General features: G+C 39.2%; 5 protein-coding genes and 1 non-coding gene across 19 annotated transcripts in view; 2 read left to right on the top strand and 4 right to left on the bottom strand.

Annotated features, from left to right (window-relative positions):
- Positions 1-30144: 30144 nt before the first annotated feature.
- LOC131222296 (tetraketide alpha-pyrone reductase 1) lies at positions 30145-44337 on the bottom strand. 10 transcript variants are annotated; one of them, XM_058217314.1, is made up of 8 exons: positions 35734-35833; positions 35561-35625; positions 35146-35368; positions 34432-34601; positions 33864-34052; positions 31445-31607; positions 30920-31112; positions 30145-30397 (listed from the first exon to the last, which is right to left on the bottom strand). In XM_058217314.1, the coding sequence occupies exons 3-8, from the start codon at positions 35291-35293 to the stop codon at positions 30232-30234; spliced, it is 1029 nt and encodes a 342-aa protein (XP_058073297.1). In that variant the 5' UTR covers positions 35294-35368; positions 35561-35625; positions 35734-35833; the 3' UTR covers positions 30145-30231. The 10 variants fall into 10 exon arrangements, with proteins under 10 accessions (XP_058073297.1, XP_058073298.1, XP_058073305.1 ...); XM_058217315.1 differs by having other exon boundaries at positions 35744-35768; XM_058217322.1 differs by lacking the exons at positions 34432-34601; positions 35146-35368; positions 35561-35625 and adding exons at positions 35979-36124; positions 43242-44337 and having other exon boundaries at positions 35744-35853.
- A 1766-nt stretch (positions 44338-46103) lies between these two features.
- On the top strand, positions 46104-86908 carry LOC131222295 (tetratricopeptide repeat protein SKI3). The gene is made up of 22 exons (XM_058217312.1): positions 46104-46258; positions 46354-46431; positions 46521-46733; positions 46957-47079; positions 51005-51088; positions 51178-51228; positions 51505-51597; positions 53347-53487; positions 53597-53677; positions 54935-55182; positions 55270-55441; positions 55610-55725; positions 55844-55901; positions 65528-65593; positions 66083-66295; positions 66497-66548; positions 75164-75537; positions 75659-75753; positions 81296-81538; positions 81956-82599; positions 86136-86339; positions 86473-86908. The coding sequence occupies exons 1-22, from the start codon at positions 46247-46249 to the stop codon at positions 86658-86660; spliced, it is 3549 nt and encodes a 1182-aa protein (XP_058073295.1). The 5' UTR covers positions 46104-46246; the 3' UTR covers positions 86661-86908.
- Positions 86909-92880: 5972 nt separating this feature from the next.
- On the bottom strand, positions 92881-95180 carry LOC131222292 (protein LYK5). Its single transcript, XM_058217306.1, has one exon. The coding sequence runs from the start codon at positions 95122-95124 to the stop codon at positions 93163-93165; it is 1962 nt and encodes a 653-aa protein (XP_058073289.1). The 5' UTR covers positions 95125-95180; the 3' UTR covers positions 92881-93162.
- A 5161-nt stretch (positions 95181-100341) lies between these two features.
- LOC131222293 (uncharacterized) lies at positions 100342-121213 on the bottom strand. Of its 5 annotated transcripts, XM_058217309.1 has the most exons (10): positions 120806-121213; positions 119028-119255; positions 112471-112592; positions 111168-111228; positions 110595-110735; positions 108241-108363; positions 107030-107258; positions 101706-101954; positions 100937-101002; positions 100342-100692 (listed from the first exon to the last, which is right to left on the bottom strand). In XM_058217309.1, the coding sequence occupies exons 1-9, from the start codon at positions 120944-120946 to the stop codon at positions 100971-100973; spliced, it is 1326 nt and encodes a 441-aa protein (XP_058073292.1). In that variant the 5' UTR covers positions 120947-121213; the 3' UTR covers positions 100342-100692; positions 100937-100970. The 5 variants fall into 5 exon arrangements, with proteins under 5 accessions (XP_058073292.1, XP_058073290.1, XP_058073291.1 ...); XM_058217307.1 differs by lacking the exon at positions 100937-101002 and having other exon boundaries at positions 120806-121208; XM_058217308.1 differs by lacking the exon at positions 100937-101002 and having other exon boundaries at positions 108241-108348; positions 120806-121203.
- A 7944-nt stretch (positions 121214-129157) lies between these two features.
- LOC131224586 (small nucleolar RNA R71) lies at positions 129158-129264 on the bottom strand. The gene has a single exon (XR_009161059.1). It is a non-coding gene; the product is annotated as a small nucleolar RNA R71 (small nucleolar RNA).
- Positions 129265-140117: 10853 nt separating this feature from the next.
- The window catches only part of LOC131222291 (uncharacterized), a 13181-nt gene continuing 11116 nt past the window's right edge, over positions 140118-142182 (top strand). The window contains exon 1 of the mRNA XM_058217305.1: positions 140118-140472. Within this exon, the coding sequence (XP_058073288.1) occupies positions 140158-140472 (315 nt within the window). The 5' untranslated portion in view covers positions 140118-140157. The remainder of the gene's footprint in view (positions 140473-142182) is intronic.

Raw genomic sequence — 142182 nt, 5'->3', positions numbered from 1 at the left:
CTAAAGCTCAAGTTGCGCTGCACCATAAAAAGATGACATGATGCAAAAATTGGATCAATCCACTCTCGTTTGTTCACCTACACAGATTCATTGATTCTGTCGGTGAGCCATCCATGTTTTCTCCCCATTTTAATCATTGCGGTGTTGCATGATTGGGATGCTCTCACAGTCTACCTCTACTGTTTATTACTCGAACATTTCTCCATTTGCAATTAGTCTTCATGGGAGGTAAGATTCTCTACGAATATTTAGTTGCTTGGGAGGAATGGTTGAGATTTCGAGGCATAAGCCTGTTTGGGAGCACGGATTTAGAACCCCTTGATTTGAAATCCACCTATTGTGTTTGCAGCCTGGATTCAAAATCCCCTGTAATCCAAAGTAGTCAATGCTTAATATATTTCCAAGAGTTTGAATTTAATTACTAAATCAATTTTAATATCTCTAATTAGTGTATGTAGTTAATGTTTGACAAAATAGTTATACTAAGCCCATTGAATTACATTGACAGAATAGTTATAAAGAAATTCCAAGTCTCGGATGAGCCACCGGCACAAGATTACATCCGAGTGACTAACCAATCATTTTTAACCGTTGAATTACATGGACAATATTTGGATGGCACAAATCATCGTATTAAGGTATTTATAATGATGCAATTGATAGCATGTTTGCTTTGGGATATCATCAGTGGGCCACGTGCCCAATAGATTAATAACCTAGTGACACACATGTTATACATGCATTCTTGGAAGGATTTTAGAGATAATTCAAGCTTTCACCTTGGATTTCAAACCCCCTCTTTGAGGGGATTTGAAACCCCATTTACTTTACCGTGTCAAATATACGGGAGGGAATTGAAATCCCCTCAAATCCTTCCAAATCCATGGTGCAAAACGACCCTAAGATTGCATCCACTTTCTTTCACTATGTATATTAATGCATGTAGCTCATAGTTATCTCGTCTTTACTTCCATGTACTACATAAACCTTTTAATTAGAAAAATAATGTGACAAAGGCTACATGAGGCCCACCTTCATGATTGTGAGGCATCTACTCTTTGCATCTATTACATCACCTACTAATGTTAGAATGTCAGTCTAAAATTGATACCAAAGGAAACAATACACCATTCCCGTCTCTCTCATATTAACAATCTAATTTTTCCTTCCAATTTGGGTGGCTCATTTATTTTCTTTTTATTATCCATTTGATAGCCATTGATGGGATGGCTAGAATTGTTTGCTCAATGTGATTTTAGTTAGATATATACTCCATCCATAATAGGACATACAAATTGAATGGTCAAAATAGCTGTATATTAGTGTCACACATGAGTAACCACCACTTTTAAATGGTAATAAGAATCTATCCTATTGTTGAACTAACGAGGACTTCATTTGGAGGATCCTCATGTGCAGAATTAGTACCACTGGGCATTTTTCATTTCTAAGAATTGAATGCTTAGTACTGAGATTAGTGTAACTTTTTTATTTATAAGCTATATATATTTAGGGCATGTTTGGATACCACCGAATAAGATACTTTTTAACTTAAGTTATTTAAGGGACTTTTGGATCGTAAGTAGCTTAAGATAAGCTATTTATTCCACAAATAGCTTATCTTAGTTTCTACTTATTTAAAAAATATGTTTGGCAAACAACATATCTTCTCCTCTCTTTGGTCTTTCCTGATGCCTCTCTGCAGTAACTTATAAAAAGTAAAAAAGCTTTAAAAAATAACCAAAGTGATTATGTACTTTTAAGTAAAAAAGTTATTTATAATTAATCATAAACCAAACTTGCTTATATGAAATAAGTCACTTAACTATTACCCTTAGTAGAAAAAATAACTTATTTAGTGGTATCCAAATGCGCCCTTAGTTATTTTTTTTCACTCAAGCTAGTTTGGTAGCAGATGTTTTAAAAGCTACTTGCCTCCATAACTATTTTTTTTAGCTCTTTGACTTACTTTTCTACTCCTCTCTCTCTCTCTCTCTCTCTCTCTCTCCCACCGAAGATGTGAAAGGAAGGTGTCTTTCATAGTCCATGTCAAAGGAGGCCCTATATGATTGACTATCCGCATCAAAGGTGGGGCACACATGATGGACAATCCACATCAAAGGTGGGGCACACGTGATGGATGACTCCATATTAATGTGACCAACACAATAGATGGTCCACATCAAAGGTCGGCCTAGTTGGCTACTATGATGGATGACCCACTTCAAAGGTGGGGCCTACATGATGGACAGTCCACGTCAAAGGTGGGCTCCACATTATACGCAATGGACATTGAAGTTGGGCCTCACATGAGGGATGGCCCATATTGAGGTGGTCCCACATGATGGACGATCCACATCAAAGGTCGATCTTTAATGATGAATGGCCCACATCCAAGGGGCTAGGTTGGCCTTTAATGATTAATGACCCGCATCCAAGGTGAGCCCCACATGGTGGACAACCCACATTGAGGGTGGGGCCCACATGATGGACAATCCACATTAAAGGTGGGCCCCACATGATGGGCAATTAATAATAGTGGGCCCCACACGATGGATGATCCACATCAAGGTGAGCTCCACTGTGAACGTCTTCCCACACACGCGCGCATGAGCGTGATGGTGCCTTCACTTTATTGGCTTTCGTATTAATTTTATTATTATGGACAATGTGTGTTATTGACTCAGGTATAAATATGTATTTGATTTGGAGTCGCCACTAGCCAAATGAAACATAAAATCTATAGCCGGTTAGGAACCGTAAAATCACTTACGTGTCGGGGAATCTCATGATTTCCTAACTCGAATGACTCCTGCGGTTGGTCTGCGGTCATAAATTCGGAGTAAGGGCCTTGGTGACGGAAAAGAAAGGGTTTAAGCACCATTTTTCGCCCACACAATGTACGGTCTCTAATTCACAAGATTTGTAATTTTTAGAGATTTAATGGAATTTCAACATTTTATATTTGGTCATGCTTCACATAATTCATGTAGGCTGGGCAGGCAGAAATAGAGAAAAAAAGTTATTCAGCTTACATCACAGAGCCAAATGGCCCTTGGTCAGCGAATAAAGTAAAATGCAATAAATAAGATAAAATGCTAACTAGCCTTACTTCACAGGATTTAAGATCCTAAGTAGACAAATAAATTGAAAAATGGAAGATAAAAAATAATGCAGAATAAAATATGCATGCAATTAATGTAATTGAAATGTGTATAGTGGAATGTAAATTAAATATAAATAGACAAATTCTTAGCTTTTTTTACTCATTTGATGGCCATTTTTATCTCCTATGTTGAGCAGCATGTCGGCACGTTAGAAATCTTTAAAGCACTTTGGGAAGCACCTCCACGCAAACTTCAACCCTCAGATCTCTCTATATTTTTCTATCTCTTTCTACTTTATATTTTCTCTCTCTCACTCTCTATTTCTTTCTCTCTATCTCTCCGTCTCTCTGTCTCTTTATCTTAACCCCCCATGTGTGCGAGCGTCCCAAAGGCTTTATATAAATGTTGGCTTGCGATGCCAACAACTCAATGCATTGGGCAATGTTGTGAGTGCCCGCCCTTAGTCATGGACACCCTTCTATACGTTTAAAGATATATAATATAATATTATATATATATAATGTAATTATTACTTTTTGTTTTTTTGTCAAATGTTCGAATGTTTGAATCTTTTTCGTTATTTGTCCGTTTTAAGTAATCTTTATCTTGTTAGAAAGATCATCAGATAAGCTTTTTACAAAACTAAAATTACTTCAATCAGACATCGTTTGACGTGTCGAAAATATGTCCGTTCGGTGTATGAAATCGGTTATTTGCAATTTGACAAATGGTCTTCTTTTGATGATCTTAGGATCATTGGAAACGTCGCCTGATAAGCTTTTCATTGCAACTAGAATCACTTCAATCGGATATCCTTTGACTAGTTTAAAGCGCGGTCAAAGTTTTTTCGATTTTAGTCACTCAGCAATGTGTGGTTTTGATAAACAATCGAATCTTCCTCATTATAACTTAAATTGGAGGAAACTCGGGTTTGTTATGAAGATCATTTGACCATCTTTATAATAAATCATAAATCATTCTAATCAGTCAGAATTTGCCCCTAATAATACCTTGGTCATTTTACATAAAGGACGATTGTACTTTCCTCGATTTTGAACATATGACCTCTCATACCTCCACACAACGTTATTCGGAAAGACTAAGTGGTACAGAGAGTGATACATGGGTAGAGATGATTCATTTTATCCTTTTTTACATACTGGTTGCAACATACAGAGAGTTTTAGGGGTTTTGAAGTTCAGATGCTCGACCGTGACCGAATCATTACTGGATTTGTTGTTAGCTGATCTGGTCCGTTGGTCGTCTCCGATACGTACCGAGTATGCTCCTAGTTTAATCCGTTTGGACTTTCAATGATTTCCAAGTTAGCATAAGATAATTTATTGAAGTCAAGTTGAAGCTCAAAGAGTGACGTCTCCTTGTTTTAGGTGAGGTGTTTACACCTACATGATGGACGATCCACATCAAAGGTTTGCCCTAATGATGATTGACCCATATCCAAGGCGGGCCCATAAAATGGACAACCCGCATCAGAGGTGGAGCCCACATGATGGATGGTCCACATCATAGGTAGGCTCCACATGATGGGCAGTGCTGTAAACACCCTCCTATCCACAAAGTTGCATGGCGAAATGATGCCCATGCTTTTCTTAGCTTTTTCCATCTATCGGCTTTGGCTTTGATTTGATTAAAATGTGGGGTTGACTCGGAGGTAAACGTGCACTTGATTTGAAGTTGCCACTAACCAAATGAAGCTCAGAATCTACAGTCGGCTAAAAATCGTAGAATTGATTAACAGTGGGGGTATTACAAGATTTCTCAACTCAGAGTGACTCATGTAGTTAGTTTATAGCTATAGATTCAGGGTAAGGGCCTCGGTTACGAAAAAGGAAGGAGTTAAGTACTATTTTTCGCTCGTGCATTGTACGGTCTCTACTCTGCGAAACTGTACAATTTTTAAGGAGATTCAGAGTAACTCCCAATATAATAAAGTTAAGCCATATTACGCTAGGCCAAAGGGCCAAGGTAGGCAAAACATGGTTTTAAAAAAAGTAGTAGCATAGTAAAAAAGAAAGAAGCACACAAGGTCAAGCCATATTGCGTAGACTTTTTAGGGTCCGGGTTAACGAAATATTAAAGAAATGAAAGCAAAATAAAATGTGAGTGCGTGTAGATGTTGCAAGTATGTAAGGAATATGCGAACTGGAATATGTCTTGATTATGTGATGTGAGATGAAAAAAAAAATCAGACATCATTTTTTCAAAAAAAGAAAAAGAAAAAGAGATACGCGGACGTCCTGAATTCTGATCCTACTCGTTGACTTCAGTGTTTGTTGACTTTGTCGTTGTAAGTTTCTTTTGAATTCTCAATTAAAGGAAAGAAAGCCAGAAGGCACCTTTCTTGAGTCGCCAGGGGTTGGTGTGCGCATTTGGTTGTTAGTAGTTTCGAAACAAAAGGGATGCTCTGCCACTAGCCAACATGGAATTGATGTGGGCAGAGCTTCGATTTTTCTATCCTTCTGAAAACTTTTTAACTCCTTAGAACATCTTTCACTTTCTATTTTTTATTTATTTTATTTGATAACCTTTCCCTTTGATCTCTCATTTGCCTTTCCTGTAGCTGTTACTGGAGGTGCTAAAATAGAAGCCTTGTAGTCATGCATCACAACCAAACAAAGTCGATGGTACATTGTGGGGGCATAGTGGCGAAGCAGATTGGACGAGTAAACAACTGTCAACTGGACGTGGCAAGTAGAGAGTGGCGGGACCCATATGCGATGGACTGTAATCTGCATCTATGGATGTGGTACCTACACCACCACATCTAACTATGCTAAATCCCCCTACTCTGTGAATGAGTCTATGTTTGTAATCACTTGCCTTTTTTATATTTTTCATGGTTGGTGAATCTAGGACAGTGTTTGTAATGTCCTGTCTAATCAGAACAGTGTCCTGGGGCGTCCGCGTAGGATTTGTCGCAGGATCGTTCACTTAAACCGCTCATGTTTGGGGTACCACCAAATTAATTAACCCAGGTTAGCCCATTTGGGTGGACCAGCCTAGTTATGATCAAACTTAGTGCGGGTTATCAATCTAGATGGCCCGTTTGCACTTAGCAATAGCCCGTGCGGGCCATGCAACGGTCAAGGAAGGTCAGAAAAATCTAAAAATTTGAGAAACAACATATCTCACTGGGCTTGTGCTCCATCACAGACCACGGACTTAGTAGACACCCAGAAATAAATTATCCACGCTGTCACAGCGGCACTTGCCAAACGCAACTTACCCAAAGGGCAGAATTAAAATCTGGCACCTTTTAATTAAAACCGAGATACCAGGCTTTGCAGCTGTCAGATCTCTTCTACATTTACGGTGAGAGCCTAGAGTATTTTTCTACGCCCATCCACAAAATTGGTAACTCGATCGTAGAACGATGACCGTTGATCGCAAATCGGACCCGTACGATAAAACCCTATGTTCGCTTACCTTCAAATTTTGCACAACCCTTCATCGGGCCATGAAACACCTATCTTATAAATTTCATAGCCAGGGGGCCATCAGAATCACCCCAACGGCCAGAATCGCCCCTGTAGGGCCATTTATATATCGAAGCCGTACGATCAAACCCCACATCCGATCGCTCCCAAATTTTGTACAGCCTCTCATCGAGCCACGAGGTATCTACACACCAAATTTGGTGGCCAAGGGGGTGATAGGGTTGCCCTAAAGCAAAAAGGGGCTCCCACAGGGCCATTAAGGACAATTAATGAAACTTGAGGCCAATGGGCCCAAGTCTAGGGAATAAAGCCCAAAGGCTCCTTCTCTCATAACTCCCACCATTACTCACACAACCAAGAGAGTAAAGAGAGAACAAAGAGAGTAAAGAGAGAAGAAAGAGAGTGAAGGTGAGAGAGAAGGTGGACCATAGATCGAAGTGGGGCCCAAGGGAGTTCCATCTTACAAACTCCTACCTCTCCCTCAAGAAAATCCTTCATCCACAACCGGAAGAACCCCTCTTTGCTGATTGGGTAGGTAAATCTCTCATCTTTTTGAAAACCCCTCATGTTGAGGGAGGATTTACATGAGATTCTAACATTCAAATGTTTATTTAGGTCTTTCAATAACTTTCTCTAAAAACCTAACCCTAGGAGCTCAAAATCAGAGATTCCTTCTTAAAGGTGCGAACTATTATGCTTAGGTGGCCTAGCACCAACTTTAGTATGAATTTCATGATTTTGAATGTTTGGGTGAAGTATTTGAATAACCTAAAGAGAACCTAGTTAAAACCTTACATGATAGATCCTCTAAATGATATGAATGATTTTGTATTGCTTGCCGTTCCTCAACATGATTTTGGGCATGAATTTGGTGAGTGCATGTTCATCTCATATGTGTATTCATGTTCCATGCTTCTTTGTAGTATGTATGATACATTTACCCTTGTTATATTTCTGTGCTATGAGTTATATAATTCTTGATCACTCCGCTAACCCCTCACAAAACACATGCACATTCATTTCGTAATATTGCTAGTACTTGCATTTATAGAAAATCTTGAATTCCTATGTTGATATATGAGTGCATGACATTATTCGAGTGTAGATGATAAACCATAAATTGTTGAAGTGCTATTGAATACCATTAAGTCCCTAGGTTGGTCAGGAAACCAAGAGGGGTGAAGGTGGTCCCGTTGGTAGGACTATCCTGAGGCTAAACCTGTAGATTTGGGCGGGTGCGAATGGGCAACAGTAGTTGGACTACGTGGGTCACTTATACTCGATGTCGTCCATCACATACTCGCTTGGACTCGCACGGTTTAGTCCACTTACTGACCAACCATGTTTGTTAACGATGTCTGCTCATGCCTGAATGAAAACTGGAACACCCTTCACCTACTGAAGCCCATTGATAACCGTTTGAAACTGATCCGCCATCTCGAGAGTCAGGCATGGTGGAATGGGATACTGTGTCTGAGCTGTCGGCCTACGCTGGGGTGACGAGCCTCCCCGTAGTGACCGTGAGCGATCCCTCTGCTCAGCACTCCCCATGTGCTTGAAGTCGGGGATGGAGAATCCGACGGGATTAAGGATCGCGGGGTCTTAGCCTCACATGTTCGGGGGCCTTGGCCTCGCAACCAGTTTAAGGCATTTGACATCGCGAGGTGTATTAGTTTCCCCAATCTTCTGTTTGAATGAACCTAATTAAAAACTCAACTAACATGATCATGACCGCATCGCACTAGTTAAGTTGATAACTCAGTAGTTGAGGACACAATGAGGGTGGTTGATCATACACGATCGTTAGATGAAGTCACTTGAGGGAGTGTTGTTGTGAGGGCATGTATCATGTCATTTATCATGTACCTGCATTAACAAGATTAGTTAGGTGTTTATGAATATTTGTCTTTCATTAAATTCATAATATAATTGATGTTTGTTACAACTTAAGACTAATAGCACCCACTAAGTTGATCACTTACTCCCACTCTAGGACGGTGTTTTAAAACACCAACCAGACTCTCCCATAGTTACAGGTGACGTAGAGTACGATGAGCCTGTCGGTGCGAGTCTTGACGAGGAGGACGAGGTGTCTTACTTCCAATTGATGGGCAGTTCTCCATCGGCCTAGTAGATGGATCTTGGATTATTGGGTGTTGGACTCAGCTTATCATTTTTTTTGGACATGTTTTTGTGATTTTGTTGGGCAACTCCTTGTGCGACCCATTCATATTATTTTGGACTTGTATATATTTAGTCTCTTTCATTTCAGTAGACTAGTTGTGGTTGTACTTCATGTTTCAAGTAATTCCATACTACGCGTCTAAACCTGATTAAATGAAAATTAGTAAAATCGGTTATAAGTGATACTCGGGATTTTAGGAGTCGAGTGTATGCACGACCCCTAATTTTCAGGGCATTACAGTGCTCCCCCCTGGCTCACTACTCTTATACATCATTCTTGCCCACTCTGATTCGTCGGATGTCTTTAATTAGGACATCCTTTCTGTCGTACAATAGTCTTAAATGATGATTAATTGAAATCAACAACCGAGATTTTATGGATTTTTAGGGGGGGTGTCTATAGGTGGATATTGAAGGTAGGCCCCACATGATGGCCAATAACATCAATGGTGGGACCTACATAATGAATGGTGCACATTAAAGGTCAACCTCTAACAATGAATGATTCACATCCAATGTGAGCCCTGCACGATGGACTTCCTACATCAAAGGTTGGCCCAACATGATGGATGGTGGATGTGAGTGGGACCAAATATACTCGAGGGATAGTGAATGATGCACATTAAAGGTCAGCCCTAATGATGAAGCTTCGATTTTTCTATCCTTCTGAAAACTTTTTAACTCCTTAGAACATCTTTCACTTTCTATTTTTTATTTATTTTATTTGATAACCTTTCCCTTTGATCTCTCATTTGCCTTTCCTGTAGCTGTTACTGGAGGTGCTAAAATAGAAGCCTTGTAGTCATGCATCACAACCAAACAAAGTCGATGGTACATTGTGGGGGCATAGTGGCGAAGCAGATTGGACGAGCAAACAACTGTCAACTGGACGTGGCAAGTAGAGAGTGGCGGGACCCATATGCGATGGACTGTAATCTGCATCTATGGATGTGGTACCTACACCACCACATCTAACTATGCTAAATCCCCCTACTCTGTGAATGAGTCTATGTTTGTAATCACTTGCCTTTTTTATATTTTTCATGGTTGGTGACCTGGCTCACTACTCTTATACATCATTCTTGCCCACTCTGATTCGTCGGATGTCTTTAATTAGGACATCCTTTCTGTCGTACAATAGTCTTAGATGATGATTAATTGAAATCAACAACCGAGATTTTATGGATTTTTAGGGGGGGTGTCTATAGGTGGATATTGAAGGTAGGCCCCACATGATGGCCAATAACATCAATGGTGGGACCTACATAATGAATGGTGCACATTAAAGGTCAACCTCTAACAATGAATGATTCACATCCAATGTGAGCCCTGCACGATGGACTTCCTACATCAAAGGTTGGCCCAACATGATGGATGGTGGATGTGAGTGGGACCAAATATACTCGAGGGATAGTGAATGATGCACATTAAAGGTCAGCCCTAATGAACCCCCCCCCCCCCCCCCAAATGGATTACTCAAATCAAATGTGTGGCCCAAATAACAAACAACCCACATCAAAGGTTGGCCCCACATGATGGATAGTGGATGTGAAGGGACCAAACGGACTTGAAGGATAATGAATGGTGCATATTAAAGGTTGTCCCTTAACAATGACTAGTCCACACCAAAGTGAGCCCCGCATAATGGACGATCCACATCAAAGGTCCCCATATGATAGATGGTGGAACCAAATAGACTTGAAAGATGGTTACTTATAATATTAGAAACCAAATATGCTTTTCTACTTTTTTTTTACTTATAAGCATGTTATTTATTAAATATATTTATCTACTAAATAAATAAAAACAAAGATAAGCTACTTATATGGCATAAGTAGCTTATTTAAACTTACAATCCAAATACTCATTAGAATCACAATTTTGGATGGGCCAATTTAAGTTACTTTGACAACATATCATGATGCATTTAGTTTTTGCAAGTGCATCTCAACCATTGCGTTTGACCAGACTGTCTAAGATTCCCCCCAAAAAAGACAACCCAACTAAAATGGGTTGACATACACTCCAGTTATTAGGACACTGATTGTTATACAATTCCAAGCTATTGATCACATAGGCAGATGCATGCCGAGAGATGGTCAAAAGGACAATTCCAATGTTACGAGCCTACAAATAGAAGATGCTACATCATCATCATATAAGCCTTGTTCTAGCTAATTCACGTCAGCTACATAAATCCATTACCACCATTCTTGTAAAGATGGAAGAGGGAGAGAAAAGAAGAAAAAAGAAAAAAAAGGTAAAGCCAATTTGGTAGACTATCGATATGGGGCAAAGGTGCATGTACTCATTAGATCAATGCTCTAGGTCATTGAACCATAACATTAGGCCCACATGCACAAATTGAAAACATACTCCGTAAACCCTACGGCTAGGATCATAGTCACTTTATTACTTCTTTTATTTATTTTCTAAGAAACAACTATGATAAACTTTTACTGCAAGTGTGAAAGGACCCAGAAAATCCTCGAGACTTGTGACCTTCCCAGTTTTAAAGTGGATAAAAAACAAACCAATAATAAATGATACCTACTGTGTATAAATATCCATTTTTAAAGTAATTAAAAAAAAAAAAAAAAAAAAAAACAATAGAAAATGGATACCGACCGTGGATAAATATCCATTTTTAAAGTAGATATAAAATAAATTTTAAAAAAAAGTTACTGAGATTCTATTGCGTTTCCTCGAGAAGGATATATGATGAAATACACGGTCATGATGATAGACGGTCGACAGGTTAGATGAGAAATGGGTGAATATGTGTTAGAGCGTAGAAGGCCCTTTTGAAAAGACAGGGTTGAAATCAATACAAAAATGAAGGGTGTTTCGGCCAGTGCACCAAATAATATAAACAAGTGTGGAAGGACCCAGGAAATCAAAACCGAGATTACCAAAAAGTTGCAGCCATGCATGTGGGAGTTTGGATTGCATATGTATGCATGCATGCGATTTTTCACTCATGCATATGGGTGAGAGCCGGCCATGCCGGCATTAAACATTTAAACCATCAAGGATACTTTTCAAACTTGATTCCCAAGAATGCCCTCTCTTTTGTTCATCCTCGAGAAGGTGGGAAGAGGACATTTTGGGGATATTGATATATGGCCGGTAGCGGGAACCATCCCAACTAACGCTTGGTAGGAAAAAACCAAGAGTCGGGCCATTTAAGACGAACACGAGAAAGTTACAGAATGATTTATGTATTCTACGGAGCCATCACTCTTTCTTTAATTCGTTTTTTTTCTTCTTGGTTGTAACCTTTCTTTCAAATATGCAAAAGGAAAACAGAGAAACCCCTTCCACGTAAAATGGACAACGCCACGTTGGATTTAGAGGAGATGGCCAGAACACCCCTCCCTCCAAAGGAAGGAAAGAAGGCGACATGAGTGTTCACGGTGGTGAATGTGATTTTCTAACCTCTCTTGTTAGAGTGCGTTGGTCGCATCAGCTAAGACTGATTAATCTAATTACGAAATATTATGAAATTCCATGTTATTTGTCGCAACCAAATGCAGATCTACCAAGAATGCAATCACCTAAAACTACACACTCAAACAAATACAAAGAGGTGTGCTCTGGTGGTACCCGACAGATGTGGGGCCCAGTGATGTATGCAGCACATCTAACCCATCCATCAGATGAATGACATTATAGATCCGCATGATATTTGGGTTCAAGGGGTGAGATGCAGTGAGCATCTGATGGAGGGGTTGGATTTTCGGTTGCATCATGTGGGCCCCACATATGCCCAGACTACTTGCCTGTGGCTTTCTACGTGGGGGCAATCGAGTCACGTGGATGGGGGGAAATGAAATATGGTAGTGCCATCTTTCTTCGATCCAATCCATGATGGCTTATGTTTCAAAAATCGCATGGCCAAGAATGGTTACTGGAACTTTTGAACAGTGGCCCATCCATGAGGTAGCTTATATCAACTTACTAAGACCAATGGTCTATGCACAACGCTGCGTGTGAACTTTCAAATACAATGCGGTTTATTTATTTATTTATTTATTATTATTATTATTATTATTTTTGTGTGAAAATGAATCACTTATCTAAAACACTAGAGCCATGCAAAATATGGGCGACGTCATAAAAATGATGTGAAAAGAGAATAAGGATTGTCCACTCATCATGCAGGTTATATTGTCAAAATCAATGGAGCACCGGTTGTTAGACTTGATTTAATGTGTGAGACCAACCTGATATGCGGATTGCTCCGATATTTGTCAGAGATGATGTTTGACGTGGTCCTCACCTCGGTACGGCCTGGATTTTCAACACCAGAGAAACGTTAGCAGTAAATAAAGCATTCTATGTGAAGATTCACATACAACACATTGTATCTGACAGAAAAACTTTGGCACCTTGGCAGATCGTGATGGATGTTAAGCACAAACGTAGAAATTGCATACGTGGCCTATAATTGAGTCAAATAAACCGTCCAAATTATACGGGGCTGTCAATGGGCTAGGATTGGGCTGGAGCCGGTCCGCCCAAGCACAGCCCATAAATAAAACGTAGGCCCAAGTCCGGGCCGGGCTTAATGGGCATAAACAAACGGCACTTAGCCTGGCTCCTGATGATTATGCATGGCCTGGATTGGAGTCAGACCTGAGACCAAATCAGGCCACCCTCTTTTGGCCAAGATCTAGGCTATTCATTGGGAAATTACAACCGTTGATTCGTAGACACTTGTTCATTGAAATAGGACCATTTGATTTATTTATTTATTATTTTTTTTTCTTCATTTTTAAAGTCATATGAATGTCCACCAATCCAATGGTCAGAAACTCAAATAAGTTTTAGAAGATGATAATACATCGAAACCAGGACTCACAATTTGAACAGTTAAATATATTAATTCCACGCCCCACTTATGCAATTGTAATAGCATGTATATCATACATCACACTCTGGTAGATTATCAATTCTTTTCTTAAAAATTTTATATATATATATATATATATAAAAGGAGATAAAGCTGCTGGCTCTCTTGGGACTAGCGATTGAGGATCCAACGTCTCTCTGCCCACCGGAGCCGACAGGCTGCAATGGTTTGGTGATCAAACCGTCCACGTTGTTGACTCTATGCTAGAAGGGCTGGATTGGGAAACTTGCGTGGAACAGATGACTGTGACCATTACTAATCTATGGATGAATTTAATATATATATATATATATATATATATATATATATATATAGAAAGAGAAGTTTCAATGGTTCTAATTCAACTCTAAAATTCAAAAGGCTGGGATCATTGCCGGAGTGTGATAATAGGACAATAGCTTACCTAAGATAATGTATAAAATGTAGTGGGTGGCTACACATTTTAGATGGTGGGCTGTGATAAGGGCAAAACAAAATCGCTCGCAAAAAAGACGGTTGCTTTTAAGGCCGGATTTTTCTTCCAGATGGGCTGTGCTTGAGGCCCATCATAGTGTGTGTGGCATCCAACCTGTCTAAAGGTCCAGGGCCATCTAACCACCGTGTGGTCCACCACATGAATTCAGAGGCTTTTGGGTGGTTGTAAATTGTTGGCTATTAGGCCTGGCCTACCTAATTATTAGGCATGTGCAACGCATTGCACACGCCTAACTCATCCATCACCTGTGTGCCCATTTTTAAGGTCAGTGGACAAAACTCAACCCGATCCATGACTAATTAGCGTGCCATAGCACAGGAAAAGAGAGGACAACCAACACCTTGTGTTGTTTATTGTGTGAGGCCTACCATTTTATTTATGTGTCATCCTACTTTTGTTTTGGATGCTGCTGATTTTTTGTGTGGCTCCTGTTCTTAGCAGCCCCCATTAGATTCACATTATAGATAGTATGCACACATCATGGTGGCCCCACACTGCTCAAATGTACAGTAAGATTGATTAGATTATTTACATGCACGCATGCAATTGAAACTAATTTGTTGTCCAATTCAAACTAAACGCCATTGATCCGTGATGTTGAGACAGTGGTGCTTGATCGAATGGTCGGAAAACCAAAGGATCCATTCAACCATCTATCAAGAGCGCTAATAGGGCGACTTGTGGAGGTTGGGGTGCTTCCTATAATAAACCTTTTTTCTCTTAAAAACCAATGACTTTTGATGGTGCAGCAATCGTATGGTTAAATGGAAATAAGTTGAAGATTGAAGTGGAAAAACAAAGCTTACTGTTAAAATAGGATTATCGACTTGGAATAACAGAGTGTTTCGTCGAGCAACACACTTATGAGCAAGGAAAAGACAATGCCAAGATTTACAAGCTATAGCTAAACCAGTGTATGATCGTAAGTAGATAATTTCTAAAACTACGGCATTCCTTTAAATCCAGGACAACACACATGGAAAAGAATTACAATTACTAGTTTTAGCTACTAGTTATTATGAAGTCAGTTTGACTTAAGACAAAAATAGATTGAGCTAATCCTAAAAACTACGAGTTCCATTATTGTACACTAATTTTGACTATTGAGGAGCTGAAGACCTTTCACATGTGATTGGACATATAGAAGACCCCATTCAGGGAAGACACATGTGAAGGAAGATTGGAGAAAGAAGACCGAGCGCCCAAACTTTCCCGTACTTATGTTATTTGCGCGTTTTTGACTTAGTTAGGGGTCTTTTAGTAATTTTATGTCTTTATTTGCTTATTCTAGGAGTATTTTAGTAATTTTATGTCTTTATTTGCTTATTTAAGTGGGCTAAAGCCCTAAACTCGAATTTTAACTATTGATTAATGAAAAGCAAACCCTTTGGTTGCCTCCTTCCTCTCTTCTCTCTAGTGGTGCTTCTTCTCTTCTCTTGATCTTCTTCTTCTAATTTCTTCTTGTGCCCCTTCAACTTCTTCAAGGTAATAATTTTCTTCCTTCTATTTTCCAGTTTTGGCTAATCCTTCTTCGATCAAAATCTTGAGAACCGATCTAAACCCTAAACCCCCAAATTCTCAAATCCCTAATACGAGAAACTTCTTAGTTCTTCTGACTAGTGATCTTCATTAATCGATTGGGTATGACCATGCAAGATCGGGAGGTTTCATCCCTCGACGGATCCAACCTAAGTAGTAATTAAATTCCACAATCCATGGTTGTGGTGATGGCCCGCTCCATTGCATGTTTCCTTTATGATTTTCTCAGTTATGATGATTACTGTTAGAATTTTAGATCATTTATTCCTTTTATTTTCGTTGTTTAATTATGTCCATGAGTATGCATCATAATTAGGGTTGTCCCGCGTCAAATTTGCTATCAAAGCCTAGGCTTGCATGGTTTTTGTCTAGATCGAGTTATCAAATTAGGGTTTTGATTTTTAGGTTTAACTTAAGAAAGTTCCAGGTTTAGAAAGTTTTCAATTTTAGAAACTTTCCAATTTTAGAAAGTTCCTAATCTGAAAATTTTTCAGATTTGAGTTGTTTCCTGTTTCAACTTAATTGTGTCAGTTCATAATAGTTTTGCATTCATTGCATTCATCTTGAAAGTCATAACACCTAGTAGTCTAATTAGGTGGAGTTTGGTTCAAGTCTTCATTGTATGCCCACGAGAAGAGGTAGAGGTTTCGGACCTCAACCTACCATGAATAACGAGCAGTTATCTGAGCAACTTGCTCAATTGATACAAAAGATAACCGCCCTAGAAGCGGATCAAAGGCATGAGTTTGCCCGCCTTAAGAACCAAATTATCACTACCATGACTAAGGTGGAGCAACTAGAGGCGTCTCAAAAGGAAAATCCCGTTGTAGGGGAAGATGCGCACTCCCAAGTGGAACGAATCATTGAAGAACGCGCTGCCACACGTGGTGGTAGTGATGATAGAGATCGTGGTAATGGTCGTGGTGTGGTGCGAGAGGCACGAGCCACATGTGGTCATCAAGACCGCTATGATCCAGATGAGCGTGCCATGAAGAGTGTGAGAGTTGAGGCCCCGAGTTTTGATGGGCGCTTGGATCCCAAGGCGTTCCTTGACTGGGTTGCTGACATGGACCACTACTTTGAGTGGTATGGCATGTCGGAAAACCGTCAAATGCGGTTTGCTAAGATGAAACTTGTGGGTCAAGCCAAGCTCTTCTGGACCAACACCAAGCGTAGGATAGAGAGAGTTGGTAGAGCCCCTATCACACATTGGTACGAGATGAAAGAGAAGTTGAAGGAGATGTACCTTCCTCTCTCATACCGTCAGAAGCTCCTTAACCAAAGGCAATCCTTACGCCAAGGGTCAATGCCTGCCGCTGACTACATCGCTAAATTTGAAGAATATGTGATGCAATGTGATATCCGAGAAGACCCTCTAGTAACGCTCTCGCGTTTCAAGACGGGCCTTTGTGCGGATCTTCAGCGCGAGCTTATTACTCGGCCCTTAACGGACTTAGATGAAGCATATCAAGTCGTGCAGGAGTTAGAACAATATCTGAAGGCTCCTGTCGTTCGTCGTTTTGAGTCCTGAGACTCCAGTGCTAAATCTAGTTCCCAAGGATCTAGACCTAATATTGGTAGCCAACTTAGGGCACAGGCGACCATTCCGCCTAGGCCTAGGGATGACAAGGGCAAAGGGGTTCTTGGTGCCAGTCCTAGAAACATGAGCCAAGTGAGGTGCTATGAGTGTGACAACCTTGGCCACATGTCTAATCAGTGTCCTACGAAGAGCCGTGGGAGAGCCTTAGTTATAAGCGAGTCCCACGAGGGTGGAGATGACCAGGGTGATTATGAAGTTGAAGAGTATCACCCTGAAGGAGGACTTACTGATGAAGAAGAAGTGGATGGAGAAGCAACGCTTGCAGTAGTCAGGCGTGTGTTAACTCAGTCTAGAAGTAGTGCTGACTGGCATCGAAGCACTATCTTCTAAACTATTGCCAAGTGTGGTGAAAAGAATTGTAAGGTGATAGTGGATAGTGGAAGTTGTCAGAATGTGATTTCCACTAGCACCTTAGATTGCTTAAAACTGAAATCCACACCTCATTCAGACCCATATAAAGTTTCTTGGGTTGACAAGACATCCCTACCTGTCACCCAGCAATGTCTAGTCCCCATCGAGTTTAGGTCATACAAAGAATCCCTGTGATGTGATGTTTTACCTATGGATGTGGGACATGTTATCCTAGGTAGACCGTGGCTATTCGATAATGATGTCACGATCTTTGGCCGTTCGAATGCGTGTACTTTTATGTATATTGGTAAAAAGATCAAACTTAATCCCATGCCACCTGAGAATACACTAGGGAAGAAGAAGGATGAGAAGGCAAGTGAGCCTAGAAAAATGGAGAAATCCAAACCTAAGTCTTTACATATAATCAGCGCAAGAGAGTTTGAAAAAGAGGCTAAGGAGGATTCTATGGTGTATGCCCTTGTGGCTAGAGAAATTACACCTGAGGTTCCATCAGAGTTGCCCCGTGAGGTGACCTCAGTCCTGAAGGAATATGGTGATGTATTTCCTGAAGACTTACCGAATGAGTTGCCACCTATGAGGGACATACAGCATACCATTGACCTTATCCCAGGGTCTACTCTACCGAACCTTCCTCACTATAGGATGAACCCTGCAGCGCATGCAGAGTTGAAGAAGCAAGTTGATGAGCTTCTGCAAAAGGGTTTCATCCAAGAGAGTATGAGCCCGTGTGCCGTGCCTGCATTGTTGACGCCAAAGAGAGATGGCACGTGGCGCATGTGTGTGGACAGCCGTGCCATAAACAAAATTACTGTCAAGTATAGGTTCCCTATACCTAGACTTGATGATATGCTTGACATGTTGGCCAGGTCTACTATATTCTCTAAGATAGACCTCAAGAGTGGATATCACCAAATCCGTATACGCCCAGGAGATGAGTGGAAGACGACGTTTAAGACGAAAGATGAGTTGTATGAGTGGTTGGTCATGCCCTTCGGCTTGACTAACGCACCCAGTACTTTCATGCGGGTGATGACACAAGCTTTGAGGCCGTTCATGGAAAAATTCCTAGTGGTGTACTTTGACGATATTCTTATTTATAGTACCACTAAGGAATCACACCTTGAACATTTAAAGAAGGTCTGTAGTGTCCTTAGGAAGGAAAAGTTGTACGCTAATCTTAAGAAATGTGCATTCATGTCTAGCCAAGTTGTGTTCTTAGGATTTATAGTGTCATCTGAAGGGATGCGCGCAGACCCTGAAAAAGTTAGGGCCATAGTTGAGTGGCCAGAACCAAGGAACATTCATGAGGTGCGAAGTTTTCACGGCCTAGCAACTTTTTATCGTCGGTTCATTAGGGGTTTTAGCACGATCATGACTCCCATTACCGAGTGCATGAAAAAGGGAGAGTTCGTGTGGTCTAAAGCCGCCGTCAAGGATTTTAAAGAAATTAAGGGCAAGATGGTGGAAGCTCCCGTCATGTGTCTACCTGACTTTTCTAAAGTCTTTGTAGTAGCGTGCGATGCGTCTGGTGTCGGTATAGGTAGAGTGTTGAGTCAAGAAGGACACCCAGTGGCCTATTTCAGTGAGAAACTGAATGAGGCAAAACAAAAATACTCCACTTACGACAAAGAATTTTATGCAGTAGTGCAATCCTTGAGACATTGGCGACACTACCTCCTACCGCAAGAATTCGTTTTGTTTTCTGACCATGAGGCTTTGAGATATTTACATTCTCGGAAGAAACTCAACCCAAGGCATGCCAAGTAGGTAGCGTTTCTTCAGGAATATTCGCTTGTTTTGAAACACAAGGTCGGGGTTGAAAACAAACCAGCGGATGCCCTTAGTAGGAGAGTGGCGTTGCTCAACTCCTTGAGTGTAGAGGTAGTCGGATTTGAGCAACTGAAAGATGAATACCTCATATGTCCTGATTTTGGGGGTACTTACGCGTCGCTCTCTAGTAACCAGCATATTATGGGTGAATATGTTCTTAAAGATGACTTTCTTTTCAAGGGAGATAGACTTTGTATTCCCGTATGTCCCTTCGTGAATTCCTCATATGGGAGCTTCATTCGGGAGGGATAGCGGCCATTTTGGTTGTGATAAGACCATTGCCCTTGTGGAAGATCGTTTATTGGTCAAGCCTCAAGTGAGACGTAGCCAAAGTTTTAGGGCGGTGTCGGACTTATCAACCGGCAAAGCAAAGAAAGCAAAATACCGGCCTGTACACGCCATTGCCCCACATGCTCCGTGGCAGGACATTAGTATAGACTTCGTGCGGCTTCCCAAGACTATAAAAAGCACGATTCCGTTTTTGTCGTTGTGGACCGTTTTTCTAAAATGGCGCATTTCCTCCCATGTTCGAAGACGTCAGATGCGTCTCATGTTGCGTCTCTTTTTTGATGGTGTGGTGCGTCTCCATGGGTTACCTAAAACCATAGTGTCTGATCGTGATGTTCGATTTACTAGCTATTTTTGGAAGACACTGTGGCACATTATGGGAACTCGTTTGCAATTTTCTACTGCTTACCACCCACAAACAGATGGTCAAACTGAAGTGGTAAACCGTAGCCTTGGAAATCTTCTACGTTGTCTAGTGGGTGAACATGTTAAGACTTGGGACCTAATTTTACCAACTGTTGAACTTGCTTATAATGGGTCAGTTAATAGATCTACAGGGTTGAGTCCTTTTGAAATTGTAAGTGGTTATAAACCTAAAATGCCCATAGATCTCTTACCTATGTCTGTTACCCAAAGGTCTTCTGAGTCAGCCGATGCATTCGCACGCCATATTCATGATTTGCATACACATATTAGACAGCGGTTAAATAAGAGCAATGATGATTATAAAGTTTCAGCTGATTCTCATCGTAGAGTGCAAGAATTTCAAGAAGGAGACTATGTAATGGTGCGAATAAGGCCAGAGCGATTCTCTCAAGGATCTGCAAAGAAATTACAAGCGCGTAGTGCTGGACCATTCAAGATATTACAAAAGGTTGGGTCCAACGCGTATCGGGTTGACCTTCCACCTGAAATGAGCATTAATCCAACTTTTAATGTGGAAGATCTAGTCCGTGCCCATACTCCCATTGTTAATACATCGTCCCTTTCATGGCCTTTTTTTGAGTTTGCTACCCAACCCCTTCCACCCCCTCCTCCACCCATTACCCATAAAGAAGCAATTGAGGAAATCTTGGATGACGAGATAGTATCCACAAAAGATGGGGGTTTCCAAAGGTATCTTGTCAAGTGGAAGAACAAACCATCGTCTGAATCTACGTGGCTGTCGGGCGACGCATTGCAGGGTATTGATCCAGATCTACTCGAGGCTACAAAAGTTTCAACTCGTAGTATGTCTATGGTTTCTGGACAATATGATGCGGACACAAGCACATTCAAGGTATACCAACGAAGAAAGCGCTAACCACAAGTGCCGTCCTTGTGGATAGGCGACTATTGAGGATTTGATGACCTTTCACATGTGATTGGACATATAGAAGACCCCACTTAGGGAAGACACATGTGAAGGAAGATTGGAGAAAGAAGACCGAGGGCCCAAACTTTCCCGTACTTATGTTATTTGCACGTTTTTGACTTAGTTAGGGGTCTTTTAGTAAATTTATGTCTTTATTTGCTTATTCTAGAGGTATTTTAGTAATTTTATGTCTTTATTTACTTATTTAAGTGAGCCCTAAACTCGAATTTTAACTATTGATTAATGAAAAGAAAACCCTTTGGTTGCCTCCTTCCTCTCTTCTCTCTAATGGTGCTTCTTATCTTCCCTTGATCTTCTTCTTCTAATTTCTTCTTGTGCCCTCCAACTTCTTCAAGGTAATAATTTTCTTCCTTCTATTTTTGTTTTGGCCAATTCTTCTTCGATCAAAATCTTGAGAATCGATATAAACCCTAAACCCCAAATTCTCAAATCCCTAATCCTGGAATAACAGAGTGTTTCGTCGAGCAACACACTTATGAGCAAGGAAAAGACAATGCCAAGATTTACAAGCTATAGCTAAACCAGTGTATGATCGTAAGTAGATAATTTCTAAAACTACGGCATTCCTTTAAATCCAGGACAACACACATGGAAAAGAATTACAATTACTAGTTTTAGCTACTAGTTATTATGAAGTCAGTTTGACTTAAGACAAAAATAGATTGAGCTAATCCTAAAAACTACGAGTTCCATTATTGTACACTAATTTTGACAATTCTAAGAAAGCCAATAAAGAAGTAACATGTGGTATTGTATGAGAAATAAGAAGTGGATAAAAATTCTTCAAAGATTTGGAGTGCTTTTTTCGAGTTTACAACTAGTGTAAGTCTACTTTTACAAGTCAAAGGATGGTTGACAAAATGCTTTGGTCGACATACAAAAAGCGCAGTTGAACTATTTAAGATATAAAAGGTAACTAAGGATAATAAAAATGAAACATTAGATTGACGAAAGTGAAGCAAGTAGATGAGAGGCACTCGAAAGAAAAATAGTCACAAAAGAGAAACGTAACAAGAGGAGAATCTAGAAAGTGGTTTTTTTTTTTACTGTTGTAACTATTACAATAAATGGAAGAAGGATACTGAGGAATAAGCTACACCATGAATATATAAATAGCAGAGAAAATTAACATAGTAAAAAATCTCAAAAAATGAACACAACAATCAATCAAACAAAATTTATCATTTTCCTTTATCTCAATTTATCCTATGAGTAGTGATAATCAAGTACCGACAATTCTTAGTTATAATCTTTAGTTGTAATCCAAGTCTATAATCATGGATTAGATTTGTCCTTTATCTAATATTAAATAGATATTTCAAGAGATGCATTTTTGCAATGGCTTATAATAATTGATTGTGAGTTTTTTCTATTGTTTGATTTGCAATGGTATTTTGAAAGTCATCTATTATAAAAGGCATAAAATAACTTATCTTGGAAAGAAGAACCCCACCTCCAATTATCGCATGATCGTTAAAAACTTTTACAAGTGACTGAGTAAGTGACCGATTTTCTCAAAATCTGGTTATATAAATTCATATTGGACATATGTGCTTATTTTAGCGTTTAGGGTCAAAGTTGATCCGTTTATATCGAGTTGTTGTATCAATTCTAGTATACCAACATAATTGAAAACAAATTGAGCAGCCAACAACCATTTGTAAATAATGATTACACGCGGTTTGACTTTGTGAAAGGCAGTCGCATGATGACTACCATTTTTGTAATGTGCTTTAGTGTTGGCATAGCATGAAGTGTCAACTGACAGTAGGGTGTACTAACAAACTAACCAAAAAAAAAAAAAAAGAGAACAAATGCACAATTTTTAGAAAATTTTTCTGTTAATGCGTTATTCCTCGCATATCCAGTACATGTGGTGAATATATCATGCTTGCCATGTGGCTAAGTTTACACCGTTGATATAGTGATGCCATCCATATCTTGTCGAATCAGAATGTTTAATTCCAATCTTCTTAAAATAAATCACACTGTACCTGAACATCTATTTCTATCTTTTAACGTTTCAGTATCTTATGGCCAAATTTTCATTCCTAATTTTTCAATGTCTGCGCCGAATGATACTTACTTTTGCCGTACCGATATTCTGGCGGATGCCGACTGACTGGAAAGGGGACAGCGAGGAGCGTGCGTCAAAACATTAGGGCGTAGAATATCATTTACCTTCCTAATAAATGAAGTCGAATAAAAATAAAGGGATAGCATCCAATCCTCGTGAGGGTACCCAGTCAAGCCGTGTAATAATGCCATCCTTGAGACTCTGTCGATGTAGCCATGATTAAAGGCTTCGCATAATAATCAGAGCCACACGTGTCGCCCTAACAAATGGCCTCACGGGATTAGACGAGGCGTAAGGCGTCTGATGGTGGTCCCCAATGCCAGTCACTCAGGTAGGAAGGCGTTATTTCAGGCGTTGAGGGGCCATCCCTTTATATATACATATCATATACGATGAAACTATTCCATTGGCCCCGCACGATAGAGAGGAGGGCCTTGTTCACATGGGCTATTTTTCCTGAATGAATGGAAGCTTCTTTCTAGGGGTTTTTGCAAGAAGAACACTCTAAAATTTAACTAAGCTTTGCAGCGAGCTTGCAAATCATTGTTTTTCTGTGAGAGACTGTAGATGGATCGTTCCCTGAAATTTTCCTGATTTGAAGATTCTAGCGGCCAATCTTTTAACCTTTTCAGTTTAACGTGCACAGTATAACAAGGGGCCAGCAAATTTTTGAATGGTTAGCAAACACTCAGGTATTTGGCCCCACCTAGCTAAGTTTTCAATCTTATTTAGTAATGTCTCTTTGGATACAATGAAATCCATATCTCTACATCTCCACTAAATAGTATTGGTTGATCCACCCCAAGCATCTTTAACAATGAATGCATGCATTAGAAATTACTTAAAACTAATATGTTTCCATAGTTGAAATATAAGAGCAACACAAGAATTTTAAAAATGGTACCTGAATATAGAGGAATTAGTTATTGGAAGGATTAAAGCTCCTGTCCAGCACCCTGCATGTTTGAAGTTTGGCTCAGTCATCCTATGTTTTAAACAGACACATGATTGTTCTGGACACCCTTCAGTTGTGGCAATTCCTTTAAGCATTTAACTAAAGGTCAAGCCTCTCGCCATGTCACTCTGATCTAATGATCCACATAATTACAACCCAAGAATTTCCATATTGCTTGATAACCTTAGTAACTGCCACAACCCAGGTGCACCACATGATGCAACAGTCAACTGTCTGTCAAGGCCCCACATCATTTGGTCGGATCAATTACCTAAATCCATTTGATCAGGAGGTCAAACCCATGGGTCTCAAAGGGTCACAACGTTAACTCAGTCAAACTACTTACCCAAGCCACTCCCAAGCATGAGTCGAACCCATAGTTCAGAGACTCAAGAACATGTCTCCCTGGGTTGGGTTTATTAGAAGATTCGATATGTTTTTAACTGGCTTGACTCCATATTTTAATAATTAAAGTTTTATTATGTAAAGCACTTGAAATAATTAGAGATGAATAAAGTAATTAAAATACCCAAAACCAAGCACAAGTATGCATCATAGTGCAGTGTCCTTGATTCCCTGATAATCATTTTCTTTTTAATTTAAATCCAAATCCCACTGATTGGGGCAGTGATTCAGTAAAGTCTTATCAAGACCTGACCAAGTCACCCCAGGCACCGCAAGGTCTCATGAGACTCAGCTCGAGATCTTATTGCGTCGCGTTCCCCCTTTATACAAGTGACCGAGTGAAGCTGAAAGTGCGGCAAAGGTTGTGAGTGCAAGGAGTTGAAGAAATCCAAATATTAGTTGCTATGAATTAATATTTGAGGCATGGTTCATCACATTAGAAGCAAAAGAAAAATGTCACAGTTACCAAGGGGCATCACTTGTGAGGATTGAATGCATATATAGTTATGAGCATGAGCATCCCTTCTATTATCCTATAATTTCCGTTAGTGATAAGATATGAATAGAGTAATAAACAAGGAAATAGGATCCAATGCTAAACGCTGATATGTATGTCAGTTATTAAACACCCCATCTAATCAGTGTCTATAGTTGGAGAGACTTTTTCCTATATATATAGCCTTCCATTTACAATCATCAGGTGGCCTTCCCTTGGAGGCTAGGATCACCCGCCCATATGCAATAGAGTCCAACAGGTGAAATTGATGAGAAAAGGACAGGCTATATATGGTGTTTGTCACCATCTTTCACAATGGCTAAAGTGTAGGACATACCTCAAAAAACACACATCTGAAAATGGACCAAGTTTTGTCAAGGAAATTAGATGGTTACCGTAATAGGAAAATGTAAAGGCCAACCAAAGTTCCTTTCACTGTCCTTTTTTCCCCCTACAATCCCCTTTCTAATCCAAAGACTAGGAATGCCCGAGTGGTAATAAGAATTTTGGGACATGACCCATATGGTAGGCTACCTAATGATAGGTATGGATCTCATGTTTGAAAATCCTGGCATTGATAAGTTATACTAAATAAAGTGACAACAAATCACGTGTCGACCAACCATGCGACTCTGGTTTTGGTGATCGAGACATCTGAGCTGTTGTACTTGCCATTGATGGACCGTGCTGCATGACTCCCCTAACCTCTACAGAGGCGGTGTAGACACTACTGATCCAAATGCAACAGAGCAAAACCTCATGATTGGACACTGCCAACTTCGTGGAACAGTCCATTCACAGTGGTAGGCAATATAGCAATGGTCTAGCTTTAGGGATATCAATGGGCCGTACTCGAGCCAAGAAGAATTAAATTTTGAATAGATGGTTCTAATCGGTTCAAAATCTAGGCCGAAGACAACCCCGGCCTGACCCGTTGACAACCTGATGGTACTATCTAGTTTTCAGAAATATGGGACCCACAGGTTAGAACTGAAAACCCAAGTATACAGTGTGAATGAAGCCTCTGGTCGAGCATATTTTAATTCATCCTCATCTCACTTGATTATGATGAGAAAGGATTGTTGTATTTTGTTTTAAAATAGCATTAAAATTTGAATTTTCAAATTTTCGGTAATTTCCCTCCAATTTTGAAAAGTTGAAGTACTTTTGTGTTGTGGGTTTTGTCCCACATCGAATTTGAAAAGGTAAACTATCTTGTTTATAAGATAGTCTCTTTGATTAGGATACTGCTATCCTTCAGTGAATGTGAAATTTGGTCTGTGGTTGTCAGCATTACCTAATCTATGCATTAACACACCGAACGCGCATGAAGGAGCAGTCAGGAAATTGGGTCCGTATGGACGAATAGGCCACCAAGTCCTCACTGCCTTTCCCGAAATGTGTGTGTGTGTACTCGCGTGGGTGTGTGTATGGGTACTCACAGCTGGATATGCGGGAGTGTACTCGCACTTGCGCCTTTTGTTTTAAACCAGTAGAGATGCGTGCCCTTGATAGGTTGGTCGCCTATTGGGTTTAAACCCAACGGACCTAACCTTTTGAAAAGGGTGCTTATGCACCACTTCGGAGTCTATATAAAGACAACCAATTCCAGTTTCAAAGATACGAAAAATTCTTCTCTTATAAAACGCTCTCTGATATTCGGTTTTAAGCATTTTTTACTGAGTTCATCGCTGAGTCAACTCAGCACTTTCGGATTAAACTGCAAGTGGTTCGAGCCCGTGTACAGTGAGTGCACCGCTGGGACCGGGTCATAGTCGTTGTATCCTGGAGGTCGATTGCTTCTAAACTGTTGCACTTGGCGAGCAACCGCAGGCTGACGTGAACATGGTACTTTGTTTAGACTAGCGACTCAATTCAATAAGTTCTTCTTTCTCAAAATTTATTTTCTTTTTTTGGATCTCGATTTTTAATAGTCTATTTAATTCAACCAAATATTCCAACAAGGATTGGTATCATCTGTCCTAGTCAAACATACCATCATCGATGTATGATAATATTCTTTTGAGGAATTATATGATAATCTGGCTGACCATCGCGCTTGATACAACTGCCACTTTAAATGTTACACATGGCATGTATTAACTCCCATTAAACAGAGTAATTTGTGGAACCCACTGTCGCCAAGTTATAATCTGAAAATCAGATTGTTTAGACAATCCTAACCTCTGATTTGCAGACGTGTTTCTTAAATAAAAATATTGGATATTTTTCATTTTTGACCATCCAATAAATGATCAGCAATCTAATATATATATATATAAGTAACATTCAGTATTTCAGTTTCATGTGTGTAATTTCTAATAGCATCACATTCTGCTTTAGTATTAAAGTCTCCCTGCTTTTCTTTTTTTTCTTTTTTTCTTTAGCTAGCTATAGAGGAGATAGAAACTAAGCATTGATCTATGGTTCCAACGTTTTGGCAAGCGTAGGTGCACATATACATACCAGCAGTAGGTACCAAAAAGCATCATAGATATGTAGAAGTATCTTCAATTATTTGAACATGTCCAAAATTCATTAACCGTTTAATTAGATATACTATACGTGTTCAAGGAGAGTTTATTTTGCCATTAGGTGACATAAGGTTTCTGGCAAGCTCAACCAACACAGAATAAAGGAGAAGGTGAACCTACACAACCACCTTAACTAAATCAAGGCTGCTTGGGCCATCCATCATACACATGGTTTTCTTTTAGTGTGTGTGTGTGTGTATATATAGCTGTAAAGTAGTGGATCTTAAAAAGCATTATGTTATTGGATTTTAAAATTTTTTTACGCCCATATATAAATTAACGGTTTGGTTAGGGATCATGTACAACCCAGGATCAAATTCACCCCACTTAATTTCCTGTTTTTAATTATAGTTGTTCAATTTCAATATCTTTTTAAAAGGCTAAAATTTGTAATTGAGCTAATGAAAAGGAGCTTTGGTAAAAATGAATTTAATACGAAAGACATGGAACTTCCCAAGTCGAGATTAAGTCATAATTTCAAATTTTGGAAACCTCTATCCTAACAAATTGATTTTATATATATATATATATATATAGGGGAGGGTTGCCTACAACTTACATGCTATTTTGCACCAACCGAATTAGATAGAATAGCCCTATCCTATTCATTTGCGACCAATGTGCATTAGTGAAAAGCATAGGAAATAAAACAATGATTCTCTTTATTTCCAAAAAATGGTTAGAAAGGAAACATTATTTTCTCTATTTATTTTTCAATAAGATTTTGTTAAAAATTCATGCTTTATTTTCAAATTCATTATTCAGCAAAATAAAAAAAAATTACTTAAATTTTTTTAAGTATTCATTGGAATGCGCTGAATTACCAAACATGACACATAGAATACTTAAGATGGACATTGAACATATGGCATATGCACACGTGGGTGCTTAAAGCTGAATTATAGCACGGTGACACATGAGAGGTGCTTGAAGCTGTATGGTCACACATACGGCACAAGACACATTAGCACATTTGCATGTGCGAGCACTTGCCGCTAGATGATAGAATTTGTGCATGTTTGGCACATGTGACATATTTGGAGCAATCAAAGATGAATAATGGCATATGCATGTGAGGTGATGTGCACATTTGTGGCATCAAAGAAGATTACAAGTGATACATGTGACACATTATCACATGAAGGGTACAAGAGAAGATGGATGGTGGCATGTGTAACACATTAGTGCATGCGTAGTACAAGAAAAGATGAATAATGACTAGTGGCACACACGGTATAGTTGAATGTGTGGGGCACAATGAAATATGGACAAGTACTCATTTGGCACTTGTGAAGTGATCAAAGATGGCTGATCACACATTTGGATTTAACTGTTAATAAATTAATTTTACTAAAAAAATCACATTCTTAAGGGTCAAGGTGGGAAAATAAATTTACTTATTTTCTAACAAAAAAAATAAAATAAAATAAAATAAAAAAGGAAAAACATTTCCCACAAATTTCACAACGAAGGCAACTTAATTTTATGGGAAAAAAATGTTTCATTTCCTTTCCATGAATCCTATGAGAGCCTTTGAGTGGAAGATGACAGACAAAAATCACAACTGTCTTGAATAAATAAAAAATAGTTCCATAGTAGGAGAAACAAGTAACGATCAAAATTCAGGGAGCCCAATAAAGGCCCGATGAGAGGGTTGTTAGTTTTGGAACTGCACGGACTCCCTTCTGTATTGTTTCTTATCCATCTGTTTTTATATTTTGCTTTCAATAAAACCCTGACCCAAGTAAAGTTAATCATTGAAGGGAGAGGGAAAGGCATGCAAAATATATTCGGCACTGAAATCTAAAATGAGAAAAAGCCTTCGTTTTTTTTGGAAGCTGCATTTCCATTGCCTGTCATTCTTAAATTTCATTGAAACAGTGTTTCCATTCCCTAAAAAGGCCCATCTGTCTGACCATATCTACCCATCTCCCTTCACCAAACATGCCACATGTGCCGCCTTTCTTTTCCTAGTACCCCATATGTGCCAAACCAATATATTTACAACATGTGACACCACTAACTTTAAATTTCCACACACATGGCAACATTGCCACCATCCTAAAAGTACCCTAATGTGTGGCACTGCCATCTTTAAGTACCCCACACGTGCCATCATTCAGCTTCAGCCACTCCACATGTGTCACTAATCATCTACAAGGACCTGCGCTGTCCATCCTCACACATGCCACATATGCCAATGTCTCACACGCACCACATTCAAGCACCTTTTTTTTTTCGAGTATCCAAACAGGCCACAAGTGCAAGGGTATTTTGGTAGTTTAAGCTAAGAAAAGGGGGCAACAGTTAAATTAGCAGTGTGCCTCTGTCCCGCCGGCCCAGGCCAGCTTCGTCTTATTCATCTAAAAGTAACTGCCGCGTTGGAGATGATCTACCACGTGGCGACCTGCAAGTGTAAAAGGCCATCTGCCTTAGCTTGCAAGCAAATTCCTCACCAAACGTACATCACGTCTTCATTTTACTCATTAGCCAACACACAATTTTAGAGGGGGAGAGAGAGAGAGATACAGTAATGAAATAAACTAATCACTGTAGAATATAATAAAATAAAATTCAATGAGTTTGAACAGTCTCATTTTCTACTTAATTATTAATTTTTTTTAAGGAAGAGATGCCTCTGATTTGAGAGAGTGACCCTGCTCTTTTAGAGATGCAATACAGTCATCAAACATCTCTTCCACGCTTTTGAATTTGAAGCCTAAGCTCCTCAGCTTAATAGTATTGAACTCGTAATAGGATCTGCGACTGCTCCACCCGCTCTCAAACCTGAAAATCCACATCAAATAAAAATTTAATAATAATAATAATAAGAGTGGGATGACTATAGTTTAATCCTAACCATACCACGTGTTCCGCTACTTCCTAGCAGTTTATATGCTTCCTCTTTAAACAAAAAACAAAAACAAAAACAATAGGTAGACCGGGTTTTAACCCATGAAAGGCCTTATTGGTGGCTTCTGAAAGTGGCAATGTGTCCCAGATCTGGTATCAAACTCATGCCTCGGCCCATTCAGGCCCAAAATGACCCATATTTTTCATAAATGGGCTTGTTCCCTGGCATCAAAAGACACCATCACCCCATTTATCTGTCCGGTCTGAAAATCACTCCAATGGCCCAAACCCACGTGCCTTAATTTCAGTCCCGTGTCAGAAAAGGAGCAGGTCATGCAGCCCATGCACCTTTGAAACTCGACGAACCAAGGCAGTCATTGACCAGCACCAAGACCGAAGGTTTACTACAAATTCCATTCAGTTAACATATTTGTAACATTGTGATTGATAACTAACCTCTTTGGGATGGGCAGCAATGGATATCTCTCTCCCAACAAAGATGCTAACTCGTGGTTCTCTAACACCGTTGAGCTGCACAGATACCTTCCTCTGGCAGTAGCATCTTCATAGACGAGGATGTGGCATCGGGCCACGTCATCGATATGAACATAACCCATTCTTCCGTGGCAAGAGAAATTCTCAGAATCACCTGCTTCCCAATACACAATCACTCTATGATCCTTCCATTTATTAACATCAACTAACTACAAAGAAGCTGGCTGACCACAGCTTGTATTCCTGCTGGGCTGGCCCAAACATAAGGCTCTTACGTTTACCAGTTGGGCCACACACATATGTAAACATGAATGGTCAAAATATTTTACTTTTGCAGATGGCCCACATTCAATCTACTCTGTGGCTCACATGGTGACCAGTTCAATCTGATTTTCAGGACATGGAACATACACATGGTGAGGCCTATCTGATGAACAGACCACATCTCATGCTGGAACGAATTATAATAAGCTTGGGAATAAATACCCTTAAGCAAAGCAAGGACATCAGAAGCAGTGGAACATAAGTCGCGTGGAAGGCTAGGACCAATGACAAAGGAGGGAAGAACCGTCACCAAGTCCATGTCGTTTTCCTTGGCAAATTCCCATGCAGACCTCTCAGCCAGGGTTTTAGCTAAAGCATACCATATCTTTTAGCGATCACCCGATCACCCATCACATCCAGAACAAACATACACACACAATAAATAAAATGAAAAATAAGTAAGCGTCTGTTAATCTATAACCTTAACAAAGAGAAGCTAAAACATGAGCATAATGCAAGGGACCAAAACATTTGTGGAAGATTCATGCTGTCCATCAGCTGGCCCCACCGCAGATGCCTTGGCCCAAAAATAAGCCTGATAAGAGGTCCAAATATCTAAGGATAATGTAGTAAGCTTGGATAAGTTTGTTGTGGTTGAGCATTCGCTTGCTTCCGAAATTTTGGCAACCCAATGAGCTAACCAGCCCAATTCTTAGGGTAGGGAACATGGGCCATGGGGCATACCTGATGGATGGCTTGGATCTTGCACATGTGCCACATTGGGAGATGAGGATAGATGAGTGAGAGCTCGAGCGTACACCCTTGGTATTAGTTCACCTCTTTAGGGAATGCCAAGTTCATGAACATGAAGGAGAGCAGGGTTTGACAGAGCATTGCATAGAGATCATTTACTAAAGATTTTATTTATTTATTTATTTATTTATTTTTTCAAGTTTTTTAGGTTAATTTGATACGGTCGGTCCAACAGTTGGTAACCCAATGTGAAGTTAACTTCAAGGCTTAAGGGCAATTTGGATGCACTTGCTAAAAAAAAGGGGGTTCCACAATAAAAAAGGTTTTAAGCCTGCTTCTTCATTTTCAGCAATTTGACCAAACCTATCAGATCAAACCCCAGTTTCACCCTTCTGCTCAATAAAATTGGGGCCAAAATGCCTGCTTAATACTTTTTAGCGCCTATTTTGTCGGGTTTCCAAATTTCATCCAAAACGCACAATAAAGATCTCGGCTTGGCTCGAGAGGGGTTTTATGCCTTGGAAAGTCCCTTCTAGAATCTAGAGGGTGCATCAAAAGGGGCCTTGAAACAATATTCTCTGACTGGGTTTTTTTAAGCCCATAAAAAATATTTACAACGGCTCACCATGATGATTTGATGAAATCCACCGTAGCCATTAGATGCCATAAAGAATAGTAATGAGGCTCAAAAATCAATCCCATCCATGATTCAAGTGGTTGACACACAAAGGGCAACGGTTTAAAGGGTGAGTGTTGCCATGTGCACCAATTGTTTGGTCCATTTGAAGCCATGATGAGGCTGATTTTTTGGCCATGAGCCTAATCATGGGTTAAACATCTGGTGTTCGGGGTGGATTTCACATAAGCATCTCGGTGGGGCCTACCTGAGCTGCCAACCCATCTGGGCAGTGGGATGATTATTACATAGATTAATGAGGCAGCTTATTGAAAACCTTTTTGAAAAAGGTATCAGAATGTAAATTCTATATTTATTAAGTACGCTGTTTTTTTTTTTTTCTTATTCTTCTTGTAAAATTTCCTTCTTCTATTTTTTTTTTATTTCATATGATTTTATTTTTCTATTATTGATTTCATGACCAACGTTGAATACCAGGCTGAACAGACACCTACAAGACCCAAGCCAAGTCCTTGTATGCAAACTATGCTTGCCAGCCTTTATATCCTTAATCCGAGAAGGGCACGTGCATTGAGCTTAAAGGGGGTAGCTTCCGCTAGGGCCTACATTAGTTCACGGCTTTGAGTCTAGGCAGACAAGTGTGCAGCTCCAGTTCAGTTAGCTCTGGTCGGGGTCAACCTGAACCCAATCAGAACAACTGTGCTCTCAAACCCGAAACTGAGCAACCAAACTTAACCAGTACAGCCATGTTATTAACCTAAACTGACCCAACCAAACTAAAACGAAAACAGTTTTGTTAACCAGAAACTGATTCAACCAAATTCAACCAGAACATGACCAATCGATTTCAACATAAAACAACCCGACCTAACCTGAATTTCTGGATTTGGTTATTGGAACTTTATCAAAACCATTAAAACAACCCGACCTAACCTAAATTTCTGAATTTGGGTAATTGAACTTTATCCAAACCATTAATAGGAAGATTCCAACTGCAGTAGGCTAAAAACTCTTCTAGATTAGAATCGATCGAGTCAGGTCCGTTTCAGTATGCATATCCTTGTTGGGGAATCCAATTGAATCAAAATCCAGTTACCAACGCCCAACCCAAACCTAAACCAACGCACCCTCCAGTTAAAACCAGATTGGGCCAGTTGGGTTCAAGTTGACCCCTGCCAATTTGCAGCCCCCCATCCAATCCAGACCCATAAATAAAAGTAATTACGTGAAATTTTATCATCTTTATTTCACCTTAAGCCTTTCACAAAGATCCACGCAACTCCATGAGGACTCATCCAAGGGAATTTTTGGGTCAAAATTGTCTCTTGCTCTTACAGCTGCAGAAGACGAAGTGAGGACCACCCGCTTGAGGTAAGGGTTCTTCTTGCATGATCTCAACACGTTCAGCGTACCCTTAATTGCTGGATCCAATATTTCAGCCTATGTAGAAGCCATAAGCAACAGTCACTATGCAATCACCAGGGCAAATCGATGAGTTCTACAAGACTGAGAGGAAAATATGGAAAACATAGTTTGGAAGAAAATATACACAGAAAATAAGTGCATAGGCACATCTACCATCAATTTGTGCACATGCACATGAATCAAGACTGCCTAATTGATGGGTCACAGCTGAGAAGCTGCAAAAATCAAAAGACCCTAATTGTGAATGAGGGTGAGGGAAGATGGGCTTATTTCACTCTTATATCGTTTATTTGTTTAATAATAATAGGGACTGTAGCATATGACATGTAGAATAACACATCTGGTGCAGATGATGAGCATGCGCCAAAAGATTATTGGATGGGGAAGAACATGCCTTCGGATCAGTGTTAGCTCCGAGGACAGGAGAAGCTGTGTGGAAAACACCCTCACATCCCATGACAGCTTCATCAAAGCTACCCTCTTCCATGAGATCAGCTTTCACCAGTTGAAGCCTCTCCTCTGCTCCTTCCAACTGCCAGAGGTGCTCTAATTTCTTGTAATTCCCTATCAAATAACCATACAGTTTCAGGAACACACACACACACACACACATGAAAGCAATCATCAATACAATGCAGATCATGTGTCAGTAATTTCCAGGTCATGTTTCAAAGTCTTGAATCGGAAATCGAACTAGAGATTGTGTTAAACAGATCTGGTTCAACACTTATTTATTATTTTGGATGAGCTGAAAACAGGATAACTAATTTATAGGAGCAAATAGTGCTAAAATTGCAACCCAAAAAAAAAAAGAAAAAAGAAAAAAGAAAAAAGAAAAAAGAAAAAGTCTAAATTCTCATTATCAAGATTTTTTATTTTTATTTTTTTAAAAAAAGAAAAAAGAAAAAGTGGTGGTACTTTTTCGTTATGGGTAGCATTCCTCCATTGTCTTAACAGAGTCCCAATATATTGGTTAAATGAGGATATACAAAGTAAATCTCACAAAATAACAACGTGTTTGTATAAGAAGTATTAAAACATGTCACCAATCCAAAGATCACAGGCTCAAAGTTATCATCAAAATTCAGTTGAGAATAAAATTGAAAACCTGGGTCTCTGACCGTTCCCTTCACACAATATCCAGATGAGAGGAGTCGCTTAACTAGCCATGAAGCCACATACCCAGATGCCCCAGTCACACATACGTGACCTTTTATGGCAACCTTCTGAGCTATTCCCTTGTTGAGGTGTTCCATATTATCACTTGTTGCCGATGGGTAGAGGCCTCTAAGTTGTCAGCTTAAATAAAAGTAGCCACCATAACATTGAGTCTGGGAAGGTTGGAAATGAAGGTGGGAGGAAAGGTAAGTCATCCTATGTTTATGTTGATTCTTTTAGGTTGATACAAAGGTTAGGTTAGGAGTAGATATCTAAATTAACAATGAAGGAAATATGTTGGATAAAAAAACAAGGTTAGACATAAGCTCAAAAGATCATGTCGAAAGCCCTTTCTCATGCTTAACCTGCCGCATCAAGAAGAAAATGTCTTGATTTCATGTTCTATAGAGACTAGCTGAAAAAACATCTACTGGGAAAGAGAGAAAAAATCAGTCAATCAACTTCAATTTTCCATGACAAAAAAGAAGAAGAAGAAGAAGAAGAAGAAATGAAAGGAACAAACTTAGGATCCTTTTACCAACACATACCATCTGACTAGAACTCCGAAGGTGACCCAGAGAGTCACGATACAGAAGATACCCATATAGAACCTTTGGATATTTGAAAACTTCTTTCCAGGCTGCTGGGAAACCTGCTCCTGCCCATACATATATCTAGCCTCAGAGAAATTCCAGGATATTGATGCATCAAAACTAGAACAGGAAGTGTTTTTCAGGAAGTGTTCGGATCGAGTTCAGGAAGTGTTTTTGAAAGCAGAATCACTTGTAATAGAATGGGCAGTGGCCGCTACGGCTGTAGATCTTTTTCCGGTCATCTAGGCTTGAGCTATAAAGGCTCTCGGGGAGTTGTATAGTTTTTCCCTGTTTGTATATTCTGGCTTTGGCCTTTTCTTGCAATAAATTCCGGTTCTAATCATTCACACACACACACACACACACAAAAAAACCCAGAACGGCATCCCAGTTTGTGTTAGTTTTTAACAATGGAAATATATTGACATTTGATGGTATACAATGGAAAAACTGCCATTGGGTTGACTATTGATGCAGCAATCAACCTCTCAATTCATGAACAGATTTGATTATGAGTAAGGTGCAATGTTGATCACTTTTTTAAGGTGTGAGCCCATGGGAAGAATCCCCTGATGTTTTGGGTCCATGCAAAATGCCCATCAAAGCAAAGATAACGATTGTCACCATGCAATGCAGAAAGATCAGATCAGAACTTGTGGCATAGGCAAAAGGCCCAGGCAGTTGGCTATCTCGGGACCTTGGCACAATTCCCTTGAATGACACTAGGTAGGAGCCCATAAGCCATTCTGGCCTAGAATGCCTCCAGTTCACACCTTAGCGCTCAGTAATGCATGGACCATAAGGGTTCTTCAACCTGCGAGGCAAAGTAAAGCAACTTCAAGTTTGTTTTTCCCACATTAGAAAACTAGAACTTCAGGTGTAATTAGTGTGTCCATATATGCTTCAATGTAAATTTTATCAAATTCTGCTGATTCATCCAACAAACCATCTGTTGATTAACCTGTCAATCCATAGTCACCATCATTTTGTTTATATCCTAGTTAGGAAGTCATCAGACTCATCACCAAATTCTTCTTATAATGCATCTTGAATTTGTCCTTCGAAATTCTTCAATCATTCGTAAAACTCATGGATCTCAATTTTCACACCATAGGTGTAATGATGATCCTCCATCCAGCAGTCTCCTACTATGATCATAGGGCTTGCTTTCTAGAACACTCGTGAAATCAATGCAAGCACAAGGCTGCAACGTCAAGACATTGAGCTCTAATGTCGTGGAATTGTATGCGTGATGAGCACATGATGCACATAAAATGGTTCTCAGTTCAAGATGTATGTTCACTAAGGAACTTGTAAACCAGTTATGTATCACCAAGAGAAGGTTCAAGTTGTAAGAAACCTCCGTGTATGCATATTTCTTTCTTCGAACCCATGAATCACTTTTGAATTCATTTTTTGAATCACATAAAATGGTACTTAGTTCAAGATGTCTGTTCACTAAGGAACTTGTAAACCAGTTATGTATCATCAAGTGAAGGTTCAAGTTGTAAGAAACCTTCGTGTATGCATATTTGTTTACACCCCAAGTGCAGGGTTGTGATGTAGTAATAAACTCGGTAAGACCGAGGTCGAATCCACAGGGACTAAAACCTATACGTTATCTGAAAATAACCAAATCTAGAACTAGGCTAAGATGAAATCTAAACCAATTTTGATTTGAGGAATAATGGTGAAATATTAATCTAAACTTAAAGAATTCAGAGAAAGGGAACTAGTGATTCAGAGGATCCACTTGTAGAGATCAGGGAGATCTTATGCCTGCTTCATGGATATTATACTGAACTTACTTGATATAGTTTTCAAGAGATGAAAGGTATAAGAATTAGGTATGATTCCATCACAAATCCATGCCTAAGAGACAAGGTAAACAACAGAACTTAGACCAATCCATAACCAACTAAAAGATGTATGAGTGTTAGGAAGGATTCCATCATCCAACCATGTCTATGAGACGATGGCGAACAACAGAGTTTCCGAACATCAAAATAAAAGGAAAGGAATTATTCAAGCCATCACAGATCTACTGTAATTTAAATCACAACAAACCATTAATGACTAAAAGAATTTCTTAAATCAAAACAGAGTCAATCAGTTCAGTTTAAATCAAACCTGTAGAAGCTCCCATCACGCCACAAGCTTCACCTCTTAGCCCTAGCTAAGAGGTTTAGCCTAACATAATCAGACTAAATCTCAACATAATTCATAGGAAAAAGAAGAAAAATAAAGAAAAAATATATAAAAATTCCAAAAACTTCTCTCTCTGCCTCTCTTTCTCTATCTGACGTCCCCTGTTCAAGCACCCCCTCTTCTCTACGTTTGGAACTCTTTTTATAACTGCTGGAGTGGTGGAAATCGGATTTGGGAAGCTATCGCACGCGCAACGAAAGCCTTTTCACAGCCAAGTTCGGGGCTTCATAACTCTCGCGTTCCTTGCATTATTCCTGTAAAATCAACGTCTCTTGGAAGTATTTTGGCTGGCCTACACGATGGACGGTTCAGATCTGCCATATGATCAAAGATGGTAGGCCACAACTGCCTGGAAAATCAGATTTTGTGGACATGCATAGCCTTTCGCACGTCCGGCGCTAACGTGATTAGTGGGCTCCATAGAGGTGTTTTCAAGGAAATCCACCCCGTCTATTAGATTGCCCTTGAAATTTCGGTAAGAAACGGATGGTTTTTCATGTCCATTGACTCAGAATCAGAGAAGAAATCATTCAAACATCAATTTGAACATTGCAGGGTAGTCCACTTATGGCCTCTGTATCGCGCACGTGTGCTTGCATGGGTCCAAAAATTCAGCATAGGTTTGAAGTATTCATGGCCCTCTACAAGATGGACGGTTTAGATTATACGTATGTACGCTCTGTGGGGCCCACATGCGTCCGCAAAACGGACGCCGTCCATCCGTTATACAGTGCTAAAACGGAAATATCCGTTTTGGGAAGAAGAAGCGGGTCAGCTGTGGCTGAACGGCTTTAGTCGGTTCGGTGCGGCTCGCGTACACGTACATGTGCAATGTACACACCGCACATACGAGCCCCACTGTGATGTGTTTTAAAAATCTGATCCATCCATTCATTTTCTCATCTTATTTAAACCGTCGAGACCAAAGTTGAGACAGTTCCAGATATCAGGTGGGCCCAGAATCAACGGTTTATGGGCTGATCTGTCAGTTGGGGTACTTCCATAGTGATCCGAGGGCTGAAATTTGATATATACGGTTAATTTATGGCCCTCAAGCCATGTATGAAGTTTTGAGCCAATCAGATGGCGAGAACTATGTGATCTTGCATTCTTCACCAATTTCGGGCCTCTTTAACGTGAATGGCTTAATTTTCTCGGATCTCTGGCATGTAAATTCTTCAGTCTTGGTTCTCTAGAGTGTCTCCCTTGCTCTGGTGACTTCGGAGTGTTAAATCCACACTTCTAGCACCCTTTCTTAGTCCATGCTCGTAAATACACTCTGCATCACAAACACGATTAATTCGGGCCATTAAACGGTATCATGCTTGTAAATCCATGCAATAACTGGGTCTGATATGCAATATTTGACCCTCAACAATATTTCTTTCCTCGAACCCATAAATCACTTTCGAATTCATTTTTTTGTACATTATTCAGCAGTAGGTGAGGAGCTGGTTTGGGTATTTCAAAATAAACCAAAAGTGATGGGGCTATTTTGTGTGGGGCTTAAATAGTTTTGATTGGAAACCAATTTTTCAATGGGAAAGTCAGGTGAAAGGTGCTTCACTTTTGTTCCATTAGGTTCCTTTCCCGCTCAACCAAATAAGAACCCTATGCCAAGGCCCGTAGGGAAGCAAGATTATTGCTGAGGATGCAACCCGCAGCTAACCGGGCGCATCGATACATGTTCATCCTATGTGATAATTGTATGAAGCTATGTGCAAATCCATGGTCTAATGGGCCCTGAGTGGTTCTTCAGCAAACATGACAAGATCCAACCGTCCAATCAAAGCGTCCACAAGATCCAACCGTCCGATCGACGTGTCCTCGCAATCCAACGGTCCAAACTCCTTAATAAGCAACCCACATGCATCTTCCTAGTATAGGGCCTTCAAAGATGCACGATCATACATGTGAGTCTTCAATGTGGCCCACTTGGGTCCATGTGGTGGTCACCAAGCCAAAGTGAAATTGGAGTTGATCTCCTCCACGTCTGATATACTTTGTAAGGTGCTCGGATGTCTTCATCAGATGCTTTCCAAAGGTGTTGAGGGTGGGTTGTTCAATAGGTTCAAAGTGTCAAGCATGGGAAGTCAGATTTGTCATCTTCTGTGTGATGATGATACAATCCTTTTCTATGAGGCTAGTGAAGATGCAGTTGATAACCTTCAGAAGTTAACTGTGTGCTTCGAAGAGGTGTCCGGGTTGAAGATTAATTTTGCTAAGTCAAAGATGCTTATAATTAATGTGGGAAAAGAGGAGGTTCGTCTTTTGGCTAGAATCTTTGGTTGCAAGCCAGGTTCTTTCCCATCCACGTATTTGGGTCTCCCGCTCTGTTACAGAAAGCTGGCTAGGTATCTTTAGGACAAGGTTATTGAAAGGATTGAGAGGAAGTTAGCCTCTTGGCAGTCCCGCTATCTTTCTTTGGGGGGTTGGCTGACACTTATAAAGGTGGCTTTTTCCAATGAGGTTTGGGCCGACGACCATCACCATGAGTTTGCTCCCTACAGGTGTGGGTTCGACTCCCCTCCTTGGCATTACCCGATACACGTGGTTGTGGGTGATTGCATGTATCCACAAGGAAGGGTCCCGCCTCAAAAGGGGCGGGGACATCCTGTGTCTTCCAAAAAAAAGAAGTCCCAAGGCGGTGGTGGAAAGGCTAGAGAAATTGAGGCGAGGTTTTCTTTGGAAAAGGGACCAGTGAGGGGAGGAAGTTTCATCTTCGCAGATGGGAAGAGGTTTGCAAGCCTATTAAGGAGGAGGGCGTCGGGATTAAACCCTTGGGAGTCATCATTGAATAATGCTCTGCTTGGCAAATGGATTTGACGCTTCGAGGTCGAGAGGGGAAGGTTGTGGAGGGAATTGATCTGCTTTAAGTATCCTCCCTATAGAGCTTCTGCCATTTGGAAAGATGTTACGGCAATTCAATCCATTGTGTATCAAGGAATAGCATTCTCGATGGTTGGCAGGCATCATATTCGTTTTTGGGTGAACGCTTGGTGTGGAAAGCAGACGCTTGAAGACCAATTTCTGAGCATAGCTCGCCTTGCTCTTGATTGCTCTGTTTCATTGGTGGAATGTTTTTCCATCTCAAGGGACTTGGTGGTGTGGGCACCTTCTTACAGAAGAAACCTGTCGAATAATGAAGTGGGAGAATTCATAGAGCTTCTGGCAACTCTCTCCAAGGTCAAATTTTTGGATCAAGGGGAGGACATGATGGTTTGGGCGTAAACCCAAATGGGTATTTTTCAATTAAGTCGCTAGCCAATCTCTATGAGAAGTCACTTTTCGGTTCTTCCTCTCACCCGTTTCACCATTGGTCCTATAGGGCCCCTCATTGGGTGTCGGCTTTTGTTTGGCTTTTGAGTCGGAAAAGAATCCTCACCATTGATAATCTTCAACGTCGGGCCATGATTCTTCCTAATATATGCCTCATGTGTGTGGATGATGGAGAGTCGATCGACCACTTATTTATCCATTACTCCATCGTCGACAAGGTTTGGAGTCACTTCTTTTCCTTGTTTCGTACACAGCTTGGGTGATGACAAGATCTACCGAGGAGCTACTTTGGGCATGGCATGGTGGAGGGGTTAGCAAGGTGGGAAAGCTAGATGGAGGCTCCTAATTATGGCAGTGTTGTGGTCCATCTGGGGCGCTAGGAATGATCGTTGCTTTAGAAATCGATGTGCAGATCATGAGGAGGTCATTAGAAGAATTAATGCTTTTATAGAAGATTAAGCTTTTGTTTTCAAATCGGCTTAGGCTGGTTTGTTTGGTTGTTGTTGGCTTGTATTCTTTTCACGCTTTTTGCAAACTTTTAATAAAATGGTTGTTATCTCTCCAAAATAATAATAATAATAATAATTTGTCTCATGGATTTTATATTTAAAATGTAAGCCATCCCTCCTCGTATTAGTATATGCGTGGACTAGATGCATACATCACCATGCCACGTGTCCTATGGAGGGATGGCTCTACCATATTTCGGATTCTTTGGGTTGTACTGTATTATCTCCCTTATACCCAACGAAGAGGTTTGCTCGAGTACTTCCTGATGTGTTGCAATACTTGGGACTTTAGTCTTTGAATCTGGGTCATCTTCCAATGATCCAAGCTGTTTATATGAAATGTCTCACCATGTATGGTGGAAAGAAAACAAATAAAAGCTCTCGGTTGGATTTCAACCCTTTGATAATTTGGATCTTTTGCTTTCGAGAGTTATAGGAGGAGTATTTGGTCCTTATCCAATAATAATAATTTGAAAATAAAAACAAAGACAAGAAGTATGGTTTTGAACAATTGAAGATCCCAAATTGCCCATGCCTAATTGACATGTTACAATAAGAGCGGAGGCATTTTGGGCCATAACGGCTCAAGGTGCCACTTAACTAGAGCCATTTAAGGCTGTTACATCAACATCCTGACCTCATTTATTCTCAGCTATAACGGTCATGTGGGCTCCTTTGTTTATATAAACCCAATGTTCTTAAGCCTAGTAAACATGAAATGCAGCTTCTCGGCTCCTCTCTCAGTTTCCACCACCTTTATCTTCCATTTTGTGATTGACATAACAAGTTTGGATCAGATCTTGTTAAATTGCACGGTGCTGCTTGCTACACTACTGCAATGGACTGTTGTATGCCAGGCTTAGCCTCGTGCATTAGGAAAATATTCTTCTTGCGGGGTGCAACTACCATAAAGAATGATAAACAGTGCGCCTCATCGTTCATCAAGAGGAGGATCATGCCGCGTCAACAATCAAGGTGATAGTGGTCGCTCATCATTCATTAACAACAATTGAGTATATGCACAATGAGAAAGCCAAACGATATGTTCAAATGGCACCCACAGTACTAGGATCCCAATCTTTAACCAAAATAACCCACGACAAAAAAAAAAAAAAAAAAAAAAATGATGCCTACATAATCTCCCATGTTAGAGGATTCCCTTGGTTCAGTAGCCTACAAATAAATGGTGAGAGAAGAAACACGGTAATGGTCGCAAATAACAGTCTTGGATCATATATTTGCGGAGAAGATCAGATGAAGAAATGAAATAAAATCATGATATTGATCATTCAAATTTAAAAGATAAAACAGAAACCATCCAAAATATTTTCTTAAAAAGATATATAGAGAGAGAGGGATGAAAATATACACACACAAAACAACATTTATGTAACAATGGTCCTACTTGATGATCCAAACCAAATGATAAATAAAAAATAAAAAATAAAAAAACCCACCAGATTCAATCACATTTTTATTTCTGCACATCCGAAAATTCCCCCCATCTTGCAGCAAGAGCATCAACCACTCCATCAAAGCTCCCAAACCTTGAACTCACGACATCCACACCAACACCCAAACTCTCTGCTCCAGAGGCTGTAACCGGCCCGTGCGTGGCCACCACTAGCCCAGGCCACCTCTTCCTCATCATTCCCCAATCAAACCCCAATTCCCTCAAGCTCTTCAGCAGCCCCTCCACTTCTCCAGTACTGGTGAACACGATCGCATCAAGGACTTCTTCCTCCATCAACGCCGTCCCACACGTGGGCCCCGCCCATCGCGTCTCATACACCGGAACCTTAACCGGGACCCAACCCTTGGAGGTCAGAACACGGAGGAAATCTGGAATCACTGGCGGCTCATCGAGATCGATGACGAGGGGGGACGGGCACAAGATCCGACGGCCCGATCCGGTCCCGAGAGATGCGGCCATCCCCTCTGGGGTTGATATCGGAGGGATTAAAACCCTAATTCTGTCAGGGTTTTTGCAGAGCTTGGAGATGAAGCCCTGGTCGATGAGCTCTGCATCTTTTCCCAGGGCGGAGATGGTAAAGGTATCGCCAGTTTCGGATAATGGAGACGTTTCGGTTTCGGAGAGGGATTCGGAAAAGGCAGATATACCGGTACGAGAGGTGAAAGCGATAGCAGAGAAAGAGTTAAGAAGGGGGTTTTGTAGGTAGGGTTTAATGGAGGTCTTTGTACGGGGCGTGGGCTCGACGACTATAGTTGGACACCAAAGAGGATTCGAGCCGTGGAGTTGGAGGAGGTGACCTAGCCTCCGGGCGTACGTTAGCGGGGTCGTGAAGGCGATACGCTTGTTGTAGAGAGGGGTTGGGTGGTGGTGAGCAGGCGGTACAGTCATCACCATCGTCATCATTACCACTCCCAAATCCTACCAAGGGCGTGCGTATTACGCACCATGGAAGATGCACATGACGAGGCATCATGCGACATTGTCCCCCGTTTTACCAAATTGCAAGTTGAGCCCGAAGTCAGCCATCTATACCATCGATTCAATGATCCCCTCCTGTTTGTGTTGGATATTATCAGAAATGCAGTTGAATTTAACGGTTTTTTTTTTCAAGAAAAAAAAAAAATCTAATTTAACTATTTTAACCCTGATATCTCCTGGCCGGCTTTGTTCAGGCCCGGTCTAGGTCAGTTCAAGCCCGGCTCACATGGTTGGATTTTAGGCCAAGCCTTGCCATGGCTCATAATGGGCCAAAATAGAAAAGCTGGAGCATGACCCTATAAGGCAATAACAGGCTCAGCCAGAGGCAGGCCTCCTACTTATTTACTATATTTGGACTTTGGAATAATTACTTAGAAGAATATTAATTGTTATTAAGAATTATTTAGGAAATTGTTAATTATTATTAAAATTAGAATAATTATCTATACAAAATAATAATTAATATTAATATATTGTCTAATTTATATTAGTTATTAAATAATTTTAAAAAGTATACTAAAAAGCTAAAACATAGATGAAACTTTTTTATATCCCCTTGCTTCCCATAGTGAGCTCGGTTGCACTTGGGTTAGGCTTATGGACCTGTATCCATAGCCGATCTCATACTAATTAATAAATGAGCTTTACTTTTAAGCCTGGACTCTAAATTCAGCCCTTGGGCTGCATATGTCAACTAAAAGCGGCCCTAGCTAGGGTGTCAGTGGGCTGGGCACGGGCTTAAAAAATTTAGAATTTGGATTAGAATTTGTCTAAAATTTGGGTGAGACTTACCTCAAGCCCAACCTGTTGACAAGTGCTCCCTACCCTATAAATTTTCATAGCTCTCACACATGAATGGAACCTGTAATCATCTTATCCATGCATGTGCTCAAGATTTAATCATTTTACTCTTATGATTATCCACCAACGACTCAAAAGGCTCGTTTCATATCCTACTATATTTCAATAAAAGCTTTTCAAATAAAAGCTATTCTAATAAGCTGTTTTTTACGTTATCATTTGTTTTAAGTTAGTTCATATGGTGAAAATAGATTTGCAAAAAAAAAAAAAAAAAACATTCTAATGTGAAAATAAGCACATTTGATAAAACATTATCAACAACCTTCATACTTTAAGGCATTCAGCTGTCCATTATGTTAGACGCTGGATGTGGATACTCCATCATATTGAGCCAAACCTTTGACATCATGTGAGTCAAACCTTAAAAGTGAGTTATCAATCATGCAAGGATTATCTTAGATGAGAAACCATTCATTATTAGGGGTTGAACTTTGATGTGAACCATACATTACATGGAGATCACCTCAATGTAAGTCATCCATTATGCAGGGCCTAACATCAATGCTAATTGTCCTTCATGTGGGCCCCTCAATGCTCATTACACATCATATAAAATCCACATTTGATATATTCATCATGCAGGCCCTACTTTCTAAGTGGGTTGTCCATCATGTGGAGCTAATTTTTATGTCCACCATTTATCATGTAGGGCACACCTTCTATGCAGATCATCCATCATGCTGGGTCACTTTAGACATGGGACTGTCCATTAGGTGGGGCGCACTTGATGTGGACTGTTCATTAAGAGGGCCATGCTTTGATGCGGGCCATCCATCATACGAGGCCCACTCTGTCCGTTACGCGGGCTACCGTGATTTCGACCATTCATTCAATACAGGTTGTTTATCATGTGTGCCCACCTATGATGTTAAACTGTCCATCACGTGGGCCCATAATTACTTTTGGCGGACCCTCGTTCGGAGTTGCCTTCCTAGCGAAGGCACGATGGATGGGCAGGATGGCTTAACAAAAGGAAATGGAGAAATACTTTTGACGGGCCCTCGTTCGGAGTCAAAGAGTCAAACCCACTTCCCTTCTCTGCCACTCCATCTTCCTCAACTCCGCTGCCTCTCTTTCCCTCCATTTTTTTCTTTCCTCCCTCCATTCCTTTCAAGCTTTCTGTCTGATAGGGCTCACCTGCCCGTCGAAATGAAAAACACGGTTTTCCTTTTTCATCCCTCTCTGCCCTCTTTAAATTCGATTTCCATTTCTAGCTTTCTTGATCTTTTTATTCTATATATATTTTTCCTTTCCAGGATGAGGAAGCTCTCCTCAAGAAATTGCAAGAATCCCTAGATTCCGATCCAGATAAACCTTCTCACCATTACAATCTCGTAACCTGTCGACTCCTTCAATCTTTCTATTTTTCTCAACGAATTGTTGGCCCGAAATCTCATCTCTCTATATCTCTCTCTGGTTTCAGGGTGTTTTTCTGTGGGAAAAAGGGGAAGAATCGAAGGAATACAAGGAAAGAGCGGTAGAGCATTTCATCGCTTCTGCGAAGCTGAACCCTAGCAATGGAGCTGCATTTCGATTCCTAGGGCATTTCTACAGTCGAGTATCAATCGATTCACAGAGAGCTTCCAAGTGCTATCAGAGAGCTGTGACTCTCAATCCTGATGATTTTGAAGCAGGGGTATGTGTCGGGAATATCACTTCGTTTCTTCTTTTTAGGGTTTCAGCCGTCTGAATTGTGAGAAATTTTGGTGTTATGAGCTTCACGTACAAGGACTATGATAAACATCTCATCATCACCCAGAAATCTGGGGTTGGCGTTTAAATGGTAGATTGCCAAAATTTTGAAATTTGCAAGGACTGCAAAAAAAATGATATTTTTTTTTTTCTGAATTTTGTTACAGGAAGGGTTGTGTGGTTTGCTGGATGAGGAAGGAAGAGATAGTTTGGAGGTGGCTGTTTGCAGAGAAGCCTTGGAGAAGTCGCCGAGGGCCTTTTGGGCATTCCGGAGATTAGGCTACATGCAGGCATCGTGTTCTTCTTATATTCATTTTTTTCTTTCTTTTTAAATTCTATGGCCACATTTTCTTCGAGAACACTATCACCCGACTTTCTTTAGCTTTCCTTTTTTGAAGAGGTTTTATTATTATTGTTATTGTTTTTTCGTAGGAATTGAGAAATTGTGTGGCTGTCACTATATGAGGGGTCATTTGGATGCCTGTAAAATCCTTAGGGGTCGTTTAAATGTCTGTAAAATCCTCAAGTTGTAAGGGGTTTACAGATAATCAAATTACAGGTGATGTTTGGATGCCCACAATTGCCCGTAAAGACTTGTTGGAGATGTTGGATATTGATTTTTGAGAAGATGGGTTTTGTTGAAGAATGACAGACGAAATCCTACTCACGCCTCAAGGATATCTTTCACCCCACGTCTATTGCCAAAAGTAGTATGACTCAGAGCTGTACGCACGTCTGCAGACAAGACGCTGTGACAGAGGACATGTAACCCTCACACGGGTGGCATGTGTGGTCGAGCAACGTGCTCGACAAGCTTATAAAGACCCGCCAAGATAGGAAGTATATTGTAATCCGAATACACTTGGCAAGGCCGTCACACACAATCCTGCCTTAATGGGAAACTTCCTAAAGACGATCAGTGTTTTCATGGTGACCACAGATTCGAGAAGAGGGTCCTTAAATTAGAAGGAAATCAAAGGATGCGATGAGGAATTTGAGTCCAGCTAGGAGGGTCATTCTTAAATTAGAAGGAAATCAAATGACGCGATGAGGAATTCGAGTCCGGCTGGGATATGATTTAATCCCGTAACCTTCGAGGATCCCATGCTAGCAAGGAAACCCAATATAGTTGTTGCCTCCCAATCTAAGGAGCATACGACAAAAAGTTCATGGCACCGTTCGAGCTATCACATACAACCTCATACAATGTAATGTTGTTTTATCTTAGTTTTAACTTTGGATCCCTTCACTTCTGTCCAACCTCACTACAAAATGTCTTGAGTTTAGTAAAGCTTAGATCATTGCTGTCCAGCGCTATGGCTGTAGTATGCCTAGGAGTAGTATAAATATCCACGAATCTCGATCAACCGAGTCCATACTTGGAATATCACCCCAATCATATCTTGTTGATCATCCGCCTCGATTGTTTGTTCATACAAGTGATCACATGTATTTATATTTTATTCTCAGTTTATTTTATATTCTTGTTAATAGCATTGATCTTCATCATAAATCACAAAAATCTACGATTAGCCTTTATTTTTAGTTCCTTTAATGCATTACTGCATTACCGAGAAACTTAAGGCCCACGATCACCGTTAAAAGAAAAGTCCTTAGCTTAAGGCAAAAAGATCCCATTCGGAAGGACTAACTAATGCAGGGGCATTTTCACACCGGGCTCGAGTGGGGTAGCCCGTGCGATGCGGGGGCACACTCGGGGTGGGCGGCCCATGTGAGGCGGGTGGCTTGTGTGAGGTGGGCCCCACCCGTGTGAGGCGGTACCCATGTGATGTGGGGCCCACGAAGGGGGTTCGGCTAAGGTCCTAACTTATGCGATGTGGGGCTTGAGTTATGAGATAAATGGATTAATTCGCCATGCTCTATCAGTTCGAGCTTTTAGAGCAAGTGGTTAATTGTCCTGCATTAAATTGGTATCAGAGCAGGGTGTTTCAAGACTCCTCACCGGGGTTGATTAATGCAGGGACATTTTCACACCGGGATCGAGTGGGGTAGCCTGTGGGATGCGGGAGCACACTCGGGGTGGGCGGTCCAGGTGAGGCGGTACCTATGTGATGTGGGGCCCATGAGGGGGGTTCGACCAAGGTCATAACCCATGTGATATGGGGCCTGGGCTATGAGATAAATGGATTAATTCACCATGCTCTATCAGTTCGAGCTTTTAGAGCAAGTGATTAATTGTCCTGCATCACTAACCCTCTCCTTCTAAGTCGCCTAATTGTTGCACATTTGTGGCTAGACAATCACGTCAACCTTCACAGGTTTGATCCTACGATTGATACGGCGCTTGGGGTAGCAAGTGTTCAATCGAACTTGAGTCGAGTACGACTCTAGCACGCTCAACACTATCCTAATCGCACATGTTTGACTGAATACGGGCCGTTCATTAACATGTGTAGCCTCGTGTCTGATTGAACTGCAATAGAATCTATGGGGTTGGGAGTGATTTGGAGGAGTTTTCTTTTACTAGGGATGAGATAAAACATTGGATGAAATGAAAGAGATTTTAGAGAAGTAATGAGAAGGTACTTACATATTTATCAACTACCTTTAATGATAGCGAGAGAGACATTGGTTGCTCTCCATTTCTAATACAGGACACCATGAAGGACCCTCTATTAATGTGTATTAGGACTTTCAAATGGTTCCAGGAGAAAGGGGGGAGTTATTTGATACTCCGCTAGAGTATGATGCTTGGTAGGCACTCACAACTTACACTCGAGGAATACATGGCCTCAAACTGTGAAACCCACCATCAACAAGTTAGGGTCCCAAAATCAGATTTGTTTAGCAATCTTGACCTCTTCGTTGTGGACACTTGTTTGTTGAATAGTTGTCATTTTGAGCTGTCCAATAATAAATGTTCCCCAATCTGATGGTTAGCATAGTTTTTGGTTCATTATACATCTAAGGGACCCATAATATGACAATTTAAATCAAATTAGTTACATGTATATTTCATTCTTTTTTATTAATATCCGAGTGCCTAATACCATCCATCACACTCCATCAAAGTGTCAACGTTTTTCCCTTGTGCTAGACAAATAAATATCTTCTATCTCTAATACATACAACGCTAGCGGCCATGGGCAAGTTTTTTTTTTTCATCCAGTTAGTTTTTGGGGAGTATAAAAATTTGAATTTTCAATAGGCATTGGAAAGAATTTAAGCCAAGGGTAAGAGGGCATTTGAATTAGTGGACTTGTAAGAGAGCATTTGAATTAGTGAGCCTACTTCTGTGGCCCACCTAATGCTTGGTTTAGTGTAAGGATCGGCTTTGGGCTTTATTGATATGGGATCAATTCAACAATCTATCTTAAATGAAGCCCTTATATGTCATTTGAAGATTTTATAGGGATTTACCTTTCCAAGCTCTGTCTACAAGCTGTAAACAGTAAACACTTTACAGGTTATTCAAACACAAACAACTGTTTACTGGTAAACAAATTTACGGCTTAAAGCCAAACAGGGCAGGCGGTAAACATTTTACACCTGAAAAGAGTTTCAGGCATAAAGTGTTTACAACCTAAAACTTTACAGATATCCAAGTGACCCTTGTTGTAAGGTGGTTACAGGTAAATACTTTACAGGCAGGTGTTTGGTGGTAAAATTTGCCTATAAAGTGTTCACAAGTGAAACTTACCATTTTTCTCCAAGCAAAAGGCCATGTTTCAGATAACAGGTAAACTCTTTACAACTGAAAAAACATTATACACAGTGGAACACAGTGATATATACACACTCATAAAGTGTGGGGTCCACCGTGATATGTACAGCACATCCAATCTATCCTTCACGTGCTTCCCTTGATGCTATCCTATGGCCCTGAAAAAACAGCCCAATTGATCATCAGATGGGCCACGCAAGAGGAAACATTTAGGATGGGACGCCCACCATTATAAACCTTCCAGATTGTGTGTGGGGTCCACTGTGATGGTGCATGACATCCAGTCTGTCCAATGCATGCTACTTTGATGCTCTATGTGGTGTGAATACCTACTTAATACATTGTAAAAACTTTGCAAGTTAGCCAAATACATTATCTATTTACCTGTAAACAGATTACCACCTAAAAGCCAAACAAAATAGCATGTAAACAGTTTATACGTGAAACCCTTTTCAGTTATAAAGTGTTTACAACTTAAAACTTTACAGGCATCCAAATGACCCCTTATACATTTGACCTAATTGTTTCAGGTTCATCAGAAGAAATGGTCAGAAGCAGTTCCGAACCTCCAACATGCGATACGGGGCTATCCAACATGTGCAGATCTATGGGAAGTATGTTGCATTGGTCATGGAGCATTTATGGCTTAAACAATTATGATTTTCTTTTTGGTCATCAACATGCATTGATTGCGGCACTTCAGGCCTTAGGTCTTGCGTACCAGCGGTTGGGCATGTTTACTGCAGCTATAAAGGTAACCGTTTTACCAACTATTACTGCTCTAAGCCTGTAACCTATTTTTATTGACAGAACTATTATTTCTGAGGTAATATCTTCAAATTTAAGACTTAATTGAGTACTTGTAATGTCTTCAAGTTTTACATGCCTTGATTAAGAATTGGTTTGGGTTATGGTGGTAACTAGATTTAGTTTTTATGGAGGTTATTTTTAAAATTTTATTTTATTTTATTTTATTATGTTATAAGTTACATGAGTAAGGTATCCTGGCTGACCAAGGTTGCGATAACAGTCGTACGGGCGAGCTATTGAACTGGAGGATTCAAGAATCTTTGCATTGGTTGAGAGTGGGAACATTCTATTGATGCTTGGTTCATACATGAAAGTAAGATTCTTTTCAGTCATGTGTGTTTTGAACTTTCGTGCGGTTATTCTTCCTAATGTGGGAAGTTCCTTGTCCACAGATTCTGGTGTAACTCTTCTATGTATTTTATTTTTCATTTTACTGAATGGTGCATTACATTACATGAATTTAGAGTCGGTGTTGGGTGTACCTCATTAAATAGAAAGCTTTCTGATGCAGGAGCAATTCTCAACAACATGTTTCATGCAGATCTCCAAACAAAATAAACTATACTCTGTTATGTCAATAAACAAAGAAGCCAAACTATACTTCTTACCATACCAGGACACTAGCCAAATAAGAAATTTCCTTGTATGATTGACTAACTATGAAACTTCCCCTAAAATCTCTAAGTAATTATATGTAATATACTCCTCATAGAATAGGAAAATATCCTGTCTACTATTAATCCCATCACCATAATTATACTCTTGAAACAATGTCGAAACTACGGAGATTAATGAAAACAACTTCGCCAAAGTGCTGCCAGCTTGAGCAGATATCTGAGGTTCACTGCTGATAAAGAATAAAAGATAAAGGGATACTTCCTTGTGAGAACCGTGCACCTGAGTTTGATATTCTAAGCACACGATCACGAGTAAATCACTTTTATTTGGAATTATATTCCAACTATATAATTCATTATGGGCAATATGATAAATTAATTCTGAATAACTGATTAAAATATACAGCTGCTGAGTGCGTTGCTCTGTACCTGTCTTGGATTTCAAAACTGGTACGTGGTACCTGTAATGATGCAATGGAGTAACGAATTTACTATTCAAGCACTATCTCATTATTTTCCATGAAGCTGTTGACTAGGCAGGTTTCATTTGTGTATATTTGGAGTTCTTGTGCATTGTTAAGCTCCAGTCCTCTTACTTTCTGCTTCTTGTAGGATTCTTGTTTTACATAGGCTGTCAATGAGTTGCGTTTGATTGGATGCTAGTGTCTCCGCATCCAAAGTCCAAACTTTACTAAGGAATTTGGATTTAAATCTTATTGGGTTTAGATATAGTTACCATGTATGAGGCTTCATAATAGGATCCGGTCGGATTGAGACATCCCATCAGGTCCTGGTGGGTTCAATTTCGAGCATGAATTAGGATTCAAAATGGGGTTTAGATCTGGAATTGGTATAACACGGTGTGATTGGTGTTCAGATCAGGATTCATCCGTACTAGAAACATGCATTTTGTAAGTAAAATTAAATAAATGATTGCACTAGAAAATCATATGTTCGGATAACCATCAGGTACCTGATTGGACATGATTTCTAAACTGGATCTGAATTATTTGGACCTGGTCCTACCCTTTTGTTGGTTGGGCCTGACATTTGGGTCCAGAACCAATTGAACAGGATTAGTTGCTTCAGGTGTCTGGGATTCTGTACATATTGATAACCCCAGTTTGACCTTGTCATCCATGTGCACTTCTAATTCACAATAATTGTGTTGGTGGTTTTGCTTGTTTGCACTTACGCGGAGGTGTGCATGCATATGGATTGTAGAAATGTATGGGTGAGGTTATGGGAGCATACACTCGAGTGTGCATGCAAGTCTTTGCAAACACGTGCATTTGCATGTACGCATGTATGCTTATTTGTGCACGTGTGAGCATGCACATGCACCTGTGTGGCGTGCCTCACCTATTTTCCATCCTTTTCCAGCAAAAAGAAGGTAGATTGATCTTTTCTCTCTTTTTTTTTGTATTCAACTTTCTTGTGATTAGGGAGTTGAGCAGTTTCGTCTTGCTTTGGAAATAGAACCTCACAATGTAGCTGCAAACTATGGGCTTGCTTCTGGGCTGCTTGGGTTGTCCAAGGATTGTGTGAACTCTGGTGCATTTGTTTGGGGAGCTTCTCTACTGGAGGTCAGTTTACTGGATCCTGCTACTGATATAACTTCTTCCTTCAACGATTTTTGCTAAAAAGCCACATGTATGTATCTGTGAAAATGACATTTCCTTCTTGATATTGTAGGAAGCATCTGATGTTGCAAAAGCTAGTACCTGCTTGGCTGGAAATAATTCTTCTAGCTGGAAGTTGCATGGGGATATTCAGGTCTACTTTCTTTTAGTTTGTTTACTTGCCATTCTATTGCCTTATTTTCTGTGGGAGCTTGTCCAATACTCTGTCCTTGTTTACGAACCATGACAAATGCTATCTTTGCTTTTGATCACTGTGATAAGTGCTAGCAACTATTTCATGGTGCGTTTGGTTTGGGATTCCTCTCCTTCTGCAGGATAAATAAAATTTAATGAGAACCATGTATTAGTCGATGCTTGAAGAGGAGAACTGTCTGCTGCAAAAAAAGAAGAAAGAAAAAGGAAAAAAAAAAAAGTGGTCTACATTTAGAAGAGGAAAAAAAGAAAGAAGTGGTCTACATTTAGAAGAGACTATTTTTAACATTTTTTTGGCAATTTATGTTCTTATGATCTTCCAAGTCAGGCCCCACGGGCAGAAATTCAGTGGAAACATATTTTAAAGTTCACAAATTTCAAGCTATTGTTGTCCTTCAAAAAAAGCAGGACACAATGAAAATGTCATCAAAGAAGAGGCAAAGATGACTGAATGTATATCAACACCCCTGCTACTTCTTTGGCAAGCTGGATGGAAAATTTCCAGGACTTCTGGCATGTCTCTGACATTAATGATGTCATACCCAAGTCTGAGCTTTACCAATGTTTCCTGGTTTTATGGTTTGTTCACTGTTGCTGGTTTTGTGGTGCTTGCGCACTTGCTGCTTGCTTAGCTTTACTTGCCTGTATGCCATGGTAGTCGGACATGGAGCTTATATCAATCATTTTGAGGTGACATTCATAGCTTTATTAGTTGCTGTGAGAAAAAAAGAAAACTCAATAGGCTTCGTGATCTAAGGATATTCACTAATTATCTTTCCCATAAAACGCCCTCTGAAATACTGATGATTGCAATTTATTATTAGTATTACCTTCTTCGATGGAGGATAGATATTTGGATAATGTCTGTTCTCATTGGTGCCATTAGTTCCGCCTTCTACCTATAGAGATCACCGTTTCTATCTAGTCCTGATGAGGTGATATAGTCTAATGTGAGCATATTTATGGAAACTAATTATGTAAATATTCTGTGCATGGCGTGTACTCTTGCAAGGGCTTCGACCCTTAATGGATCAATTTTTTCTTGATCAATAAGTTAGTGTTATCCATGGAAGAAGCTTGTTCAAATTGCCTGATGCTGTCCAAAATGGTCTGTTTTGTACAAGTTCAACATTTTAACCATTGTTGGCTTTCTGAAGTAAAGTGTGGTTTGAAGTACGGTGTGTTCTCCACGTTTCAGATGGCGTATTCAAACTGTTTTCCATGGGCAGATGAAGGCCAAGGATTGGGTATTGATGAGGATTCTTTCAAAACTTCCATCAGTTCCTGGAAAGGGAAGCGTCTTTTGGCTGCAGTTATTGCTAATCGTTCTTACCAGCGAGCTTTGCACTTGACACCGTGGCAAGCTAATATTTACACTGACATTGCGATCTCTCTAGATCTCATTTGTTCTCTAGAGGAGAGAAGTTATTCTGATTTGGAAGCTTGGTAAGATCTACTGTCAGTTGATTTTCATTGAGTTATTGCATACTCCTTTTTGTGTAGTCTGGCTTTATTGACAATTTTATTCATCAGGCAGCTACCTGAGAAGATGGCTCTGGGTGGTTTGATGCTTGAGGCCAACAATAATGAGTTCTGGCTAGTTTTGGGTTGTTTGTCGATTGACAATGCAGTGAAGCAACATGCTTTTATCAGGGGACTACAATTGGATGTATCATTCGCTGTAGCATGGGCATACCTTGGACAGGTTTATTTATTTATTTATTTGTTATTATTATTATTTTTTTTGGGGGGGAGGGGACGATAATGCAAATTTTTATTAAAGAGAAATCAAGGATACAAACCTTGGATGGGTATGTTCTGATAGTATTCCCCTTTCTCAGCCTTTGTGTTTTCTGATTTGTTTCGTTAACAGCTTTACAGAAAAGCGGATCAAAAGCTGCTGGCCAGACAAGCATTTGATCATGCCAGAAGCATAGATCCTTCATTAGCGTTACCATGGGCAGGCATGTCAATTGATACTCATGCTGGGTAAATGCCCCATGTTTCAGAATGCTTAAGTTTCTCCATATTTATTCTACATGCCTTCCTTCCATTTTATTTTATTTTATTTTATTTTTATGAGTAAGGCTTTTACATTCCTTTTCAGGATTTGCACACCAGATGAGGCTTATGAGAGCTGCGTACGGGCTGTGCATATATTGCCTGTAAGATTTCTATACCTTTTACAATTGTTTCTTCTGTTTTATGAATGAAGAAATATTATTCGAGATACTACTTAAGATGCTAAATGTTCTTGGTAATGGATCTCTTATAAAAGTTGAAAATATTGGAATGCATTGGGTGAAGTTGTGGTGTGCAAAATACAATTGGGTGCATTGTTGACTTCATGATACCATTTGTTGACTGAATCATGAATATTTTCATTGGGGATTATTATTAGTCATTTTTCCCATGATGTATGTTGTTTGTAGTTGGCATTGTTTCGATTGAAAAGACGAGGTGGGATGTAAACACAAAGCTAGTTTTATAGAGGAATGCTTTAGAATATGAAGTATTTAAAGTTAGTTAGACTAAGGTAGAGTACATAGAGGGCAAGTTTAGTAAGAAGAATGGAAACAAGAAATTGGTTAAGATTGATGACTAAGAGGTTTTCCAAAATGACCACTTATGATCTCTTGGGGTGATATTTTGGCTCAATAATTCATGGGCTAATAGACAAATCCTTGATCGCGCCCTTTTGGCTCATGAATTCATTGACTCCCACTATAGTGAGGGGAAGAGTGGCTGGGTTTGTAAGCTTGACATAGAAAAAGCCTTTGATCATGTTGACTGGGGGTACTTGGATTACATTTTGGGTTGGGTCGGCTTCAGTCAGAAATGGCGCGGATTGATGAGCTTGCATCTCTTCAGCCACCTCGTTTGTGCTCGTCCATGGCTCTCCCAAGGGTTTCTTTTCTTCCTCTAGAGTCCCGAGGTAGGGAGACCCACTCTCTCCTTTTCTTTTTGTAATCGCCTCTGAAGGTCTTAGTAGAATGTTGTGGAATGGGAAATCATTGGGGTCTTATTAGGGGTTTCTCAGTTGCTAACTCCTCCCTCGGTTTTGCACATCCAATTCACGGATGGCACTCCTTTTTGTGAGGCTTTTGAGTCCCCAATGGTCAATTAGAGCAAAAATATTTGTTGTTTTGAGGCGGTCTCGGGCCTCAAATTAAAGCTTTTCAAAAGTGAAATGTTGGGCGTTAACATCTCCTCGACTCATCTTTCTGAGTTAGCTAATGCTTTTGGTTGCAACGCAGGATCTTCCTAGTTTCCTACCTTGGTCTCTCCTTTTATATTGGTAACCCTGCTAAGCTCCTTTGGGATGTAGATATCGAGAGAGTATAGCGTAAGTTGACCCCTTGGAAGAGTTGATTTCTATTGCTTGGGGGTTGCTTATTCCATTGTCTGAAATCGATCCTTCTTAGGCTTGAGAAACTCCGAAGAGATTTCCTTTGGACCGATAGCTCAGATAGCCACAAATTTCATCTTCTCAATTGGTTTGAGGTCGTTAATCTTACACTCAGGGGGGTGTAGGGATCCAGGTCTTGTCAGATGTTAATTTTGCCTGTGGCAAATGGGTTTGGCGTTTTAGTTTGGAAGGGGGTAGATGGTGGAGAGAAATCATTGCTTGTAAATATGGTATCGATGAGGGTTGGTTTTCCAAACTCTCCTCTCTACAAAGCCTCTTTAGTTTGGAAAGCTATTGCCTCTCTCAGCCTCAGGCCTCTTAACTCTTATGTTGGATGGATTCTCCTATGCCCTCGGTGATGGTAAAGCTGATTCGCTTTTAGTAAGATTGTTGAATCTCAACTACTCCCCTCCAATCTCTTTTTCCTAAATTAGTTAAGACAATCTCTAATCTGTCCTTCCTTGTCGCAGACTGTTTCTCTAATGTTGGTTCTAGTGTGTGTTACCCCCTGTAGGAGATCGTCGTCTAAACTTGAATTGTAAGATCTTTTGTGCCTTTTGAAGCTCCTTGACAGCGTAAGGCCTACCCCAGGTGTGGAGGATTTCTTATATTGGTCGCTCTCTTCTTCAAGCCACTTCTCGTCCAAGTCCCTGTACCTAATGCTGCAAAGCTTGCCTTCTCCCTGGACCTAGCCCTTTCCTTCTTTCGCTTGGTCTTATGGTGGCCCACCGAAAGTTACTGTTTTTGTTTGGCTCTTTGCGAGAGGGAGAATTCTCATGGTTGACAACTTGTAGAAGCAAGGCATGGTTTTGCCCAATGTCTGCCTTCTCTGCCTCAACGATGCTAGACCATAAGCCACGTCTTTCTCCATTTCTCTTTCGTCAGGGATGTTTGGTCCCTCATCTTCATGAAGTTGCCTAGTGAGGTTGTTGGTATGTTGTTCGCTGGGCATTAGAGGGATATCGACAATTTGTTGAAGCCCCTTTGTTGTCTTATTAGGTTGGCAATTCTCTGGGCCATTCGGAGAGAGACTATCGGCGCTTCCACGACCAGTCCTCTCCTTCTGGGGTTGGCTGGAGTTCTCCATGATCCTTTTGAATGGGCGCTCAGTCTTCTCTCTTTGGTTTGCAGTGTTATCTCCTTTGTTCTAGGGTTGTAATGGGCTAGCTGTGTCCAACAAGGTATTCAATATCAGTTACGTATCGACCGATACATAACGTTAACATCCTGTCCCATTATGCGATACGAGGTCGAATTGGTGATCCCCTGTTTTTTGGACTTAAATTGGCCGCGATACAGGCCCGTATCGGCCGTTATGGGCCATAATGACTGCTACTACCCCGTAACAGTTAGGGGGCGTAACGGTGTGAAAACGGTTAGTTTTCTAGCTTTATAAGATGCACACTTTTTTTTTTCCTAATTTTTTGGGACTTCTGTCTTCTGAATTCTTTCCTAAACTATTATACAGCAATTTCCGTCCACCCTTAGCTTGAATTTGAGGATCAAAACAAGATATTGCAAGAATTTGGATGAATCAAAGCTCCATGGGTCATTTTTCGTTTTTTTTTAAAATTTTTTTATAATAGGTATTTATACTTTTTTTTTAAAAATGTCTATTGTTATGGTTGAATATGATGTGTTAATAATAGTAGAACATATTAATGTGCATTTTACAGATTATGTAATCGATTTTCTTTATATATATATATATATATATATATATATATATATATATATATATATATATATATATAAAGAAAAATCAAATTTTTTTTTTCAATTTTTTTTTGTTGTTTTAATGGTTGAATATGATGTGTTATTCATAGTAGAACATATCAATGTGCATTTTACAGATTATGCAACTGATTTTCTATTTTCTTTGATTTTTTTTTTTTTTTTAATTTTCGGACTATTTTCGACTGATTTTTAAAATTTAGGAAAAGATCATTTTAAAAAAATCCTTTTCTATTGTTATGGTTGAATATGATGTGTTAATCATAATAGAACATATCAATGTGCATTTTACAGATCATGCAATTGGTTTTCTATTTTCTTTGATTTTTTTATTTATTATTTTCGGACTATATAAGATCACATGATGTGCTTGAATGTCATTACTTATTATTGATTCAAAATTTATTTTATTTTTAGATTAGTGACTTTATGTTTATATTTTCTTATTTTGGGCTGGTTTTGGAGCTTTGTAGGGTTTAGAACTTAATTTCTTCTTTATTAATTAGATTTAGAAGTTTAAACTTTATTTCATTAATCTATTTACATCTAGTTATAAGTTTCGAGATTTAATTAATTAATTCTCCTGTAAAAACTGTATTTAAACTTAGAGAATCGAATAGACTATCACATAGGCCATATCTACCTTAGAAAATGCTTGGGTCTCGCCAATAAGGAAGTGAGAATATTGGATGGCAACATTGTCAGAGGGTAGGTGGTTGTAGGCACCAAATGGAGTGCAACTATTGTAATAGACTAATAACCGATGGAATTACATGATTCAAACAACATTTGGCACATCTAAACAATCAAGTTGCGGGATGTACCAAAGTGCCAAAAAAGATAATGATCTTGATGCAAGCCAGTTTGGATGAGTCGAATGGGAAATGAGCTGCTGTGTAGAAGAAGAAAGATGAGATTCTGGAGGCAGCCTGACAGGAGGTGTCTAGTCTTGAATATATGGGCGTTCGTGATGAAGATATATCTATCATTGATATTATATAGTTAGAAAATTAAATTTATGAGTTTCACAATCAATTTCAAGTTGGCATGTTCATAAATTCATCAGACAACCCGATACAACTTTCTCACTAAAGAGTGGACCGTTACACCACCATAAGCATGTTCAAAATTATAAACGAATGCATATTTGGAATATTTAGAATTTTTCAGATTTAATGGATATTATTTTTTCGGAATTTTTTTTTATAAAACTGTTAAAGGGGGTGTATCGGCTGATACTCCGTTATGCTGTAAAGGTAACAATGGGCACCGTTATGCCCACCGTTACTGATATGGAACACCTTGGTGTCCAGTCTCGTGGTTTTTCCCTGTCTCGAGTTGTATAGTGGGTTTAGCATTCTTGTTTTGTTTTTGTTTTTGGTTTTGCTTGCTTTTAGTTATATAGTATATTTTTGTTTGGTTGCTTTTGCCTTATTTATTTATTTTTTTTATTTTTTGTTTTTGGGTTGCCTTTGGCTCTCTTTAATAAATTTCAATCGTAAAAAAAAAATTAAAAAAAATCATGAGTTTTGAGAGATTGAGAAGGATTGTGCCCATAGAATTCAAGCGAGGTGGAAGAAATGGAGATGTGCCTCTAAAGTTTTATGTGATCGTGGTGTACCACTCAAATTGAAAGGGAAATTTTATAAGATAACTATGAGATCAGCCATGCTTAATGGGACAAAATGTTGGGTAGTTAAGGTATTCCATGTTCATAAGATGGGTGTAGCTGAAATGAGGGTGTTGAGATGGATGAGTGACGGGATGAGGAAGTATAGGATTAGAAACGAATGCGTTCAAGAGAACTTAGGACTAACACCGATAGGTAATAATACGAGGGAAGGTAGACTTCGATGGTTTGGTCATGTGCAACAGAAACCAAGAGCTGTGCCGTTTAGGAGTGATTTGGTACAAGTTGAAGGCTCTAAAAGGGCAAGGGGAAGGCCCAGAAGGATGTTGGTGGAGGTAGCAAGGAAGACTTGATGACCCATGGTCTAATTGAAGTTATGGCTCTTGATAAAGTGGAATAGAATGGCGGAACAAGATTCATGTGGCTAACCGCTATTAATTTGGATAAGGCTTAGATAATGATGATTAATATAAGTCATTTTGAATTCAAACTTGCAGCTTATGGATAACTTTCTTTTTATAGTGTTATCAAATTTGAATGTGGGCTGTTATATGGCCCATCTAGGTTTAGGACGTAATGGGTATTTTTTTCTTTTGTTATTGATGGCGTTCTTGTAAATATTGAAAACTATGTTAATAGACTTGAGAGAGGTGGGGACGTGTGAATGCTAATCCTTATTCTCTCTCATTTCTTCTCTTTCCTTTGTTCTCAATCTGCCCACATGGTATCGGAGCTAAATTGATCTTACATCAATCTCTTCTGATGTGGTGATTCTCTTTCCTTCTCCTTTTAATCTTAAAGATTTATATGTTTTTTTTTTAAAAAAATAAAATAAAATTTTAAAGTTAAATAATTTTTTGTTCCCACTAGGTGGGGTTGTGGTGATTGTTGTTGAAGATGGGAAAGAAGTACAACCTTAAGGATAAGGACCTGACATGGGACTATTGCTTAAAGATGAATGAAAACAATAACCTTCACTTCAAATGCAAATTTTTTTTTTTTGATATTTATTTATTTATTTATTTTTGTGGGAAGAGTTTGTGGGGAGATGTATTCTGAATGAAACATTACCTCGCCTGAACCAAGAAAAATGCAGCGGCATGTCACAAATGGGTGATGATGTTGCGGAGAAATTTATGAAGTCGTTGGACAGCAACACTAGTGAAAAGAAACAAAAATAAGTTATGCACGATGTTGGAAGAGTTCCAATCGTGCATGACGTGGATGAATTGGGTGAGGGTGATGGAGGAAAAAGGAAGAGGATGTCTGTGGATGATTTTGTTGGAAGAAAGAGTGGAGTAAAAGAAAAGCAACCATCCACTCGAAATAAAATTTGGAAGGAGATAGAGATAATGTTCATTTTGCTAATATTCGCTTCCTTCATGCAAATGCCCATCCATTTAATCTTGTAAAGAGCCCATTTTTTGCACCAATGATGCAAGTAGTTGCTTCCGACTTACCAAGAAGTAAGAAACAAGTTTTTGAAGTTGGAGGTTGACAGCAAGAGAAGTCAATTGAAGTGTACAATAAAGAATCGCCAAAACATGAAGCACAATAATGCCAGACGGGTGGACAGATGGAGTGAATTGGTCTATTGCCAACTTCTTAGTTAATAGTCCGAATGGTATAGTTTGTTTGAAATTTGTTGATACATCTGGCATTTCCAAGAATTTGTATATAAGTTGTTAGCTCTGTTTGAGTCTGTTATTGGTGAGGCAGGTGAGGAGAATGCTGTACAAGTTGTTACGATATCACATCAACATATGTTAAAGCAGGTCAAATGTTAATGGAGAAGATAAAGAAGTTATTTGATCTCCATTTGCAACAGTATATAGATTTTATGGTTACAGACATTGGAAAATTGCAAGTTCAGGCGGAGATTGTGGTGAAGGCCAGGGCTATAACGGTCTACATTTACAAGCATTGCTTGGTCTTGAACTTGATCATAAAGTATACAAAAGCTGAGTTGACTAGACAGGCTGTGACACGATTTCTACATATTATTTAACATTGAAAAACATATATGAGAATAGGATTGGCTTGAGGTCCATGTTTATCTCAAATGAATAAGAAGAAAACAATTTCTCCAAGGCTTCAAAGGGAAGGCTCAGAGCATATGCGCAATATAGTCTTTAGCTGATATAGACTTTTGGCCATCCATCTAGTATTGTTTGAAGACTACTTTCTCGTAGGTAAAGGTACTAAGATTCGTTGATTCTGATGAGATGTCGACCATAGGATGCATTTACAATGCGATGGATTGGGCGAAAGAGACTAGCAAAGAATTTGGAACAAGGTGTACCAAATTGGTTATGTATTGGCCATAACGGTTGGTACGTAATAGTAACAGTCGAGTCCGTTACGTGATATAGGGGTTGAAATGATGACTCTCCAGTTTTTGGCTCGGATCGGCCGTTACGGGGGCTGTAACGACCGTTACACCCCATAACGACCATTACTGGCCCGTAACGGCCAGGGCATAATGGTCATAAACGACTATTTTTTTTTTTTTTGGTCTTTTTAAATCGTGATTTTTTCATTTTTTTGGCACTTTTTTGTTCCAAGTTCTTTCTTAAACTATTCTACTGCAAATTCCGGCTACTCATAGCTTGAATTTGAGAATCAAAACAAGTTATTTCAAGGATTTTATTGAATCGAAGCACCGTGGGCCATTTTACAGAAAATCTTCTAAAATATGTATTTATACTTAAAAATAAAAATAAAAATCTCTATTGTTATGGTTGAATATGATGCGTTATTCAAATTAGAACATATGAATGTGCATTTTGCAGATTATGCAACTAATTTTCTAATTTTTTTTTTTTTGTATTTTTTTTAAAAAAAATTTGGACTATTTTCGGTCAATTTTTAAAAATTAGCAAACACCTACACATGTGAGATATTTTGATATTAAATTCATTCAATATATCTATCATTGGTATTAGATAGTTAGAAAATTAATTTGCAGTCAATTCCAGGATATGAGGTTCATAAATTCATCAAACCACCAGATACAACTTTCTCACCAAAGAGTGGACCGTTACACTACCATAAACACGTTCAAAATTATAAATGAATGCATATTTGGAATATTTAGAATTTTCTGGACTTAATTGATACTTTTTCAGATTTTTTTGAGAATAAATTTTTTCTAAAACCGTTACAGGAGGTGTATCGGCTGTTATGGGGCCATAATGGCTGATATAGCCCGTAACTGTATCAGTAATGGTGGGCATTGTTATGCCCACTTTTATCGCAACGATACACCTTAATTTGGAGTGATTAGACATTTCTTGAGCATTGAGGTGGTCAGGTCCGAGGTGGGCATCAACTTGTCACAATGAAAATATGTGATGGATTTATTGGATGAGATAGGTCTTCTAGGAGCCAAGCTTGCCAAAATTTCCAGGGATGCAAATTAAAAACTTCTTGTGGATCAATGATGAAATAATTGATGATCTAGGGGGATAACGTCAACTTGCGGAAATTTTGATTTGTCTAATAATTACCCGACTTGATACTACATATCATGTCATTGTGGTTGGTCAGTTTATGTAGGCTTCTTGGGTTCCTCATATTGAGGTCGTGTTTCGTATCGTCAAGTATTTAATAGGAGCTCTGGGTCATGGTATTCTATACAGCCTCTTCGAGTGGAAGGATATTCTAATGTAGATTGGGCTAGTTCTCTATATGACAGACAATTTACATCTAGTGACTATACTTCCGTGGGTGGGAATCTTATTGCATGGAAGAGTAAAAGTGTTGTGGCTTGTTCAAGTGCTGAGGCGGAGTACAGAGCAGTGGCTCATGTGACATGTGAGCTTATTTCGCTAAAATCATTAATGGTTGAAATTGAGTTTATAGTTGAGGTTCCTATGAAGTTGTACCATGATAATAAAGCAGCCTCTCATATTGCCAACAACCCGGCTATCATGAGAGGACCAAGCACATCGGAGTTGATTGTCACTTCATATGGAGAAAGTTGCTACTAAGGAAATTTGCATGCTGTTCGTCAAGCCCTAAAATCAGTTGACAAATATATTTACGAAAGCTCTGCGTCGTTCTCAACTGGATTGTTTCTTTATCAATTTGGGCATTCATGATAGGTATGCTCCAGGTTGAGGGGGAGTGTTACCAAATGTGAATGTGGGCTGTTATATGGCCCATTCTTAAGCCCATCTAGGTTTAGGACGTAATGGGTTTTATCGTTTTTGTTATTAATGGCATTCTCGTAAATATTGAAAACCTTGTTAATAGGCTTGAGAGAGGTGGGGATGTGTGGACCGTAATCCTCATTCTCTCTCCTTTCTTCTCCTTTTCGTTTTCTCTTTCCTCAATCTGTGCACATATGGTATGGCATGCAATTGATTTTTGTCACCTTGAACTTGGCTTTATTTTCTGAAAAGTTCATGATGCCCATTTTGAATCCATTCACCAATAAGTTTGATTGTTGCTTACTATTGCGCATGTTCATGCATACTATTGTTTCCCATGCAAAATGAGAATCAACACGGCAATGCTGCCACATTGTGACAAATATCTCTGAGATTTTCAAAATCTCACGACGTTTTTGCGGAAAATTCATGTGACGATAATATCTCCAGAACTTTAAAATCACTCCAGTTTTTAGTTTTTTGCAATTTTATTGCAAGGTTGCAGTGATTTTAACACATTTTTTTTTAAAGTTAACATATATCGTTTACACCTATATATTTGAAATTTGAAATTTATTTTTTAATATTTTATTTTCAGCAAGATTTTCCCAATGATTTTGTGAGAAAAATGTCAAAATCTAATCTCCCAAGCAATTCCCAGTCTGAGAACGGGATTGGTTGCTATGCAGTCACGAATATATATATATATATATATATATATATATATTATATTTTGCTGTTAACTTCTGTTAGTGCTTCCATCAACTTATACTGAACAACTTTATATGGGTTGGCATTGCAGTTTGAGAGAACTGTATCCTGCTTGTTCTATTCTGTTGTACTTACAATTTTGGTCACTAACAGCTGGCAGAATTCCAAGTTGGTCTCGGAAAGCTTGCTGTTCTTACGGGTCACCTTCTATCTCCACAGGTATGATAAATATTGTTGTTTAAATGTTCATTATGTTAACTAATGCAGATATTATTCTGTTGCTTCCTTAATATTCTACCAAATGCTTTTTTCTAAGTGCAAGAAAACAGACGTAAAAGAGAAAACATAGAAATAAGGGGAATGGAAATTGTTTATTTCTTTCACTTGGCAACTCTAGTAGAATAGATATGTTGATACACACTTGACTGTACATGACAATTGCATGAGGGTTGGAATGTGCTTGAATCTTATGATAAAGTTTGTTCACGGCCACTTTGAGCGTCACAGTGCTACTTGCATATATGCAGATGTACATGCACTTGTATATATGAGTTTCCAGCTGTTCTTCGTTACTATATTCATTTGTCATTTTAGTATGGCCTGAGGCTCTGATCAATTTCTACGACCAAATGAATTACTTCATTATTGAAACAAACTAGGTGTGGACAAACGAATAAAAATGAAACCCAATAGCTCATTTCTTTGCAGGTATTTGGAGCCTTGCAGCAGGCTGTTCAGCGTGCACCTCACTATCCCGAGTCACATAACTTAAATGGTCTGGCATGCGAGGCACGATCAGATTATCAGTCTGCAGTTGCTGCATATAGGAAGGCACAATATGCCATCAGTGCTTTTGCAAGGACAGCACCAAAGTCCCATAGTAGTGATGTATCGGTTAATCTGGCCAGATCACTTTGTCAGGTAAATATTTTCTACTGACATTTTCTAGTTGAAATTGGGATATGCATCATATTTCTCGAATTATGAGTCATTATGAAGTTTATGCTTGAAAGCTAGTTCTAACTCAAGATTTCATGGGGTGGTATGTATTGCATATTTTTTGACACTGTTGGTTCCCCTTTTGCAATATATGTTACATGAAACACTTGCGTTGGAGTGCAGGCGGGGAATGCTCATGAAGCTGCATGTGAATGTGAAGATCTGAAGACGGCAGGTGCGTAGGCAATGTTGTCAAATCGCATCTGCGATCGTGTGCGATTGCATATGCCTGTCTGCATATGCGATCGCACATTTTTTTTAAAAAAAAAATTCATTTTTTAAAAAAAGAAAAATAAGGAGAAATTAAGAAAAAAATGAATAACTTATTATATGCCCTTGGCCGTTGCAATACATTTAATTTAAGTAAAATAAAACCAATTACATAATGAATTAAATATTAAGTGAGTCATCATTCATCAACAATTCTACATTCTACCATATGGTTAACTTAACAAATATGAAATATCAACATTCAACTTACACTACTACATGTCATCAACAATTAACAATCAACATCAAGACACTTAGTAAACAAAATGAAGAAGTTATTTATTTATTATTCATCTAATCATATACTATATACATTGATCTATTTGCCATTGCTTCGGATCACCACCACCACCATCATCATCACCATCATCGAGTCATCTCCTTCTTCCACATACACTTCTTCTTTTGTTTCTTCATCATCTGTATGTACTAATACTTTATCAACATCCAATGGTTGATAATCTTCAGCAGCTTCATCATTATCACCATCTCCTCAATCTATTCAACGGGTTGACGACTACTACTCGCCCCCCGGCTCCCCCCCATCCTTCGCCTTCGAGTGGTACCTTCTCCAGGTGTCAATCCGTATGTAGCATCTTCAATCACGCCCATGTGAGGTCCTCTCCAGCAAATACCAGGTCCTTCGTCTCTACGAGCCACTCGTTATTTTCATCCAACTCATCTAAGCAATAGGGTCAAAGAAACCAGGCTTTTCTTTCCTAGATTGGAATCGTTCTCGCAATTTTTGATTGTATTAAACGAAAACCAAGTTGTTGAGCTTTTTTTACTCAAGGCGATTCCTTTTCTTGGTATGAATCTGCATGAAAGAAAGCGCATTTGACATTAGTTATTTAGGACCTAGGTAATTAATTTAGCTTATGCCTTACACTAAAAAATTGAAGTTTACAATTATTAAACAAACTTACTGCCTCGAACGTGCTCTAATTGCGCTCGCAACCACTGACAGAATACGTGAGTCCAAGAATCTTCATAGCCAGCTTCTGTAGAGCTGAATCCTTTCTGTTCGGGTCTACTCCATAGGCAACCCACCAGTTAGTTGAGAAAAAGAGTTTAAGTAGGTTAGACACTTTGTAGAAAAACTATTTGTAAGACACTAAGACTGACATTCATAGTACATTATCACTTACTGGGTAATTTCATTGTCCGATGCCTTATTACGATATCCCTTGAGAATATCCCCTCACTTTTTGTATAGAAGTCTAGTAAATTTGAGATCATGTCCTGTTCTTCTCTATCTGGAATCATTCTTTCCAAGACATCAATAAATCCAACCATATACATAGTAAGTGCTTCTGCTGGATGAGCAGAAGCGAATAAACAGGCTGGGTTAAGGATGTAAGCAGCCGAATACAATGGAGATGACATTTGACTGCCCCATCTTCTATCTATAATATCTAAAATTGGCTTGTAATCACGGTCTCTACAATTAAAATGGTCCATGATCTTATTTTTCGCCCTCTCCATCACATCATATATGTAGCCCATTGCAGGCTTCTCATCCCCGTCCACCAATCGCAACACAGTGACTAAGGGCTCGGATGCATTTAGCGCCTTTACCACTTGTGTCCAAAAACTTCGTGAAAGGATTGTTTGTTGAACATGTTTCCCTTCAGCCTTCTTTGACCAAGGCCCACTTGTAAAATCGGCCGACACTACAAAGCTTCTCAGTTCTAATTTTTTTACATGTAATCTTTGTAGTGTTAAAAAGGCTGTAGCGAAACGGGTGACCGCTGGACGTAGCAAGTTACCCTCAATGTGTTTTCTCATTCGACTGAGAAAAATGGCGTGTTTGTACATAAAAACTGTAATTCTTCTAGCCCTTGCAATCACATTTATAAATAACTTACCTATATCTTCTAACATAAGATCAACACAATGGGCTGCACAGGGGGTCCAAAATAAACATCGCCTCTTCTTCATAAGAAGACTGGCCATTATATACGAGGCTGCGTTGTCTGTAATTACTTGTATAACATATTCCTCACCTATTTCTGCAATTACATTATCTAGTAAGTTAAACAAATATTCTCCTGTGTATGAATGACTTGATGCATCCACGGACTTCAAGAACATTGTCCCAGCTGGACAATTTACCAAAAACTTAATGAGAGGTCAACCGGATCTATCGGTCCATCCATCGGCCATTAGTGAACACCCATATATTTTTCACGATTCCTTATATTCAGTTATAAAGGATCGTGTATATTCAAATTCGGTTTTTGAGCATGTCTCCCTCATTTCATGATATGAAGGAGGTTTAAGTCCAGGTCCAAATTGACCTATAGCCTCAACCATTACTTTAAAGCTTCTCGATTTAACGGCATTGAAAACAATGTCAGTTTGGTAAAACTACTTAATAATATATTGAATAGTGATTTTCCTATCTTTTTGTTTATACCGGTTCTCTAAAGTTGTTTGAGCCGGTCCTTTGCCTTGATCCCTTTAGTCGATCACATCCTCGGGGCGTGGTCTACACCATCTATCCATAGGCCCATGCCCTTGATGTCTTTTCAAGGCCGTTTGCTGTACTTGTGGTCCAGACCGACCTGTTGAAGTAGGGGGAGTGAGACTAGCTTCATCTACATTAACTACGTTTATATCTTCATACGCGTCTTGTTCCAAATATTCCTCCTGACGTAGGACACTATTGCATCTCTTTCTTGACTGTTTTTCTATATACTCGATGATCTCCCTTCGGATTTTTGGAGTAATTTTGTTGCATGCCTTTGCATTTGACCCCAGTAAATGTGCAAGGTGTTTCTTGTGCCTTGCAATGCCACCAGAACCCACATACCCACATAACTCGCACACTATGTGAGTCTTATCCGAAACACTACGATAGTGCCCATCCTTCTAACCCGAGTCATTCGACTTGGGTTTCAAAGAGGAGGATTGGGAAGAAGACATTACGTTGGTGCCTTGGTGGTGTGTGTGTGTATTGATTGCTAGTATAAAAAGTAAACTAAAAACTAAAGTAAAATTACTAAAGTAAGAGACTAAAGACTAAAGAGTAAAGAGATGAGAGCAAGGTGTGTATCCGTTACGATACGGCCGTATCGGCTGATACGTAACGGTAATGGCCGACACCATTACTGTCCCGTAACGGCTGTTACGGGCCCTAGAGAATAGGGAAAAAAAAAAAAAAGCATACCTGTTTTTTTCTTTTCATTCTTCTCCTTCTCCTCCTCCTTCTCACCCTGCTGCGGCTGCGGCTGTGGCTCCGGGCCTCCTCCTCCTCCTCTCTCTCTCTCTCTCTCTCTCTCTCTCTCTCTTTCTTTTCGATTTCCCTCTCTCCTGTCTTTTTTATTTGAAATCAGAAGCGGATTGACTGGTGTACCATGCACTAGTATAGCTGTTGTAGGTACGTGTCATGCTAAGACGAGCGCTGACACTCCTCGAGCTCCGAGTTGTACGAACGGTTCAAAGGAGATCAAAGTTACATAGGCCCCACAGTGATGTATTTATTATATCTACACCATTCATCTATTTTTAAATATCATTTTAGAGCATTATCCAAAAAATGAATCGTATCCAAAGATCGTCTGGACCACACCAAAAAATAGCAGCAGAGATGATGATTTTCACTGTTAAACAATTCGTAGGCCCACCATAACGTTTATTTTCCATCCAATCTATTCATAAGGTCCAAAAAGGGTTTCAATGGTAGAAGTTCAATCCCCCACTGCTTTTTGCAGTGTGGTCCACTTGATAATTAGATCTGTATTATTTTCCGTGTCAAGCCTTAAGACGATCTCGTCAGATGAATGGACGGTTTAGATATAACACATACCTCATGATCAGACCCACAGGACTCACTGACGTCAATACACATAGGTACACCAGGCTTTCAAAGAAATCGGACTCTCTGGAGTTATGTAGCACGCTTTTGTACACGTGCCGCGTGGCCCACCATAATGTATATATTTTATCCATGCCGTCCATCCATTTTGCCATATCATATTAGGTCATGATCCAAAAAATTAGTAAGATCCAAATCTCAGGTGGACCACACTATATGAAACAGTGTTTATAGCATACTCACCATTAAAAATTTCTTAGGGTCCATTGTAATGTTTATTTTTCATCTAACCTGTTAATTGGGTCACATTGTCGTGGATGAAGGGAAAACACACACGTCAACTTGATTTAAAACTTTTGTAGCCCCCAATAAATTTTTAATGGTGGACGACTAGACATTTAATTATTATTGTTTCTTATGGTGCAGTCCACCTGAGCTTTGGATCTGCCTCATTTTTGGGCTCATGCCCTAAAATTATTTGGCAAAATGGATGGATGGTGTCGATATAACACATTCATCACGGGTGGGGCTCAAAAAACTTTGACACTCATGTGCTACACTTCACAATTTGGGTCTCGCCTAATTCAGGCCCTTAAAAAAATTGTACATAAGACATGTATTTACTTAAAATTTACTAATTAAATTATGGACTGTAATTGCTAACTCACAATGCCAAAATCAAATTGTTTGAATAGTTTTAATTGTTAATTTGTAGACGCTTATTTTTTAAAATAGTGCCTTTTGAATTTTTTTTTTTCATGATTCACTATCCAATAAATGTCCACCAATTCATAAGTGGGATAATGCCAATAAATTGCATGAATTTGAGGTTGATTTGGGGCATGGATTGGTCCTCCAAGTCAGCCCCAAATTGGCAACGCCATCTACCTGAATTTAATTTCATTTTTTTTAAGAACTATTGGGAGAAATGATATCAAATTGTTAAGTATATAAATTAGATATTTATAAAATTAAATACATAAATTTTGTAGTCAAATTCAAGTTATCTGGTTCATAAATTCATTAGACAGTCCGATGCAACTTCTCACCAAGAAGTGGACCGTTACACTACCATAAACAGGTTCCAATTTATAAATGAATGCATATTTGGAATGCTTAAAATATTCCGGATTTAATCCATATTTTTTAATATTTTTTTGGTTAAAAAAAAAAATTGCACCGTTACGGGCCGTTACGCCCCTGTATCCATATCGGTATCGGAGGGCACCGTTATGCCAACCGATACCGATACGGGATAGCTTGGATGAGAGAGACTAAAGAGATGGGACTTGAGAGAGAGAGAGAGAGAGAGAGAGAGAGAGAGAGAGAGTTACACTTACACTTACAACTACAAGTTACACTTGTAGAGTTGTAGTAAAAGAGGGGAGAGAGAGAGATTTACACACAAACACAACAATTACAAATTTACAAAAAAAAAATAAATTCTTCATTTCTTGATCTTGTTTTCACTTTTGCCTTGGCCCTTGACCCTCGAGTCTTGAATAGTGGAATATTGTAGACTTGTAACAAGTTGTGTTGCACACTTATGTACTTGTAAGTTGGAACTTGTAAGACAAAGTAACAAACTAAAAAAAAAAATGTTAGACGTTAGAAGTTAGAACTTACAACTTAGAACTTGGATATGAATATGTATATGATTATGAAACTTTAAGAGATGATGAGAATATGAGATAAGAAAGAGAGATAGAAACTAGAATATATGAGATAAGAAAGAGAGATAGAAAGAGACATACAAAGAGTCTAAGAGAGAGATAGAAACTAGAAAGAGAGATAGAAAGAGAGTTGTGTGAATATGATTATGAATTTATAATATTTAATTCTTTATAACTTGAAAAAAATTAGAAACTAGAAAGAGAATTCAATGGATGGAGCTTGGTTGTCTTACTCTTGAATCTTGATTCTTGAATCCTTGTAGATGTACTTGTCTCTTCCCTTGATTGAAACTTCAATCTTGAAAGAAATATGGATGGAGGAGTGGAGCTTGGGGCTTGGAATTATGTAAGAGAGAGTGTAAAGACTAAAGAGAGAGCAAAATAGAGATAGAGAGAGTTTGAGCTTTGAGTGTATGTAGGAGTTCTTAAAAGCCCTTTTTATAGAAGAAAAATCGAGATTAAAAATAAAAATAAAAATTTCCAACGGTCAGAAAACGGTCAGATTTCTGACCGTTGGCACATATGTGATCGCATATAATCGCACATGTGGCATATGCGATCGCATATGTGCAGTGATCGCATATGCCACTGTCGCATATGCGATCCGAGCATAAGTGCGCGTATATGCGATCGCATATGCAAATGTGCGAATGCACATGACAACACTGTGCGTAGGGCTGGCTATGGATTGGGTGCAGGCTTTGTATTTATTGGTGCATATGTATAGGTCTATAGTCCTCATGAGTAGGGGTGACTTGATCCGCTTAAAAGACGAGCTTGGGCTGAATTTATTGGGCTTTCGGGTTAGGCTTGGGTCAGAAACATGGCTTAGTAAATGGGTTGGGTTAGGATTGACCTTGGTCTGACCCGAGCCACCTACATATTATATTCAATGTAAACATTATAATGCAGGGGCATTTTCACACCGGGCTCGAGTGTGGTTGCCTGTGGGATGCAGGGGCACACTCGGGGTGGGTGGCCCTTGTGAGTAGGGTTGTACATCGAGCCGAGTCGAGTCAAGGTGGGCTAAGCTCGGCTTGACTCGTCCATGCTATACTCGAGTTTGAGCTCACCCTCGAGCTCAACATTGAAGCTTGGCTTGTTTGCCAAAGCTTTCGAGTCGAGTTCGAGTCGAGCTACTGGTTCGAGTCGAGTCGAGTTTACCTCGGTAGGGTAAGGGAAAGAAAAAGAGGGAATGGGGACGGGGAGGGTTTTTTAGTAAAAACTTTTAAGTTTTAATTTTTTTTTTTAAAAAAAACTTAAATATATATATTTAATATTAATATAATATATATAATATATATTATTCAAATATATTACTCGAGTCGAGTCGAGTCGAGCTCGAGCTCAAGCTTCAAGTCGAGTCCAGTTCGAGTCGAGTTGAAATACACCATGGTCGAACTTGGCTTGAACTCAACTCGAGCTTTAGTAAACAAGCTTGACTCGTCTTGAATCGGCCTTTCAAGCCGAGTCAATACGAGCTGAGTCGAGCGAGCTTTTCGAGCTAGCTTAACTCGTGCACAACCCTACTTGTGAGGCGGGCCCCACCTGTGTGAGGTGATACCCATGTGATTTGGAGCCCACAAGGGGGGTTTGACAAAGATCCTAACCCATGAGATGTGGGGCTTGGGCTATGAGATAAATGTATTGATTCGCCATGCAACAGTTTGAGCTTTTAGAGCAAGTGGTTAATTGTCCTACATCAAATTGGTATCAGATCGGAAGGTCTCGTGTTCGAGACTCCTCACCGGGGGTGATTAATGCAGGAGCATTTTCACATCAAGCTGGGGTGGGGTTGCCTGTGGGATGCAGGGGTACACTCGGGGTGGGTAGCCCATGTGAGGCGGGCTCCACCCGTGTGAGGCGGTACCCATGTGATTTGGGGCCCATAAGGGGGGTTCACCAGAGGTCCTAACCCATCAAATGTGGGGCCTGAGATATGAGATAAATGGATTGATTCGCCATGCTCTAACAGTTCGAGCTTTTAAAGCAAGTGGTTAATTATCCTACATCACATTATCTAATGTACACTAGTGCATATTTAGTTAGTGGCAGAGGTGTGGGATTAGGTGCAGTAGGTCTTTGGTTGACGTTGTCCCAACGCTTATTTTTTGTAAGTGGGTCAGGCTGGGCCTGACATGGGCTTAAGAATCAGCTCACAGATCAGGCCTGGTCATCCCATTTTCGGTCACGGTTTGAGCTCAACCTGGATCCTAGGCCCCTTTGGAAAGGATTGGGCTAAACTTGAAAGCCTTACTTGATCATAATCCAACTCATTACCACCCCTATTGGTGCGGGCTATGGACCTATATTTTTACTCTGTAATTGCTACCACGTATGTACAGCAATGTGTCGGGTTGACCGGCTGGGCAACCAACTTGACCTGCTTAGAAGTTAGAATCTGATTGAGTCCATCAGGTTTGGTCAGGCTCTGGGGTTTGGCCAGAAAACCACCCACATATGTAATTTATATTTAACTAAATCAGTATTATTTTACAACCATTTGAATGCTTTAATGGGAGAGCTGTCTAGAACCTTGCTAAAGATATTTGGGTTCGGGCCCCATCCAATACAACATTTTACAAGTGGGTTGGGCTGTGCCAGGCCTTGGCTTATGAATCTTCTCATGGGTTGGGAATGGTGATCTCATCTTGGGTCACTGGTCGAGCTTGGGCTTGGATTCAGGCTCAATTAGCAAATGATTCAGGCTCAGGCTGACCCTAATCCGACCCCCATCCTTGCACCATCTTATGAGTTATGACACATCCTTTCCTCCACGAACCCTCTTATCGAACTATCTTTTCCTCCGTGAGAATCGCTTCATGCTGTGGGTGGGTGCTTTTGGGGGTAGGGGGGTGATTTTATGCTTTCCCTCTAGCAAATGATAGGCCTTTATAGGATAAATGTATATGGTGTACTTTTTAATACAAAATGTATGGTAGAGTTTGTAAGGGAAAATGAGTTAATTTCTTCTCGTTCATAATTAATGTGGCTAATGAAAATTGTAATTGTTTGTCAATCCTCTAGGTTTGCTTGATAGCATGGGCCTGCAAATATATGCTGTGGCATTATGGAAACTCGGCAAGAATGACCTTGCTCTATCCATGGCTAGAAATTTAGCTTCCAATGTTTCAACCATGAACCGGGCATCTGGAGCCGCCTCTCTGGGGTTGATATGCAAATTGCTGTATTGCATTTCCGGCCCAGAATCTGCAGCAGCTAATATTCTAAAAATGCCTCAGGATTTATTGCAAAGCACAAAAATCAGTTCTATTGTCTCTGTGCTTAGTTCTCTTGACCAAAGTAATCAGCTTCAGTACGTTCTTCCAAGCGATCTTCATCTTCTTACATCTCATGAAGAGGGTACTGGATTCCACTCTTTACTAGCACTTGTTAAACTGGTAAGTTATTCATTCACTTACTGTTAGATGTGGATGATTTATGCATCGGATGGTTTTTCTGTTGGTCCTCTGTAATTCCTCGATGTGAGTTGAAGTAGATACCATCTTGCTTGTTTTGCAGGTCAGACATGGGTCTGAACATAGTCTGGGAATCCAGAGTGCAGTGGATTACCTGAAGAAAGTTCTTCACATGTATCCTGACAGTATTTTAACAAGGTAATTCTGGAACTGATTAATTTTATGCCCAATTTTTTAGTTACTAGTAACTGCTGACCGATCAAATCCACCTGCATGCTTCACAGTTGCTTCTTTTCTTGATTAGATGTTTTGGCAATTCTCTTTAATATCCTAAAGGTAATCATAACTAAATTCGGTTTGGAAGTTGGGGGCTTTTCTGTTATCATCTCAATGACTCTTGTCATCTATCCCCAAGTACTGGGATTTGGCACATCTCCAGAACTAGTAGGACATTAAAAATCGGACAGTGAGAAAGTATCCTGACTGCTTCACCATTGCATGTCATCCACTGTGATCCTCTCAAACTGAAAAGGGACATTTTATAGGATGGCTATAAAACCAGCCATGCTTTATGGGACAATGTTGGGCAGCTAAAAACAACATGTTCGTAGGATGAGGGTAGCTGAAATGAGGATGTTGAGATGGATGAGTAGCAAGACGAGGAAGGATTTGACGAGGCACATCATTTGCAAAGAATTAAGGAAACTATGAAAGACTTAAGGGGCCATGATAAAAGAAGAATTCCTTGGTGCCTTCGTTTCCGATTTATCATTTATGAGGGGATTAGAGGCCCATGGTGGATTCCAAGATTGTAAAGAAGAGACCATTTTGATTGTAATCAACCCGTGCAATAGACTATTAGATAGTGCTTGATTGTAATCAACCTATTTAATAGCCTACTACATTGCGCCTATGGGATTTATGTGCTCTCATTGCTAGTCCCTAGCTCGGATAAATGAGGTTGCATGAGGTTGGTGGCTGGCATCAAACTTATGCCATAACTTTTGTTGATGCAAAAATCTAGTTCACCCTCTCCGAGCTCGTAGATCCGAGCACCTGCACAGATGAATGACAATGGAGACCCTGACTAGAGCAGGGGACCCTCTGATGCCAAAGTCAGGCCTGAAATCTGGGTCTAAGTTATGTGGATGGGGTTTTGGGTGAGAGATTTTGCGTACCTGTCTCATTAGGTGAGGTCCTTATTTATACTTGTTTGGTAGGATGTGGGCGTCCGTTAATCTTGGCACGATCTCAACCATTAGGTGGGAGCCGTGCACGTGATGATGTTGTCAGTTATCCCATGATCGTGGCAGTGTAGTTAGTGTCATTGTGCGTTACTGGAGTGAGCTCGGCTCAGTCGTCGTAACTCAGCTGCTTGACTGAAGACGAGCTGAGTAGACGAGCCGAGCCGAGCTTTCCTCAACCGAGCCCGGGCTATGCCGGGTTGGTTGTGGGCGGCTTAGGCTGGGGTCATCAGGGCATGACCTGATCACTTACTCGAGGACGGTTTGGATTGATTCATCTGAGCCCATATCATTCTACGTCATGGCTCGGACTTGTCTTGCCCGTTGGTTCCTTTTAAGGAAGTATCTCCAGAATGACTGCTCGTCTGGCTGAGCCGACCTTGAAGGTAGTTTGGTCGAGCTATCCATAATCGTAGCTGGGCCGAGCTGACCTCAAAGATGGTCGGATCATATTTTCCCATAACAACTTTCATCGTAAATGTGACAATATGACACACCAAACTCATCCTAGGGTGCTCTCTCTAAGTTACGCGCTGGATCAGAACCCAAGTGTAGTGAGAAATAGGCAAGTGTTGGCTAGGGCGTGCCCTGGAAGCAGCATGTTGCAACAACGCCTGGTTGCTGCAAGTAGGCAAAGGTTCTTGTGCCATTTTGGATGTGCAGGTAAAGATGCTAGTCCAAGAGAATAGGATTTGTCTTGCCTCATGGAATATTGGAACATTGACATGTAAGAGTATGTAGTTAGTAGACATGATGAAATGAAGGGAAGTTAACATATTTAGGAGACCAAGTGGAAAAGGGCCAAAACTAGAGAAATAGATGGATGTAAACGTTGGTATATCAATAAGGACAAAATATAAATGGGGTAGGGATAGTGGTAGATAAAGAGTTAAAAGATAAAGTTATAGATGTTAGGAGAGTAAGTGATAGGATTTTAGTAAGAAAAGACTTGATGGCCTATGGTCTAACTGAAGCTATGCCCCGTGATAGGGTGGAATGGAGGAATAGGATTCACGTAGTTGACTTTAGATGATGATGATGAGCTCCAGCTTCAATGGTAACCTTGTCAACTATTATCGGCATATTGCTATCAGAGGCAATAATGGTAAGTTAAGATGGCTTCTTTTGTTGTTTGTTGGGCATCAAATGCTCAAATGAAGCTGGAGCTAGAGATTTGTGTAACTGTGTTACTGCCTCTGCCTCTTCATGTTGTCCTTCTCGAATCAGGTGATTGCTAATGGGGATTCTGCTAATGTATTCAAGTGGGCTTTCTCGAATATTGTGGAGATTTTCTTTTATTTTGTGAGGCACATTTCGCTTCTTCCCCTTTACAAGTTTCTTTTCATCATATCAGGAGAGGCAAATGACCTTGCCAACTTTTTAGTTCAAGATGAGGGACGAGAGGGTTTGTCATTGACAATGCATTGTCCCTCCCTTAGCCCTGTTTGTTTTTTGTGTTTCTCAGTATGGTTATTCATTAAAAATAATAATAATAATAATAATAAAATAAAAAAATCTTGACTCATATAGCGAGCTCTTTCAAATGATGGCATTGGAAAACTATCTTGGGTTTCTGTAATGTAGGATTATCTCTTATTCATCAATTGCCAGTGGAATCTAGATGGTAAGGACCCACTCGCTTGTTTGCTCAAATCATAAAAAAACAGCCTTTCCATTATCAAAGTTCACCTACCACCAGCTCCAATGCTGTATTTTGTGCAATTTTTTAGTCATTTTTTTTTTTTAGTCAATTGATATTGTCAAGGGATAAGTTCTACCAAGATGGCATAATTGTAAATATACTATAGTGCCATAATTGTAAATATATTGTAGTGGCATCAAGGTATCCCGTATCGGCATCGGTTGGTGTAACGGTGCCCTTCGATACCGATACGGATACGGGGGCGTAATGGGCCGTAATGGTGCAAAAAAAAAAAAAAAAACCAAAAAAATATGAAAAAATATGGATTAAATCCGAAATATTCTAAGCATTCCAAATATGCATTCATTTATAAATTGGAACATGTTTATGGTGGTGTAATGGTCCTCTCTTTGGTGAGAAGTTGTATCGGACTGTCTGATGAATTTATGAACCAGATAACCTGAATTTGACTACAAAATTCATAATTTTCTAACTATCTACTATCAATAATAGATATATTTGAATGAATGTAATATGAAAATATCTTACATGTGTAGGTGTTTGCAATTATTTTTGAGGAATTTCTGGAACATACTTGTGGCTGTGACTGTGACTGTGATTCCTGTCTATGACCTGTCATTCTACTATGATTAACACATCATATTATACCATTAAAACAACAAAACATTCAAAAAATAATAATTTTTCGAATTTTAAAAAAAAAGGGTCGAAAATAGTACGTAAATAGAAAAAATTATAAAAAAATATAAAATGAAAACAACAATTTGTAAAATGCACATTAACATGTTCTACTATGATTAACACATCATATTCTACAACAAAACATTCAATAAAAATTGATTTTTCGATTTTTTTTTTTTAAATGGCCGAAAATAGTGCGTAAATAGAAAAAAATTATAAAAAAATATAAAATGACATCAACAATCTATAAAATGCACATTAACATGTTCTACAATGATTAACACATCTTATTCTATCATTAAAACAGCAAAACATTCTATAAAAATTGATGTTTTGAATTATTTTTTTTAAAAGGGCTGAAAATAGTGCGTAAATAGAAAAAAATTATTAAAAAATATAAAATGGCATCAACAATCTATAAAATGCACATTAACATGTTCTACTATGATTAACACATCATATTCTACCATTAAAACAACAAAACATCCAATAAAAATTGATTTTTCGAATTTTAAAAAAAAGGCCCAAAAATAGTGCGTAAATAGAAACAAATTATTAAAAAAAATATAAAATGACATCAACAATCTGTAAAATGGATATTAATATCTTCTATTATGATTAACACATCATATTCTACCATTAAAACAGTAAAACATTCAATAAAAAGTATAAATACCTATTTTTGAGGAATTTCTGAAAAGTGGCCCACGGAGCTTCGAATCAAGAAATTCTTAATATAAGTTGTTTTTATCTGAAATATCAAGCTAAGATTGGTCGAAAATAGCAATTGAATGATTTAGGAAGGGTTTGGAAGAAAAAAATATCAAAAAAAGTGAAAAAACGGACCTTAAAAAGCCAAAAAAAAAAGTGACCGTTACGCCCTGACCGTTACTGGGCAGTAAGGGCTGTTACGGCTACAAAATTGGTGGGGTGCCCGTTACGGCCTCGTATCGCGTAACGGACACAGCCATTACCGATACGTAACGGCCGATACGCCCGTATCATACCCGATACGGGACACCCTGAGTGGCATAGGTCTATCCAATTCATCAAGATCTCTGGAATCCCCTAATTATTCTAGGAACTTCCTGGATGTGGCTTTAGAGGCTTATATAAAACCTTCTATTCTTATTGTTCTTTCATTGATTAAATACAAATCCCTCGGCTTGGCTATCCCACCTAGCCAGGCCATTCCCCTTTATGACACCGGGCGAGGAGAAACCAATAGAGAAACAAATCTATTCAATAGGCTGAACTAAACGATAAATGAAGATAAATCTACTGAAGTACTACAAAGAAGAATGAGGAATTGTATCAATATCCGGATTATTTTGTATATATAGAAAGTTCTGTTTCAGAAATTAGCTAATGAGCCCTTAGCTGATCGACTGTTAAGTGGCAAACCCTTTTATGTCAAGACGAGTCACATGGCTCGTCATGACAAACAAGGATGCATAGCTTGTCATAGCTGACCCTAGCACAAACAGATTAATAAACAAATTGGTTACTCAATTCCAAGTTGTATGAACCTAATTGCTCAATCGCGAGCTCAACTTTTGCTTCTCCCCTGCAGCGTTACCAATGATTGGAATGCATGTATTCCTCATTCTGATGGTTGCTCTTACATTTTTAATTCTAATTGTGGCCATTCATCTCTGACAAAGGCAGTTGGGTATGCGGTTATTCTTTGCCACGAGTTTGGGACGTTTCTCATGTAATGTTTGGATGTATTTCTGAAGTTACATGTCTTTGCTTTTTAGCGTTTGCTTCCTTTGACGCTACTATATCTGTATGTTTTAAGTTGTATAAGTATAGAGGGTAGATGGATCTTCAACTTTTAGGTTTGACACTTGCATCTACTTGCCTCGTTCATTTCTCCAAAGGTTGGGAGATAGTACAGTGTTTGATTTTTGATGCACGAAGGATCTGTTTCTTTCATATACTTCACAGTTCTGACCAATTTAGCTGTTGTTTATGCTGGTTATTCTTTGAGACCGCAACTTACCTTTGAAATCTGCCAGAAAATTCAATACTTTAGTCTTAAGCCATTGATACAAGCTGCATAAATAATACCTTTTTACTTCAGTTACTGCAAAAGTACTTTAGTTTTTATGCCTTCCTAGTTTTCCTGACAGTAATTTCCTATTGGCAGGAATCATCTCAGTTCTCTCTTGTTATCCAGTAAAGAATGGAAAACTTCTCATGCTGCAATCAGATGTGTTGTCACAGAGCCTTCTGGACACCCTTTGTTGAAAGGTTCAAAATCAGCGTATGAGATTCTTGGCTCTGCAGCAGTTGCATGTTATTCGAACTGCACCTCAAAATCGAAGTATTCTTTTCCAACATGTGAAGGCCAGTGCATGCACGGAGTACGACCAGTACAGCATCAGCAGAAGTATTTTATTCTTTTCATCTATGTGATCCAATTGAATTTTGGTAATTTAGGAATGGGAAGCTAGCGCTCCCATGCAACCATGATGGTGTTATTTGGGTTAACTTTTACAGGCCTGTAAATGATAGAGAAACTGGGCAGCGTCTTTGTTCTGACTTACAAACGAAAGACAAACAATTGAAACCAAATATTGTGAAAATGAAAAAAAAAAAAAAAAGAAGAAGAAGCTCCTGTCACTTTTGTAAAATAACCATAAAAGATTCCAGTTCTATCTATAGCATCGTCATTTCCCCACAAATTTCAAGGAGCAGAACTCCTTTTTTAATTATTAATAAGTTGGATTTTAGTTCTTGGTGTTAAATCTAAAAAAATAATGTTCATTAAATAATTTGAGATTCCTGTTCGCATAATTGTTTGCAGATGGTTGCATCAAGAACCATGGAATGACAAGTCACGATACTTGCTTGTACTCGGTGTTTTACAAAAGGCTCGGGAAGAAAGATTTCCTCAACATCTTTGTGTTACCCTCAAGCGTTTAGTGTTTGGTGCTCTATCTAGTGAAGTCTATTCAAAGAAAGATCAGTCTTGTGAATATCAAAAGTTTCAACTTCTGCTCTGTGCTTCTGAAATCAGTATGCAAGCTGGAGACTACGTTGGTTGCATAAATCATGCTACCGATGCATCGAGACTTTCATTTCCTAATGGGGATCCATTCTTTGCACACTTGCAACTATGCCGTGCATATGTGGTGCAGGAGGATTTTTCAAGCCTGAAAGATGAGTATGAAAAATGCATGCAGCTCAAGACAGATTATCAAATTGGTTGGATATCTCTTAAATTTATTGAATCTCGATACAAGCGACAGCTTCAGTTGAATGGCGTAGATGTGAACTTTGAAGCATGCTTGGAAAAGAATGGGAGTTCATGGAATATGTGGATGGCCATTATGGATTTAGTGCGAGGTCACAGCTTTATACAGGATCAGGATTTCCTTCTTGCTGAACAGGCTCTAGCCCATGGTTGTTCAATTGGGGGAGCTGACTGTTGTCTTTTTCTCTGTCATGGTATCTATCTTCTCATGGATTTTCTTTTGTAGCCACATTTCAATTTATGTAGTCTATAAAGTTTCCTTGTGATGAAAAAAAGTCATGTTGCTGACGGGCTGCTCAAAAGTCAAAACTTGAGTACTTTGCATGGACCGGTGGGAAATCCAGCAGGCCTCGTGCTTTTTATTAAATTGCTTTTTTTTAAAAGCAAGATTTCAATGCATCTTCATCTAGATGATTTGATATTCATGAATTCCAAAGAATTGAAAACTTGTTATAAAGTATGCATCTGTAAATAGCCTGTAGAATCATGAGTGCTCATCTGTCCTATAGTTGGTATCTTCAGTAAAAGTTTCTGGTTTAAAATGTTAATCTTGTGCAATGAACTTTTGAATGTAGACCCCCCTTGTAGAAATAGTGGAGGAATGAAGTCAAACCTCTAGCTAATATCTTACATGGTAATTGAATTGTGCCATATGCAGGCATGGTCATGAGGCCTCAAACAGAGGTTTGCTGTGCTAGCCTGTCTAGTCTCTTCTAGATGCTATTAAAAGACTTGTCAGCATGCAATTAGTTGATAGAAGTGTGTGTTATTCGTAAGCATATTTGAGGCACTGAAACTATATAATTAATAAATAACTAATACTTACAAACAATGTTGTCAAATCACATATGCAATTATGTGCGACTGCATATGCATATGCACATATGCGACTGCATATATATATATATATATATATATATATATATATATATATATATATGGAAAAAAATTTAAAATGAAAAATAAGGGAAAAGTTTAAAAAACATAAAAAATATAACAAATTAGGGGAAACTTCCCTTAGTGATTAGATAACTTATTTTACATATTTCAAGTTCGTTTGAGAGAAATAAAATCAACTAAACAACGAATGAAGTACATCAACATTCAACAATATATTTAACAAAACAATCAACAAGCCATTTAATTTACAAATATAATTTATAAGTGAGTTAATTATGAAGAATTTCTAACATAGAAATTTTATTGATAATGGAACTTTGAACTTTCAAGTTTGAAGTAACAACTTCAACTTTATGTTTATACACTACTTATAAAATAATGAAATATTAAAAATAAACATACTAATAGAGTAATAAGAATACTAATAGTCTAATACTATATACATTGATCCAGTTGCCATTATGGTATATGATCATTACCATTGTCATTATCGTCGTCATCATTAGAGTCGTCTCTTTCTTCGATGTATACTTTATCTTATTATGTTTTTTCATCATCTGTGCGCACTAGTACTTCATGAACATTCAATGGTTGATCTTCATCTTGATTATCTCCTCCTTCTATTTTCTCAATCTCGTCCACCAGTTGACTGCTACTGCTCATCTCCTCTTATCCTCCACCTTCGAGTGGAAGTACCTTCTTCAGGTGTCAATCCAAATACGACATCTTCAACGTTGGCCTATGTTAGCTCCTTGCCAACGAAGACTGGGTCCTCTGTCTCTACGAGCCACTTATTATATGCATCTAGACCATTTAGGTAGATTGTATCATGGAAACCAAGCTTTTCTCTCTTATCCTGGAATTGTTCTTGAAACTTCTGGTTATATTGGACGAAGACCAAATTGTTGGTTGGGCTGCTTTTGTTCAAGATGATTCCTCTTCTTTTTTTTTCTTTTTTTCTTTTTTTTTGTATGAATCTACATGAAAGAAAGTGCATTAGCTTACTTAAGACTTAGTTATAACTTTTAACTCCCTAACTTTAACATTTTCTACGGACATCCACAATAAGGAGTGAATTGCCAAACTTGCCGCCTCAAACATGCTTTAATTGTGCTTGCAAACTGCTAGGAAAACATATGAGTCCAAGAATTCTCATGGCTAGTTTCTTTAGAGCTGGATCCTTCCTGTTTGGATCCATTCCATAGGCAGCCCACCAGTTAAAAACAATTTTAAGTAGGTTAGATTTTCTAGATTGGATTGTGAAAAACTATTCTAAGTTACTTAAACCATTAGACATACTTGCTAAGAGTTTAAGTTGTTCATTCTTGGCAATTTCATTGTTCTATGCCTGATGATTATATCTCTTCAGAATATACCCACACTTTTCGTATAAAGTCCAGTAGAGCTGAAATTCTGTCACGTTTTTCTTTATCTGGAACCGTTATTTCCAACACGTTAGGAAATCCAATCATATGCATTGTTTTTTCTTCTATCGGATTGGGGAAAGTGAATAATATGGTTGAATTAAGGATGTAGGCAGCCGATTACAATGGAGATAACATTTGACAACTCTATCTTCTATTTATAATATCTAAAATGGGCTTGTAATCACGCCCTCTATCGTTAAAATGGTCCATGATTTTATTTCCTATCCTTTCCATCACATCATATAAGAGAAAGGGAGAATGCGAGATTAGAGAAACAGAATGTAAGAGAAAGAGAGAGAAATGTAGAATGTATGTAGAGAATGAATGAAATGAAGAGAGAAATAGGGAGAATGAATGAATGTAAAGAAAGAATGTAAGAGAATGAGAGAGTAGTATGATTGTCTTCTTACGAGCTTCAATCTTGATTCTTGAATGATCTTTGTAAACTTCTCTTCTCAGGAGTTTGTAGAGACTAGAGTTGTAGAAGATTGTAGGGATATTAGGCTTCGAATGTAAGAGAGAGAATATAATGATTAAGGAATAAGAGAGAGAAAGATAAAGAGTTTAGAATGAAGTGTGTGTTGGGGGGGATGGGATATTTGAGTGCCTTTTGATAGGCAAAAAGTAAAGAATTTGCAAAAAAGAAAGCTATTTCTCATGTAATTGAATGGGTGATTTTCTCTTTCTTTGGTCTTCGGTTTTTGTAAATTTTAGGCTGTCGCCTTGTATTAATAAAATTTTCATCTTTAAAACACAAAAACCACGGAAAAAGCTTAGAAGTCATTTTAGGCTAGATCTAGGCCTATTTTGAGGATCAAAGCAAAATATTCGAGTAAGATTTGGCGAATCAAAATGCAATGGATTATGGGAAATTTTGGAGAAAAGGGTACACCACTAATTTCATTTTTTTATCTTCGTTTTGTTGTCTTTCAATGTAATAGGTCCTTACTCTTACTCCGGTGGTAGACTCTCAGGAGTTTCAACACGTGGTTGAGGGTTCGAGTACCCATAGGTGGTGAAATTCCACTACGGCGGGAGTGCGTGGGGTGTGTTAAAAAAAAGGAAAAAAAAAAAGAAAAGAAGAGAAAAAAAAAGAGGTCTTAATAGGTCTGATACACCATTATATACATGTCCAAAATACACCATTTGGTTGACTTTCAATAGGTGAAGACAATAGACAACATTCTTGTCTAAAAAAGGTCTCTCTCTCTCTCGACATCGATACACAGTGCCTATATTGTATCATTTTTGGCCAGGCTGATATGGCCTGCAACACCAATATTCAGGACTATGCTTGAAATAGTTGGTGATGAAGCTTCTGTTGCCACTTTTGTTTCCACCTGTTTTTCTGTTCCTAAGTTATACACCTTAGTTACCACTTACAAGAGGCAGAATTTCAACAGGTGCTATCTGTATGGAGCTTGCTAGGCAGAGATCGGGTTCTCAGTTTCTATTGCTTGCAGTTAGCAGCCTCACAAGAGCTCAAGAGTCCTCGCCTGTTCCTTTACCTATAGTCTCAGCACTGCTTGCTCAAGCAGAAGCCAGCCTAGGCGCTAGAGCAAAGTGGGAGAGGAACCTTCGCTTTGAATGGTTTTCTTGGCCAGCAGGTAGGGATTTACTGGTCCGATGTGATCCTTTTTCTTCTTCAGTATCTTCTACAGAGATGAGGCCTGCAAAGATCAAATGCATTTGCTTTACTGGTTCTATGTTGATCTTTTTCTTCTTCTGTGTCTTCTACAGAGATGAGGCCTGCAGAATTATATTTTCAAATGCATTTGCTTGCAAGGCAGTCGAAAGTTGTGCCTGACCAGTTCTCCAGTGTGGAATCATCTCAAAGCCCGCAGAGATGGATTATTCGAGCGATTCACTCAAACCCATCTTGTTCAAGGTATTGGAAGGTTTTGCAAAAGCTGGGGGAACAAGAGTAGCCTGTTACTCGACACATTTCGCTGATCTTGGTCACTGGTTTTCCATTTTCCCATTGTCATATGAAGCAGATTATTGATCTTCCATATTTTGTCGCTTGCTGGTGTGCTTCCTATCATCGATGTTGTTCTGAATGTTGGCCAATTTGATAAAGAATCATAGATCTGCCTCGGGTTTTATTTTATTTTTGAATGGTGACATCTATTAGTAAAGAACAAAGAACCCTTTTGAAAGGGGCATGAGTGACTGATATAGTGATTCTCTGAAGCGAGGCTACTGGCAACATAATTGGCACCTTGAAAAGCTAGGAGAAGCCCGACCCTGCAGATAGAAAATTGATCTCTTTAATTCCTTATGTGAACCTCCACAGGCCCCTAGCCTTTGCTGAAAGCCCATTGTGGTAACAGATTAGAGCTTCCTTCAGTGACTAGCTTTGCAGAGAACGAGGGTTGATCTGACAGTCCCTCTCTAAATAGTAAATACTAATAACTTTGCCTCAATCAGATCCCATTTCCAATAAAGACTAGAGACGGCTTCATTCCTTAAATGCCACCATGTTGAATTGGGTTGGTCTTTTCGAGGGATTGGTCACCGTTTAGAATGCAAGAGATAGATCCATCCTTCCTGGTTCTGGATGCTTTGTTTTCTGGTGACGGCATTCATGGTCATGGATCTTCATACCTTGTTTTGTTTTCCTTTTGAGCCTCATTTCATTATTCTGCATCACTTTAGGTGGTGTTTTGGAATGTGGAAAACCGAGGACAGAAATTTGATATGTGGAATACGTCTTCCTTATTTAAGGTTTTGGGGAAATTTCTGGAAATAGATGTCCCCAAAAAAATGTTGAATTAATTTCCGACAAGGAATTATCCAACTGCACCTTGTAGTTTTGGTTTCAATTTCCAAGGTTTTCCTTGGGAAACTGCCCTTGGAAACAAACAGAAGAATGGTTGGAATCCACAGTTTTTTCACAGGAATCTTCTGTTTTTTCATCTCATCTCACAGGAATCCTCTTAACTAAAATACATTGATTTCTAGCCTTCCGGAAGGCAAGCTGTTCTCCCCTTTCTCTCTAGAAAAGAATGCCATGCTATGAATGGCTTCATTTTGAACTCGTTAACTTTAACAGAATTCCAGAAAAATGTTCTGCAGGAAAGTTAAACTGTTAATGGCAAAGCTTGTTGCTTGTTTAGGATGATACGTTTCTCATTAAATGGCCTTGTTTGCATTTCATAGGGCTTGGAGTGCGTTGGGCAGTGCAACGGGCTCCAAGATCTCAGTTTGCTTTGGGCCATAGTCTTGCATGTTTGTGCCATCTATTATTCTATTTATTTCCACTTTAAATAAGGCTGTCAATGGGCCAAACAAATTTGAATTTCTAGATAGGCCTAGCCCTGACAATTTGAAATCCAGGCAGAAGACAACCTGTGGCTTGGCCCGTTGATAACCCTGCACTTTAAACTGAAAAATTAAGATGGCACTTGTCAGAGGGTGTGGAAACGCAATCTGCATTGCTTCATCAAGCGAGCTCGTTTATTTATCAATGACCATTGTTTTCAGTACAAATATAGCAACTTCCATTCTTCCTAATGCTGAAAATTTTTCCCATGAAATCAGAGGAATTACGCCCTGGAGCATCAGCTCGTGTGTTGTGGTACTGGTGCAACTAACTGGCCTCAGTGGCACAAGTGGGGTCCATAATTTGATGCCCACATAAATGTACTTTTTATCTTATTAGGCCCCTAAACGTGGTTAGAGGATTTTCCAAAACTTACCTTAATTAGAGGGTCTCAACCCTTCCATCTTGTCATACACGGCCAAAGAAATCAAAGAAAAAGAAAGGGCAAAATCTGAGGAAAAGGGCTGGAGATTGGATGGCTTGGATCATTTAAGACAGAAGATGGCAGTTTGGCAAATCAGATCAACAGGCTGGATTGCCATATGGTTGATCCCCCACTTTCATGGATTGTGTGCGTGGACATTATACATGGCCAATACACCAGAGCCCCAACGATTCCTGGCTCATATGGGAGGGCTGGTCGAGGGCTGAAAATTTTTCCCATGAAATCGAATTGAATGTAGGGTCCAAAGTATATTTCAGCTAGTCGCTCCATTGGATCCTAGTGATTGAAGCAATGCCCCAGATATCCTCAAGATTGGAAGATCTTAGCCATCTATCCAAATTTTGGCATTCTCGAGACATGTGACGTGTGTCCTTATGAACCATTTATTTGTATGCCCCTGGTTAAACAAGGAAGATAAATCTTGGGTTCACATGGGCCCTATCTTGTTAGCCATCCACCTGCCTGCAAGGATCGAATGTAGACATCGTGCCAAGTCCGGACCCGATAGTTTGTCCTCATCACATCTTATCATCCGTTTTAAATTTAAATTCTGGCAACGTCTTCTGTCAAAGTGCCGGGAAAGGCCCGTCTCTCTCTCTCTCTCTCTCTCTCTCTCTCTCTCTCTCTCTCTCTCTATAAGAGCTAGTTCCTTTTCTGAAATAAATACAGGGAAAGCTAAAAGGTCTCGTTGAGCATGGATTTGTCAAAAATGGAGGAAGAAGGACTGAGAACGAGGAGCTTTCGGGACGAAGACTACAACAACAGGCGGGCCTTCTTGAGGAGCTACCCTCTTCAGTGGGAAGGAGAAGAGGAAGAAGAGAGAGAGAAGAAGGAGAAAATGGCAAAGAGAGTGAAAGAGAGGTTTATGTCTGTAATTGAATGGGGTGGAGGGAAGGTTTTGCTGTTGACCAAGATTAAAAAGAGAAAGTGGCCTTGTACCTCGTTGCTTGCCTCCCTTTTCGCTTCCATCCCAACCATCATCCCTTCCTTTTATAAACCTCATTAACCTCTCCTTTCCTATACTCAATAATTATATGAAAAGTTCTTCCGCTTTCTGCCTTCAATATGGAGGCAACCACTATGTTATCCTTGTTTTTTAAAAAAAAAAAATTTTAATTTTTTTATTTAATAAAAAATTCTGTCCATGTGGGGCCCATGGATGTTCTGTAATCCACACCATGGAATTCTTCACTGTAGGCCGAATCCCTTCCTACCTTAAGATTTGCTGTCTCTAAATAGGCTGTCCAGGGGAGAAACATAACTACTATCCACATTGGACTAAAACATGGCGAGATTTGTGGCTAACAACTCCCAGCGTGGGAGGTCCACCAAAGTGGTGGGGCCCACCTGACAAATCGTCCATGACTACACACTGAAAACCCAAGTATATTGTGAATATCCTCGAATTCTCTTAATATGGTGATGGTCTTGTACAGCAAGGTGCTGTTAAGTATGTTATGTTTAAGTGGATGTATTTGGGTTTTCTCTTTTCTAGCTTTTGTCTGCATTTCTTACACTTGTTCTTATGTAATTATATTCAAGTTGTCTAATTGAAGTCTCTCTCTCTCTCTCTCTCTCTCTCTCTCTCTCTCTCTCTCTCTCTCTCCACTTGTACCACATATCCATGGTACAAAATATCATAAGCACATAATCATACTTTGTCCTTAAAGCATTATTTGTCCCTTTTCAATCAGATTGAGAATTGAAAGTCTATGCCGAAGTGTGAGCCTTCAAAATCTGATGGTCTATACGATATGGAACCTCCACAAATTCGAAGATGAATGGTCTAGATCTAGTGGTCCACCTAACTACTACTGGAGCGGATGACTCTAATCACCCCTTTTGATTCTACGGTATAGATGGCCTCAGATTACGATATATGGCTTAGATCTTCTCAAGGACAAGCTAGATGGACAAATATCAACTTTCAATTTTCTCTTTTTACTTAATATGTTATTTATGAGAGAGCCTCTTCCATTTATAGGGAAAGATGGGGAGTTTGGATGAGACTAGAAATTATCTAATCTTATCCCGATCTCCTCATCTAAATCTTCATTTAAAGTTGAATTTGAAAAGATGCCAAGTATCATGGGACCCCTCACTAGTGATTGCCCACCAGTGAACCCTATTAGCCTATGTCCAACAAGAATGCTAATAGGTTCTAAGAAAACAGATTCTAGGATACGACGAGCCTGGGTGTGGATCTGTGTTCAGCAAATACAAAGAGTCACGAATGGAACTCTGTACACAAATTTCTAACAAATAAATAAAAACAAGAAAAAAAATCCCAGAATCAGAAAGAGAATTAGAAAATTGTAGACTACCGCATTGGTTGGTCCGTTTCTTGAGGTCTTCTGGCTAAGGTGAACCTTACTGACTGCTAAGAGTACAGGTTTGTGTGTGAGTATAGTTCGAGTGTTTGTGATGGTCTATTGAACCATCCAGGCATTGTTTATAGAGGCTAGGGTGGCTGACCGTTGTGCATATGGGATAATTGTTGGTTGCATACTAGTCGTTTAGACTCACTGGCTAGCCATTTTATAATTGTTGGACCCATCTGCGACACGATGTGTACGTGCAAAGTGCGCCATTAGCGCCTCCACAGCCACACTGCCTCACATGCCCAAGCCTTCGCACCAAGCCCGAGACCATGTCCAAGAGAGCGCGAGTGTTCCAGTGCAAGCCCCGATACTCCATGGATCAACCAAAGAAATTTAATGGTACTCTACACTTCACATATAAACTCTATTTTTTCTTATCTCCTTTCCCACGTGGGACTATTCCAAAAAACATGCGAATTATTTTTCAAAAAACACTTATATTTTTATGTTTTATTTATTTATTTAAAATATTTTTAATCAATATTTTTTTTACAACAAATCTTCTACACCGTCCAAATTGTGGCCCCATTATGGATGTGTCATGGTCCAAAGAATTACAAAGACCACAATCCATTTGTCTGATTGGGTTGTTTTCAGGCGGACCTTAAAAAAATAAAATAAATAAATAAATAAGAAGAAGTTGATATTCCCAATTAAGCAGACAAATTTGAACCATGAAATCACCCACACATGCTGCTTTTCTGGCAGTCCCTGGCCAAAAATCATTCCAATCTGCTCTGCTCAATAGGCGGGCCGTAATGTGTATATTGTAATGGATGGTACAAAAAGACTGACCAGTGGTTCACATTGAACGTATGAATCATATGGATGCCTCAGCCAAAATTCAGGCCAATTGCTCCAAGCATTGTTGTAATACTTTGTGGGTTACTATTGCTCGAGGACTTAAGCCTAAACTCCCACAAACAAAGAAAATAAGAAGGGAGAGAGCATTTACCTATTAAGCGGATCAAACCAATTTTAGCCTCAGATAAATGCACAGGTGCTGCTGAAGGATTGGATGGTCAGCATAATGGGAGAAGCCTGCTGCTTTGATGCAGCAGTGACTTAACCAAGACCACGGCAGCCCATGTGGAAGAAGACAGGAAGAAGATCTGTCTTCGATACTGAGTGTAAAAGATATTTAGGAAAGTTAGCAAGATTCGTTGAAGAAAGTACCTCAAAGGGAGCTAACAAGGAGTGTGTGTACTGACATGGGTGTGTACTAACAAGCTAAGCCAAAAAAAATTTTTAAAAAATTTAAAAATTTAAAAAAAATTAAAAAAAAACCCAGTTTGAGGTAGCCCAGAACAATCTGTAAATACCAATAACTTCTTAAGAAACAATCCTCCTCCGTATTGAGATAAGCAGGCTGTCATCTAAACATCAGCTGTTGTCAGCTTAATTGGGTAGACCGTTAACTTTGTTTAGAAGCACTGATTGGATCTCCTCAAGCCTCAGACCATCTTATCAGATTACTGCACTCATCTCGGTGTCATTATTGGGAATTTTGGACGGCTTTCAAAAAATTAACAGTAGTCACTCAGAAATCACTCGATTCTGCTTGGACTTGCAAGTTAGCAACTCGTTGTTCTCTTTTATTTAAGAATCCCTCACTGAGCTGAATGAAAGGCTCACCGGAAAATCTGGGTCCTTAACAGAAATTTCATCCAAAATGTCAGACATTTGGTTTCTTCAAAACATCACTCGTCAAGGCGGCAGAATGCCCTTGCTGCTGATCAGTTGTATAACATACCCTCCTGAAGTGCTTTCTGTAAAAAACCATTGTTCTGGAAAACTGATAATTTCATTAAAAACATACAAGGTCTGGATTGCCTCATTTAATCGGATGTCTACTCCATAAGCATGATTTATTAATGTCTCTTGATTGGTAAGAACCGCGCTTCACTTCTTAGCTCGAGGCCTTTGGCTACTAACAGCATCCAAATATCAATAAAATGATATAAAGTTAAACCCTATTTAGGTAACTTTCATGCAGATCTTTGAAATGGGGCAAATCTCCTAATATTTCTTAATTTGAAAGCTCACTACAACTATCTTTAAATGTTTCTGAACTACCCAGAGACAATAAATCACTCTCCAAAATAAAAGAGAAACAAATAAAATGAAAAGAGACTGGAGATGACATAGTACAGTGGGGTTGTAGAGAGCATTTGCTTGTTTGCTGATAAAAAAACATAACATTGTACATAACCCCTACAGTGTACCTGGTGCTTTCTAATTTCCTTAATATAAACAAGAAAATAAAAGCAATAAGGCAACTAACGGCCAAGAACGATCGAACCAGAGTTTGCAATATCCGACGATGGATCCCAGTCCAATGAAGATGAAAGAATCTTGGACAATGACATGAAGACCTCGGCAATGGTGGGACGGGAACTCAGATCATGAGCAACACAGTTCATAGCCAATTTAGCCATGGTGAAGGCCAAATCGAAGGGGTACTCACGTTGCAGACAAGGATCGATGAAGGTCCTCAGCTTCCCTCTCACATTTTCTCCTTCCAGGACTGGCCTTATCGACATCGACAACAGTAAGTCTCCTCCTTTCTCTTCATCAACCGTGGCAGTGGTAGCTTCCCTCCCAGATAGAAGTTCCAACATCACCACCCCAAATGCGAATACGTCAACTTTTGGTGTGACCAACCCGTGTTCAAGATACTCTGGTGCCATGTAGCCTTGAGTACCGACGACATGCCTCGTCATCTGCAGACCTTCCTGATTCTCCACCAATCTCGCCAGGCCGAAATTCGCAACCTTTGCCCTAAAGTTACCGTCCAAGAGAATGTTACTGCTCTTCAAATCCTTGTGGATGTACTGTGGATTCGCGTAATTGTGAAGATAATTCAGCCCATCTGCAATGTCATGAGCAATCTGCACTCTCTGCTTCCAAGTGAGAGTAGAAGAACTCTGGTACTTCTTCTCATGAAGCCAATCACTAAGGGATCCCTTCTCCGCAAACTCATAGACTAGATAGGTATTTCCCTCGTGCAAACAGAAACCAGATAGCCTTATCACATTGGAATGTCTGATCTGCTTGAGTATGTTGATCTCGTTCGAAACATTTCCTTTCATCCTCTTTATAGCGGCATTGTCACCATTAATAACCCCACGATAAACAGACCCTTTGATTATACAATCTTCACTGAAAAAATCAGTTGCCCTTTGCAGCTCTTCAAATTTATACACAGTCAGAGACTCAATGACTTCACGAATCCCTTGTGAGAAAACAGACCCGGATCTCATTCCTGATAACTCTCCAAATCCAACAGCAGATTCCTCAAACCTGTTATCCTCTCGAATGGGCTTACCTTCCTGCTTACGCCGATGAAGCAAGAACCAAATCAAAACCCCACAAAGTGCTAAAATGCAAAAACCAACTCCAACTCCAATTCCGACGAAAACCCATTTCTTTTTAGATCCTGTTTCAACAACAGGAGTATTGCTCGGTTGTGGAGACCCAACTGGGGGCGGTGGAGGAATTACAGTGAGAAGCGTAGTGGGTTCTGTTTTCAGCGGAATCAGAAGGGGCGTAAATGGGAAAATAGTAGCGGACTCTGACAACTCGTTTGCATCCAAAACACTCCGTTCATCGACCTGAAATCTCTGGGAGATCTTAGGAATATCATCATGCCATGTAATCAGATAAGTCAGCAAGTACCTGACGCCATCGTTAATCTGGCTTCTGCTGGGACAAGCACATCTCAACGGGACCAGAATATCCAAGCCAACACTCAACTTCCTACTTTCATAGGGATTCTGATTCATGATAGCCTGGCAAGTAGTCATACCTTGGTAGGTGTCGTTGGCAACGAGGAAATAGGTTTCGCCATGGGTTTTCAAGGTGTACGTTGCATTGTGTTGATAGAAATTACCTGAACAAGAGCAATTTACAGGAACGATGACGGGAGTATCCTTGGGAATCTTCTCGACGTCGGAGATTTTATTGGTTTCAGCAATCGTTTTGGAATCAGCACCGAAAAGATAGGCGATAAGGACGGCGGAGTCGTAGTAGGGAGGTTGGGATCTGAAGATGAGATAGGAATTGCAAGAAGGGCTAGAGTTGTTGCAGACATAGCCAAGAGTTTGAGAGGCGTTGTTGTAGCAGTCGAGTTGTTGGTTGTTAACGTAGGTTTGCTGGGAATGAAGGATATGGAAGAGAGAGAGGAAGAAAGAGATGAAGAAGAAGAAAGAAAGAGATGAAGAAGAGAAGGAGATTTCCATGGCTTTGCTCTTCTCTTGCTTTCTTTTCTTCTATAAATATTCTTTTATGAAATGAAACAGCAGTCACGAGAAATAAGAGACATCAAAGTCAAAAGTCTCTTGCTTTTTATTTTTATTTTTTTTCCTTTAAAAAATAATAATAATAATAATCCGGATCCTCAACTTGCCATGGTCCACATCATCACTAACGTCGTTGTCACCACTGCTTAACGTACTCTAGTATTTCGGTTCTTCATATGTGCCAGTGCTTCTGTGATCCCGACCCCACCATTACCATCATCTAAGGGCCTATTTGGACCTCATATGATTAAATTAGGTGTTATGGCATAACGATTACATGTTTGGAAATATCACGATATTTTCATCATCCAATCCACGTCTAGGATGAAACACTTCCCATAAAAAATGCATTATATTAGTGAACCTTGAACCATGAAATCGTAATCAACCAACCACATTTTACAAGCATGTTAGTCGCCTGTACACTTGTGCAACTTGAATATTGACACATGTAAAGGTCACATATGAATGAGCATCATTAATAAACACATGCACCAACATGGCGTCATGTATGTTTTGGAATTCAAATCCACCAAAAAATCCTTACTTTGAATGATATGATACGAGGATTAGTCCATTTCTTCATGTTGTTCTCAACTATTTTAGATGGGTTACATGGATCATATTTTCCTATTTCATTCTATTAAAAGCCGCATAAAGTCTTTTCTTACTACTTCTGCCTATCTTCTTAGGCCTTTTCCTTCACTCTTTAAAAAGCTTCCATCTGTACCGACTTGCTCCTAGCACGCTCAGTATTTGGTCTTCATTTGCATATGAGCAAACCATATGTTATCTCTTGCGTTAGTTAACTTATCTTTAAATTTCCTTCCATACATTCTATCACTCCCAGTCTTGTCATTTATTCATCTCAACATCCTTGTGGAAACTTTATTTATTTTATTGAAATGTCATTCCTTAATTAATTGTTCTAACATTTTATCTCAAAAAGCATGATTAGTCTTGTATCTATATATCTTATAAAAATTTCCTTATAATTTAGGTGATACACAATAATCCCACTAAACTCTAAAGACACATCTCTATTTCGGCCGTTGCAAATCCACCATGGATATAATCTTCGCTGTGCTTATCTTGGTAATGAACGTTTAGGATTATCCAATCGAGGAGATTCTTGGGGGATAATCTGTTGATAGTGGGATCCAATGGACCAACGGTCTGGATCATTGACATAAAGCACCACCTGTACGGTCTGAAATCCATGGATATTTCTGCATTTATTCTGATCGGGTCCAAGATGGATGGTGCAATTCCGCATCTTTAATAAATATCTCCACCTAAGCGAGGACGGGAATTCAACGCGTTTTTATAGGAAAGCAGCGGAAGATGAGACGGGAAAGGCTGACGGTGGACCATGGATTTTGAATGACCCATTCCCATTAGACTTTGGTGGCCAATCTTGTAACTCTACCCTTGGAAGACCACTAAAGATGATAGCCCTGCCTGCATCATGGCCCACTCATCTCTTCAGCGTTCTTATGTGATCTAGTGCTGCTATCTTTTCTATCCGTCAGGCATGGACCACATTCTGTCACCATATGATGATACAAATGGTCGTAGAATATTGCTTGATCTTCTGCTGGCTCCACCGTAGATAACCAGGACAATCCAAAATTGTCCATTTCTTCCTTTAAAAATAAAATAAAAAATGGGAGGCCTGCTGAATGAGCGGTCCAGATATCTCACAGTCATCTGCCACATGTCCAAGTGAAAATTTGTGATGGTTTAGTTGCACTCAGGTTAGGTAGCAAATCCTCTTCCTTGTACTAAAAATAATAGAAAATGATAAAATCCGATGGTAGGTGTAGACTTAAAAGACTTTAATGAGCTAAGAAATTCAAGCTCCGCCCATGGGCCCACTAATGTAGTGGGTGTCCAAAAGCAGTCGATTCACTGCCGTGGAGTGTGGGGCAAGGGCCTTATCAGAAAGCCATATGCAAACGTCATTTTTGTTTGATTACAGGTGCATCTGGACCTATTGACTATACAAAGGAAATATCCTAGTGTTGTTCTCTTCCATCCAATCGTACAGATTTTAAAATAATAATTTTTTAAAAAAAATAAATAAATAAATAAATAAATAAAAAGAAGAAGAAGAAAGAAACATTTGTAAGTTTTGTTTTGTTTTTTTTTTTTCCAAGTTAAAAACGATTAAAATTGACTTGTTCATTACTAGTTATCATCATCTAATTGGTTAGTTCAGAATGTGACCCAAATTTTTTATGGCACGATTCAAGCATGCGGAAGACATGGGACCTTGACGCCGATTGCATACAAACCCTTGCTACTGGTCGGTGCTCTGTGGGCCCCACTAGGATGTATGTGTTTTGTCTCAGCCGTACATCCATTTCTTTCCAGATAATCCAAATCTTAGGTGGACCACACTACAAGAAAACAGTGGCAATTGAAAACCCACCATTAAAAACTTCCTAGGGTCCACTGAAATGTTTATTTGCCATCTAACCTTCTGATTAGGTCACGTAGACTTGGATGAAGGGAAAACACAATATCAGCTTGATCCAAAACTTGTGGCCCCAATAGGTTTTTAATGGTGGGCATTCAATCACCACTGTTTCCTGTGGAGTGGTCCACCTGAGATTTGCATCTGCTTCTTTTTTCCTTTTTTTTTTTTGCCTCATGCCCTAAAATGAGCTGGAGAAATGGATGGACGGCTGGGATAAAAAAAAAAAGATTTTAAAAAAGCATACATCATAGTGGGGTCCACCGCACCGACCAGTAGCGAGTCGCTAGTGTCAGGGTCAGTATGCAATCCGCGCCCCTTGACATCTTGACCTTTTCCACCATTTAGAAAGAGAAGCAATCGCGGGAAACTCGACGTTATGGTGCAGGGTAGTTGGATAACATACCTGGACCATCCACCGTGCAGGGTCTGATTAATTTACTTGCTCGCAAATGAATAGATACATTACAAAGGTTCTTGTTTTTTTTTTTTGTTCTTAATGTTATAGCCATTCGTTTCATCGAATCAGAACAATTTTCGTCAGAGGGCGAATCCAAAACGCGGCCCATCAGATGAACAGCACATATATATTCCATTATTTCCGAAAAAATGGGAACGTTAATAACAGCCAATGGCGTGGTGAGTTGCCTATAAAGAACGTGTTTGTTTGAGAGTTGGTGCAACCAATTGGAAAATGGTAGAGCCATTTCTTCACGATACACGTGGCAATGTGATGTTTCAATCGAAACGTCTCATTTAGCAGGCCTTGTGACGGTTTGTTCATTTAAAATTAATAATAATAATAATAATAATAATAATACACTTTACCAGACAATCCCAGGCACGAAACTAACCGTTAAAGATGTTTAAATGCTTTTAGCTCTAGTTTAGAACATGTGCGACACATGGAAGCTGCTCATCAGGAAATCATCACGTCTCAAAAATGAGGCCAATCTGGTTACCTGCAACTCGTTACCAAGCAGCATTTCTCAACTGGCAATAGACAACACTATATCAGGAAACCATAGGATTGTCAATGGGTGGGTTTGGCCCGCTTGTCAACTAGACCCAAACCCACACTCCCCGACCTGACCTGACCTGACCTGCCCATATAGATTATCGATAGTCTAGGAAGATGACCCCAACACCCAAAACCTGAAACAAAATGTTAGCACACTAGTGTGATCCCCATATCCCTCAATATGTTGACCATATTTTCTTTACTTCTCTTAAACATTAGACGACTATTTGAGGAACTCTAGCACACTTATTATTTCCCATAGATGGAGCCTCTGCTCTAGGAATCCAACCCATGAACTGACCGGGTCATGCTGCAAAACATCTCCTCATCTGATCAATGTGAGCCTTTAGTCATGAGTACTGTCAGGGTGGTCCATTGGATGGATGACCTCATTCATATAGAACGCATCTGTTCGTGTTATAAATAATGGAAGAAATAAGAACCAATACATGTGTCCATATGTATGAATGTATTTGCTAACCAGGCTAAGTTGCACAATCGATATTATATTATCAATCCGGATTCAGGGGATGCAAATTGGTTCCAACAGGTTCCAGCACATACCCCATCCAGTAACAAATGAAAAAGCACCACGTGGGCATGTCTGGCATGGAGCCACAGTGAAAAAGGGCAAAATCTCCTTTTTATGCAAGATGATCTTTAATTTTCACAATTGACTTGACGCGCTTTTCTTTGGCACTGGATAGGGTGCATGCTGACACCTGCTGCATGCAATCCGTCCCCTAATCTAGGAGAGGTTTAATTCAGCCGGTACTGCATTTTGGCCATGATAGGGCCGGGAAAATAGTAGCATCACACCTTGGTAACATCTCATCCCCTCGCGTAGTGGAGAGACCGAATTCAGATGCCTGAGTAAATCCTATTACTATCATTCAGTTTAAGCAAAGAGGAAACAAATAAAAATCAAGGATGTTTCTCATAGCATTCATAATGAGCAAACTGCCCTCAAATTGCCGTTAAGTTCCAACTTGAAAAGTTGAAGCTCACTCCTCCAATATCAATGCTTAAGGAAATTATGAATTGGGTATACAACTTAGGTAGACTGAATATTGCAATTTTATTGTATGATGCACCTAGATGTACTGCAATGTCTCTCTTAGAGGGAACTGCTATTTGTGGCTCATGCCAAGGAAATTGCGTAAGGTGCATCCTGAACTCCAAACATGGGCAAACATGGACGATGATTGGGACCATTGATCTCTATTCCACCAGATGGATGGAAAGCTGCCAAAAGCCATGGTACTCGGGCAACTTTGAACATCAGATTGTTCAGTTTTTCCTGTTGAAAGTGTACTGCAATCAAGAGCATTTCTTTTAGGATATGTTATACTCATGGTGGCCCACCAAATCAACGCCCCTGATCACCATAAAAAGGTGTCATTTGTACAATAGAGATGTTGTCATTGCAGCAATGTTCTACTCCAAATAGGGGATGTATAAATCATTAAGCTCAAGTCGTCAGGCAGTTTGAGCATAATGAGCAAGGCACCACAACTCTTAGTCACATGTACCATGGTTAAGGTCATGTTTTAATGTTCATGGAGTGTGACTTACTGGCTACCTACCTACCTTCGGTTGAGCGGTGATGTTTGAACAAGAAAAGCAATAGACAGTATCCCACCATGACACAGTCGCATGATTCAGCAACCCCAAATTCTATAATCACAAGCTGTCCCAAGTTACCCAATGCACCTGATCTCTCTATGGGAAAGATCATTGCCATTTAAAAAGACAAGGTGCTGCAAGGTAAATGCTACCCGAAATTAGTAAAGATCTGGGCCGTGTAACCATAATACCTCAAAGATATGACTCACGTATACCTGTACTTACTCATAGCCACAAATTAGGAGCCATCCTGTGTGATGAAAATCCATTTCTACCTCCAAAGTCAAGCTGTTTCAGTTTTGTCAGTCAAGCTTGAATTTGCGAAGGCACCGTCCACTGATTGACACTATGTATATGAGTAGCAAACATGCAATAACCAAACCTGCCAAAAAATTGACAAGAGAAGACTACATAAAGTTGGAGGAATTTGAGGGATGATTGCATATAAAAAAAACATCTATCACTTCACTGCAAAATGGTACTGATGCATGACGAAAATATCTGACATCACTGCCAAGAACCAACCCCTTCAGAAATTTAGGGGAATAAAAAAAGAAGAATGTCGTGAAGTTTAAAGCATGCTAGGAGGTACATTAGATACCAAACAATGCTTAAACACTCAGTACCTGGATTACTGAGTGGAGTAAATCAGTTTTCTGACTAGGCATCCAACATAACTCCTGGAGAAGGGTCTGGTTTTGAGAAATTGACCAGCCAATCATCAACTCACCGTTTATTTCATAATCTCAAGGCTATGAAAGCGTAAAAGTCTACCTTCAAGATCTTGACTTTTTTCAATTACAGGGATGCTTTTTAAATTTTATATGCCCTTCATAATGGAAAACCAACCTCATATAGACAAACTGAAAAAAAAAAGAAAAAAGAACAAGAAGATGAAGAAGAAAAGAAAAGAAAATGGATCCTTTTTTACCTCTCAGCTCTTCAGAAACCTAACTTCAACACCCCTCACAAATATTGACCCAATCCACATATTTAATAAGCATTCTAAGTGCCTAGCAATTGTTTTAGCTCCCTATTTTCGGTGGGTTTTTACTTCCATTTTTGGTAGACTTTATCATATCTTCACTGGCTTGAGATGGCCTGCAAGTTTCTTCCAAAAAATTGGCTTAATCAAGCCAGGAAGTCAACAGCCTAGCTTTTGAGTCTTTGGATGTTCATATGCAGCACTAAAAATTTCCACTGCTAGGCAGCTAAGTTCCCTGGACACTCCAAAATTAGCGATGTATCATGTGACACTACATATCGACTAGGGACATGTCTGAAACTTGATGGCTCACAAACAAATAAGGTGTTTCTATAACCATGAATGCATGCAACCAAGGAAACTTTTTCCAACTTTTAAAAAAGGTGCCCACAAATTGGAAAATCAAATACCTGATAACGCTCCACAAAATAGGATAGCTAGACGGTGCCTGACAATCCATGGTAGATCAATCTCAAGAGAACAGTGGTGTAGCAATTCTCCGGCCTTCATGGTAGGTTTCTGTACGTTCCTGGTTTGCAAATCTGAGAGCAAAATATTTACACTAGTAACAGGTACACCATCCATGTCCTTCACTTCAAGTTTCAGAGTTACTGGAGCAGCATCCCAGTCAATTTCAATTGCCCCAAAATTTGGCTGGCCTGAACCACATCAATCTCATGATGATTAATTTCAGGCCTCCACTAAAGCCACACCAAGAAGTAGTTTAAACAAGATTATCAGAGCATGAATCTTAATAATCAACACAGTTGAGGGAACCAGGCAGACATAAATTGACAGATGAAAAAATTGTAAAAAGAATAAAACAAATAAACATAATGATATGCACAAGGCTAGGCAAAAAGCGTTCTGAGGAACTCCATACAAAAACTGTTCATGATTAACAGTTTTGGCTTCTCATTTCAAAAGTAGTGAAAAAAAAAAAGAAGAAGCCATCTTTAGAATACATATTGAACATTGAACCAAACTTCAAAAGTGTAGTTGGTTATTAAAGAAGAAGAAGAAGAAGCTTCAGCACGATTGTTATATCTTAGAAATATGAAATTAAGCCTCACATTCACAGCAACACATTTAGAGCTGAACACAAGTCGAGTTCGAGTCGAGCTAGGCCAAGCTCGGCTCAGCTTGACCCCACCATGACCCAAGCTCGAGCTCAGCTCGACTCAATCTTCGAGCTCACCCCTCTAGCTCGCCTCGGCTCGCTGCTTCGAAATATATCATGTACTCTACTCACACAATTTACATGCGAGTCAAAAATTCGACAACATCTCCCAATAATTTTCCAAATATATGTAAAAATTCTCTACTGTTTGAGTGTCACCACCATTATCTGTTATTCGCAGAGAGGAGGCAATCAATCAGTTGAGAACCATATATTCGGAAAATAAATTGGGTTGATGCACCAAATCTCAAACTCTATGTAAATTGTGTAAGCAACATTAGGTACATGATATATTACCAAATTATCCAACTTTGACAATTTAAGAATTCATATATATAAAGAATATCAAACCAATAATTGATTTGAATACAATTTATTGTATATGAATTCTTAAACGGGTAGGTATATTATTAAATTCATCTGTCAAGTGTATCAAGTGGGGTCGCTCTCTAGTAGATTTGTGTTTAATTGAAGTATACAACTACAAATCATATATTTAATATATGATTTATAGTTGAATAATTGAATTAAGCATAAATCAAATTCAAGTACTCAACTACAAGTCTACACGAGTTTAGAATTTCTCAAGTAATCAAGAATTCAAATTCAAGTAATCAAGAATCAAATTCAAGTAATCAAGATTCAAATTCAAGTAATTCTATAATTCAAATCCAACCCTAACACAACCTAGCCCGACCGAACCATGACCCAACTCGACACAACCCAACTATAACCCAACCTAACCCAACGAAACCCGACTCAACCCTAACCCAACCCAACACAACCCAAACCCACCCAACCCTGACCCAGTGTTCAAAATATTGATACTATCGGCCGATATTATCGGTATCGGACCCTAACGAGACGAAACTCCACTAATAACCCCCGCAAGATACCGAAAATCCAAAACTTTAGATATCGGCCGATATTATCGTCAATATCGCCCCTGGGACAGCGCCATTATCCGAAAAAAATGGAAAAAAAAAAAAAAAAAAAACTTTCAACGGTAGATTTCAGTACCTGTAAAGAAGATGGCCCTGATCGGAAGCTGTGTTTGATGGGCCATTCGAATAGAAGCCTCTGATTTGGAGAGATTTGGGCGCAAAATTCGTCGAAATCCCCAAAATCATCGGCCCTTGGGAGAGATTTTAGGGTTCCGGAACGCCGGAACCCTCTCTGCTTCAAAAAAAAGGGCCCCGAGCCCTTATTCAAAGGAGGCGGATGGGCTGGTGCATTGCACGTCACCGATTGTGTTGACATCACCAAGTTATGTGGATCCCATCATAAGGTATATATTATATCCAAACCGTTCGTCCATTTGGCGAGCTCGTCGTAAGGCTTTATCCGAAAAATAAGACAGATCCAAGGACCAAGTGGACCGCACTAGAAAAAAGCAGCTGGATATTGAACGTCCACCATTGAAACCCTTTTGGGGTTGCAAAAGTTTTGGATCGTATGATATTTGTTTTTCCTATTCATCAAGGTCTTTGTGACCTCATGAACAGATTGGATGGAAAACTAACGTTATGATGGACCTACGAATGTTATAACGGTGAGAATCATTGTCCTCACTGCTATTTGTGGTGTGGTCCAATTGAGGTTTGGATGTCACTCATTTTTGGGTTCACGATCTAAAATGATCTCTCCAAATGGATGAACGGTGTGGATATAATAAATACATTATTGGTGGGGCCATGTAACTCTGATCTCCTTTCAACTGTTTGTACAACGTGGACGACGGAAGCGGATTGCGTACTGAGTAACTCAGTACCCTTAGCGTACTGAGTAAACTGTGTGGGGTCCACTGTTATTTTTTTATTTTATCCACTCCGCTAATCCATGTTAAAAGATAATTTTATGGCTTGATCCCAAAAATGAAGCAAATTAAAATCTCAACTGGACCACACCACAGGAAACATTTTGATTGAACCTCTACCATTGAAAATTTTTTGGAGGCCAAAGAAGTTTTGGATCAAGCTGATGTTTGTGGTTTCTCTTCATCCATGTCTTTGTGATCTTATGAACAGGTTGGATGACAAATAAAAATTACTTTGGACCTTAGGAAGGTTTCAACGGTGGAAATCATTATTCCAAACTGTTTCCTGTGTAATGGTCCACTTGAACTTTGGATTTACTTCAATTTTGGTATAAACCCCTAAAATTAGCAGTAAAAATGGATGGACGGTGTGGATAAACCACATACATTCACAGTGGGTCCAACTGAGTTTACTCAGTACGATAAAAGCGCACTGAGTAACTCAGTACGCAATCCGATTTCGTGGACGCTCGTCTGGGCTTCGCATGAAGTTCATGCGCTAGAAACTTAGGTAGGGTCCACCGTGATGTTTGTGAGAAATCCACTCTATCCATCTGTTTTTTGAACACATTTTAAGACAGGGCCAAGAATGAGCTGGATCTAAGACTCAAGTAGGCCGAAAACGTGAGGATTGAAGGTCCACAGTTGAAATATTCGTGGGGCCACAGGTTTTGAATCAATCTAATATTTGGGTTTTCAATTCATCCCAGTAGTGATGACGTAATGAACGGTATGGATGGAATGTAAACATCACTGTCGACCCAGGAAGGTTTCAACGGTAGGAATTTCCCTACCCACCTTTTTCTTTAGTGCGGCCCACTTGAGTCTTGGATCCTGCTCAATTTTTGCCTCAAGTCTTAAAATAATCTCACAAGACTGATGGATGGAGTAGATTTCTCACAAACATCACGATGTGCCCCACTCCTGCGAAAGGATTTAGTAGGAAATCCGCATCCCATCTTCGCACGACACATGCTCATACCTCATGTGGTACACCAGCCAATCCACACCCTCCATCCATTTTCATAAGTAATTTTAAGGCATGAGCCCAAAAAGGAGACAGATGAAAGATCAAGTGTACCATACTGCAAGAAATATGGTGGCAATGATGTCCACCATTGAAGCTTTTTAGGGCCCACCGTAATGTTTATTTGCCATCCAATCTATCCATGAGGTTTGACAAACCTGGATGGGAAAACATAAATATTAGCTTTATCCAAAAAAATTATAGGCCCAAAATAGTTTAATGATGATCATTCAATGAACAATATTTTGTGTGGTGTGGTCCACCTCAGATTTAGATCTACCTTATTTTTCGGCCCATGCCCTAAAATGACATGTTAAAATGAATTCCAATTGATGTTTGGATGTGACTCATTTTCATACATATCTTTATACATTTATAAATGGTATGCATCATATTTAAATATATTTACCTTAGTTTAATCAGATAACACACATAACTTAGTACCTTATACAAAGGAAATTTATTATGTGCACTTCTTTTTTGATATTTTATGATTTAAAAGTGTGCATTAAGGTCTTTTTAAATAATCCCCAAAGTTTCATAAAAAAATTCAACCATTTTGCTAATGTTTCCCAAAAAGTGCAATAAACTATGCGATACAAACGATATATCCCGTGCGATAACCGATACGTATCTGTATCCCAAGGGTGCGATACATTGTGCGATACCGATATTTTGAACACTGCCCTGACCCAACCCGACGCAAGGAGAAAGAAATCACAGATGTTACGTAGCTTAAAGGATTAAAGGACAAACAAATCAAAGGAGAGAAGAGAGAGAGAGAGAGAGAGGTGGGGTTGCTCGTCAGTCGTCGCCGCTCAGCTTGTTGGGAACCCATCTATGACCCAACCTAACCCGACGAAACCCAACCTTGACCCAACCCAACCTTAACCCAACACAACCCAAACTCGCCCAACCCTGACCCAACCCGATGCAAGGAGAAAGAAATCAGAGATGTTACTTAGCTAAAGGATTGAAGGAGAAACAAATCAAAGGAGAGACGAGAGAGAGAGAGAGAGAGAGAGAGAGAGAGAGAGAGAGAGAGGTGGGGTTGCTCGTCAGTCGTCACCGCTCAGCTCGCCGGGTGGTGGGGTCGGGTGGCCTGCCGCTCGCTCGAGCTCGGGTAGCGTAAAACAAAAGAGTAAGAGGCAAAGTGGGGGGGTCAAGTCGAGTGGGGTAAATTTGGGGTTTTAACCTTTTACTTCTATATATATATATATATATATAAAGCGAGTCGAGTTCGAGCTTCGTTTCGAGTCATGTCGATTCGAGCTTGGTCAAGCTCAAACTCGACTCTATTTTTTCCGAGCTACATGTTTAGGCACTCGGCTTGACCCGAACCAGTTTGTGAGTCGAGTCGGATCGAGCTCAACCGAGTCGAGTTTCTCGAGTTAGCTCGACTCGTGTCAAGTTCTAAACACATTAAAAATTTTGATTCACACACACACACACACACAAACCCTTTCCAGAACATTTCATGAGAATATTTATACACAATGGGGACTTGCATTCAATGACAATGGAAAAATGTGCCTTTTCTAAGGGAAGAGATCCCAATATATGTATACTCAAGTGGGTTCAAGTGCACGTATGAACCTCCAAGTTCATATGTAACACCTAACACAATCTAGTGAATATGAATTCAGTGTAGAGAGCAGATATAAAAGACAATCCTTACGAGGGGAAGCAAAATATCATCATTCCAACATACCAATTGTGCACGATCTGTGTCGGCATTTCTGGTCAAAAACTCTCATAGTAGTGGGTGTCAGCCATGCTCCAACTCTCACTAGGAAAGCAAATGGCGGCAGGACGGCCTTCTCCACAGCTTGTGTTAGTCCACTTGAAGTTATCTCATACAGCGGATATTGACAGCCACAGTCATACCGTGCTATCTCTCCAAAATGAACATCACCACTTATGAAGAAAACCCCATCTCTCTATACGGGAAAAAAAAAAAAAGACTTGCCACAGAGAATTTAGAAGATGGAAATCGTCTTAAACATAGAGCAATGTTAAAGGGTTAAGCAATTTTTCCTGTTTATAACAAGTGAGAATTTCCTTACATGGAATCACCAGGAGGTTCATATAATTTCTTTTTGGGAAGTACAGCAATTTTGGGGAAATAAGTTAATGCATGCATAAGGAAGGTGCATAGATGAGGTTTCCAGATTAATGAATCGATATTCATGAGTACCTGAACAAGGTTTCCAGAAATTCATAATTTGAGGTAACTGAGTGAACCATTTAACTCAACCCAAGTTCAGTGAGGAAGTATAGTCTCCTGCTCATCAGCAAAAATACAGTTTGCTGATGCTCAGGATTCCCTACATGTGAGCCCATATTACAGTGGTCCGAACTGTTGAGCTGATGAGCCCCACTGTTGATGGGGGATACCCCTGAAGCTGCCTAGGTTGGGAAGTCTAACCTTTGATATTTGGCCTTTTTGTTGAATGAGAGCATTACCTTGAATTTGTTTGATTCAATTTAAGTCAAGTTTATATCTGGATTTGCAGAATGAGAACTGACCATCCAAAGGGAAGGCAATCTAACTGGTGGTGCAGGCCAATCTTTCCTGCCAACGTGCCATTTGTGTGAGGATGTCCTCACCATCCAAACGGTAGGCCCCACCATGAATGTAACCAGCACACAAATAGGCCGACCAGCTCATCAGATGGCCCATACCGTTGGAATCAATGGAGAACTGATGGTGTAACTCAACATACAGGTGTAGCCCATCTGATGACTGGATCAAACAATTTTCATGATGAGTGATCTTCATTGTGGGCCCTACTGTTTTCATGGTGCAGATGTCCTACACAAGTGACATGTTGGTGGAAAGATCAGCATGCATGACAAGTTATGGTACTGTTGTCTGTGAGTTATCAGTTCTCTTGCAGAATATAAATAAACAGTTCTGACCTTACTGTTATCAATTAATTTATACAGTCGGTCCCTTTCCTTCGGAAAACGTCCCCAAGATTCGATATAAAATAGTGGCCCAGTAGTTGCAGAATGATTTGATATAACCTGAGTCACAAGAAGCTGTACCATAAATATAGGAATAAAATAAATCAATAAATACGAACAAATTTCACATTTTTTTACCAAACTTTTCAGTATCAAGGTGAACAATTAGCTGAAAGGGATATGCTATTTGATCACAATGGGCACATATGGATAACACGAGCTCAAACATAACCTTATTTGAACTCTTGTTTATTCTCAAACAACCATTCAACTTTGCAATACATGAAAATGTAGAGTGACACCTAATAGGGGTGCACACAGTGAGGTTCGGTCCAGTTCTGGGTGAAACTGGAACCGAACCGTTCCCAACTATTCCAGGAAAACTAGAACCGGAACCAGACCGTTTGCACCCTAGAACCAAATTGGAACTGGACCGTAAAAACTGGTTCAGTTCCTGTTCGGTTCTACGGTTCTGGGCTTTTTATAATCCAGCCCAATTGCATGGTTTTTTTTATAATACAGCCCAAGCTCCTCTACTGAAAATTTTCGCAGAGAGTAATCTTGTCATGGTTTTTTTTATAACCCTTTTGTGTTCCCAAAATAATTTTGTTGCCAATGTCTATTCGTGTTGTGATCCATTTGATGAATGGTATAGTTTTTTTATGTTTTTAAAAAATATAATTTAAATATTTATTGACCAATGGGTCCGGTTCCAGGTTCGGTTTCAGGGTCCAGTTCACGGTCCGGTTCGGTTCTGCAGAACCCCAAACCGAGAACCGAACCGAACTAACCAGTTCTTTGATTTTTAGAAGTGGAACCAGAATTGGTGCACTTCAGAACCGGACCAAACCGTGCGGTCTGGTCGGTTCCAGTCCGGTTTACCAGTTCTATCGGTTCCATGTGCACCCCTAACACCTAATAGCCCTTTAACCATCCCAACAAATATCAGAAAGCTGGGAAGTTTGTGCATATAAGTTCTTTTTTAATTGGTGACCATGAAGTTAGAACCAGACATCAATGTTACTCACTTGAGGCAATCACCAATACGGCAAAGGCTCTACTTCTGATGTGCACCACACAGGCAAAGGCTCCACTTCAAAAGATTTGCATATAGATATGACTGGCCATTAGTTATTTAACCATTTGTTCATAAAAATTTCTAATGAATCAATGAATATCACCAGTGGATCCTACCATGTTGTCATGGGCCTCATGGCTTTACATGGAATTGAGATTTGAGTGGTAGAACTCATGGAGGGTGCAAACACATTTTATTTTATTTTTTTGAGAGGCAACAACTTTATTGATAAACTGAAAAAAGCGGAAAAGAATACAAAGCAAAGCGAAAAAAGAAAAAATACAACCCCAAATGGGCAATGAGGACACAATCGTCCAAATCCATAATGCCAGTGGCCCACTCAAGCAGGAGGGTGCAAACAGTTGGTTGTGGCTTACCAGCCATTCAGTATTCCTACAAGCATATTTGACTTCTTGGACTTCGTCATTAGTCTTTGTAAAATTTTCTTGTTTATGCATGTGCAATGGGTTTGATTGTAGATTTTCATTAGGCTAGCTTATTTTATATGTTTGCCATGTTTTCTATTGGGCTAACTGATGACTCCATAGGTGTGTTTGCAATCATAATATGTTTCAGATCCATGAATGATTTCTACAGGGCGTTCAAAAATCCAAATATGCGGAATTGGGTTTCATATGTTTAGGCTATAAATCAGAGTTTAAGCAAGTTTATTGACTATGGCAAAACTCACTCAAATAACGCATTAAAAATAAAATTTAAAAATTTAAAAATTTAAATTTAAAAAGAAAAAAAAGAGAGAGAGAGAGGAGGTATTATATGATGTTTGATTGAGAGAAAACTTTTTGCTCAATCCAGCAATGGTACAGGAATCCAACTTGTGGCAACATAAGCTGTTACCTGGACAGTACATGGAATTGTCCATGCCATAATATCTCCCCCATCAGATGTCCTAGCCATCTGATGAAAATGGAAGATCACAATAAGTGGTCTGTTGGGTGTCTCTCATCCACAATGGAGTGCACATTATGAACAATTTTGATCGACGGAAGGCAGGCCTCGCATGTTCATTCTTTTGAGCTGAACTCTACAGCTTGATTGGGAATTGTATATTGCATCATAAAATGGTGACCGTTACCATATGCATGTTGGGAGTTATATTAAGGCATTATGCATTGTTCAGTTAAATAGTTGACCATAGACCCCACAAGTTCAGGCACCGTCTGACATGCAGAAGGTTTGCAATTTCAAAAAACAAATTCTGACATACCTGAATAGAAGATGCTATGATGGTAATCTGTGACTTAGGACCATGGAGCTCTTTCTCTAACCATGTCCACTGAGAATCCCCCAGAATAGTTCCATCAGTGAATAGTGGGTCCCTATGGTATCGGGTATCTAAGAGGATTACCTGAAGAAGCACAATAATCCATGTTCAGTGCAAGGCATCTGTATGAGTGTATACATCTATACACTGTAGCTCATACTTAAAGAATATGACACATAAAATGGGCTAACTAGTTCCAACATGTAGTGCTCATAAAAGACCATGGATTGAATGTTTTTAACTTTTAACAAGTTCCCATTTTATAGCATACATTCTGAAAACATAATATTTAAGGAGATTATTCATATGGATAAGATGATTAATAAGAACGGCACGTGACTCAACGCTAAACTGTTAATTGCCTGTAAGGATACAAAACAGACCCAGAAACGATCACAAGTTAATACTTCAACCAATTAACAATTAATTCAAGCAACAATCAATACAAGCACAGAGAAATGAATTTACAGAAGCAACATCTCTGACAACAAAAACTGAAACCTTCCACTTTCAGACCTTGACTCGTTTTCGCTCAGGACCAAACATATAGGAAGCATACACACCAGCTTGTTTGCGCCTACAACAAAAAAATAATAATAATAAATAAATAAAATAATAATAAAAAGACAAGGTAAGAAGAACAGCATGGCCAAGACCCAGAAAGAAGAAATCAATAGATATGCAAACCATATTCCATGAAACTACCACATAAGCCTACACAACAACTTGACAAGAAATGGACAGAAGCAAATATTATCCATCACCTCAGACCATATGCCTGCACAGCATGCACACCACCCCATACATGTGCATGTGCAGACATTTTTTTGATAGCTCTCGTGATGAATAAGCAAGTTTATCTTGAATCATTTTAGCTACCGTATGTGAATGGAATTATTACTTTCTTCATTTACATGTAATAAATACATAACTGACATCAAGTGATAATGCTTTCCAGCACAGGAGTGTAATCTAGCAGTTAATTCTCTCTTCTTAGAGTTCAACTGTGCGCATAAAGAAGCACAGGTAGGAGCATTACCCTAAGAGAGAAAAAGCATGAACCAGTTACTGAAAGGGATTATTCCTAAAGAGATCAAATTAACCACCAGGTGACTAGAAAATCCAACGAATGAATGGGAAATGTTCTACTAATGTCCGTACTCCATAGTACATATGCCATAGGCTCCACTTCATACATGTGGCTGCAACCACTGTGAACATGACTGTCCATGCCATAGCTAAAAATCATCACCAATGGGACAATCCTAACTCTCCAATAGATTGCCTGCAAACGGATACACGGAAGCTAAATGGCCATTGGTCTTCACATGTAAGTAACAAGCATCATCATCCGTATGATAGCTGCAGCAGCAGCAGCAGAGAAGATTATCATCCGCATATAACAAGCAAGGTTCATTAAACGGACAGTTAAGGTTGTGGATTCTGAGTCAGGGCACATCCAAGGCCACCAAACAGATGGTCCACATCACAGTATAGATACCACGTGTATGGTGGAGATGGAAGTCCACAATTGACAGACCTCAGGGAAAAAAAAATAAAATCCGAATTAAGTACAGTTTCAGATCTGTCCCAACCTGACAAAAACCATCACAAGATGCTGCAAGATGGAGATGTACTTCAATAGTTACTTTGGCAATATTATAGTCATGCTTACCCTTAGCATCTATAAGTATCAAACTTGAGTCAAATATGTTAGGACAGAAATATTGGAAACATATGAGTAAGCCACCTAGTCATTACATGCCACTTATAGTAGAGTAAAGATGATGATTTATTTGCATATTAAAAGAATCCTCACCGTGGGCTATCTTGGGGTTCGTCTAAGAAATCTAACATCAGCCTTTGGCTTACATTTTTCCCACTAAATTCTTTCCCTGCATCATTTAATCCATAATCATGATCATCCCATGTGCCAATAACCTGCAACATCCAATAAATATTCAGTAACAAAAGTCAAAACAGATAGAGAGCAAGGAAAGCCTATCAAACAAACAAAAAGGAACATGCAACAGATGACCATTAATTTTCAGTGGTTTGGGAGCATGCCAAATACCAGATAACAATATAAGCAATATAAAGAATTTAGATTTAATTCAACTGATGACCATGTAAACAACTAAACCTTGCTACAATCTATGACTTCCACTCTCAGTTGGAAATCACAGGACTGAATCTGACTTCAACTCAACTCTCTTTCAGAAATGCAGCAGGATCCTCTAGCATCTTCATGTAATGCATGCAATTCTATACCCACAGCAGAACACACAGCACAAATGGACATTTAGTTGTGACTTTGCCAATTTTGAAGATCAAACAGAGGTAGCCGATACGTCAGCTTCTGTGATCAGCAAGCAAAAAATAAAAGCTACGAATTGCATGATTTTCTTCTATCAAGTTTATACTTATTAGTCATGCTCTCCCAGCCATAAAGAAAGCATGGTTGAATTTTCCTTGTTCAATGGTACTGTCTTTTGGCCACTCTGCAAGAATCCGTTCAACTACACCTCTTACATCCCAGGCTTGCGAAGTTTTGGTGCCTGGCATCCATGGGTAAATATGAAGTCAGGAAAAACATACAAGATGGATGTGTGTGTGAGTGTGTGTGAGTGTGTAAACCTTCAAATTTGGGAATGCATTTGTCCAAGATGAAGGGATTCCAATGCCGGACAAGTTGCTGAATCTTTGAAGAATATCTGTCCCAAAGTCTGGGAAAGATGGAAGAATATGTTAGGACAGATGGACTCGTCGAGCTGGGGAATGTAACATACTACCATGCTCCACAGTCACTTCGTGGCAGCACTAACTTTGGTCTACTTCCAGGTGGCCTCTCCACCTTGCAGTGGCTCTCACCTTGATCTTACAGGTAGCCCTTTCCACCTTGTGGCAGCTTTCACTAAAGTCCACGTTTCCCTTTCCATGGGTCACCTCCACAACTCGAACATGGGACGTGGTGCTGGCCGTGATACCAAATGTTAAGAACCCAATGCCAAAAGCCTCAGGAGTGATGGAGCGTGCCAAGCTAGGCCCTTAAACCACTGAGGATCTTAACAAAATATGGTAGTTGGAACTTTCCAGTTCACTTGTTCTTTCACAGATGAGCCCGAGCATGAATTGTTTTATGATCAAGCCTTTTGTGGTTTCCTTCCTCTCCACTAAAGGTGAATGTATTGTGCAGGACAACTCTGTTAGATAAAAATTTCAAAGGGAAGACTTAGTGATAGGTAAAATCATTGGGTTGATTTGGGAATGGAGTATGGCTGATGAGTGCATGAGAGGTAATTTGAGATCAAATTGGAAAGAATAATTGGGTGTGGTTGGGTTGTTAACAAAGTTAAAGAAAGATGGCGATGTCCTCCCATGAGCCGGTATAAGCTAAATTTCAATGGTGGCTACTTGGGTAACCTGGGTCCGGCAAGGATTGAGGTTTAGATAGAATCAGCTCGGTGAAAGATGCTGGAGTTCTCCAACCCAGTGGTTTTTGTGGATCCAATAATGCAGAAGCGGCAGCTCTTCTTCAAGGGATAGGTCACAATATATGCCTGGCCATTACTGAAGGTGATTACAACAATACATTCAAATGGGTAAGATTTGGCAGTTGTCCATGGGGGATTGCTAACCTTCTTGAGAAGTCATATGATTTATGTGCTAATATTGAGATGCAGTTCTCACATTTCACCATGAAGCTAATTCCAGGGTGTACATGTTGGCTTAACAGGGTGTGCTTAGAGAATCTATTCTCTCCTTGGGTCTTCAAATATATCTCCTTGATCATCAACCAGTTTGTGATTCGGATCCATTGGTATATCAATTGGCTTAGTAGTAATAAGATCCGTCTCCGTGAGCATATGTAGAACATATTTCCCTTTAGACAGATTAATTACTTCCTTATATTTGGCAATTGGCTTAGTACTAATAAGATCCGTCTCCGTGAGCATATGTAGAACATATTTTCCTTTAGACAGATTAATTACTTCCTTATAATTGGCAAATTCTATACCCAGAAAGTATCAAAGATGACTAAGTTTTTTTGTGAGAAAATGCCTCTGATGATACTTCTTAAGCTCCACAATCCCCATATTATCACTTCCTGTAACAACAATACCATCAACATACACCACTAACACAAAAAGACTTGAGGCGCCTTTCCGTACAAAGATGGAATGATTAGCATGATTTCGAACAAATCCATAATTAAACACGACCATTTGAATTTGTCAAAACCATGCATGTGGTGACTACTTCAGCCCATAAATTACCTTAATTTACACACCGTGCCTAACTCCTCTTGAGCAACAAACCAGGGTGTTTGCTCTATATAAAACCCTACAAGATCACCAAGAAGAAAGGCATTTTTTTTACGATCAGTTGGAAAGGGGGCCAATCATGACTAACGGCTATGAAGAGGATAACACGAATAGAGTTCAACTTGACAATAAGAGAGAATGTTTCAATACAATCAACACAAAAGGTTTGAATATATCCCTTCGCAACCAAACAAGTCTTCAAACGTTCAACCATACCATTAGGGTAAAACTTAATGGTATACACCCAACTACAACCAACAACACCCTTACTAGCAAGTAGATTGGTGAGTTCTTAAATATTATTCTGATAAAAAGTAGGCATTTCCCCTCCCCTTATAAAATAACATTTCCTAGTATGACTTAGGAATAGAATGAGAAGACAAAGATAGGGCAAATCTACGGAGAGTGGGAGATGAGCATTAAAATGATATATATATTTAGAGATATAGTGATTAGTACATGCACGATTACATTTTCTCAAGGCAATAGGAACATCAAATATATCTAGAGAAGTCACTAGATCACTAAGCTCATAAGAGGATATGGTGGACGACGCATCACGAGTGGGTACACTAGTTGCCCGTTTTCGTCATAAGTAGACTTTCAGTTGAGGCACAGTGGGAATGGAGGAGTCGGCAAAGGGAGGAGATTGGATTATGTCTTCTTCAACCACAATAGGTATCGACACAACTTCCACATAAAGAGATTTATTATCTTTTGAGAAGAACGTGGTGGAGAAAATTTTAACATTTGTACACATGTATTGTTTTTGAAGAGAAGGATTGTAACAATGACAACCTATTTGTGTTCGAGAGTATCCAAGAAAAATACATTTAATGGCTCTACAATCTAATTTATAATGGCCCGACTCTAATTGACAAACAAAGCATACACATCTAAATTTTTTGGAAGGTAAATAAAACAACGAAGCATTTGAGAGTAAAACTTCATGAGGGCTTTTGCCCTGATGGTAGACTCATAAGAGTTTCAACACCGGGTCAAGGGTTCAAGTACCCATAGGTGGTGAGATCCCACTACGGCATGAGTGTGTGGGTGGGGGGTGGGTGTGTTTGTGAAATATATATATATATATATATATATATATATATATATATATATATATATATATATATATATATATATATATATATATATGAGGGAAGGCCATTCTATTTATCATAAAACACGTTGTGAGTATTGCATCACTCCAAAAACTTTTGGGAACATTCATCTGAATTAATAAAGCACGAGTCACCTCAAGTAAGTGGTGATTTTTTCATTTTACAACATCGTTTTGTTGTCGGATGTGGGCACCTGATGTTTGATGCAATATACCTGTTTCAGAAAAATATAAACTACAAACCAAAAAATTGAGACATCCCTTGGTATTATCTGAACCAAATGCAAACACTTTGTGTTAGATTGATTTTAGACTTCAATGTGAAAATTTTAAAACTAGAGAATAATTCAAATGTCTTTTCTTAAATAAATTAAAGTCATTTACAAAAATCATCAGTAGATGTAACAAAATATTTATACTCTGACCTACAAAAAAATTTTAACCAATCCTCAAACATCTAAATAGATTAAAGAAAAAGGAACGAACTACATTTTTCCACACGTGATGGAAAAGGAAGATGATGTTTGCTAAGCTCACACACTTAGAATTGAAACAAATGATAATAAATAATGCCTTTGAGAATCTTCAAGGGTAGGTGGCCAGGATGGTAGTGCCACTAATAAGGAGAGATTTCTTCTATGATATTGCACCAACAACTTCACACAGTCAAGATAGTATAACCCATTATGTTATGTCCTCCAATCTTCTTCTTTGTTTTTAGATCCTTGAAAACACAATGTGAAGGATAAAAGGTCGCAGAGTAGTTAAGAGATTTGGTAATTGCTAACAGACAAAATACTTAATGAAAATTTAGGGACATAAAGGACAAATGACAATAAGAGGGAAGAACTTGGATGAACTATACAATTTTACATGCTAACGTTTACCAAAGTGATAGATGAACACGTTAACAATGTATCAATGAAGGAGAATGCATTGAATTCACCTGTTATGTCACTAGATGTTCCAGAATCAATGACCCATAAAGTAGGGAACTTGGATCCTAAACAGGTCATACTAGAGGTCACGAATGTAGCCGTAAGAGCGAGAGTAGCAACAAAAGTAGTAGGAAAACATTGATTCTATAGATTTTTCAGTAACTCGGAATATTCTTCTTGAGTAAGCGTAACTATCTCTCCATAGACATACGTGGGTGTTGAGTTATAAACGTAAAACTAGTTGGATGAGATCCACTGCTTTCCATGTGAGATGTCTAATTAGCCCATATTGGCTTCCATTAAAATCCCATCATTTTTCAATAGAACAATTTGTAAGCCCACAATGGGTGCACTTCCTAGGTCCACGACCACCCTCATTGCTTCTACCACCACAACCACCACCTCAGCTTCGACTCGTAAATGATACTTAAGTAGGGTTTTCATTGACTTCACTTGTAGAGTGAAGAGATACATGCAGGAGGTGAGCATACAGTCATTTAGAGATGGCACATAACTTGCCACCTAAAATCTGTGCACAAACAAATTCATATTCACATTTTAAAACGAATAAAACCTTGGTCACATGAAACTCCTCTCGTTGCTAACGTTACTTATCTAAATCAGTAGTGAGGGGCTGATACACATTCATCTCCTCCCACATTCCTTTAAGTTTTGAACAATATTCTCCTAGTGATTTATCTTTTTGTTGAAGCTCAAATATTTTCTCAAATAATTGATACGTCTAAGAGATGTTTTTGTCGGATCAATATCTCTTGCAATTCATCCCAAACTGCTTTTACAGTTCCAATATTGTTACATTCACACAAATGGATGGTTCCATACTATTCCACAACCACCTCATAATTTGGGCATTCTCCTGTATCCATTGATCATATGTACTAGTACTCTCATCAGACTTTTTGGTGGTGAACTATTTTAATTTATCCTTGGCAAATAAAAACTCATGGATGAATTTAGACCACTAAAGATAGCTCATTCCATTTAATTTAATAGAGGTCATTTGGACCCCTAAAAGATCAAATGGATTTATGAATCTAGTTCTCGAATCACTTTTCTCTTCCAACTAGGATTAGAAAATATGTCGTAAGCTTATATGAACGTAGGCTGACCTTTCACGAACATCCAACTTGTACACTTAACATGGTATGCACACTACACTAAAAGAGAATAACCAGCCCATCCACTTGTTCCAACCAATCACAAGGGTTGATGATCACGAACACGACGTCCAACGAAGTACATTAGTTCACACATCCACATGTTCTACACACAAGAGGTTATGATCATGAACATTTCATCCCCTTCTCATGCATGTATCATTATAAAAGCCCGACATAACAAAAAGAAAAGAAACCTAGGTTACTTAAAAGATTTTCAGTACAAGAAGGATGAGAGAGGCCAAAAATAAAATAAGGAAAAAGAATTATTGGATACAAGGGAGAATGATTAGATAAAAAACAAGGATGCTCTGATATCGTGTAGAACTATAGATTAAAGAGAGAATAAGAAAGAGAAGAAAAGAGAGAAAAGTAAGTTAGGAGAAGAGAGGAAAGATCAGTTAGGGTTGGACGCCCACCCTCTTCCCTTTATATTAATAAAAAAAATCAATATGACAAAAATACCCTTAATAACAAAAGTAAAAATACCCTACACATCTTAGACCAACATAAACAAGTAAAAAGTAAAAATAACTCAAAACAAAGTTTACATGGGTCATATAGTAATACAACCCATTCATTAACAAAACTATAGCACCATCCTTCGAGAACAAAAGAGAATTCAAATAGTAACGTTTCATAAAAAGCTTTTCAACACTTTGACATGGTACTTTAAAGAAATGAACAATAATTAGCACGTTGCTGAAGGCATTGACAAAAGAAGGACATTTGTGTCATTCTCTTTAGCCCCCTTTAGCAAAATACCGGTATTATTTGTTGGCATTCAATTCATCGAGTTAATGAGTAGAAGTTACCTGAGCTTGCCTTCGAAGACGAGAATATCCTGGATTACTCTTAGCCTCCTTATATCTTAACTGCATATCCTGCTCCGAGGTAGGAACAAATCTTGGAACATTTTTCCATGGCCCGATGGTCCTTTCCTTTCCAAAGAATTTAAAAGGACGTCGGATGTCTCCATAGATGTTGTCTCCCAACCAAATAAAAAGCTGGGGATCATAGTTGACTATTGCATTCCAAATGGGCTGCAGATGAACACAAGTTTTAAGTCATGAAGGAAATATTTTTTCCATAAAACAAACTCTAGTTAGATAAAAGCAATTGAGATATTGAATTAATCACAATACAATGCCAAAGCACTGGAAGTAAGTCAGTGAAATGTGTTTTTTACATTGAAAACAACAAGCAGGTAGAAACTTCAATCGAATAACTTCTAATTGATTCAAACTGCAAACTAGTAACAGGTTCTGTATTTTGTATTGAATGTGGATATCAACATGGCAATCGGGAAAACAAATTTCAAGATGAGGAAACATAGAGCAATGGTTAAGTAAGATCATCATCATCTAAGCCTTATCCCAACTAATTGGGGTCGACTACGCGCATCCTATTTCACTCATTCCACTCTATCAAAGAAGATATCCTTAGTTAAACCATAAGTCATCGAATCTTTTCTTACTACCTCCATCCATGTCCTTTTGGGCCTTCCCATTGCTCTTTTAGAGCCTTCAACTTGAAGCGGCTCACTCGTAAGTCCTAACAGGCATAGTTCTTGGTCTCCATTGCACATAGCCAAACCATCTAAGTCTATTTTCCCTCAGCTTATTAGATATTACTTGTTGGTGGAACTCCTAAGATATGCTGCAAATTATCTGCAAGGTACAGATTGGCCTACATACAGTCAGGGCGGACATTTGACAGGATGGACCCACTGCAAATTGGCCTACATACAGTCAGGCGCACATGCACCTGAAATACCTCCTGCAGATTGTAACCATCCCATAGAGGGGTTCCAGAATGGCCATCAAGGCCAAGTTCAATCTTTGTATCAAATTTTGCAAGCCCTTAGATGGCCTTACTGTCCATTAGCAAATACTTAATCTGATGATTGTGACCTATCAAAAAGTAAGGGTTAGATTTTGATCATCTGATGAGGGCGATTTTGCAGCCATGTGCAATCCACCATGGACCCCTCCACCTTGTGCCCCAAGAAGAATTTGCATCTCAATACAAAGAAGAATTCTTCCTGGATCACTACTCAAATGAAATATGAGTCGTTGGGTTCAAGAAGATAAAAAATTCCACATGAGTTCACTTTAATCCATCTCTCTGTTTTTTTTTTTTTTTTTTCTTTTCTATATATAAAAATGGTATTGGTGTATGAATATCAAAAAGCATCACGGAATATACCCAATCGTCCAGAATTCATGGTCCATATTACACGTATTCAAATTTTTCAACAACAACCAACTATTCAGACGCGAATTCAAGGAAGAATCGCTGAAATCCTGAAAAAAAAAATATTAAAAAAAATAAAAAATAAAAAATTCAATCCAAGAAACATGGATCGCAGAACTCTAAGAGAATACTTGAAGATCTGCAGAAACTGATTTATGGGGATTTCCAGCAACAGGAATCAGGAAAATTGACAAACTGAAATCAAAGAGAGAGAGAGAGAGAGAGAGAGAGAGAGAGAGCAAAAATAAGGGGAAAAAGAACAAGAAGAAAGGAGAAGGAAGATGAAACAAGGAAAATAAATTGAAAAGGAAGAGGGAAAAGAAGCAAAAGTCCTAACCTGAGGAGCGCTTTGATTAGCGCAGGACCCGAAGGCGATTCGAGAAACGATGAGTTCTTCTTCCAAAGCTCTGCAAGCAAATGCGATGCGGAGTAGCAGCAGCAGAAGAAAAAGAAAGCAGATGTTTGAAGGTGTTGCCATCAGAGCTCTCGATTAATCAGAGGGAGGAAAAAGAAAAAAGGAGAAATTCTACATTGTAGGAAAAACGAGGAGAGAGGCTCTTGAAGACGATACGACATGGGAATGGCTTGGATCTCATGGCTTCTTCCCAGGGGGTGGGACGTACCCAGTGAGCGAGTGGCTTGGATCTCCTGCAATGGGGAAAGTTGGCGTAGCTGAAAACAAGGCATCCAACGACTTATGGTGAAGAAGCAGTTGGTTTTCAAAAGCGAACGCGGGACGCGGATTGGGTACTACCTTCCCGCACGCCCATCCCAAGCTTGATCCAAAACTTACGTAGCTCAGAAAAAATTTTCCTGCGGTTTAATTTTATTATTATTATTTTTTATTTATTTATTTTTATTTTGGCTACTTGATCGATACCAAGGCCTCAACTGTTGAAACGAGGAATCTCCACTCAGTCTGCCAGCTGAGCTATGGATCCGGGTGTCTTGCGGTTTAATTCACTTAACCTTTTGATTGGTTTCATTTTCGGGCTTATACCCTATAATGATTAATCCATTTGAGCATCTTTCAGGCTTATTGCCTAACATGATTAATCCATTTGAGCTTTCAGATGTGTCTCATTTTCGGGCTTACTTTTTTTTTTTCATTCGTCTTCCACCTTTTTCTAGAAAGAAAAGATAAATAAATAAGAAAACTTATTATATTCTTAAATGAAAAAGAAAATAAAATTAAAATTATTAAATAAGTAAAACAATGTAAAAAGATAATAAAATTTAAAATATTATATAAGTTAAACAATGTACCTCTTCTTCCTTTTCTTCTTCATTTTCTGTCAATACCCCGTGGGCGTGTTTGGGCAATGGGATTAGAAGGGATTAGGTGGGATGGGATTCATCTGGTCATGTGCCAATTCCACTTCATGTTTGGGAAGAATGGAAAAGCTTGGAATTAGATCGGATGGAATTGCATTCCGTCGGTCCCAATTTCACTCAATGTTAGCAAGTTGTGTAGGCCCACCATGATGTGTGGGCTATATCTACACCGTCCACCCATTTTTTGAGATTATTTTAGAGCATGGGCCAAAAAATCAGGTAAATCTAAAGCTCAAGTGGACCCCACCATAGAAAGCAACGAGGATTGAATACTTACCATTGAAAACTTCTTTGGGGCCACATAAGTTTTGGATCTACCTCATTTTTAGGCCCATGCCATAAAATGAGGTTACAAAACAAATGAATGGCTTAGATATAACAGATGTATGTTATTCTCAGTAATTTCAAATGATGGTGGGTATATGCATTCAATGTACCACATTATTACAAACAAAGCATGACATTAATCTTATCACTTGGCAACAGGGGACAATCCTTGCCATGGGTAATAATAATGTTTTTGCTAATCCCAAGAATTGGGACTTACGAGAGTTTCAACACCACGTCATAGGTTCGAGTACCTGTTATGGTGAAAAATCACTTTTGTTGTGAGTGAGTGCGCGTGTGTTGGATGTGAGTGCATGTGTAAAAATAAAAAACTTATACCTGAAAACTTGATCTTATTGGGTCAATTATGAACTACGACCCTAACAGTCAATAAAAAACTAAGACATTATCGTTATAAGGACAATTGCAAATCGCAACTCCAATAGTCAACAAAGAATTGAGACCCTGCCTTTGAGACAACAACAATCTTCAAAGTAAGAATCCAGGCCTTATTCGATAGGATCTTGGATCTTGGATCTTGTTGTGAGTGAGTGCGTGTGTGTTGGATGTGAGATCATGTGTAAAAATAAAAAACTTATAACTAAAAACTTGTTCTTACAGGAGCAATTATGAACTACGACCCTACCAGTCAATAAAAAACTAAGACATTGTCCTTACAATGACAATTGCAAATCACAACTCCAATAGTCAACAAAGAATTAAGACCCTGCCTTTGAGACAACAACAGCCTTCAAAGTAAGAATCGAGACCTTATCCAATAGGATCCTGGATCTCTGTTGTCTCAATAGGTAGGGTCTCGATTCTCACTTTGAATGTGGCTATTGTCATAAGGATATGGTATCAATTCTCTATTGTTTGGTATGGTCTCGAATCTCCATTATCCCAATGGATAGAGTCTTGGTTTTCACTTTTAAGTGTGGATAGTTGTCCCAAGATTAGGTTCACAATTCTCCATTGTTCGATGGGGTCTTGATTCTCTATTGACTCGACTGGTAGGGTCATAGTTCGCACTTACCCCTTATTAGGGTTGCAATTCCTAAGGACAAGTTATCAATTCTTCGTTAACTATTAGAGTCATAGTTTGCAGTTGCCCTTATAAGGGTCTCAATTCTCATTGTGAATGTGGTTGTTGTCCTAAAGATAATTTCTCGGTTTTCTATTGACTATTTAAGTCACAGTTCGTGGCTGCCCTTGTAAGGACATGGTCTCAATTTTTAATTGACCGTTCGGGTCATGATTCGCAATTTTCCTTATAAGGATAGAGTCTCGATTATCTATTGATTGTTAGGGTTGCAATTTTGCAATTGCCCTTGTAAGGACGGTGTTTTAATTCTCCGTTGATTGTTAGGGTACCGGTTCTCTATTGATTGTTCTCGGTCTTTGCTAATTGTTAGGTTATCAGTTCTTTGTTGACCGTTAGGGTTTTAATTTCATGTTGATGGTTAGGGTCTTGGTTCTCTTTTAACTATTAGGGTCTAAGTTTTAAGGGGGAAAAAAAGAACAATAATACAAAGGTACATTGTTTTATTTATTTGATATTTTATTTTCATTATTATTTTTATTTAAGAAGATTAATTAAAAAAATATGCTTATTAATTAAAATTATGATTTATTTGTCTTTTTTCATAAAAAGAATGAAGAAGAAAAACAAAAAGAAGAAGATAAGTTGTTTTATTTATTTAAATTTTTTTATTTTCATTCACTTATTTTTTAATTTAAACAGATTAAAAATGTTTTTCTTGTTTATTCATTAATTTTCATATTTATTTGTCCTTTTAAAAAATGAGGAAGAAGAAAAAGAATGCAAAGAAGACGATAAGTTGTTTTATTTTCATTCTCTTTTTATTTTTTAAAGAATAATAAGAAGAGTAAGAATTAAATATTGGAGATAATCACTGGTTTTTCTTATTTTGATTAAGGTATTATTAAGGCCGGTCAATTACCTAATTAAGGCAAGCCTTGAGTCTACTTTGTTAATAAACCCTAGCTTTTTTCCAAAAGTTGTCATTAGATGTATAATAAAAAGACTTTAAAAGGATGTTCCATTACATAATTAAGGTAAACATTGGGTTTGCTTTGTTAATAAACCCTAATGTTATAAAGTGAAAATGTAATTATTACAATTTACTTTATTTACTTCCTTTATAGGTGTATTTGACTCTTGATTCATAATCCCATGCGAATCATTGATAGGTGTATTATCAAATCACTTACCTAAATTTTTGTATAGAATCTAATAGTTAGAATGGATTTCTTATAATTATCATAGTGGGCCCAATAAAAATCAACGATGGATGTCTCCATCCCAATTGTTTGCTTTGTGTGGTCCAACATAATTATAGATCAGTTTGAGTTTTTGTTTCTAGGCCTAATATGGTGCTAAATATCTAATGATCAAAGTGGATCCTACATAAACATTAGAGAGGGCCCATCACAACCAAGAGCGACATTCCATACCATTTTCTTGTTGTTTTTGAAGGCACATATTTTTTTAGTGAGGCTCATTGAGATGTGTATGTGAAATCCACTAAAACCATTAGATTTGTAATCCCAATTTGGCCTATATCCAGAAAAGTAGCCTAATTCGTGATTCGGGTAGGCCACATCCAATAAAACAATTGGAAGAAACACATGTACCCTTGATTTTTACAAAGCTCACCATGATGATTTTATGAAATCCACTCCAACAATTAGATGTCACACCTAATTTTAGAATTGAGGCCTAAACATCAAGCCCATCTATGATTCAAGTAGACCATACAAAGAGAAACAATTTAGAGGGTAATCATTTCCTTGTACACTATTTCGAAACATGTTATCCACCTAAATCACAGATGGGGGTAATTTTTAAGCTCATGGCACAACATGAGGTGGCACACTTTATGGTGAAAGTGGAGTTCATGTAAACATCATGGTGTGGCCCGCCTAAGCAGCTAACTCGTTAGCTGGTATGTCCACCCAATCAGTTATTGAATAAATGTGAGAGAACATAGTGGAGTGATAATTATATTGATTGATGGGGGAGCTGTTTTAAATTGCTTTCAAAAAAGGTACTGAAATGTCAAATTCCATATTAATTAGGTAGGTTTTTCTTCTTCTTTTTTTTTTTCAAAAAAAAAAAATCCCTCTAAAAAAAGGGAGAAGAAGACGATGTGAGCAAGAGGATCGGGGTCATTACAGTACAGAGACACTGAGTATTAGTATGGCACGCTTCGCGGCTATATCTTTTGGACCAAAGGTCTCCAATGATCAAAACCCTGTAAAAAGGATGGGCCTCTATTTTATTGAATACACCGAGATGAAAGAACTATTAGATTAAAATTGATCTTATGCTCTGAATGTGGGTAATTTCTATGACCATTTTTTAATGCTAATTTAGAATCTTATAATCTCAAATAATTTTGAGGCAACCACTATCAAGTGTAGATCAGGAGCGTTGATGGAAAAAGAGTACTACAAGCATGAATTTGACACTCCGAAGTCACCAGAGCAAGGGACGCACTCAAGGAAACCAATACTGAAGAATTCACATGCCAGGGATCCGAGGAAATCAAGCCGTTCAAGTTAAAAAGGCCCAAAAATGGTCCAGAATGCAAGATTACATGGTTTCCATCATCCGATTGACTCGAAACTTCATACATGGCCTGGAGGCCATAAATAAACCGTACATATTAAATTTCAACCATTGGATATCTCGAGAAGTGGCCCAACGGCCAGATCAGCCCATTAATTTCCAGCTTGGGGTCCACCTGCAAGCTACATATGCCCCATCTTTGGTATCAACACTTTAAACCATATGGGGAACCATATGGATGGAGGAGATTTGGTGCATACATCATGATGGACCTCACATGTGCACTGCATGCACACAGTGCGGACGCACACCAGCAGTGCACCCATACATTCAAGGTCGGTCAGCAGGCGCTGACCGACGAAATACAAAAAAATGGAAATTTCCAATAACGCGACAACGTTAAACGCCGTCCGGCGCCGGTTTCAATAGTGGGGCCCAATAATAATCATGTAACAAGATCTGAACCGTCCATTGTGCCTCTTAGGTAGGGAAGACCATCGCCTAGGTGGAATTTCGGCCTCATTTCGTGCGATCACATGATCTCCACCATCAAAGGCAGAACGGACGGTAGAGCAGGAAATCAGGTGGACCGCATCAAAAGCTATCCAAAAGTAGTCATTCCCAACTGAAATTTCGAGTAGATTACAATGGACGGCATGGATTTATAATCAGAACTCGATCATGGGTCATCTGACACCACCGACTTCAAACGGAAAGTTCCGTTTTGCTTCTGTCGTGAAACAGGGACTTGCGGTCCCCTGTTGTGGGCTCCACACATTGTTCTAACGGACAATCCGAACTGTCCATCAGAGTCCCTAGGTCCCTCTCATCCAAGCCTAGTTGACAGAGTTGAAAAAGAGAACGGGGATTGATTTTTCAACCGTTCAAAAGAAGAATGAACGGTAGGTTTAAAAACTCTGTGGCCGCATCAATGAGCACCCAAAAATATCCCTTCCCTAGTGTTTTTTTGAGAAGAATCCATTGGACGGATCGGATTACCCAAAATAATGAAGGAATGGGGCCCACCGAGCATCACAGCGGAAGAACTCCGCGTCCTCTGTTTACGCACGCCGGACGCTGTCCGACTTTTGCAGCAGTTGTGGCCCACCTCTACGGTTCGTATGAACAATGAAAGCGATCCATCATGTAGACAACTTGAGAACGTCGTAAGGGACGATGTTTATATGGTATGTGTGGAAGGAATGATGTGTGGGTTTTGCATCTGAACTCGGCTGCGAAAAGGGATCCGCACGCGGCTGTTGCTGCGACAGCGTTTCCACTCTCATTCCAGCACGTCTCTCCACCGCCTACACTGCTATAAGAAAGAGGAAAGAAGGCTCGTTTAGGGAGGAGAGGGAGAAAAGGATCGAGAGTTTGAGAGGAATCCAAGGAAGAAGTTTGTTTTGGAGAGAAGAAAGAAAGAGAGAAGATAGGAGTGTGTGGCTGGACGTGGATCTGAGAACAGAGAGAGAGAGAGGGTGGCTGACAGATCTAGGGCAGATCCAAGGAGAGCTTGAAGAAAGCAAAAGAGAGAGCAAGAGGGAAGAGAGGATGGAGTTTTTCTTTTATAAATATTATTTTTCCGTCTTCCTACTTGATTCCATGAGTAGCTAATCTTTTAGCTAGGGCTGAGATGAAGCCCCTAATTTGAATGACTCTTGTAAGTGTTGATTTCATCTGAATTTGATTGGTTTGTTTCTTTCTCTACTGTGCTTAATTGAAATATCTGTACTCCTCCATTCTAAGAGCTCAACCAAAGTCTAGTTATGGACGTTGTTTGGATTACTATTCTAGGTGCTTGTGTCTGACCATGAACAGGTTCCTATAGAGGAAGAAACAGGAATCTACATCTCTCCATGCCTGACCATGGATGGAAAGATGTGATCCATATGCTTTAAAAAATTATACATTCTGTGTGCCCGACCAAGGACATAGAGTGCGCTTTATTTATTTTTGATATCAATCTGAATTAGAGAGAATCAATAGGCAAAACAAGGTTTATGATAATTAGGGGTGGATTCGAAAGTCCTAGTCTTCTCTTTGATTGAACTTTTCTCTTATTCTTGGTTATTTTTCCATTGATTTTTATTTAGTTTACTCAATTACTATCTTAAATATTTGTTGGATTAGTTAAGAAGAGTCTTTAATTTTGAATTGTGACAACCAGTCCTCGTGGGAACGATCTCGTAATACATACCATATCTACATCTGATTCGTATACTTGCGAGTTTAAAATCATTTAAATCAGGTTGGTTTAAAAAAAACATTAAGTTTTTGGCGCCGTTGCCGGGGATTGTTTCGGTCCAATTGGATTTAGGATTCTCTCTTATCATAATTCATAGTCTTAGGTTTTTACTAACTTAAGCTAAATTTTTTTTTAGAAACTAACCTATTTCCTATTTTGTAGGGTCCTGACATAAACTGCTAATTTGGTAATCTCTTTCTAAATTCTCTACTTTTTCTAATTTCTATTTTTAGAATTAGGGTTTTATTTTTTTTTTAAAATTTTCTATTTTTAGGCTTTCTTTTTTAGAAATTTCTTATTTTCTAATTTTAGATTTTGATTCTTCTTTCAAGTAACTTTCTATTTTCTAGTTTTAGAAATTTTTTTTTTCCTTTTTAGAAACTAACTTAGTTTTTATTTCTAAGATTAGAAACTTTCTTTTTTAGAAATTAACCGTTGCTTAGGATTTTTCTAGCATTATTTTAGGAAATTCAATTTATTTTTTGTTATGTCTACAGGAATTGAGGAAGGAAGCTGCTAAATAAGATTGTCTTCAAAAGGAGGAGCTCTCAAATCTTCAGACATTCATCATCGCCTTTTCCGGGTTCTTCCTTCCAATTCTCGTTTACATAGCTTTCTCTTATTTTTAGGAATTCATAACTTTTATTTTTAGTTTTATTCATCTTAGGTTGCATCTTAGTTTAGTTTTCTTTCTTATATTGATAACATAGTTTATGCTAGGACGTAGATCTCTGAACATAGAACTAGCACCTTTTGATCCTGAAATAGAAAGAACCTTTCGTAGAAGATTTAGAAACATCCTATTTGAAATGGCGGACGAGAATGGAACTAAAGCTCTTAGAGATTATTCAGCTCCTGTCCAATTCAATGCGCCTTCATGTATAGTGTTGCCTGCCACCACGGCAGCACACTTTGAACTTAAACCTGGGGTCATACAATTGTTGCCCTCCTTTTATGGTTCAGATAAGGAGGATCCATATCATCATGTGAAAGAATTCTTAGACATTTGCTCCACCTTTAAGTTCCAAAACTTTTCAGACGATTCGATCCGTTTGCGCCTTTTTCCTTTCTCTTTGAAGGATAAGGCGAAAGCATGGTTGAATTCTCTAGGAGTTAGGTCTATCACTATATGGGACCAACTGTCTAAGAAGTTCTTAAACAAGTTCTTCCCGGTTCACAAAACTAATGCTCTCCGTAGAGAAATTACGAATTTCACACAAAAGGAGGGTGAGCACTTTCATGAATGTTGGGAAAGATGGAAGGATTTACTTCTTAAATGTCCACACCATGGTTTTGAAAAGTGGCAACAGGTTCAATACTTCTATGATGGTCTGACACCCCAAAATCGTCGCATGGTTGACGCCACCAGTGGAGGGTCATTCATGACAAAAAGTGATGTCGAAGCTTGGAATTTCTTTGAAACCTTGTGTGAAAATTCTCAGCAATGGGACTATTCAAATAGAGGTGAAAGAAGTCCTCAACCACTAAAAAAAGGGGGTATATATGAGGTAGGAGTCACGCCAGATCTTTATGCCAAAATTGATAGCCTGATAAAGAAAGTGGATGCTTTAATGTTAAATAATGGACCTTCACAAACAACTCAAGTTGAGTCATGTGCCACATGTTCTAGTCCCGCCCATCCTACGCCGTCTTGTCCATCTAGTTCAGCATTTCCAGAATTTCTCCCTGAACAAGTACATGCTATGAACACCTTTCGGAGACCTGGGAATGATCCTTACTCAGACACCTACAACCCAGGGTGGGCTAGACATCCAAATTTCTCTTGGGCAAAAGGACCACAACAAGGAGGACCATCTAGAAATCCTCCCATGCAACCTTACTCCCAAGTTGGCAGTCAACAACCTCAGCAGTTCTCACAGTATCAACAAGTGCCTCCACAATCTAGGAAACCATCTCTTGAGGACACACTCAATCTTTTTATGCAGAGTTCACTTCAATTTCAAAAAGACACCCAACATACCTTACTAGCTAACCAGCAGAGTTTACATGCAAATGCGCAATCCATTGCCAAGCTGGAAGTACAGTTGGGTCAACTTGCTGCCACATTGAGTGAGAGAGAGAAGGGCAAGTTCCCTAGTCAACCTGTGGTAAATCCAAAAGGACAGTATGAGATTGGCTCTAATTCAAACCAAGAACAATATCATGAGCAAGCCAAATCAATCATTACCCTTAGGTCCGGTAAACAGATCGAGAACAAAGTAGAGATGCCTAAGGAAGAATCAAAGTCCAATGCGGAAGATCAAAATGAAATGGAGAGACATACTAGTGCATCCAAAGTCCAACAACACTCTGACTCTCCAGGAACCACTCATGTGCCATCTTATGTGCCTAAAGCACCTTTTCCTCAACGTCTGGCACCGGTTAAGAAAGGAAACAACTTTAATGAGATATTGGACATGTTTAAGCAAGTGCAAATCAACATTCCGTTGCTTGATGCTATCAAGCAAGTTCCTGCTTACGCTAAGTTTCTTAAAGATTTATGCACTCAAAAGCGTAAGATGAATGTTCATAAGAAGGTCTTCCTTGCGGAGCAACTTAGCTCCATGATTCAACACAACACCCCTCCTAAATTTAGGGATCCAGGAGCTCCTACCATTTCTTGTGTCATAGGAGAGCATAAGGTTCAGAAAGCGTTGCTTGATTTAGGGGCCAGTGTTAATTTGTTACCATATTCGGTCTATGAGCAGCTAGGACTTGGTGAGCTGAAACCAACTAAAATAACACTCCAACTAGCTGATAGATCTGTCAAGGTGCCCCGTGGTGTTATTGAGGATGTGCTAATCCAGGTTGACAAGTTTTATTTTCCAGTGGATTTCATCGTTCTAGATACTCAGCCTGTCCAGAATCTTACAAGTCAAATCCCGGTTATCTTAGGACGTCCATTCTTGGCCACATCCAATGCAATCATAAATTGCAGGAATGGAGTTATGAAGTTGTCCTTTGGTAACATGAAGATCAAGCTCAACGTTTTCAATGCTGGACAACAAATGTCAGACTCGGATGATATATTTGAAGTGAACATGATTGAGAGTCTAGTGCATGACTCTTTCCTTGAATCTTCCGATGACGCTCTTGAGACTTGTTTAGCACATTTTGGCAGAGATTTTGACATAGAAAGTTCCATCCAAGAAGTCAATGCATTGCTTGACTCTAATCCAGAAATGAATACAACAAAATGGAAAGCTAGAGTGGAACCTCTTCCACCATCTGAGTCTAAACTGGTCCCATCTATTGAGAAACCACCCAAAGTCGACCTTAAACAATTACCTGAAACTCTCAAGTATGCATTTTTAGGACCTTCTGAAACCCTGCCTGTCATCATAGCTGCTAACCTTGATAAAGAACAGGAGGGTAAGTTGCTTAATGTTCTTAGAGAACATAAGGCAGCTATTGGGTGGACAATAGCGGACATAAAGGGAATAAGCCCCACGGTGTGTATGCATCGTATTCATCTTGAAGAAAATACAAAAACATCACGTGAAATGTAAAGGAGGCTTAACCCTAACATGAAAGAGGTTGTTCGAGCTGAGGTGCTAAAATTATTAGATGTTGGTATCATTTACCCCATTTCTGATAGCACATGGGTCAGTCCAGTTCAAGTTGTTCCTAAAAAGTCTGGGATTACGGTGAAAAAGAATGAGGATAATGAGTTAGTGCCGACTCGCATGACTACGGGTTGGCGAGTTTGTATTGATTACCGTAAACTGAACCTGGTCACAAGGAAGGATCACTTTCCTCTTCCTTTCATAGACCAGATGCTTGAGAGATTGGCAGGGCACAACTATTATTATTTCCTGGATGGTTATTCCGAGTATAATCAGATTCTCATTGCTCCCGAGGATCAAGAGAAAACCACATTTACATGTCCTTTTGGCACATATGCCTATCGGCGTATGCCATTTGGATTGTGTAATGCGCCTGCGACCTTCCAACGATGCATGATGAGTATTTTTTCAGACATGGTTGAGCGTTTTCTTGAGATTTTCATGGATGATTTTTCAATTTTCGGCTCTTCATTTGATGAATGTTTATACCATCTATCTCTTGTCTTGGAAAGATGTGAAAAAACGAACCTGGTATTGAATTGGGAAAAGTGTCATTTTATGGTTCAAAAAGGGATTGTACTCGGGCATGTTATTTCAAGTAAAGGCATTGAAGTTGATAAAGCCAAGATTGATTTAATTTCTAGTCTTCCTCCACCCAGAACGGTTAAGGAGATTAGATCATTCTTAGGGCATGCGGGATTTTACAGGAGATTCATTAAGGATTTTAGCAAAATTTCTCGACCATTATGCAATTTACTAGCTAAAGATGTTGCTTTTGTCCTTAATGATGAGTGTCGACAAGCTTTTGATAAGTTGAAGCATTTACTGACTTCTGCTCCAATCATCCAACCACCTAATTGGAGTTTACCTTTTGAGCTTATGTGTGATGCTTCGGATTATGCTGTTGGAGCCGTCCTAGGACAGAGATTGAACAAAATGCCTCATGTCATTTATTATGCTAGTAGGACTCTAAATGATGCACAGCTCAACTACTCTACCACTGAAAAAGAATTGTTGGCAGTGGTATTTGCTCTAGACAAATTCAGGTCGTATCTCATAGGGTCAAAGGTTATAGTGTTCTCAGATCATGCAGCATTGAAATATCTTCTTTCTAAAAAAGACGCTAAACCTCGATTGATTCGGTGGATTCTCTTGCTACAAGAATTCGATATTGAAATTCGGGATAAAAAGGGTTCCGAAAATGTGGTAGCCGACCATTTGTCTAGACTTGTCTTAGAGTCCACAGTGGATCCTTTGCCAGTGAATGAGTCTTTCCCTGATGAACAACTTCTAACTATTTCTCAATTACCTTGGTACGCGGACATTGTAAACTATCTTGTTACCGGTCAACTTCCTTCTCATTGGACTAAACAAGATAAATCCAAATTTCTTGCTGAGGTTAAACATTTCTTTTGGGATGACCCATACTTATTCAAAATTTGTCCTGATCAGATTATTAGGAGATGTGTGCCTGAGAGTGAGTTTCATAGTATAATCTCCTTTTGTCATGATCATGCCTGTGGCGGTCATTTTGGTTCAAAGAAAACAGCTGCGAAAGTCTTACAAAGTGAATTTTATTAGCCTACACTGTTTCGAGATACCCATGCCTTTTGTTCAACATGTGATAAATGCCAACGTACGGGTAATATTTCCCACAGGAACATGATGCCACTTACCAATATTCTCATTGTTGAAATATTTGATGTTTGGGGTATTGACTTCATGGGCCCATTTCTCCCGTCATTTGGTTATGTGTATATCCTTGTGGCCGTCGACTATGTCTCTAAGTGGATTGAAGCAGTGCCATGTAAAATGAATGATCACAGAGTTGTGGTCCGTTTCTTAAAAGAAAATATCTTTTCTCGTTTTGGCACTCCTCGAGCAATTATAAGTGATGGGGGTACTCATTTTTGCAACAAACCGTTTGAATCTTTAATGAAGAAATATTCCATCACTCATAAAGTTGCAACGCCATATCATCCACAAACAAGTGGTCAAGTTGAGGTGTCAAATCGGGAGATTAAACAAATTTTAGAGAAAACGGTTCGCCCCGATCGTAAGGATTGGTCGCAACGGTTGAATGATGCTCTTTGGGCATATCGTACGGCTTTCAAAACTCCGATTGGAATGTCTCCGTACAGGCTTGTATTTGGGAAAGCCTGTCACTTACCTGTGGAATTAGAACATCATGCTTATTGGGCCATCAAAACTTTTAATTTTGATTTGCACAAGGCCGGATCACACCGTAAACTTCAACTCAATGAGTTAGAGGAAATTCGAAATGAGGCATATGAGAATGCAAAAATTTATAAAGAGCAGACAAAAATCTTCCATGACAAAGCAATTCTTCGCAAGACATTTGAACCGAACCAGAAGGTATTATTGTACAATTCCAGGCTCCGCCTCTTTCCTGGAAAACTACGTTCGCGATGGTATGGTCCTTATCGAGTAGTAAAAGTATTTCCTCATGGAGCAGTTGAGATTCAAAATTTAACAGACGGGAATATCTTCAAAGTAAATGGTCAACGGCTGAAACCATATTTAGATGATTTGGTGAACAAAGATGTGGAGGAAATTTATTTGGCGGACCCAGGTTATCAAGATTGATTAGTTCATGGTCCATTCTTGTCTGGCTGAAGACGTTAAACTTAGCGCTCCTGGGAGGCAACCCAGTTTTTCATTCCATTTCACCTTTTTCATTCATTAGTTAATGTTTGTGGGTAGCATTGCTGCAAACCCTCACGAGACTACAACTCGTCCACTAGGGGTAACCTAGGGGTTTAAAGGCTTGTTGCATACACTAAATGCAATCAAGAGCACCTGCGAAAGTGGTATAGATAGGATTTTTCTTTCAGTTTATCTAGTGTTTTTTTTTTTTTTTTTGCTGACCCATCTTCATGTTAAGATCCTTGGCAAAGCCTCAAATTTTCTTCTCTAGGTACTATCTTTTCATCACTACTCCATTTCTTTTCGTTGCCTCATATGCATTGCATGCTTATTTCTTTTACATTGAGGAGAATGTAGATTTTAGGTTGGGGGTGGGCGATTAGATTACCTTATCAGTATTTTCTTGGTCTTGAGCACAAATTGTGAAAATTTTTAACTTTTTCTGGAATTTCTTGTGCATTTGAAGTGATTGTGAAAGATAAGGGTGATTTTAACATTGTAAGGTACAGAATGTCGATAATAACTCTTGGATTCAGCCATCCGTTAGATTTCACAGTTAAGTTTAAATTGTTAACCCATTATTAGAACTTTTAAACATTGATTGAGTCATGATGTCACATATCACATCTTGGTTGCACATTAAGGTTCCGTTTCAACATTGAATGATTAACTTGGTAATCACTAAGCATGAAAGGAACCAGTCTGAAATTTTTAGCATCGGTCTATAACTAAGAATTGAGAAAAAGCATAAGTCATATACTCTTCATCATAGGTTTGCTCCCTATAGATGAAGATTCGGTTCCCCATGGTTGACATGAGAAAAGGGTTAGGTGTACAATCTTTACTATAGGTTTGCTCCCTATAGGTGAGGATTTGATTTCCTTCCTTAGCGTTATTGTTCACGAAAAAAAAAATCAAAGGTTGATAGAATGAAAAGTTAACCTATTAGGCAAGTGTTGGTTTCAGTTGTCATGCATTCCGTTATTAATTACTAATGATATCATGAAATTGACAATTGGATCTCTTAATGATAGCAAGTCGAGATTACACTATACACCCATGGAACTCAATGTTTAAAATATTCTAATTAATGGATTAATATTTTGAAATTGATTATAAAGTTTATCGTGAGCTTGATTCCAGAAAGGAAAAAATTTTGTGCATCGTTCATGAATCTTGGAATTCTCGCGCCTCAACGATCTGTTCACAAGTCACTCGGGTTCACAGGAATTGTCAAGTATTTTTGAAATTATTTTTTCGCATGTTTTGCTCGGGACTAGCAAAATGCTGGTTGGGGGTTGTGATGAGGGTCGAATATTATATATCAGACCCCAATTATTACCTAATTTTACGTATATAATAATGTTTAATGGAGTATTTTAATTATATTTTTTGTTGCAGGATGAAATCAGGAGCGTTGATGGAAAAAGAGTACTACAAGCATGGATTTGACACTTCGAAGTCACCAGAGCAAGGGACGCACTCCATAGAACTAAGACTGAAGAATTCACATGCCAGGGATCCGAGAAAATCAAGCCATTCAAGTGAAAAAAGCCCAAAAATGGTCAAGAATGCAAGATCACATGGTTTCCGTCATCCGATTGACTCGAAACTTCATACATGGCCTGGAGGCCATAAATAAACCGTACATATTAAATTCCAACCATTGGATATCTCGAGAAGTGGCCCAACGGCCAGATCAGCCCATTAATTTTCAGTTTGGGGTCCACTTGCAAGCTACATATGCCTTATCTTTGGTATTAACACTTTAAATTATATGGAGAACCATATGAATGGAGGAGATTTGGTGCATACATTATGATGGACCTCACATGTGCACTGCATGCACACAGTGCGGACGCACACCAGCAGTGCACCCATACATTCAAGGTCGGTCAGCAGGCGCTGACCGACAAAATACAAAAAAAAAGAGGAATTTCCAATAACGCAACAGCGTTAAACGCCCTCCGGCGTCGGTTTCAGTAGTGGGGCCCAACAATCATCATGTCACAAGATCTGAACCATCCATTGTGCCTCTTAGGTAGGGAAGACCATAGCCTAGGTGGAATTTTGGCCTCATTTCATGCGATCACATGATCTCCACCATCAAATGCAAGACAGACGGTAGAGCAGAAAATCAGGTGGACCGCATCAAAAGCTATCCAAAAGCAGTCATTTCCAACTAAAATTTCGAGTAAATTACAATGGACGGCATGGATTTACAATAAGAATTCGATCATGGGTCATCTGACACCACCGACTTCAAACGGAAATTTCCATTTTGCTTGTCGTGAAACAGGGACTTGCGGTCCCCTGTTGTGGGCTCCACACATTGTTCTAACGGACAATCCGAATTGTCCATCAGAGTCCTTGGGTCCCTCTCATCCAAGCCTAGTTGACAGAGTCAAAAAGGAGAACGAGGATTGATTTTTCAACCGTTCAAAAGAAGAATGAACGGTAGGTTTAAAAACTCTGTGGCCGCATCAATGGGCACCCAAAAATCTGAACCGTCCATTGTGCCTCTTAGGTAGGGAAGACCATCGCCTAGGTGGAATTTCGGCCTCATTTCGTGCGATCACATGATCTCCACCATCAAAGGCAGAACGGACGGTAGAGCAGGAAATCAGGTGGACCGCATCAAAAGCTATACAAAAGTAGTCATTTCCAACTGAAATTTCGAGTAGATTACAATGGATGGCATGGATTTACAATCAGAACTCTATCATGGGTCATCTGACACCACCGACTTCAAACGGAAATTTCCATTTTGCTTGTCGTGAAACAGGGACTTGCGGTCCCCTGTTGTGGGCTCCACACATTGTTCTAACGGACAATCCGAACTGTCCATCAGAGTCCTTGGGTCCCTCTCATCCAAGCCTAGTTGACAGAGTCGAAAAGGAGAACGAGGATTGATTTTTCAACCGTTTAAAAGAAGAATGAACGGTAGGTTTAAAAACTCTGTGGCTGCATCAATGGGCACCCAAAAATATCCCTTCCCTAGTGTTTTTTTGAGAAGAATCCATTGGACGGATCGGATTACCCAAAATAATGAAGGAATGGGTCCCACCAGCATCACAGCGGAAGAACTTCGCATGCCCTGTTTTCGCACGCCGGACGCTGTCCGATTTTTGCAGCAGTTGTGGCCCACCTCTACGGTTCGTATGAACAATCCAAGTCGTCCATCATGTAGACAACTCGAAAACGTCCTAAGGGACGATGTTTATATGGTATCTGAGCAAGGAAAGATGTGTGGGTTTTGCATCTGAACTCGGCTGCGAAAAGGGATCCGCACGCGGCTGTTGCTGCGACAGCGTTTCCACTCTCATTCCAGCACGTCTCTCCACCGCCTACACTGCTATAAGAAAGAGGAAAGAAGGCTCGTTTAGGGAGGAGAGGGAGAAAAGGATCGAGAGTTTGAGGGGAATCCAAGGAAGAAGCTCGTTTTGGGAGAGAAGAGAGAAAGAGAGAAGATAGGAGTGTGTGGCTGGACGTGGATCTGAGAACAGAGAGAGAGAGAGAGAGGGTGGCTGACAGATCCAGGGCAGATCCAAGGAGAGCTTGAAGAAAGCAAAAGAGAGAAAGCAAGAGGGAAGAGAGGATGAAAAGTTTCTTTTATAAATATTATTTTTCCGTCTTCCTACTTGATTCCATGAGTTGCTAATCTTTTAGCTAGGGCTGAGATGAAGCCCCTAATTTGAATGACTCTTGTAAGTGTTGATTTCATCTGAATTTGATTGGTTTGTTTCTTTCTCTACTGTGCTTAAATGAAATATCAGTACTCCTCCATTCTAAGAGCTCAACCAAAGTCCAGTTATGGACGTTGTTTGGATTACTATTCTAGGTGCTTGTGTCGACCATGAACAAGTTCCTATAGAGGAAGAAACAGGAATCTACATCTCTCCATGCCGGACTCATAGATGAAAAGATGTGATCCATATGCTTTAAGGAATTATACATTATGTGTGTCCGACCAAGGACATAGAGTGCGCTCTATTTATTTTGATATCAATCTTAGGAGAATCAACAGGGAAAACAAGGTTTATGATAATTAGAGGTGGATTCGAAAGTCCTAATCTTCTCTTTGATTGAACTTTCCTCATTATTCTTGGTTATTTTTCCATTGATTTTTGTTTAGTTTATTCAATTACCATCTCAAATATTTGTTGGATTAGTTAAGAAGAGTCTTTAATTTTGAATTATGACGACCAGTCCTCGTGGGAACGATCTCGTAATACGTACCATATCTACATCCGATTCGTATACTTGCGAGTTTAAAATCATTTAAATCAAGTTGGTTTAAATAAAACATCACTTCTACACATACAATCCACACTCAATTATAATGCTAATTTAGAATCTTATAATCTCAAATAATTTTGAGGCAACCACTATCAAGTGTAGATCTCATTGGATCATTGAACATTGGTGTGACGCATGCGAAGCCTAGTTTTCTCGTCTAGTGTTGGCACTTGGTGTATTGTTTTCTCATCATTTTTGTTAGGTGTGGAATTAACTCAGATATGAAAATGCCATTGACTCGGAGTCCTCACTAACTAAATGAAACTTAAAATTTGCAGTCAACTGGAAATTTTAGAATCACTTAAGGATTGAGGAGTCGTAAGATTGATTGACTTAAGTGACTCATGCGGTTGATATGTGACTGTATATTCTAAATAAGGGTATCGGTCATATAAAATGAATGGATTTGCCCACACTATGTACGATCTCTACTTTATGAGATCCAATGATTTTAGGAGAATTTATCAAAATTTTAGCAATATTTGCATTTAATTATACTTTGGAGGGTTTGAAGCCCCGAGTAGGTAAAAAAAAAAAGAGAGTATAGTTAAGGAAGAATAATTATAGAATAAAAGTGAATGTTTATTGCTAATGTTCTTGGAATATATGGGATGAAATGGAATGCAGATTGAATTAAGATGTACAACGAAAAATGGAAGATCAAATATCCTTTTTTATAAATGAATAGCTTGATATCCTCGATTGTAACTTTACTTTTGACTTTTAGTAAATTCTTTGATGGTTGTTTTCTAAGCTAGGCAGAGTCTCAGTGTAGGTGAGCCCGTCCATCCGATCCATCAATCATTTTCTAATTGGGCCAATGACATTTTCTATCGATTTTTGTAGATTTTCAAGGTCATTTGGCTTAGATAGGGGAGGTTTTATCAGAGTATTGAACATTTCGAGTATCTACAAAGTATGGGTTGTTTGATTAAGATTGGATAAGTCAAGCCTTTGATCTGTCAATGTGAGCTGTCAATTGCTTCCGTAATTGACTAAAAATGCACTCTATCCAAATCATATAGTTTTTCACTGGGCTATGAATCTTCTAGAGATATCTTTATCAAAGCTTGGTTAAAAGCGGAGGAATAGTTTAATTTCATTTTGTTTATATTAGGATGTACTCATAAAAATTTCTGTAACAGTTAGTCACCATTTAAAAATAGATACGGCTCATCCTTTTCATGTGTGTTACTACGGCTGGCAGTGAGCTTTTAATAAAAATTCCGTTGCCATAAAAAAAAAAATGTAAGGCCATCAAAATTGTGGGGCACATGATGAATGAAGCATATGTCTAAAATCACACTGATCAAGCAATCCTAACCAATCATTTGATTCGATAATAGCACAGTGGTAATTAGATAGAAATTTACAGTCAGATTTTTTATTTTCTTCAGCCAAGGGACATTGAGGGAATATCTTCTTCGAAAGGTCTGGGGTGAGAAGGAAAATATATAAAATGAGGGTGCGCATCGACCGGGAAGCATTGTGTAAAGGGTGCATTTGTCCATTATCCCTTAATACAAAGACATCAATGGTAGAGGAAAGAGCGGCACCGAGCCACCACGAGAAACGAGCCAAGGACGTCACAATCGCTAGAACCAAGACCACATGACCAAAGCAAGACCCGCCCTAACGAAAGAAAGGAAGAGGTGATGAAAATAGCAGGACAACACGAGCCGAGGTTGTTCTCTACCCGAAGTAGGAGTGCGATCGCGGGACTTTGCTTGCTCGTGTTTCTACCGTACTTTTCTTATATTCTACTGGGGTGGGAACGCTTAGAGAGGATGCAAGCCTGTGTTTTCTTTGCAGCAAAACCCTCTCCCTCTCCTCTCCGCGTGAAGTCTCAGCACTCGTCGGCCATTTCGAGCGATTCCCTTAAAACTGCAGAGACGATGGCTGCTAAATGGGCTCAGAAGACTGTCGTCATCCCTCCCCAGAAACGAGGTTGCCACCTCATCACCCCTAAGGTTCGTTTCTTTTCCATTTCCTTTCCTTCAAAAAATAAAAAATAAAAATCCATCCCTCTCTCTCTCTCTGAATGGCCATTTTGATCTCTTGCCTTTACTTGTGCATTTTTATGCATGATTTGTATGTGCATGAGAAAAAGGCTCCTCTATATATACATATATTTATTGGTTGATATGATAGTTTTGGCTATTTTGAAGTTGTGTGAGTCATGGATTTTTAGTTGTCGGTTGCTCTGAATATGCGTTGTACGAGTCATAGGAATTCGATTGAGTTGAGCACTGGATCTTGATTTTGCTTTTCCAAGGCAAGATCAAAAGGATGGTGATTCTATACACTGCTGTGAGATGCGATAAAGGTCGTCAGATTGAGGGGGTCCCCCATCTACCTGTTGATAGGCAAGTGGACTAGGGAGAAGTCAGTTAAGAGGGTGTTGCCTATTTCACCTTCAGCTCAAGTGGAGGTTCCACTGCCTTTGATGTCTAGACTATAAGGGATCAAAATTCCATTTGCTTGAGTGAAATGGACTGGCTTCTTTGCGGCATAAAATGCTAGTAGGGAATGCACATGCTGGATCCAGGCCATTCATCATGTAGGTTGCAATTTGACCATGATCCATTCCAAACACCTCATCAAGCACACAATTGCATGGGAGGAATGGGCAGTTATAAAGAAAAACACAAATTGTTCATATACAGAGTGCATGAATGAACCTAATGAGTACCCGATTTGATTTTTGGTATAAGATCAACAATTTGAATGGTTTGGATTGAGTTACCTATATGGCACATCTATAGTGACATTATTCACATGTATAGATCATCATTCTCTTACAAATAACCATAAAATCTTTTCCCTTTTACTTTACTCTCTTGTGGAGAGAGGTACTGATGGCATCCTAATTCCTAATCACTAAAATATTCTCCAAACTTGTCTAATGTGTATTTACTTCGAAGACCACCTATCTTTCTGAGTCATTAATTGGGGGAACTTTTTTGCCCCACAATTCCCATTATAATATGTTACAGAGTTATATTCTCTTGTTATATGCATGTAGTTTGCATGGGTATTCTTTTCATAAGTCACAAGCCTCTGCCGCTACCTGTTTCAACTTTTAGTCCAGGTAAAAGAGGAAGGTTGATGTCTGGTAAGCAGCTGATCATAAAACCTCTGCCAATCTGCCATTTAAAAGCTGACCCCAAATTGTTGGGAGGAAAAGCTAAGATTAATGTTTTAAGTGTTAATGTCGCACATGGTATTGTACCTTCTAGAATGGGAAATATTTGAATATTTTGGGAAATGTTACAGATATCATGTAAATTATCATAGCTTGAGGGAAACTTTAGGAAAGTGGTGGAATTTTTCAATGGAACTTAGGAATTTTAAAAAACACATGATTACACACTTCAAACTTAAAATATTACAAGACAATACGCATAATAATTTTGCGTTATTTAGGGACAGAAGTATGCATGTCAGCTATCAATGATGCAATTATATCCAAAATGTGTTCATATCATTCAAATGGCAAATTCTAAATTAAAACATTACAAGACAATATGCATAATAATTTTACATTGAATAGGGGCGAAAATATGCATGTCAGCCATCAATGATGCAATTATGTCCAAAATGTGTTCATATCATTCAAATGGTAGACAATACAACAATAAAACACAAACAATATTACAAAAACTTAAAGGAGCAAAAAA

The sequence above is a fragment of the Magnolia sinica genome, chromosome 13, assembly GCF_029962835.1.
Source record: "Magnolia sinica isolate HGM2019 chromosome 13, MsV1, whole genome shotgun sequence".
In the NCBI taxonomy this organism is placed as follows: Eukaryota; Viridiplantae; Streptophyta; class Magnoliopsida; order Magnoliales; family Magnoliaceae; genus Magnolia; species Magnolia sinica.
The sequence above is the reverse complement of the archived record's forward strand: the minus strand, read 5'-3'. Positions and strand labels throughout refer to the sequence as shown.

What these genes read in the sequence shown, in the direction of transcription:
- LOC131222295 (XM_058217312.1), top strand. An exon ending in TACTAGCACTTGTTAAACTG is followed by an intron (nt 75,538 to 75,658) that starts GTAAGTTATTCA and finishes CTTGTTTTGCAG; the next exon opens with GTCAGACATGGGTCTGAACA. An exon ending in ATGGTTTTCTTGGCCAGCAG is followed by an intron (nt 86,340 to 86,472) that starts GTAGGGATTTAC and finishes TGTCTTCTACAG; the next exon opens with AGATGAGGCCTGCAGAATTA.
- LOC131222296 (XM_058217313.1), bottom strand. Translation starts at nt 35,293, where the DNA reads ATGGAACACCTCAACAAGGGAATAGCTCAGAAGGTTGCCATAAAAGGT. An exon ending in ATCTTTGTGAAAGGCTTAAG is followed by an intron (nt 31,608 to 33,863) that starts GTGAAATAAAGA and finishes GATCGCTAAAAG; the next exon opens with ATATGGTATGCTTTAGCTAA. An exon ending in TGTCCTTGCTTTGCTTAAGG is followed by an intron (nt 31,113 to 31,444) that starts GTATTTATTCCC and finishes ATTGGGAAGCAG; the next exon opens with GTGATTCTGAGAATTTCTCT.
- LOC131222293 (XM_058217307.1), bottom strand. Translation starts at nt 120,946, where the DNA reads ATGGCAACACCTTCAAACATCTGCTTTCTTTTTCTTCTGCTGCTGCTA. An exon ending in GTCTTCGAAGGCAAGCTCAG is followed by an intron (nt 112,593 to 119,027) that starts GTAACTTCTACT and finishes TGGATGTTGCAG; the next exon opens with GTTATTGGCACATGGGATGA. An exon ending in ACACAGATCGTGCACAATTG is followed by an intron (nt 101,955 to 107,029) that starts GTATGTTGGAAT and finishes GATGTGGTTCAG; the next exon opens with GCCAGCCAAATTTTGGGGCA.
- LOC131222292 (XM_058217306.1), bottom strand. Translation starts at nt 95,124, where the DNA reads ATGGAAATCTCCTTCTCTTCTTCATCTCTTTCTTTCTTCTTCTTCATC.